General features: G+C 36.9%; 1 protein-coding gene across 1 annotated transcript; it reads right to left on the bottom strand.

Annotated features, from left to right (window-relative positions):
• Positions 1 to 30,292: 30,292 nt before the first annotated feature.
• On the bottom strand, positions 30,293 to 87,789 carry PRKX (protein kinase cAMP-dependent X-linked catalytic subunit). Its single transcript, XM_063392798.1, has 9 exons — positions 87,356 to 87,789; positions 60,109 to 60,277; positions 55,704 to 55,967; positions 48,881 to 49,000; positions 42,744 to 42,839; positions 39,032 to 39,089; positions 36,965 to 37,042; positions 34,540 to 34,688; positions 30,293 to 34,120 (listed from the first exon to the last, which is right to left on the bottom strand). Exons 1-8 carry the CDS (start codon positions 87,537 to 87,539, stop codon positions 34,563 to 34,565), a joined length of 1,095 nt encoding a protein of 364 aa, XP_063248868.1. The 5' UTR covers positions 87,540 to 87,789; the 3' UTR covers positions 30,293 to 34,120; positions 34,540 to 34,562.
• Between the last annotated feature and the right edge of the window lie 56,390 nt (positions 87,790 to 144,179).

The raw sequence follows: 144,179 nt of genomic DNA on the forward strand, positions 1-144,179 counted from the left end.
TGTACAAAATGAACATACACCTTGTGTCACCCTGTACCACATTAGGAGGAAAGTCAGTAGATTATGTAATAATTATGTAATAATAAAGTGTTGTTGCCACAGCCCCTGGTGTAGCTACCCTGATTTGTTTACAGAAATAGACCCAGGGAGGGTATCCAAACTTTTTTAAGGAACACAAGAAAGCAGATTTTGGACATACCTTGAATGAAATTGAAACCCCTTATTGCATTACAATTTAGTATCTTCCAAATAAAAGATTGAAATAGACAGTCAGGAAAAGCTCAGATCCAGAAGCTCAGATCCAGGCACTTCTAGTGCCTGCTGACCCATATAACTCAAAACTAGTCTCTTACACTATTTAATGTGGAAAATGTTTCTGGCATCCTTGAATGGAAATTCAATAATTTTTAGTAAGCTTGTTCAGAAAAAATATCTTGGTCTGAAGTGTCTGGGTGTGTCTGTTTATACATGAATTTTGTATTTGTAAATGTCCAAATTTAAGTGTCCAGTAACACAGGCACAGAAATACTGAAGCACTGAAGATTTCTATGCAAACCTATCTTCCGCTCTTATTATGTTTAAAAATATAAGGTTTAGAAGTACTTATCAAAAAGCTTTGAGTCTTGACAAACTAACCCAGTTTCTGAGGGCAAATGCATGACCAGGCTTTTTAACTTCTGCAACCTGCCATTTGCAAACTCCATTGTTTAAAAACAGGGTTGGGGGGGGGGAGATAAATATGACTTAAACATATACAATAAATTTTTGAAGGCTTATATCTACTCAACAGGAGAAGACTTGGTTTGTGAAAATGCTATTAAGTTTTCTATAACACTATTGGTATATAAAAGCACAAGGCCTGTCTTCTTCCCTGCTTTCCACCTCACAGTACTGTGACTTAAAATGAACAAGCAGAAAGTGTCAGACACCAGGGAATCATGATGGGAGCAGAGTGAACTTCCTGCTGAGTGGGGCAATGGCTATTCCAGGTGGGCACTAATATGGAATCAAACAATCATCAGCCCACGATGCTTATCTAAAATATCTCTGAAGGGGTTCTCTATTAACTGGTGCCTTGTCACTCTCCACAATTTGGAGTGCAAGGAAAATCCCATGTAGCCCGTTTTTTGCTGGGTGTATCACCTTCATAATTACCGAGGTAATAACATGGAGTGCTGTTACACATCATCAGCTTCATGGGCTCTGAGAAACCTGTGCTGGCCAAGATCACGGTAGCTGCTGCCACAGACCAGCAGCTTCAACAGCAAACAGTTCCTGTGCATTGCCATACTTCTCAGCTAAATCTCACTTCATAAACAGTCAGCCCCTTTCAAATAAGACATTTTATGGAGAATACTTTTGCAAAGTTACCCATGTTGGCCTGGGAGGGTTGTGCAGATGAAAATTCAAATTCAGCATCCTTAGACTGAAACTGTGATTTCAGAATTTACCATAAGGAGAAACTCTGATTCCTCATTGTTTAACTTAAGTTCATTAAAATGCAATTTAGGAAGAAGTGTCTTACACTACATTTTTAGACAGGTATGTATCATGCATATATATGTAGTTAAATATATATTTTTATATATATAAACTATTACAGTAAATCAGCATCTTGCCTCTGCCATAAGTTGGGGGTTTGCATATGCTGAAAGAAAAAAAAATATATCTATGTTTTAGCCCTGTTAAAATGTCTTCATTATTATTCAACCAAAGCAAGTGCATATTTCATTTACATATTATATTTTGAGTTAGTATTGAGAAAACAAACAAACAAGTTTGTTAATTTGTTTGTTAAACAAGAAGTTAATTTCTTCTCAAAAACTGTTTCTGGCCTTTAGGGGTCATTCCTCGTTTCCTCTGTCAGCTCTGAGAAGTGTACAGTTTCTTAAAAACCAAAAGTGAAAACAAAACCTCTCCTGAGATATCAGAGTCTGCAAGCTGCAAATGATTTTATGAGCCTTGTACACTGATATTCCACAACTGCTGCTACACAACACCTCCACAGAGTTATAACAATTTCTTTCTGTCACTCTGTGGGAGGATGAGAAGCAGAACAATGAAGATCGCTTTCTTCTTCTCAAAAAAACAACAAAATATTTATTAAATATTCAGTATCAAAAATATATGTATTTAGCATTTACTTCTTTCAAAGGTAATCTCCTAATTCCTGTTAAGTCAGATTTTTATTGCAGAGTCTGCTAAGGTGAAGTGTGCCAAATATGTCAAATTTGACATATTTGTAGGAACTACAGCAACACAGAAGATGTTTGAAACAGAAGACAGTTCTGAAGAAGTGACACAACATTCTAAGCTGTCTTCTAGGTTAAATCTCACCCAAGCTCTTCCTAGGCTAAATCTAAGCTAAATCCTGAGCTTGTGCAGTGTGTGACTCCGGCTTCTCCTGACAGATACCATATCTGTAGAGAACTGGAGTTCTGGGGTCTGCTTACAGGGTTTTTGTTAAATTTAACATTTAATGGCTTCATCTAGATCACCGCTGAACTAACAGACTACCATAAGAAAGTGCTTTGTCCTTCTTGCAGAAGCCAGTCTCCAATAAATTTAGCATGCAGTCATACAGCCAGATGTATCAGGAAAGAATAATGGGCCGTGCTGGAGAGAGCTCTGGGTGATAGTGGGATCAGTCTGCTTCCTCCAGCTGCTCCTACTTAACCACTATCTTTTGCTCTTATCTTAACTATTCAGTCTCTCAGGACCTACTCCAGTGCTCCAAAACCTTACTATGTTATTCATGGGGCATGCAGGGGTATGGAAGAGATCTGAAATAACACTCGGCAGACAAAAAAGTAGCGGCGGAGCTGAGATGCAGGTATGGCCAGGGGCTCGGCAGCAGCACACACAAGGCTTGGAAATGCCTGTTCTCAGGGCTGCTCCTTCCCCTTCCCATATGGACACAGTCACAACAGCCAGCTGGAACAGCTTGAGGTTTTATGCAAAAGATCATCTTACAAAATACTGAGCTGTCATACCTCTGCCAGCGGGGCAGACCTCTGCTGGTCCCCCTGTTCCAAAATATCAGCGCGTAGCAGACTTTTGAGAAAACTGCGGTTTGTGAGAAGCAAATGCACTTTACTTTATTCCAGAAAGACACTGAATAAAAAATAATAAAGCCAATAATCATAATTCACTTGTACAGTCTGAGGCCTTAAGGCCCCTGAAATAGAAAGTAGAAACAACAATCAAAAAGTTCATAAATAAAGCAAGATTTGTGTGTGTGTGTGTGTGTCTGTGTTTTGAGTCAAATAACCTATTTGCTGCTTTGAAACAATTAACCCTGCACTTGGGACTTCATCAGGGAGAGGAAAGGAAAAAGGCTGATCACAAATAAAAGGGAGGAATAAGAAAGAAAACATAATGAACAACTGCACAGAACAACTGCTGCTGCAACATTCCTTAGCCCAGACACTGAATCCAACCTGGAAACTGGATTGGAAAATAAATCAGTAAGCCAACACATCTTTAAAGCAGAAGGAAGAGGCTGTAAATTCATGCTGCTCATTAGAAGTTTGCTGTAATTGCCTCACCTTCACAGTGGATACAGTTTGAGCTGTGAAGGTGATCCTGTTGGGTACAGGTGGGGTTCTACAACAATCAGCACTTCAAAGAGTGTTTATTGAACAATTCAGCATATTTGGGTGTGGTCCTGAGGGTGAGGAGTATTGGAAAATCTGGTGTGACTCCTGGATTCTCATGTTTTCTTTTGCTTTCTGACTATTTCTTTATTTTGTAAGATTTGGAAGAATTTCTGAGTTTCTATGTTTCTCCTGTTTATGCCTCTGCAGTTTCTACTCAGAAATGTAGTAAAGGGACAGCATTTGCCTGCAAAAATTTCTCTACTCTGAGACTTTAAATTTTTTTTCCATTTTTTTTAATAGAGAAATAAAAAAGTTGTCTCTGTAGTTTATTGCAGAGAAAAAAAGAATCACTTTTATTTCTCTATTCTTACCTCTTTTTCCCCAATCCCCATTAAACCTGAAACACATTTACAGTTCTAAAAACAAATATCTTCTATTTCTTTATTGAATTCAGTTCACACCATCACTTTGTCTTAGTAATGGGCCTGAGTTTTAAATACAAGTACAGACCCCAGATATCTGGGAGTGGGGTTTCTTTTCTGATATTTTTGGTTTATCCTTTTTTTCATGTTGATGTCAAATCCATATGAAAGCCTTGCCAGACATTCCTCTTTAAATGCAAAGCTGTCTAAGTCATTCAGCTTCTTGATGTGTTTTAGATGTTAGCATTGTCTTTGTTTGCTACAGGAGAAACCAAGAACGTTAACCTCAAATCTAATCCAAGTAAAAAGGCAACAATATCACTTTATATCTTAATTTTAGATCACCTTTTCACATCTCTAGATTCAGCCATGTGAATATAAGCTTTAAAAATTTGTCTCATTTCTGTATTTAGCTTTTTAATAAAAATTAAAATTCTCCTTACCACAATTTATTAGAAGTAAGATTTTGCAGAGAAAGAAAAGGAAAAAGGGTAGAAAAACTGATTATAAAATTCTAAAAAAACTGTGAAAACTAGTGACAGAGAATCACTGTCTTGGTCATTTAGAACGTGCAGAGGAAAATTGCTAGAAAAATGTGGTGTATCTAATAAGGCTTTGGCCACAGCACTGGTGCTGCAACAGGGCAGTCAGCTTATGTCTTAGTAGCCTTATCTTACTTCTCAGACAGTTATCTGGAAGTGCAGACTTACACAAAGAACTGTTGAAACAAGCCAGTCTCACTAAGAAAAATGATCTATGAGAATTCTTTATATTTTCAAAAGAGTTTGGTGTGAGCACAAGATTTTCTTATACGAGTTGTGTATACAGATAGGGGTTCCCATTGATGTAAGACTTGACCCACTTGACAAAACTTAGAGCAACTGCCTAAATGAGTATTGCCATTTCTCCATATTTAGTGAACCATTTAATATCAAAATATCCAAAACTGTAAAAAGGAAGACCAATGGTGATATCTTTTCCAGACAGAAGTCTTCCAGAAAAAATTATAGTGTCCAGGTTAAGATAAAACCATCTGCTTTCAGTTTTTCCAGAAGTTCCAGGGTGCTTTTAAATATCTTTTCAAGAGATAGTACATCCTCTACTTCCACTGCACTGACTGTGTTTGTCAAGAAACAATGTACAGTAGTCAGGTGTTGACAGGATACAGGAAAACAGACAAAAGACAGTCCACATAGCAGTCAGGAGAAGATAATGCCATATGAAAAGAAGTTAATGCCGTAATTTGGCAATGAAATATTTATTTGTTCAAACACTAACAGAAGCACAAAACAAGGAGTTTGGAAACAAAGTTTAGGAATATACAGCCATAGAAGATTTGCTTCCACATTCTTAAAAAAAAAATTTTGTGTCCAAATATATTTTTAATCTAATACCTCCTTAAAAGTTTTAATGTGTCTTAAAGATTTTAGCTGATGTGTACATAACACTTCACACAGCTCTACCCAAAACAGACAAACACAGATAACTTTCAGATTGCTAAAATGTACAGTAAAACATTATAGGAAAAGAACAGGCCTTTTGTTTTTATATCCTCAAGTTTTAGGAAAGGAAGACTGATGAAATCCAATTATATACTGCTAGTTCCTGGGATGAATGCCAACCAATCTCTCTGTCTCTTATCTTCTCCTTTGACTTTCAGGGCTTTAAGATTATGTCTGTGAAGAATTAGTAAGAAACTTGTATGCCTTATTTTAGCTTTGTATTTATTTTCTCTCCAAAGGGCTCCCTCTGAACCATACCTGTTTTCTCATACTGCTATGGTGGTCTTGAACTGGTAGAAAAAATGGTGAGGTCTGTTCTCATTTTATTCTGATCTACTTCCGTAATCATAGCAATAAGTCACACAAAAACTCCAATATCCATATAATTTATCTTTTCTCCCACATACTTTCTGAGATATTGATCCTTTTAAAAACAACGAGAGAGAAAAGAAAACCCTCAGTTTAAAATTTTCAGAATCAAATAACCACTTCTGTCTCCTGTAATAATAATCTGAATTCAAAAAAACTTTCTACTGAAGAAAGTCAGCACATAAACATCCTAAGCAACAGGCTGTAAAACAAGGTATTATGTTCATTGAGCATCACTCTCAGTAAAAAACAATTTTAAACAAAGGTAGTACCAAATGGCAAAACTATCATAAAGTCTGTCTAGCCACACTTTCTTAACCTGGAATACAAACCTTCAGTTTCCTCCAAAGAATAAAAACATCAGAACAATTTTATTTAATCCAATATCAGTAGAGGTGCTGTTGGTCCCTAACCACACACATAGTAAGGATATCTGAAACTACAATACAGCTTTGCAGACAAAAGCACTTGTGTTTCCGTGTTTATACGAACATCTACCCTGAGCCCTATCAAACTTACTTTGAATAAGTCTAACTGGAAGCATTTCAGTGTCTTCAGTGAAGTTCAGCACATTTGCAAGAGCAGAGAACTTGGTCATAGAATGCAGATCAACAACTCCTGTGAAAATATTTTTAACAACTCATGAAGAATAATTTTTATATGACAACTAAGACAATTAGAGAATTAAGAAACCCTTTCCATAAATAAGAGAGAATTATTGCAAAATGACAGTTCAGAGATCCTGGGTGGATGCCCTTATAGAAACTACCTAGGAAATAATCTCAGAAAATCAACAAATGCACTGATCCTCAGAGGTAACTCTATGAAAATTGCTGGATTTTGGAGACTGTAAGTGTTCTTACTCCTTTTGTTATTCTTTTGGAGGCCTTGTTTCTTCTCTTTCCAATTTCCCAGGTTTCAATGAAGGGACATCAGAAGGTGAAGCAGTACATTATACTAAAATACTGTTTTCTGGAAGGCTTCATACAAAACAGACAAGAATTTATTGCTAGCAACCATATCCTAACAACAGACTCTGCTGTACTTTCATTCCCCCAGCCTTCCCCTTTATGTAGCCACGTTCATTTGCCAACCGGCCATTCAAATGGGAAAATTCATTAGAATATGATTTATAGTGCATCCACTGAGATCACATTCATTACTATTCTTGGGAGTTATTTCAGCAATATAAAGCAGGCATCATGCTGACTTACCCTACTCCATTATGCTTAGAGGGCTATTGTGTTATTAAAGCAGTGGAATGTAGTAAAACCACACCTATTTTAATGTTCATATAAAATATTCATCTCTGTTGGATAAAGGTTTTCATTTTTAATGCATTGCATAACATTCCTAACTTTAGTGGCAGAGGCTACAACTCAGGTTGTTTGAATTTATTTATATTTTTTCAAATGAAAAGAGATTTTCTCTTTGGTTTCTGTAAAAACAAGCAAAACTATTGAGACGTCTACAGCTTCTGTGCTCAATAAAAGTCAGAATGTTTGTTTAATAAAAAGGCAGTTTTCATTTAATAACTGGTATATTAAAAGTACAGTAGTCAGTTCTCAGATATAGGGAGGTACCTTAGTTCTACTCTGGAAAAAGATTCAGATATGTATCATTTCCCAACAGACTGATTTCTGTAGGAAGGTAAATCAACATCTCCAAGAGACCTTCAGAATCAGGAGACCAAGCCCATGCAGAATGCTAAGAGGCCATGGCCTCATCCCATCAGGGACAGAGATCAACTTTTCTGAGCACTGTACAAATACATAGGTAAGCAGCCCTCCCCTCTCTGCTTGAAGCTGAGGGCACCTGGGCTGCTTGCTTCTCTCACATAGTTTAAGGATTGAATGAGTTAAATAATCCCACCTGGCAACAGCACCACAGATGCAGAGACTCTAGAGAAGGCAATGATACAAATCCTCATATTGTGAAATGTGTACCCTTTTCAACTCATTCCTAAAATCCCGATTGGGATTTTGTAACCTTTACGGATTACAGGATCCCATTCAGTCAACATCAGGCCAACATCAGGAATCAAACTATAATGATGTTAAAATTAATTACTTTCTTTTATCCTGTAATTGAGTCTACCAATTACAGATAATGACAAGGAAGGATTTAAAGCTAATACTTATGGAGAACTGGCCCTGCTCTGTGTGTTCTGTTTGTCTTCTCCACTGGTTTTTCCATATTTATGTGCTCCCTTTATGTGGCTTTCTTATCTGTGCATGAGTGTAGGCTATGGACTTCCTGGGGCGAGACTATCTTTATATGAAACTTAGCAGAGAAGGGTCTAGCCAGGATTTGTAGCTGTTCTTTAAGGAAAATAAACATTACTAATAAAAGGATTTAATTTTATTGAATTTTCCAGCTTAAGAACCAAGAAAATTATTTCGCAGACTATTCTGTTTACTAAATGTAGTATAACTACAGACAGATATTTTTTTATCTCTGACATGTATACTCCTGCATGTGCTGAGATTCCAGAAATATTATGATAAAGGACAAGTTGCTTTTGATTTCTTCAAGTTATTTAATATGTTCAGCCCAACAGGATAAAAGGAATTTTTAAATCCTGCAATGTATGTCTGGTCCTTTACATAAAACTCAGCATCATACAACTGCATCTAAGGAATTTACAAGGTAAGAGGGAGTTTCAGAAACTTGTTCTGAGATAAAGCTGTCATGTTAGAAGAGAAATATTGTCCAATACACACACATGTGGTGGAAATGTGGCAGTATATCTGGAATATGTCCTCATAAATACCATTCTGTACTGACGGGGTGAAAAACACTATAACATGAAAGGATGCTTTGGGAGAACATGGCTTCTCGGAAAGAATAGATTACTGACTTTGGAGTTAAGTGTCAGAAAAAAATGTCAAGATGAGGAAGAAAATCCTTGATACCTTGCAATGTACTCAGATCACCTAAATATTCCTTCTATTTAAAAACAATCCCTTCTATTTAAAAACAATCCCTTCTATTTAAAAACAATCCCTTTTGAATAGGTTTGGGTTGTCAATATTGACTTTTATACCTTTTCACTATGTACTCATCATAGCGGTCATTTCTATTTAAAAAACAAATGACACAGAAGAGTCTGGTAACAATATGTCTGATTTGTATTTCATTTTTTTTTCAGTATCCTTCTTGCAGAACATGATTTTGGAAAAGAGGTTGGTGGAGAGCAGGTCAAAACTCTGGGACGGGCCTGAGGAGCTGTAGCACAATGGGGTCTCCTTGGGGGCGATGGTAATATAAATAATAATAAAATTATAACAATTCTGCCTGCCAGACTTCCTTCTTCAGGATATTACTGCAGCGCATCTGAATGTGCTTTGACCTGCCTAATGTTTTTTGATTCCTTATTCTGGGAACTATTTGTTCCTTCATGCATATTTCTGACTTTCCTTTAGGAGAGACATTAAATGATTGAACAGATTTAACCTAATTTTTGGTCACCGGCAGTCAATGAATTGCTGAATATTTCTTTTTACATCTGGGTTTCACAGAAGCTTCAAATATGTCAAGATAAAATCCTATACAAAACTTTCTCTCTGAAATCTTGGGAAAGTCCTACTTTTACTCACTTACCTAAGAACCATACAGATGCAGTTGCTGTAATACTTATAAGCAGAAACTACCTTTAATTAAGACCTTATTGCAACAACAGAAGAGAAACAGTGGGCTTTTCCACCCAGCCAAGTAGAATCTGCACATTTTGTTTTATAATTCAATTTTTACAGTGCCTTTCCAGAGGAGACTCTTCTCTTTCCTGTTTGTCTTTGATTATTGCTGGGCTGGTGCCACTATCATGGTCTGTGCACCGCAAGACTAAACCTGAGTTTTTGCAACACAAAAGAGGGGGTCTAGATCCTCAGTCATTTTAGCCTTGTATCTGACAGCTCTCTGGAAGCACAGACCTTGCACAAAGTGCCAATAAAAGCCAACCTTCCCCACTACATTCCTTTAAAAGCCACTATTGTTCTCATTCATGATTGAACAGCTCAGCTTTCATTTCAAATGAAAAAAAAAAGAACTCCAGGCTGCATTGAACAACTTCCAGACATTTCCTATACCCTCAGAGCATTTCAATACCATTGTAAGGCTTTTGAGTGTAGCACCCCTGAAATGGTAATGGTTGTTATTTTTTCCAATAGGACAAAATCTCCCTGATTAATGCCAGCACAATATTTCTACAATCTTTTAAAAGAAATTTTCCGTATGTATTAACTTGCAGAATTGGAAAGGCAGAGCAGTAAATTCATGCAAGGCACAATTTTACTGACAGACGAATAGATGATGGATTAAATCTGGTGTTACTTCAGCTTCTTCGGTAATGAGCCATTTTCATTGTGATCCCAAATTGTTTTTCTAAATCACATTCTGGGCTTCAAGACAATGCAAGTAGTTATAAATTATTTTCATTTTGCTCAGTGTTATGCTAGAAAAACAATGAGCTCTGGGAAGATGTCATGAATGGAAGTACTTTTAAAACAGACATCTTGGTAGCCCTTTTCACCTATTTCCTGATTATGTTTCTTAATTTATCCCTTTACTAGAATTACTACCTAAAAATAAACTACAAACTTCCAGTGTGCTAGACACCAAAAAGAGGGCATGGTTCTTACCCAGGAGACATTATAATGTAAAACACTAGGCAACTAGCCAGCTTAATTAGTGAGCTACAAAACAAACTTCTGTAAATTTTTAATATTGATATATTTTTAGAAAATGTATCATTTGCCCCAACTCTTTTTCTATTTTGACACATGTATTTTAAGAAAGGAAAAACAGCGATAGAGATAATTTATATTACACACATAGAATCACAGAAGAGGCAAGGTTGGAAGGGACCACAGTGGGTTATCTGGTCTGACCTCCTTGCTCAACCAGGGTCATCCCAGAGCACAGAGCCCAGGATTGTGTCCAGAGGGTTTTTAATTTCCAGTGAGGGACACTCCACAGCCTCTCTGGCCAACCTGTTCCAGTGCATGGTCACTGCACAGTCAGGAAGTTCTTCCTCATGTTCAGGGGGAGCTTCCCGTGCCTCAGTTTGTGCCCATTGCCTCTTGTCCCATTGCTGGGCACCACTGAGCAGAGCCTGGCTCCATCCTCTTGACACCCTCCCTTCAGACACTGACAGAGATTGGTGAGGTCCCCTCTCAGTCATCTCTTCCTAAGGCTGAGCAGGGCCAGTTCCCTCAGCCTTTCCTCATATGAGAGATACCCCAGTCCCTCAATCATCTGTGTTGCCCTCCACTGGACCCAGTCCAGGAGCCCCATGTCTCCTTTGTCCTGAGGAGTCCAGAACTGCACACAGCACTCCAGATGTGCCTCACCAGGGCTGAGCAGAGGTGCAGGATCACCTCCCTTGACCAAATGTTCCTCCTGGTGCACTCCAGGATTCCATTGGCCTTCTTGCCACAAGGGCTCACTGTTAGTTCATGGATACCTTGCTGCCTGATATTAATTTAAATTTTATTCATATTAAAAACACCCCAACACACTGGTTTCTCTATGAAAAGCTAGCAGAGGTGGAAATGTCCAATATCTATTGGCAGGTCAGACAGACTTTGGTGCTTTGCTTTGTAGTGGAACAGGGGCCAAAATACTGATGCTTCCTTCCATTGTGCAAGGGTAAAAATAGCTACATTCAAATAAAATTATTTTAAAAATCCAACCCAGTGAGTAAGAAAGTATTTACATAAAAATATTAAGTAAGAAGTTTTTTTCAGTCCTGCTTTCTGGAGTTTAAGTGCCCTTTTTTTAATAAAGAAAATACCCTTAGAAACCAAAACCTCTGCTAAACATGTGGCCAGGTAAATTTTTCATTAAGAATGGTTGATGGAAGATATAAAGAAAGAGCACTTCTCTTGGGCGCACTCCTGTACAGAATTTCCCTTGGTACTGGAGCAGTGAAAATCTCCATCCACATCCGGGGATTCAGACCCAAAATTCCCATGAACCTGGGGTGGGGACTTGCCTCAGATACCCCAGTGAAGCTGTGCATGGAGGTCACTTGAAGCTCACTCTGAGCTGTGAAGGTGGGAATCTAGAGCACACTGGTAAGACACTCACCTGGAAGGCAGGAGAGTAGCTATTGATGTATTTTTTGTACCAGGTGACAAAGCCCAATCCATATCCCCAGCAGAGAGCACTCCTATGAAAAGCACAGACACCCAAGCAGGAGATCCAAACAGCCCTGAGATGAATTAATTTAGCTACCCAGAAATCAACCCAACACTAAGGAGCTGTCCCTTGTAATTGGAAGCACCTGTCCCAACTATCTCTGGGATCCTCCCCTTTTTTTTTCTCTCTAATTGACTGCTTGAAATAACACCTTTTTACACAAAATGAAAAAAATATCATCTCTGTTATCTAATGGTTTTGTTCTTCAGAATTTACATTGAAAGTCATAAAGAAGGATGTCCTTGTGGACCAGCTTTCTTCCATAAAAGCAAATAAACTGGACTCCATTCCCCATTTTCATCACAGAATTTTATACCAAGTGTAAATAGTGTAATACTAAATTTGTGAGCAGGAAATTACTTTCCTCAGTGGTACATCCACTGGAGAGGAGATAATGTTTGTTCACATTTGACAAGAAAAGGAACTGAATGGATTGTGCCCCAAATGGATGAATTTTCTCTCTACAGAAATACCAGGGAAGCCAGGACCCACTGTTCCGGGTACAATCTTATTTAATCTAGATACTCAGAATATATTTGTAAAATCAGTCCCTTGGACAACATCAGCAAAAACATATTGATTACTATGTCTGCTGGGGCTGTGATGAAATGTGACCAAATGAACCCACGTGGTTTAGGCAGTGGAAGTTACATGTCTGAGATAAGGTGGCAGCTGAAGGAGAGTTTGGTACAGCTCAAGAGCACACAATGCTGATGTAAGTTCTTTCTTTCATGGTAAGGAGCTGCAACTTGGCTGGGGAAATCTGTACACAATGGGAAGAATAGGGTCTGCTATCCTAATCTCTCCAGACAAATAATACAGTAAAGCATTGTCTAGATCCATCTAAATTTAGCATGAGGGATCCTTATTGTTTTTATTTAATGGATTAGCAGTGACCTTATCAAAACATACTCTTGCCTCTCACTGTTTCCTTCCCTATTGCCTGTTTCTCCTCTACGGCTGGGAGGAAGCACCTCTTGGTCCCACAGGACTGGCCACTAGCTCACATTGCACTTGTCCAGGGCCCCTTTCCCTAACTGAAGCTGAACACACACATCCTAGAGGTGTTAGAAGACGAAAATATATGGGCAATGGTAAATAAAGATTAGGCACCAGGAAGCAGTGAGAGATGGAGGAAGTATGTAATAAAATTCCTTTCCTGCCACCCACACCCAGCTCTCCTCTAGGTGCTGGAAGGGAATGAAGACTCTCTTTCTTGTTCTCTTTCTCTCTTTCTCCCTGCTTCCCTTCTCACCTGGACAGATGTCCCCTGGTCACTCTCCCACTGGACCAAGCTTCAGCAGATCCTAGCACTCGTGCTCCCAGGTCACTGGCACGTGTGAGGGACTGGCCTCTTTCAGAAAATCCTGGTGATATGTGGCCAGCCATTCCACACATAAAACCCTGGAAGTTCCTAATGGGTTCAGCATGTGCAAACTGATTAAGTCCTGACTAGGGGAAACATAATCATCTGCATATAGTTGGAGGTAGTAAGAGGAGAAGTTATTAAACATGGTATGAGGGAGTTTATTAGGAGTAATAGGATGGAACTGAGAAGGCAAATGAACATATGGAAAAGCTGCCAGACAATGAGGTCAACTCAGTATGAAAGGCTAGTGCAAGGAGGTGGAGGAAACCACATTTAAAATGAGACTTAACACTAGAAAATGTGCTGTAGGGAACACGCCTGCCTGGCAGAGATGTGCAGAACCTTTTTCTCTCCACACCTAGCACCCTTGGATCCGAAAACTGATCCGATCACTAGAGATCCACACTTCAAAATCTGAGGCTTCATGCCATCTCTGCTATGATCAGAAGAAAAATCTTTTTAATATATGCTATGAGCTACTGGAAACTGTAGCTGGGTTGATAGTGACAAAGATGGGAAAACCAAACTAGGGATATGAGGCCATCTTCACTGATGAAATAGGATGAAATGGCACTGATAAAGGCCAAAGAGGATGTTAATGGATTGTGATATTTATTTCCAAACTTGCCGTCACCCATGTCTTTGACTAAAACTTTTCTTGTGTATCCAGTATCCTGGGTGGAAAGGGGGTGAAAGGACAATAAGATGCGTGAGATTAAAAAAGGAAGTCCCTAAAATTATGCCCAGGGTGTGGGAAATTCAAGCAATATATTTTGCCTTTCAGTGCAGGGGAAGGAGAGCTGTTGGGAAAGTCTGGCATGGTTATTTTTACAGCCCCATGACTATTGCTAAGCACAGCTTTGTAGACACCGCTGACTGGAAACACCCACCCACCATTTATTTATTACGTATTTATTGTGAAACCAAGGCAATAGCAGAAGGCACCAGGGCTGCTGTTATCAATTCAGCTGGGAACACCAGCAATTCTCATATCCTCTCAGCAGCCAGGCAATCCTGGAGCTCCAACTCAGCAGCAAAATCATGCTTCTCAGCTGATACAACACTGCATATATGGGACTCAGAAGGCCTGAATGAACTGTCAGGCATTGCCTCAGGATATAAAGATGCATAGATTTTTCCATTCTCCTTTCATTTGCAATCACTCCCCTTAGTCCCACACAGCAGTTTCAGTGAAACCCAATAGGTCACTGGTGGGTTGCTCCCTGCAGCTCCTGTTTTCTTCCTCTGCAGACAGTCTAAAATGGAGCAGCTTAAACAGGTTTAAGTGTCTGACACACAAATACCAGAAAAGAGGAGAAGTTTGTGTGCATAAATTAACAGGCACATTGGTTTACATGACTGCATAATGCTTTTTAGGGGGTAAACATGGAAATGGCTACAGCTATTGTTGCATTTTGTTATTTTTGAAGGGTATCCTGTTTTTGGAACTAGGGATATTTATTCTTGAAAAAATATTTCTGGGGCTCTATTCTATAAAATGTTGCAGTTTTATGCCCTTATATATGGACTCTGAGGGGTGTCTTCATACTCTTGAACAATTTTAAGGAACAAATCAAGAATATTTTACTGTGTAAACACACACCCAAATGAGACAAATTGAACTATTTCTGTTTCCAACCAGCTGCTCTGTCTCAGAGCCCTTAAAAAGAAATTACACAGTTGAATACAATGCCTTTGATGTTTTTTCATTAAAAAGTTTTGGCTAAAATATTCTGAGTTTGTATTTATCTTCATTATTGTTACAGACTTTGGCAGCAATACATGAGGAAATCAAATAAGGTAATTTTCATTATTTCATCCAAATGATAAACATTTTCATCATGTGGCTTAGATAAAATACTGTAAGTATAAAGCTGTGGGAATCTGATGAAAAACTTATTAATTAAAATATGGAAAAAACAATGGCACGTGGATATTAAAAAAACATTCAGGATTGTGAACCTGTATAAATTCACAGTTGTTGAAAAAAACCCAATAATATTTCTGTTAAACTCAAACATTTTTTTTCTCAATAGTACTTCATACTCAAATGCATAGTTAAAGAAAGTCAAGAAACACTACAGGTTTGTGTTTGTTTTTCTGTAAGTGAGAAAAAAAGCCAATGTGTGTTCACCCCAATCTTTTGAGTTATGTTTTCAGACAGCCTGTAAATGCAATGAATTTGTCTTCACTTCAAAAAAATCTGAAACATTATTACTGCTGCAGACCATCTTCTTAGAAGGATGTCTTAGGAGAGTTAGCTGTCCTGAAGTCTTTGCTAACTCAACTCCATCATATTTCTTTCTTTTGATTTTAGCATAGGTGGACATGAGCACAAGTTACACAGTGCCTCTTTTTTCTGCTGTGTTTCTGTGTCATTGGTATTACCAAACGATCAGTTAGAGAAAAAGCAGCCTTTGGAGGTCTGGAGTCTTGGATAGCAGGCTGAATTTGACCATTTAAGTGACCCTCAGCAAGTCATTTAATTTTGCACATCACTTTCCCCTTATGACTGCCATTTGTAATACCCAGGACACTGAGATTTCTGGGTAAATGACACTTTGATTAATTATTTGCATGACTCACATCCAAGAGGCCTGGCCACACAGTAAACTCATCTGCACTGAACACAGTACCAAACTGATAAACACACATAAAATCATGTGTTAGGGGCAGAGTAACAATAATCCATAATGGCAAAGAACACTGAGATTAGCTGTCTTTTATGACTCTTGCCCATGACTCATAGAAAATCCTGAAGGAAGAAGAGCTTTGAAAATTACACAAATTGATGAAACATCCACTAAAAATTACTTAGTCACAACAAGTTCTCTCTCACCAGCAGATTGTTTTGACAAGCTGCTATCTGGAATATCTGAGGCAAGGCAGCTGTTTCTAGTCATCCTCCTCCACAGTGACCCATGCATGGAGAGTGTACAGTGAGGACATGTGGAGGCAGCGAGTGCCTACATGATATCACCCTGAAGTGATCAAACATCTGAGTTTTGTTTTATTTCATAAGCCTTTTTTCATTAACAAAGCCAAATGTCATTTTCTGTTATCCTAGTCCTTCCCATAGAAGGATTATAGCTGTCTAGTTTATCAGGGTTCATTTTTTGCTAACAATGGGCAGATTTCCTACTCTTTACAGTATAAGACATTAATCTTCATTTTTCTACTAATCAGTCCAAGGATTTTAACACTTAATACTTTATGCATGGAAAGCAAAAGAACTGTCAGCATGATATAATTAAATTCTCTCTCATTGACCCTTAACATATTTAACAGCACCTCTTCTAGTGACATAATTATAGTAAATTGGAAGGAAAGTTTCCATATTCAGTTGGATCTCCTGAATAGTAACTGAATTCTTTATTCCTGAATCCACAGCTGTCAGCACTCCTGTTGAGGTGTATTTAAAGAACCTTCAAAGAGTAACAACTACAACAACTACATACCCATAACAATATTAGGTAGAAAATCCTACTTACATCATTGATGATTTGTTAGATATCAAAGACCTTTCTACAAAATATTTGATTTTCCATTTAGAACACAGTATCCAGGATTTAATCAAAATAATTTAGTAGATGTCTCTCTGCTCTACTTGCTCAACAACCAAAAGTACACAAACAGACATCAATTACAAATGTTTCTGATTAGGGATACTTAGGGGAGTATCCATGTACCAGGCCATGGGCTTCAGAAAAATGAATACCATCTCAGGTCATTTAGAGGTAAGATTGAGGAACAGATATAAGAATTATTTATCAATGCAAGTTTTAAGCCTGCCATTCTCTCACATAGAAAAAGCCAGAGTACAGATTGCCTTGGTCCTGGGAGAGTCCACTTTTCAAGTGTAGTAGAGGGACACCTGACCTGACTGTCACAGATACCCTTAAATGAAGATTTTTCTTTTTGTTATTTTCTTAATGCAACTAACTCTCAGTTTTAATCCCTACATGTACAATTTCAAATTGAAAAAATTCAGCTTTTTGTTTAGTTGAATGTTCTCTTTCACAATGCAAACTTCCATGCAGTGATAGCTGGAGTCATTGTATACACCAAAAAACCCTGCCAATATTGTCACTGAAAATAACTCTGAGAAGACACTGGTTTGCCATTTTGCCATCTGCATCCTCTGCAAGTCCACTTCCTGACTATTGATTTATCAGAATTTCCTTCCCTCCCTGAGCAGCACTGTTCATGCACAGTTTATTCACTGAGCAAGTGAAAGGACTTGGATTTCAAGGGACCTCAGCTGAGCAAGAGCAGCCACCCTTCTGATTCACACCAGCAAACCTCTGTTCTCCACAGAGAACTTCCCTAGACGTTTCCTGCTGATCCAAGCATCGCCCAGTGATAAAATGGAGCAGAAATTGAGGTTTCTTGGCTGCTGGAGGCAAACATGATAGCACTCAAGGTTAACATATGTTTTTGCTCTATCAGAAAATGATCTCAGCTTCCACTCCTAAGTTTCCTATGCTAGAGGAAAATCAGACAAAATCAATGTAGCAGACATTTGAGGAGTGGGAGGAGAGCGATGTTTCCTTTAACTTAGGCACCATCAAGAGCTCCATCCAGCTCTGGGACATCCATCTTCCTTTACTCCTGTGAGCATTTTGGATGGGCAGAAGGCATGTCTGTCTTGCTCCACAGTGTGTTCAGGGCAGGTTTCATGGCTGTTATATGCTCCCCAGCCAGACCTAGGAGCTGGGCCTGGGGCCAGGAGTCTGGCTCATTGTCCAGAAATGTGATTCTGATTTGGACTTTGTGATGGGTGAGGGAGCTGTGCTGGATTTCCTTGGGGAAGAAAAGAGTTTGGCCAAAGCCTTTGTAACACAATACAAGTATAAACCCCTGGAGCTGCAGAATGCCTTGTGATAGAAGGGGCTTTGGCCAACCTCATTTGTATCGCTTGCAGGACTCCTGAACTGCAGCTGTACCAGAACTGTTGCATGTAAGTGCTAATCATGAGAGTGTTCACAGCCATGAAAGGGCACAGCAACCCTTCAGCATGTGACCGAGAGCAAATGATTCACACTCACCTCACAGCTGTTTGCTCCTGCTTTGGGAGAGGATTGAAAATACATGGAGAGCAAGGAAATGGGATCTGTGCTTTATATCCTGCTTTTCCTTCCCTCTTGGAAATTGTTAAGTGTGGAAGAGCAGAGAGGCAAGCAAGCCCCCTTTCCATGAGCACTGCCTCTTTGCAAACTCGGCTGGATGGAGACAGTCAAACTCACCAAGACTGGCGAGGCTTGGCAACACAGCTGCAATTATTTGAGCTGTTTGCATTTTGTTTATTTACTTGATTGTTATATGATTACAAAAATAATCTGTTTTTCGTTATTTATTCCCCATCCTTTCAACTTCCTCAGGAAAAAAAGAGACAAAAGAAATTTAATAAGCAAAGACAGGGACTCACAGTATTTCCAAGGTCTTCTATCCTACAGGCTCAGGAATGGAAAGAGAACAAGTTCCTAAGTGTTCAATTGCAAATCATGACTACAACAGAAGTAGGCAGGATGCTGAGAAAGAAGGGATGTGTGCTTCCCAGTTAGACTGGTTTATCTTCCACAGCAATAATCTCTGGTTCGAGGATGGAAAGCTAGGCTCCTTACCAGGCTGCAAAACCCCATCCATACTTGATCCTTGCCCCTACAGCATCACCTAGCTTCAAGAAAAAACATGGTCAGAGAAAGTAAACAGTGCTCTTTGAAATTCTGTTTTCTTTCTATATTCTGGTTAGGTTACCACTATTTTACAAAAAATAACTGGGAGACTGTTTTCGTGGTTGCCTGTGCCAATCTGTAAGAGAGGATTTGAGGCTTTCACTCAGTCAGATTGAGGCATCTGTGAGCACATCTGTCTGCCTACCTAAGCTCGAGAAAGGAGAGTAAGTTCCTCTCCACTATTCCAGTCTAAAATATGTGCTATTTCACACAAAACTACAGAAATAGATAAGTTTACTTAAGTAACTCACAACAGAATAGAATAGTATTCACTAAAAGAAAAGAGAGAAAAAAGAGGAAGGACTGCAAGGAGAGGATAAACAACTGTGTATTTACAGCCTCCAAATCAAAAGCCAGGGCTTCCCAGCAGGGCAATGCCCTTTGCTGAAATGATGGCAGCAGCCCTCAGGAGCAGGAGCCCAGCCTGTGCAGCAAACAGCTCTGCAAAGCTGCTTGAGGTGAGACAGGTCTGTCCTCACCCCACAATCCTCTCGGGAGAATGGGATTTTTCTGCTGACTGAGCAGTGCTGTAAGAACAAGCCTATTCCTAGAGAGCAAAATGCTAAAAACCCTTAAATATTTTTATTTTTTAAAGTGGCTGCTTTTTCATCCGAGTGAAGATGGATGAAAGGCAAATGAAATCTCTCCATTCAAGTCCTTTCAGCCTCATTCCTTTTTTAATTAATTTTGGCTGTGTGACAACTTCCCTTTCCTGTCCCGTTGCTCTTTCAGATCTCACCTCTTCCCCCTACGAGCTGTCAGAGCTCTGTTTTCACTCTCGGGCTGTCACTGAACTGCTTAGTGCAAACCCCAGACCACAGGCTCTACCTCACAAGCTCTTTTTCTTTTCCTCCCCTTGGACTGTGCTTACAGACTCTCATCCTACTAAAACACACTGGAAGAGGACTGCTCCTCATTTTGCCTCCTGTGTTTATGCTGCTGTTACAGACAGTCTGCAGAGAGGCAGAGGAGATGTACAGGCATTTGGATCTGCACGTTGCACCCCAGCATGCTCTGACACCTGCACCACACTCACAGACATAAAAGCATCAAAGCATTTTAAGTACTCATTGAACTAATTTAAGGACTAATTTGACCCTAGAAAGTCATTTACAGTGACTATGCTGGACAACCACCAGGAAGGAACTGAGGCTTGACTCAGGCTGAAATAGGTGACTCAGGGTGCCAGGCTCCCTTCACTCGTGTCTGACAAGAGTCTAAAATCCAGTGTACTGCAGGCCTCCAGAGTCTGTCCCACCACTCAGATGTGTCCATAGACTACTATGGAAAGATCATATTGTGACAGGTCTGCAGAAGCTCTTTACTGGGTCATGGCACATTTGCTGTACATGAAGATGACACACTTCCAGCCTCTTGAATCACACCTATTAAAGACTCCTTATGGGACCTAGATCTGAAAATATTTTGGTGTATTAGTAAAAGTTTTTCTTGTCTGTGAAATCGTGTTGAGGAATTCTCATGAATCAAAACACTTGAATAACTTTGTCCTTAACTTCTCTTCCAACTACTTCTCTGTGAGACTATTTAAAGCAAAAAAGTAGAAATTTTGATTCAATATTGGGTTTTTAATTATTTTTTTCCTTCACATTCTCTGGTGCTAGCCCCCATATCATATTTTTTCCCTCAAAATGCCTGACTTATACATTCAATTTAATTATCACTGTTGCATTCAATTAAAACAGAAACATTATGATGTTGACTCCCTTTGACTGGCTTAAGGGAGACAGACTTGCAGACATACAAAGAAACTGATGTTCTTTAAGTGTTTGGAAACTCCTAAACTATTACAGGAGAAAAGATTTTTCCAATCTCATGACCATGTTCAAGTACTAGGCAAAATTATAGCCATTAATGTGATGACAAAACTATTTTTCAGTGAATAAAGGCCACCTAAAAGGATAGCAGAGCACAGTAACACCACAGCTTGCTTAAACCACAACAGAGCTACTTTTCTGATCTTGACCTACCTGAGTAGGGAGTCTTTAATGGTTAGTCAGTTGAACAATTGCATGGTTTTCATCTGGATTAACCTACAAGTGCCACTCTAGGCTAGAACTTCTTGGAAAATACCAGAAGAAAGGAAAAAAAGAAAGAAAACTCTCAAAGAAAAACAAAATTACCCTTATTTTGTAAAATAGTCCCACGAGATGCATTCCAGTCAAATTAACTGTTTTGTATTATTACCCTCACTGACCTAGTGATGTATTTGCAGACATTAACATCATAAACCATGTATTTCTATTCTGTGAAGTTTTTCAGACTCACAAGGACACAATAAAAGTCTTGGAACTGAAGTCTCAAAACTGTTGAGACTCCCTGTATTCTGAATCCACATTCAATGTCTTAAGTCTCTGATGCCCCAAGCGAGCAGAGACAGCCCCACCAGAGATTTGTGGAATCTCCTTTTGTCAAAGGACATTTTGAAGCTCCATGGGCATCCACTTAAATTCTTAGGGCAGAGTTTCCATCTCCTGATTCAGTTATATCCCCCTTTTCGAATCAGGACCATTGGGAGGAAGCAGAGTACTTGGTGAGTGTCAGCTGTGTTCCTGTTATCTTGCTGTGATTTTACTGTTATGTATAACACTTCTAACATTGTGATTGATGCATTAGAGGGCAATGTATAACATATTCAACACATTGCGAGCTCGAAGTGCAATTGCTTCCGTACCCAGTAGTACAAAACCACTGAAACGTTTTTAATAGTTCTGTTTTTAATAGGCTCATTAAAAAAGAAAAAAAAATTACACACTAGATTATAAATTCATGCTTTGCTTGTGAGGACATTCTGTGATCCTTGATTAGAGGGGTTCATGGGGGAGCAGTGCATGCCAAATTAACCAAAGAGCCCGAATTCCAATCAATTCAAACAGGAAATTCCTGCACATCTTTTTAAGATCAATTCTATTAATGCTGAATTTAGAAAGGCTTGGAACTAAGCCTAGTTGAAACAATTAAATGATTTACTATTGTTTAAAAATAAATATGACTCCAGAGTATACTTTAAAAGTACTTCTGTGGTTATTTTATTCCTTTTTAATTTTTTTTTTATTTAGTGGGAGAACAATTCTTCTTCTATACTTCTGTCACCAAAAGGACAAAGAACAACTCAGGCTCTGTTAATTAAAAGTGGAAAAATGTTTTTTGACTTTGAAATGATTTATTCAACTATTATGCAGTATTTCAAAAGAAGGAGATTAAAAATATATGGTGTTACTAATGCATGTACATAAACTGATGCTTAAGTAAATGAGGAGTATATCACAAGAAAGGCACAACTTGGAAATGGCATCAGTTTCCCTCTGTTTTCAATTACACATATTCCAGGCCAACTCCCATGGCACTGTTTTCAGGGGAGGAGAAAAGAAGATGTACTCTGTGCATTAGCAAAAGCCAAAATATTAAAGGGAATTCTTTTGCTGACATGAGGCCCCCTGTGTAAGCAATATGGAAGTTATACATTTGGGGTGCTTGAATAAAACCAGGTGGGAGCAGGCAAGTGTGTGTCTTTAGACCTGTGCACAATTCTGTCACTCAGGAACAGACGTGAGGCTGCTCCAGTCTTTGTCCTGAATGCTTTCCCTGACCCAGGAAACATCTTTTCCAAGAGGTCTTGCTGTGCTCTGTTCCCATCTGCCTGTGATAAATGTTGGCTGGCAAGCCAAACAGGATCACACTTGGGCTCGTGGTTCTGCATGGGCTTTTTTGTGGAGACATACTCCCTTCCCACACTCCAGACAGCCATGTAGGATCAGCATTTATTACAGACAGACTCTGTCTGGTGGAAATGCAAGCACAATGCCACAAGATGTGATTATTTGTCAGCTTGTCCCATCACGACAGAAAGAACTGGCTGCAAGTTAGTTTCTTGTGGAACTTCTCTATCTGATAGAGGTGTGTTGCCCAGCAAGCACAAAGGGATGGATTCAGTGCACACACAGCAACTTGTGAGCAGACCAGTTCTCCTTCCTCAGTTTGCAAAGAACCGAATCCTGCATTAATTTCAACCTGCCTCTGCAATCCACATAAAGGCCACACTAGCTCTCAGACTTGAGAGAATAGAGGTTGAATAGCATGGCCATTTAGAACAACTCTGAGGTAGAAAGATTTATTAACTCCTGGAAACTGTGGTTCTACACATGGAAGTCACTGAGGTTAACAATTTTTTACCATGAACTTGTTGGCCAACAAAATCAGTTTTCTTACAAATGAAAATTCAAAGTTGTCTATAGACAGGAAATCCAGCACCATCTTTAATCAGGACTTGCCTGTCATGAGCAACCAGCATGCAGCAGCTGATACCAGCACATGGTCCCTTTTCACAACTTCAGACCTCGATTAAGTCCAGAGAAGTTAAACAGTCCTTCTGTAGCAATTGAGAAGACAAGGAACTGAATAAAATTCATACTTGGTAATTTCAACTCCACTGAGGTTTAAGTTGTGAGAACAATGAATTATATTACTAATAAATAATAACTTGTTTTTAGTGGCTGTTTGGAAAACTTTAAAATGGAAAAAAAATCTAAAAATAAATGCTTTATTTTTCAGTGGAAAAAAAAAAAGACCCATGTATATTTTATTTGCTCAGCTTTTGAGGACAGTTTTAAGAATGTCGCTTTGGATGAATACAAAATATTGTTTTGTTGTTTTGGCTCTAGATGGCTCTGCCTGAGCAGGGGCGTTGGACCAGCTGACCTCTGGAGATCCGTTCCAACCTCAAGCATCCTGTGCTTCTGTGAGATGGTCAAGTGAAAGTCAACACTTCTCCCAAGTATTTCCTTCCCCTGCTTCAAATTAATCCACCTAATTTGATCCTTGGAGTCCTGAGCTCCTCTGGTGTAACATAAGGTATGTGCATGAGATTCTGACAAAACTTTTAAACCCAAGGATATAACACTTCCTTTCCCATTCCTGAGACACTGCTGTTCTTTAGTTTCAAGTACTCTCTCCACTCCTAGAAACTGCATCTGCATTAAATCAACTACTTCATGGGTGGTGAAGTTCTTTTAGTTGGTTTTGGTTTTATTCTCATAGAAGAGGATACAGTATCAAAGGAAATAAGGACTGAAGATTTTTATTTCACACAGTCTTTTTTCCAGTTTGAAAACATTTAACCCCCAAGCAAAGAAAGGCACACTGCCTAAATGTGCTGTGGTGATACCAGGCAATAAATGCAATGCAGATATATTTTTTCCTCCTTCTTGCCTCAGGTAAATATTTGTTCTGTAGTGTTACATTTCTATTAGATCATTTTGTAGAAGGTAAGGTTTTAACATTACCCAGACACTCTCTTTTCCCAGACACTTACATACAACCCTACTAACTTGCCACTATTCAAAACATGCAAGCTGACATAAATTGGGTAAATGGAACTATTGACATTAATAGGATAAACTTTATTTGTTCCTTAAGCTTTGTATCTTTAAGGCCTTGTTTGAAAGAATTTTGTTACTGTAAATCCTTTTAAATACTCTACTGTGATAGGATGTGTTCTCTCTCTTTTGTCTCCTTCTCATTAATTGTCTTTCATGATAATTCATTGTTTCAGTCTGTAATGTATTACTGCTATCACTCATAACACCTTGAGAAAAAACAGGATCAGGGATTTTTTCAGTAGAATAAACAGAAGTGAACTCCACTGAACGTCACCCTCGGGGCAACAGGGAAACAAGCTTGAACATGCAGCAAGCATTTGCAAAATATTACAGGAAAATACAGCTATGGATGCCTTTAAAGAGAACTAGCTAAGAACTTTATTGGCAATATATGAAACTATACTGTAGCTCAAAGCCTGTCTCAAGGTGGCTTTTGTTTTGGCTTCCAATATATCATATGATATATGGCCCTATGCAGAGAAAAGAAACCAAAACCCAACAAAACCCTCACACTTTTGGACAACATATGTTCTAAATGTCATTGACTGCTTCTATATTCTTCTTACAGATTTTCTTCTTTTAGTTGCTTGAAGTTATGCCAATCTCAGATCAACTAAAGAGATTTAGAGAGAGAGAAAACTCACAGAATGAATTATTTGAAGTAGGATGACATCTTCACTCAATGTACAGAACACACTAAAAGCTTAAACACAATACAAAGTAAATGATCCCTCATTTGCATTTTTTATTGTATGAATTACTACTCTTTTCAACAGTTTGAAAACAGAAAATCCAGCACACAGACCACAACAGATTAAGTAACTTTCAGTACTGCTCATGATTTTGGCACTGGCATGATAAGAAAGTTGATTTAGTTTTAATTTTGATTACATTGACAAAAATGATCATTTCACTGTTTGATCATTCAATCTTATTTTATACTTGGAAATATAAAAAATCTTCATCAAATATTGTCTGTCACCACAAGCCCAATGGAAGTTTGTTTCCTAGACTGACACATTATCTTAATGAAAGCTATTTCATTCCATGAATCCTTTGGTAAACATGACCTACAAAAAGATTTTTACTCTGCAGCAAACTCAAAAGCTGAGAACTGTCTTGTATTGGCAACTTCCATGTGTCACATAAATAGAACAAAATTGGTAAAAAGCCTCATCTTTTAAAGCTGCAAAGTCTCCTTTGCTTAAGAAATGTGACATCACATGTCAAAATTCAAACCATTTAATGATGATACAGCAACAACAACAACAAAAAAGAAAGAGAGGGTTAATATTAACTCAGCTGCTCCTTTTCCACTGAGGTGAACCTTGGTCTTGGGGATAATAAGCGAGATTTTATACTTCTATCAAAGACTTGCACTTCAAAGTGATACAAAAGGCATTTAGAGTGACAACAACCAACAGTCTGTTCTCAGGAGGTGACTCCCAACATGAAAGCACCCCAGTAAAACCTGACACAGAACAGAGGACAAGCTGCTAGGCATCACCACTAGCCAGACTGCAGTTTTGAGAAATGCCCTGTACATATCCCTGCTTCACGCCTGAATACTGGCTACTGCCACAGCTACACTTTTTCTACTACACAATTATTGACAGGTTGGAAGAAAGGAATTGAAGAAAACTTCCTCTTTTTATTCCTCTTTCAAGAGTTCCCAGTGTTAATCCCCAGATGAAAAATTGAAATCAGTCCACCTTCATGATACTTGTTTATTCAGACAATATTACCCTATTTCCAACTTTAAAATATTTTGCACCCAAAGTTTTAATATGGTTAAATATCTTATTTTTAAACTGAATGCACAATCTTATTTGGTTGCCAGTTCAGTATATTAATTAAAAATGTAAACAAATTAACATAACAATTTAAAATCTGCCATATTTTGCATGTGATTATTTACACGCCACATAGAAAAAAAAAAGTAGAAAATTACTGGCAGAATCTCGTCTCTAAAACAGACTTCAGTTACTTTCAAAATACAAAATCAAGGGTCAGCAAAAAACCTGCTCAAGGGTAATTGTCACTCATGTTCTGATAGACTGCCTAGAAAATCTATTTAAAATAATTATTAATTATTATAAATTTCCCTTTTCTGAATAACTAGATGGTGATATTAAAGAATGGATTCAGTCCCTAACAACATTTGCTTAAGTGGTTCACCATCACACTTTCCTTTTTGCATCATCAAGATTCTGCTGGGGATTACATGAGTAGCGGGAGCTTTGTGTAAATATTTGAAAACAGGTTCAAAATGCAGTTAGAATTTTGTTTTATTTTACACAACACTGCAATAGTCTCGCTCTCTGGTGGCAAGTACCTGCAGAGAACACAAAGACTTCTGTCACACTCAGCTTTTGAAAACACCTTTTCAGATAAACTAGGTGGAAGTAGTGCTTTTGATCCAAAGTTCAGGTCCCAGCAGGGAAACATTTCTGACAGATCGGCGGGGTTAGCAGGCTCACTTACAGCTGCTACATGGATCAGGGCAGAGTGGCAGGAGGAGCAAGAGCCATGGCACAGGACTGCAGTGCTGCTTTAAGTCACAGGCCAGTAAGAAAAATAAAAAACTCCCCTAAATCTCAATACATTCAAAGCAGGAATTTATTAATCTGGAGAGGTTGCTGTTCCTTGATAATGCATTTACATATCAACTCAAAGCTCAGCTTTATTAACAGGAAAAAAACCAAATTTTACCTGTTTCTGTTTAATTAACTGCTTATTTTTTTTGCAAAACCAGCGAGAAGAATGGGTAAAAGCTTGACCAAAATCTAAGAACAGAATGTTAAGCCATCTAGTTAACATGCATTAAAGGAAACTGGTTATCAGTACAAATGGAAGACATGCACTCGTGAATGTTTTATTTACTGTGTTAACACAGCCTAGCAGCACTGCTTCACTCAATTGTGCTTCACAAGCATCTTGATTGGAAGACAGTCCTAAATTCAACTACAATTTCTTTGTAACTGAGAAAATAAAAGCAGGCCAAAGAAGCTACTAGATATTATACACACAATTTGAAACACTCCATATTTTTGGGATTTGTTCACCAAACGTCAGAAGCACATAACAGCATAGAATCTTTTACTTTTGTATTCCAAATCAAAAAACTGAGCTCTCTAATGCTTATCTTCTGAAGAGCTGCCATTGTAAAGCTCACAGTTTTTCTACACCTCAGTCTTAATATTTGCTAAGTTGCTCAGTTATACTCTCACAAAACTGCTCAAAGAAGATACTTGGTCCTTCAAGGTGAAAAGACTTCAGTTCAGGCTCTGCAGGCTTGAGCAAGCTGTTGTTTTCTTTATATGAATTGCAACAGTATTGGCACTGAAAGCACAACCACCTCCTCTGCACAGCTTTTACTTGGACAGAAAATTAGGATCATGATTACTGTAAAGCACTGTTCTTCTCCAACCACGGGATTTTAGTATCAAGGATTCTCTAAACTGACTTAATCAGTTTACTTTAGTCAGTAATTAGACTGATTACTGACTAAAGTTGAAATAAACTCTGACTCCCCAAACTACATTTTTGGATACAATTATTGAGAAAACCAGGAATTTCAGCTTAAAAGCCAGCATAAAGCTAAACAGGCACCATATTTTCTACAACATTTAGTGATAGCAAGTATGTACTGGTCAGGCATATCAAGTTATTTCTTGTATTAAAGTCCAATTCAAGTCCAGTCCAAGTCCAATTCTTATTTTTTTCCCAAAACATTTTTCTCCCATTCATTTGCCTGCTTTATTACAATAGTCCAGAATGGGGACAATATGCTGGAGAGAAGTGAAAAAAACCCAAAAACGAAACAAAAAACCAACAAACAACTAAAAAAAAATCTGAAGCTGGCTAGTTGTTAAATCTGACACCGACTACACCTTTCAAGCTGATCATGTAAAAATCAGTATAATAGAGACATCAGCTACATGGCACCTTAAAGTTCTGCATATCAGGACAGGCCTGCATTTTTGGTGTTTTAAGATTGTGTATTTGGGATGTGCCTGAGACTTCAGTGGCCTGAACTACAGATGCAGCAAGAGATGTTAGACTCTCAAGTGCCCCAGCAACTCATTGGCACTGAAACAAATGCAGTGAATCAGATAAACCTACCTGAAGCTGAAGTTGGCATAATAGCCCCATTGACTGCTGCACTTTTCACAGAATAGTCATTTCAAATATGACTGCACAAAACTAGAAAAGCATTTGGATACATAGAAGGAAAATTGTATGATTCAGCTTGCTAAAACTTTACAGTATTTCTGGTTTTAAGGATAAATACAAAGCTTGACATACATTTGTATGTAGTGATTTTTTGAGGGGCAAATGGAAAGGGGTCATGGAAGACAGAATGGAATCATCTTCTAGGGAGAGCAGCAGAAGAACCTTCTACTTTCCCTGTGAAAAGCTGCTCAGATGGAAGCAACTAGCAGGAGTTTGTACTTAGAAGGGCTTGACTTGTGAGTTATATAAGAATTCACAAAGTACTGGGCAGGATCCAGATGTAACAGTGGCAGTTGCTTGCTACCATTCCTTATAGAATCATACCTTTACTGGTTAACAGTGGGTCACAGAACAGTGGCCTATTGTCAAATGCTGTTTTAAGAGTGTTTTGCCCTAAAAAGGACTAACAAAGCATGAAGTGAGAGATTTGGGGGTAGTGACCGTGGTCCAATGAAACCTACCTGCCCTGAGTGAGTGAAAAAGTGTATTTTGAATGGCCTCTGTTGGAAAAGATAAAGAGTTACACGTGCATTCAAAAAATATACAGCACTCAGGACGAATGAATAAAAACTCCCTCACATGGCTGGAGTATGAACAAGACGCCAAACAAAATTCTTTTGTTACCATTCAAAAATTTCCTGTGTTTTAACTGAAAAGTCCTTCTGATTCATGTCAAGGACATGACTGAAAACTTGCCACGGCTCATTGCAGTGTTCCTTCACTTTCCATCAGCAGTCTCTTGAAGCACATGACATAGTGGTTTATAAGTGAAAAACACAAAATGTTTTTTGTGTATTCAGTTCTGTGGATCAATGCACAGAATTTAGAATTAAGCCAGGCAAAAAAAAGAAGAAATATTCTGTCTTGAAAAAATGAACCCTTAACTAGTCCAAATTGTATCCAGTAGCTTCTATGGCTACGTAATTATGGCCAGATGATGATATCTAGGGCATAAGAAATAAAATACATTTGACCCAAGAGAAGGAATTTACACACAAACAGCTAAACAAATGTTGTTAAAAATGAACTTTTCATGTTTGATGGAAGATGAAATTAAGGGTAAGTTAGGTGTGCCTGACATGGTCAGAATATTTTTTGTAACATTGTAAGAGTATTTTTCAATGCTTAAAGAAATGGATTGAACTGAGTGTTCTGGACAGTGTTCAGGTCATTAAGTTATGAAAATGTCAAAGCAATTAGGGTCATATATTCAAAGTTTAATGAGAAGTCCAAGTTAACACTTTGGATTATTGGTGCACTACCTGAAATGGTTTTGAAAATGCACTTTTTGATGCTTCTTCCACACCATCTGAAATCTGTTCCAACACTTGTGTCTTGTTCTGAAAAGGCTTTAAATGTGGAAAATAGGAACAGTTGTTTTTCTGCTCTTCTCGTCTCGCCTTCACCATTTTCTTGGATGAAGAACCCCAATCTCCTCCCAGCATAAATGGAAGCAAACTAGGTTTAAACATTTGAAAAGATATAAAGGTTTATTAAATGAATCCAGATTTGACAGCTATTACATTAAATTAAACAGCAATAAAGTTTTACTAGGGTTTATGTACAGATCACAGTGATTTTTCATTGTGCAATGAGGGCTGATTTTGTAACTTTGAACAGTACTTACACATGAGCTACAACAAGCAACCAGCAACACACAACATTAGCCCAAGTGAACCTCGCAAGTCGAGCAGTCCAAACTGATCATGTAGCACACAAACGCCTGCTACCACTATCACTACTTACTACACAACAGAGTATTTATAAAGCAGTCAAGGTTTGCCATAGAAAAGTGCAAAACATGGGAAGTCTGTACATAGTACAGTACAAAAAGGAATCATGCTACAGTCATTGAAAGCTGAAAAATAATTCTATAGCATAGGAAGCACTGCATCACAACTCTTCTGAATGGCAAGCAGATGGGCTGAGGAACAGCCATATCTTCATTGCTTTCAAAACTGTAAAATCCCTGTTTATCCATTTAAACATAGTTTAGTACCTATATTTGATCCATAACAATGACTTTCTACAGTGGAAGATCACATTAGTTAAAGCTCAGTAGCACACATGTTCATTGATCAAGCTAATTTACAGGAAAATCTACAGCATGTTCTTCATTGAAATATGAAGCATTTATATCATTTGGTTACAAGGCAATTGAGTTTACAATTCATGTCTATCACTTAAAACCTCAGATTGAGCAATTAATATATATATCTGTAAAACTCAAAAATAAAGGGTTTTTTTTAATGTTTAACATTCTTGTTCACTGATGTAGAATACCAAAGGCCTGTGGGCTCTCTTGCAAGACAACAGTCCTTATGCAACAGTCTATATGCAAAAGTACACATTAACAGAAAGAATCAAAATAAAATGAACTTCAGAGAACACCCTACTTCAATAGGAACAAAAAAACTCTTCCAGTCTTCCTAAAAAATCCATAAATCCAGAATTCCTAGTGCAGTGTTTAGCTGCATGAGCACTCAGACAGAACTACATTAGTGGGCCAACCCAGTAAAGACTTAAAGCAGACTTGCTTGTGCAAATAAATAAAACAGCCAGGTAATCTCATTAAGTCCAGGACTGGTGGAGAAAATAACTGATCACTTAAAATAATGCTTCAAAATTGTTTTGGTTTTATTTTTTAGTTCAGTATTTGAATAAAAAAAAAAAAATGAAAGCAGTTTTGTACTAGAAAGCATGCTGACGAGGTCAGTAGTAAGGTGTATGTACACATGGCTCGGAAACAATGTAAAGTTTGGATTATCATTATTAATAACATTGTATTCACTTCCTTAGTCTCCATCATAATGAGTGTCAGTGCATCCACTGCCAGCAATGGGTAAGATTCATAAAAAAGAAAATCCACTATCTCCTGCTATTCAAGCATTCAAAACTTCTAATTGCCACTTGTGGCAAATTATTCAAATTCAACTTCACTTCTTTAGATGTAAAGAACTTAAACGGAGAGCACCTTTGAAATCTGAAGAAAAATCCTCTATTTAGCACACTTTCCTGTTGCGGTATGTAAATTTTCAAATAAGAAACTGATGTTGTAGTACTCAGAGTCCATAGAATACCGTAAGCTTGCACATTAAGAAAAACTCACAAACTCTTTGCTCCCCCTTATGCAAAGTAAGCTGTATTTTATGTGCTTCACTTTTTCCAATTGATTTAGAATAACTAATTCCACAGATAAAAACACAGTGGTCCAGATTCATTTTTCCAAGAAAATAAGGTACTTACACAACGGTAAAACTGTAATTTCCTACAGATTGTCCTGTATGTCATTATACATTCCTACATGATATTTACTGAGTGGCACCTGGGGTCATCAAATTGTATAACATCAAACCAGCTTTGTGATATTCCAGCATTACAATTTTAAAATATCCTGATTTTGTTACACATTATGCACTTTTGCCAAGAGTTATAAAATCTATTTAAGTAAGACTTGTTTTATGAAGAAATAATCTAATACCCTGGAAGTTACAGGTTCTCAATAGCACTTCTGTACCATTTAAACAAAAAAAATTGAGATCATTTTTCCACTAGGAGAGTCCATTAACAGATCTGCCATAAAATCGTAAATATGGAGTTTCAGTAGCAATTACAAGAATATCTACTTTGTAGGCGTTCAGGATCTAGTTCAGAAAAACTTCAGCCTACATTTCTTATCGCTTTCAGACCAAAAACATGGTAAGTAGTTTTTGGGAAAAACTGTCAGCATGATCTAATTAAACAGTATTATGTAGAGCCAGGAGTCATAGTAGTAGAACTCCAGAGAGCTGATGTCCTCTGAGAAAAAAAAAAAAAAAAAAAAAAAAAAAAAAAAAAAAAAAAAAAAAAAAAAAAAAAAAAAAAAAAAAAAAAAATTGGTCTAAATACCATAATTTCATTAGAAGTTATCTAAACCCACAACGTCCTAAAGAATGTAATTGCTTTTTGTAATTGAAGCACTTCAAAATCAACTCCCTTATATTAACACAAGTATCACAGTATGTAATATGAAAAAAAACACCCTAAAAAAACAGATTCTGACTCATAGTCAATCTATCCTCATGTTTCTGTGAATTCATAGATATAGATACATACATGTGCACATACTGATAATTTAGAGCTACTGAAAATTAAGCAATATTGCAAATACTTCCAAAACACAGTGTGCTCAAGCTGCTAGAAAGACTTTGTTAGCACAGGATTAAAAAAGAGACTCTGTGCATCTAAGGTTTGAACTCTACACATATGAAATTGCTGGCAGCAGGGACTAGGACATTTTCAAAAGAGGAGAAGCAGAAAAAGAAGGCTGTACTATATATTCAGTTTTTCCTCTGATATTCTGAAGTGTTCAGCATTCAACAACAATTATTTCAGTAATGAAAAAGGTCTGTTATGGCTCATGCTTGGAGAAGACAACAAGCTTGCAAGGGAACAACTCCTGTCAGAGCCAGTTAAAGCTCTTTTATCAGGAGGGACTGACTTGCAAGTTTACAGTGAGTTTTCATGTGAGGAATCTCCTTTCAGACAGTGTATAATCACTCAAAATTCTGGTTTCTAAAGAGACAAAATTGTAACAGAACTTCATAAATTAGCCATTAAGATGCATCTTAAATGACAATAAAACATGCCCTTGTCATTCTGCTTTCAAGTACTATGGTTGTAAGTGTGAGGCATTGGAAACTTTAGGTACAAATCTTCTCTAAAACGTAATTATTTTTGTTTTTTACAAAGAATTATAAAATGTATATAAGATGATGAAAAACTCACTTATCCTTTTTTAAGACTTTTATTCCTAAAGAACTTCTTGAAAAAACATTATTTGAAAAATAAAAGTCATAGACTCTGCAAAGTACAAAAATTTACATCTTTGCACAATTCCTGTGCTTTAGTTGTACTGTATTCATTATATACATATATACTAATTTGTGCTTTTAATTACACAAGTTTAGTATAAACTTATAAAATTAAGTCTATGAGCTAACTATGCAAAAAGGATCTGGGAATAGCAGGAAACTTAATTCAACCATAAGTTAAAAAAAATAATCCTAAAAATATCATTTTAGTTAGTCTACTTCAGAGCAGACTACCATTATTACAATTTACTAAACTAAAGTCAAATGTTTACAGCAAAAAATTATTCCTGCCTGCCTCCATCTTTTTTGATATTTCTTATATACTAATACACATATCTGAATGCAGTATCACTCTTAGCCACAAAGAAAATCTTCCTTTACATCTGAACTCCATCATTCTTCAGACTTGCTCTTAGTACTTCAACTTCCTTCCAGTTTCTAAGACAAAAAAAAAAGAATATAAAACTCAAGGTGGACTATTTGAATTCAGTAACAAGTACCGACCTATCACAATTATAAGAGAGAATATCCAGGGTACAGAATTAATTTGATAATCTTATTCCTCTAGAGTCTGCATTGTAAGTAGTAAACCTTACAGTTTTATCTATCACACTTCTTTATCTGTCAAATCCATCTAGGTATTTCCTTTTAACACACTCTTTTAAAATACTTAAGGACAGAAGGACTTATATATCTGTATGCAAATAAACCTTCATCACTGTAGAAAACCAAATCCTGTGAGTTAAGTGATTTTTGTCACTTCAACCGATTAGGAATCAGAAAATGTAATTTCTGCATATTGTTCTCACTCACAGATGTGCAGTGTTTTCAAGGGCACTCTTGACATTTGGACATACCTTGTCCAGTGCAGATGTCACACTCAGAAGTTCTTGAAAATTTCTAGATCTTTAGGAGGTACTGGAGGTGTCTTGTTCCAGTCATCTTCAGGATAAGCTTCAAAATTGGAAGTATCCCCATCATTGGATACTTTGGGCACTATGGGAGGCTAGTCAGAAGAAGCACAGCAAAAGTGTTAGTTGAGCTCCTGTCCATCACACTATTCTGTAAAAGGTCTAGTAAACAAATGGAGTAAAGATTTACAGTTCACCTTTACCTTAATAATGAGTGGCATGAGAGAGAGAAGTTTGCAGCAACACATACACATTCCCACACTTCGTCAATTTTACAGTTAAGTAATGTGGTTAAAAGACACTTAGATTAATTAATAATTAATACACTTAATACAGATACCTATTTCATTGAGCACTAGCTTCTTTTCAACTAAGAATCTCTATAGCAGCATGGGAAACTGCACCATATTGCAGGGAAAAGCCTCCTTTTCACTGCTTTCAAATAGACTGATTGCTTTCAAAGAGGTTGAAATTACCAGCTTCTGCCCTATCAATTGTGGTTTTTCCTAACCTAGCAATAAATTCAAGCAGGTAAAGAAATTGCTTCACCATAATTAATTTCAAAAGGATGGCTATAAAAGTAGCTTAATTCAAATGGATTGTTTTTATGAAACTTGAAGGCACCAAGAGAAGTATCCATTTTTTCTCTGTTTCACAGAGGATCCTTTCAATTTCTAGCTTGTTTGTCAGCTTCACAGTAGCTGTAGTTTTAACTTGTCTTAAATCCAACACTGAGAATACTCTGCCCTTCTGGCCACGGACTATGAGATAAAGATCCTTTCAGGGACATTTCATTAACTGCAGGCGTTAATGAAGGGCAAACCTCCTTTCCTCTCTCAGGGGACATTCATCTCTCTATCCTCTTCTCAGCAACTGAGAGCTTAATTATCATGCTGAGTCCAACAGAACACTTCAGAATGAGAAAATCTTACAGACGATCAGTGAACTGGCTCAAAGTAATACCACAGACAGAATTTTATTATAAAGTATGGCAAAATGCTATTCTGCATATCCTCAAAAAGGTAAAAGTCTGGCTTTCACTAGCTCATGAGATCTTATCTGATCTTTTGGGTTTCTCAAAACGATGTCATCAGCAGTAGGTTTTCAATGGGAAAGACGGGTCCCTGTAATACAGGACTTCTAAGCTTCAGCCAACAGCAGAATCCTAATTTTGTGCCTGGCAGTCACAGTAATACTGCCCAGATGCTGAGGAAAATGTGCAGAATCTGCTCTGCCCCTGAGAACTGTCTGCTCCACTGTGGGCAGTGCCTGGTACCCCTCCTCCTTGTAAGCATTTATATGTAACAGTATTTATAGTAATTACCTACAAAAATGTGATTTCATTACAATGCATATACATTAAAACATCAACTGGGTGCAGTAATGGTTAAAAATAAAACAAACCCACACACTTAGAAGACTGTAAACTTATTTTTTCTAAAGAGAAAAGTCCCTTAAAACTTTGTATTAGATATTGTTTAAAAGAATACATCAAGAAAATTTTAATATTGTCTCCTTCCTTTTTTTTTTTTTTTTTTTTTTTTTTTTTTTTTTTTTTTTTCAATAACTCAAGGTATCTACCTGGAATTTAAGTGCAAGAAACTAAAGCAATGAATATAAAAACAAATGTTTAATTGGTATTTGATTGACTGCATATGGTAACCCAATCTCTCCTACAGAAAATCACTGCTGTAAGGAATTGTACAAGTTAGAAAACTCTGAGGAAGGAAAGAAAAAAGGCAGTTTTACTTCCAAAAGACTTTAAAAACCATTTTGCAGTGTTGATAGCTTTTGCAAATATCTGCCATAATACAATACTAGAATTCAGCGCTATTAAAAACTATGTTGGAATTACATTCATAAATCCTTCTCTTTCACCATCCCTATTTCTCCTACTCCCATGTCCTTTACTTTTTATTACAACATTTACCTGAATTGAACTTGGCACTAAAATTTAAAGCCCGGAGTAAAATACTTCCATATATGTAAGGACAAGGAAAACAAGAACAATAAAATCAACAAATTATCAATCCCTTCCGCCTCCTCAAATAAACAAGAAAAAAACCCACAACAAGTAATCACTTACAAAACTCTAAACCTGAAAACTAAGTTTTGTATTAACTAATCAGCTTCAGCAAACTAAAGCAGGAATTTTTTAGACAGTATATAGACAAAAATGCAACTAGACATTCATACAATCAACTGTGCATTGCAAAAAGGCAAATATGCATTTAATTACTAAGTGTGCATATCTATGTGGTTATACACACACAAACACACAGATGCAACAGCCAACAAACCTTCAACAGATCAGCTTAAATGAACAATGATTTCTCCTTCTGATGTCCTATACAGTATTTGTAGAATGTACCTTTAGTCTCCTTTGAGGTACAGCATCCCAGTCTATAGACCTGAACCATCGATGTCTCTTCACATCATCTGCTCCATTCTTTAAGGAAAGAAATCAAAATAACTATTTTTAAGCCACATGTATGCCAAACCATGTATTTCATTACAAGGACTATGACATCAAAGCAGACTTTCTTTTTTTCAGGTGATAATCATTAGAAGATTTTGAAGGATAAATTTACAGTGTTAATTCCCTAGCAGGTCCTGAGTTTCAGCAATAAATCCCAACTATTTTTGATTTAGGGTTTGTTTGGGCTTTTTTCAGCATTCTTCTGACACAATGGAGATCAAGAACAGGCTTTAAAATACCACAAAACCATTCACTAGAGTCCTATTTATTTTGTTTTCTCCAACATTTTAGAGAATGCCTTTTATTCAGATATACTTTCTAATTCTTGCTCTATAAAAATAAATGATGGTGTTTAAAATAAAAATAATGTCTGGGAAGTACATACTTTTTTCAAGTATTACAGGCATTTAATGCTGACAGCAAGAAGTTCTCAGTACTGTTATGAAAGTAAATATATTAAAACATTTGTTTACATTTTAGATATACAGCTAAAGGTGCATTTGCCTTGTAATGATTATTCTCTCTGGGGTGCCTGCTTTATTTATGTACATAAGAAACAAAAATGTCTCCTTTTTTCATGATTAAGCTTGTTTCAAGCACAGACTTATTCTCAAGGCATTAAGCCCTGGGGAAAAACAGCTGGTTTTCTGTCTCAGGCCTGATCACAGCATAGCACTCAAGATTATATCATGTATAGCTCCACAAAATGAAGCATTATCAGACATTTGGGTTTGTTCAGATTTAGGTGGACTGGGATTTCCATGCTCCTATACAATGAGGCATCAAGGAGAACAGTATCACCCAGTTCCTTCAAAAGCAATGACTGAATGCTTCACAAGAAAATGTTCAGTGGGATTTACATCTTTTTAAACCAATTATGATCATGGAAAAGGATCAGACACAGGTCTGACCTAGTGCTCCCACCCCAAAATCTGCTCTTAATTAGAACTGGTTTTCATTTAAGTATTTTAGGCAATTGTGGGGAAAACCCCAAAACAAACCTAAGCAACCACAGACCAAAAAAATCCACCTAAACAACACAAAACCCAGCCAAACACATTTACCAAAGCCCAGTTTTAAATAAGTCAATATTTGCTTTTGTTCTTGTTTTCCTTCAAAACTGTCCAAAGATATAAAAGTTTTCACTAGTAAATGAGTTTGAAAATTTTCAGCTTAAGAAATCCTTCTGAAAAACACTACAAAGGATTCTGAAGAATAGAAAAACATTCTTACCAATCATTTACACTTCTATCAATATGTAAAAAAATCCCTGGATGATTGTGCACCTTTTACCTTCTTCACCTATGTTTACCATTCCATGTGTCTTGGGCCAAAAAACAAACCTCTAACATCCCTTGCCCAGAGAAATAAAAATTTTAGATGTCTCTCAAGAAATGAAAGATTATACAAACTAATTTCAGTATCTATTGTCTTCATAAATCTGTTCAGATTAGGGTAAATAATTCTTCCTGGTGGAAGAGTATTTGACTGTGCCTAATCAGCCACACCAAGACAATGACCAGGTATCATAGTGTTACAACAATCCTTATACTCCTAGAAATAATTTTTAAACTTCAATTTTGATTAGTGCTCCTTCTAGGATTAACACCTCCTCAAAAAAAGAACCAAATGAGCTGGCACCCTGTACTACAGGACTTAATAACATGTTTCTGGTATAATCTAGGTTTTCACGTTAATGAACGGGGTAGGAGTGCTGGTGAGGAGAGAGGGAAACCATCATTAGGAGTAGCATTAATCCAAACTGTAGAATGATTTTAAGAAAAACAGAAATACAGAGGTTAAACTTTGCATTTAGGATTGCATAACCTATGTAAGGTATGGGAGAATGTATCTGTTTTATACTTATAAAAACAAAAACTCTATGATGAGCTAGTCTATATAGTTCCTACAGAATTATTTCAACCTTGTGCTGTGTTACACTAAAGATTTTACACTGACCTTCATATTTCCTAGTCGTCTTGTTCTGTCAACCACAAGTAGCTTCTTAATAAGGTCTCTGAAGTAAAAAAAAAAAAAAAGTTCTCTGTTAAACAGAAGTAATTTATATTTGACTGTCAAGTGTTATAGAATAAAGACATGCTTCCCTTTGATCCATTAACTTCTTCATATTTTAGGACATTTAGGAGTAAACAATAAAAAAGAGTCCAACAGAATTCTAGCAGATTTCTTTTAGAGTCTTCCAAGAAACAAAGGAAAAAAACTCTCTCTCTCTTTCTCTCTCTCTCTTCCCCTGCCCCTTGCCAAGTAGCACCATTTCATTCTTTGCATTTTTGTATTTTGCTGGGCATTCCAAGTCTCAAAATGTGTCTCCAATCTGTTTCTCAAGACTCAACCCTAAAATATATTAAAAAAGCAGATAAAGCTGCATCCTCATCTTTATGCTAAATATCCAGGGAAATCATGGAAGAGCTAGTCATCTGCTTAAAACTAGTAATATCTATAATTCCATTGAAAACAAAACGCCTCACCGAGATACTGGGCCACTGAACAGTTCTACATAAAGCTAAATCAACATTTTAAAAAAATAAGTTTAGAGACATAAAACTCTTCCATTTTAATAGCAAAGTACTTCAAATATTAAGCCCCAAACAACTATGACATAAACAAAAAGTATCAGAATTTATGGAATTAGCTTGATTACTTATGAGTTGAAAGAAAAATATGGCTTCATATTTCTATAAGCAGTTACATTTTATCTCAAAGATTATTTTGCTATTCGGTTTTAGAAAAATGGCATTCTGGACTAATTGCATAAAGTACCAATGACAAGAAAGAATAAAAGTTTAACCATGCTTATTTCTATAATTTCAAGAAGTCCTGAGAGATGATATACAGCATGAGATGCTGGAGATTAAAGAGTATGGCTAGTTCAAATTTTTAACAATATGTGAGGTTAAAAAAAAGTCAGCAGTTTTTTTTACAGCAGAGAGCACAAACATAACAATGACACACATGCTTCTCTCCATCCCTACCTGTAATGTCTACTATCCCTCCCAAAAATAGCATTGTATCACCTATCCTTGAAATCACAAAAGTGTGTACAAAAAAGAACATATGAACTGAATTTGCAGGACTTTTTTTTTGTTGTTTAAAAAGCTGTTGCATTTGGCAGGAATACAATTTATACAACTTGGAAAAAATTAAATTACTAGATATAAGAATAAAAAAGTCCATGTAGAAAGCAATTTTTGAAACTCTCATGATTATTTCAGACAATTAATATATGAATTAGATTAAATCAGGTGACCAACTCCTTTTACAGTCACCTTTGCAGAAATATTACTTTCTACTTCAAAAAGAAGATCATTCCTTATGGAATAGGCTACAAGGATGACTATAAGCACACTTAAAACAGAAGAAGGACTGAAAAGAAATCCAGAAACCCAAACAGAAATTCACAGAGTTTGTGGCCAAAGACACTTTCCTATTCCTATAAAACCAGACAACATTTCATGGATCATTCTTGGCTTGCTTCAAAAATTCATCACAGAACAGTTAAGGGATAAGCTTACTTGGTGATACAGTGTTGTCACTAAAGATGATAGTTGCTGCATTGGACTGGTGAAATATCCATTGAATTGAAACAAATAATAAATGGTTCAGCAGTTCTTTATTACACTGGTTTTAAAATATCATTTAAAATGATGTTAAAATTAATTCAATAGATATGCTGGTGTCTGTATTTGGAGAATCAAATTCCACATGAAGGTCTCTCCAGACCAATAATCAATAAAATGACAGTGACATTTTGTTTGGAGTTTTCCAAAACTGGGTTTGCAAAGAAAGGTTTAAAAAAGCAGTAAGAAAGAGGGAAAGCAGAAGTGGTACAAATTCAGAAAGTAAAAAGTATGGGAGGGTGATTGGTGAGTAAAAAATGTCAATGCCTGTAAGCTCAGGTAGTACATATCCCTGAGAAGTGTTCTCAGAGTTCAGAAAGGGAAATAGCTTTGCTGCCTCAGAATGGAGAGCTGAAACACTGTATAGCCCTTCAGACACAATATAGTACTTCAGACACAATCTGGATGTGACAGGACCGACCAAGACTACCTTCTTTCTGGATGAAATACTGACTTATTGGAAGAAGAGAGGGAAAACAGATGGGTTAGAAGGAAAAGTTGACTGCCTTCATTGGACAAAATAATCTTGCCACTTGCTATAAGCTAGTAGAGATGTAGAGATGTTCAAAGACTATCCAGTTCTGTACATTGTGGTTTAAAAGAAGGAAGAGGGACTGACATCCAAGACACTGTGCTCAGAACTCAGCTGCAGAAAGCAAGTGAAGCCACAGGAGTAGTGTGGCCAGCAGGACACACCAGTGATTGTCCCCCTCTCCTGGCCAGTGGTGAGGCCACACCAAGTGTTCCTGTGTCCAGTTTGGGGCCTCCCGCTTCAAGAAAGACACTGAGATGCTGGAGTGTCCACAAAAGGGCAATGGAGCTGGTGAAGGGCCTGGGGTAAGTCCTACAAGAGTGTCTGAGGGAGCTGGGATTGTTTAGCCTGAATAAAAGGAGGCTCAGGGGTGACCTTATTAGTCTCTGTGACTGCTTTCACTATATTGGACGAGCTAGTGATGATAACCTAACCCGAGGTGCTCCACCTTCTGATCACAGTATTATAGTTCAGTGCACAGAACACTCCAAGAAATAATCAGTTTTCTTTCCAAGGTCAACTGGATTAGGAAGACCAGACAATGAGACTACACTAAACTGGAAACAGTGTAGAGCTACGAAAAGAAAACTGGTACAAAGAAATGAAAACATGAGACACTAACTAGTCAGCCTAAGGGGATGAAGACATGCTTCATACAGTGCACCTGATGATTCAGTGGAAGCATAAATCTTTCTCAAATGATTAGTTTTGCTTTTAATTGTTTACCCAGTACTGACAGCAAGTGCCTCTCTAAGGTCACTATAAAAACATCATGAATGATTAACATAGGAATAACTTCCTGTCTTCACTCCCTCACTCATTCATTCAGTTATCTCTGGTCCTTAGGAGAAATTTCATGTTTATAATTGCATTTTCTCTGTTTCAATGTTTAATAAAAATTATTTCAGTTATGGAATTTTTGAATAGGGAAAAAAACCCGGATTTAATCTGCAATAAACATTTAAAAATTACCAAGTACTGAAAATTAAACCCACATTACATGTGTACGTAATACTGCATATTGAACTGGGCCCCTGCTATCATAAATGTAAGTTGATTTTACACTAGAACTTCTGAAGTGCCAGAGTCCTCTCAAGTAATTATGCTCAGAGTGATTTAAGTGGTATGTATCTATAGATAGGAAGTTTAGTGTTCTCTTCCTGCGCTCCTAATTTTTACTCAGATTATCTCCTCATATTTCTCCTCTTGACCTTCTTACAGAACAAGCCAGTGGGGTTTGCACAAGGTGGAAGAGCATTTAATATCCCATAATACACAGAAAAGAGAGTCAGATATTATCTTACAACTGTATCACCACCTTGAAGTCTACTAATATATAAGTTTATTTGGACTGAAAGTGTAAATGTAATACATAATATTTTCCAACACGATGTTACAGCAAATCAGAATCTGAAATGAGGTCTTCTAAAAAGACTTTTCAGAAACAGTGCTGAAGAGATGTTTAGAATAGAAAAGACAGTGTTGGGAGTCATGGACTTACTTTACATATAAATCCAAATGCCTCGGGAAATCTATTTTGCCAGCAAGAATCTTCTGATATATACCAAATGGATTGTCATCAAAAAATGGAGGAAACCTGTTTTAATACAGAAAAATTTTAGATGTTAGAAAAGGAAGTTCTAAAAATCTTATAAGCAGTATTATGTAATAACATTTTTCCTCAAAAACAATTGATTATATTGGTCTTTTTGGTAGGACGCTACCATTCAAATAGTATCTTAATAATTTAAGGTTGTCACTGTAAAATAGAAAACATTTTTGTACGCAACACATTGAATGCAGAACTAAAATTTAAATATAATAACAGACTAGAAAAATATAAAATTGTTACACAGTTGCAGTAAAAATATAATTTATGAAACAAATTTTCAGTGTTAAAAGTAAAAAAATGCTTTGCCTTATATCTCTAAAGCCCAGGGATATACTTTCCAAAAGAACATGACCATTTTTGATCTTGTCCTATAACTGCAGGCACACCCTTATTTTTACCAGTTTCTTTCTAAAGTGTTAAAGGATCTTCACAAGAATACATTATCCAGTTCAGCTATTTGTTGTACTTCTTGAATTTAAGTGTATGTTTTGCTAGATAAGGTTTTTGAAACAGACTACTCACAACTCTCTACGTGCAGCTGCCTTTCTGTGTAGGACAGATAAAGTTTTCATTTCATAACCTTCCCCACGATGAATAGTAAATTAACATGTAATTAAAATTCTACATCTATATTTTCTATGAAGTTCTTTTTGAAGTTATGAGCCGACAGAGAGACTACTTTTTGTACAGCTACAGTAAGAACTGAGAGTTTTCTGCTGTGCTTCCTTTTCTAGTACAGTACATCCCCAATGGCATCAGTACAGGCAGCTGAGCCCGAGTGCCGACAGCTTTCTCAGTGTCAGGCACGTTCTTAGAAGTTACCACAGGAAACCTTCTAAGGGAATGGAATAACTCATTCAGTAATCTCAGTCCTGCTTTGCCCTCTGTAACACGACCAAAGCAACCCTCTTAATATGCTTCTGCCTCAAAATCCCGACAGAATTAAAGAAACCCGCAGGTATTGAGTGGTGACCATATTAATAACATCCACCCACTATTACAGTTTAATTAAAATATTTTCACATCTCCCTAACATTTTATAATTACTTTCTCAGAGAATTTAACTGTGTGCATACACTCACAAATACAGTGCTTGTGGCTTTGGAAATCACTGATAGCACAATAGCAAGGATGAAAACAACATTTCTGCAGGCTCTTTTTTTAATTTTATGATACTCAAACTAGCTTATTCCTCAACAAGTACTATACATTATTTCTATTATGTTTTCAGAAGTATTAATTTCTTTATTCAGTTGATTATCAAGTGGATTAGTATTCCCTTTGAAATACTGCAAATTTTGGCCACGGCAATAATCAAATTCCATCAGAATAACTAAGTATAGGTGTCTGTAGCCTTATGGCAAAAAAACCCACAAAAATTCAAAACACTGAAAACCATGACTAAACTACCTGGCTAGGGTAAAACTAAAGGGCATTTTTTGTTGGTGTTCAGAAAGCCAGAGTACTTTATGAAAAATTTCTAGCTAACTGGAAAGCGAAAGAAATCTCAGGAATAATACTTATACAATTAAAAACTCCTGCTTCGACACTAAAGAACAAGGAAAACATGATTGCTATTTAAAATGAACAAGCTTTTCCCACACAAGAAAGACTACCATACAAAGTTTCTTTTTTAGTCAAGCAATCTAAGTATCATTCACATTGTCCACAGTAAGTTGATAAATTCAATTTTCTATTTATTACCTACTAGAATTTATAAACGCATAAAGCAATTAGAATAATATTTTGTAACTATGTATTACAAAGCTGCCAGCTGCAGTAAGTAGATTACTGTACATTACCTAGGTGTGAAATCAAGAAGAATAGAAGGACATCATTTTTTTCATATTTACATGTTTAAATTGCTCTTTGCTTTCCCACTTTGAAAATCCTCAATTACTATGTCTACAGTTCTTGAGAAAAGTTTAAATCACACTTAGCTATACAATAATTTTATGGCAATTCTGCTTAAAGTGCATTTGAACTCTACACAAAATGGCAACAGCTTTGAAAGACTGCAGAGTTTTCTCATGGACAAACCAAGTAACTTGATTTTGATGCTTTTTGTAAATGTCAACCTTCAACACAGCACAGATTTTAGACAAAACAACGCAAGTATTGTGCTGGGAGCTACCTAATAAATCAACAAAAATCCCCTTGAGTTCCAGACTTTCTTCACACCACAACACAAATACAAACAGCTGCCTTTTCACCAGCTGAAAAGAAGCTACAAAAAATAACATCTCTGTACATGGGAGAACAGCTGCAAACCATTCCTTTTGCTAACAGAAGCATAACAGTGGCATGGACATCAGTTTCAAAGACAGTCTGAGGAACGAAGCTGTAAAACCTCAAGGGAAAACACACAGGTCTGAGAAAACAAAACTGTAGACAAGAACCATTAACCTACCTAAAATGGCAGACCAGCACATCACTTATGACAACCCAAGCAAAAATAAAAAACACATAGCTCACATTAATACACAAAAGCCGTATTAGCTGCATGTCTGATAACAGTACCATTATGACACATCTAATGTTAAATAAAAAGTATCTTTTTCTCTGCATTAAATTTTAACAGAACTAATTCCTCAAAATAGATGTTCCAACTCTTGTACTGGCAGTTTGTTTAGCTTGTTTAGATTAACTTTATGAAGTAAGTGTTACTCATCTGTTTAGACTTCTTCTCACCCTTGCATCTCCCTGCTCCTTCCCCTTTCTGTATCTTGCTATGTTAAACCTAAACAAGACCTTGCCTTAAACCTAGTTTGTGCAGAAGAAGAATTCCATGGGCCTCCAGAGATGAAGTTAGGGAAATAAGACACTGTAGAACAGGAAGGTGTGGGTTTGTTTGCTTGTTTTTAGAGAGGCCCTTTCCTTATACTCACACCTACCAATTCTTTTCCATTGTTTTTGGGCTTCAGAGACACTAACTTCAGGAAATAACTATCAAATGTCTTACATTAATTTACTTGCAGACGATGGCTTAGTCTTGAAGTTAGGTTTTGTTCACCTTCAAAATATTTTCAGATTTCTTACACCTTCTTTGAATTTTGACGGATAGTTAACTAGTTAACTAGGACTGTTTCTGTAATAAATGCCTTGATAGTAAATATCTAGCCAGATCTTGAGTTAGTGAGGAAAAGTGCATCAAAACACCATTGCCAAGAACAGCAAAAAGTTGATAAAATGCTAAAAGCATACATTCATTGTGACAACCTTCCCATCTAAAGGAAACACATACAAGCCATAAACCCTGCCCTCCTTTAACTCCCACCCCCAAAAAATCCTAATAAAGTAGTATCTATCTATCTATATCTCCAATCTTAAAAAAATCCCATACAAACATTGTCCCCCCCAAAAAACAAAAACAACAACAAACCCAAAAAAACAAACCTCAAAACACAAACACCCCAAACAAACAAGCTTGTAGAGAGTCCCTATTCCAGCTTTGGAAAATGACTGAATGCTGGGTTTTTTTAGTGTTGGACAGAGTCCCCATCCAAAGCAGCATTCAATCATTATTAAGAGCATGTCTATACAAGTGTTGTAGTAAAAAAACCTTAGAAAATCAGACACAGCAGACAGCTGCTCTGTCAATCAGCCTATATAAAACCTCACTCAACTTTCAGGAAAGTGTAAGCTATCTCTGTTGGTTAAAAGTCTCTAAAAGCCAAAGTGTTCATATTAAGCCACCTCCCTTCCATCCCTGCTCCCTCTAATCCAGGTCTCATCCCTTGAGCCAGACAGTGTCATGACACAGAAGATCCTACACAGAAACAACGGCAGCTGCTCCCTTTTTTTATGACCAATATATACCAGTCATATTTCAGTAGAATATACAGCAGTCATACTTCAGCACCTTGCAGTCTTGAGATCTCAACGATTCCAAATATCTTGCTTGATTGCCACCTGCAGTCAGTATGTTAACTTTGTAAACCATGTTTCTATTAGTAGTCTAGTGGAGAGAATCCCATCAACATCTCTGTAAGGCATGCAAATAAAAAAGGCCCAATATCCACTTACACTGAGACCACACAGACCTAACAGAGAGTGGTCCCACTGAAACCCGTGGCAGGAAGGTAAATCACAGCTGGGTGACTGCAGCACCTGACCTCATATTACAGCCCAGACACTTTTATCTACAGTCTTCCTGCTGTCTAGGACTAAGATTAGTGGCAACAAGCTTGCTGGGAATCTCTTTTTTCTCTCTGAGAATCTTTCATCTCTCTGAGAAGGATTCTTTTGACCAGCTTGGGCTGCTCACCTTACTGCAAGCAACAGAAGAAAGGTGAAGCCTGTTCTCTGTACAGATCAGCCTACATAAACAACAACTTCATATTAGACCAGTCAGCCAAGCCTGCCTGGCTCAGCCAGCAACTATTATATATTTTTATTGCTTTACTGTCAACAAATTCCTGAGATTCAAAGTCAGTGTATAGGCTAGCCTTCAGGACACTAAGCAGTGGGTAACAACGCTGTGCTAGGTGAAGTTGTGTTGCTGTTGGGTGAACTTCACAGCAGCACATGCAATGGATTAGAGCTCTAAAGTGACCACCCATCTATCAGGGGAACTACCTGCCCTGGCAAACTTACAAGCTTGTCCAAACACTGGAAGAGTCACCAAAATCACTCTGAAATGACAGTACTGCACAGAGAAAAGGACGAGTAAATCCCAGCAAGGACACTTTGTTCTGATCATTCTGCAAGGCCGCAGATTTATAAGGAAAGACCACAGGGGACACCTGACACACCTGGGGACCAAGAAGGCGCAGAGCGCACGGAGCCAGGTACCAGGAAGAAGCTCTAAGAACTATGAAATCAAACCGATAAATAGACTGTGTTACTTCAGAAGCTATGAAAGCCTTTCTTTTGTCTGCATTTGTCTTATAGCACCCACCACAAATAAGCCAATTGCTTTCAGAAATCCAAATCTTTTTTCAAGTACCCTCAAACAATACAGCCAAGACAAAAAAAAAGTAAAAGGAAAACCATGCAGATGCCTTGTTTAGCACACAAGCACAATTTCACAAGCTGCCTCACATTCAGTTATTTATTTTACTGAAAAAAAAATTATTTTTTTGAAATCAGAGTGGATTGAGACAATTACTTTTATCTAACTAATACTAACAAGTAATGAACAGTTAATTATATTAACACAAGAAACTTTCTTCAGTTTGAATTGATAGCTTCTGAAAACATTGCTTATCGAACAAATTCCAATACACCAAAAGTAGAATTTAAGCAAACTGATTTCAAACAGACTCATAAAGCTTTTCCCTGTCTTCTTCCTCTGGTTTCAAGAAAACCAGTGCTCAGTTGGAATACAAACTGTATTAATAAAAGTCTTCCTACTTGCCACTGTGCATTTTTACTGACTAAAGCTCCACTGTAACTCAGATTTCCTTACACTGGAAATTAATTACAGAAGTAGTCCTGTTCTTTACCCCTTAAATATAAAGAACCTTGTGAATAAAAATCTAAACTTCAGCAAAATCTGATTTTTTAAAGCACATAAGGAAAAGAGAAGCTGTTAAAAAGTCTTAAGTAAAAAAAAAAACAAAAAAAACCCCAAAAAAACCCCAAAAACGCCCCCCCCAAAAAAACCCCAAAAAAACCAAAAAACAAAAAAAACCCCCAAAACAAAACAAAAAAAAACCCCAAAAGAAACCCCAAAAAAACCAAAAAACAAAAAAACCCAAAAAAACCACCAAAAAACAAACAAACAAACAAACAAACAAACAGACCAAAAAAACCCCCCCAAAAAACCACAAAAACCCACACAGAAAACCCAAACCCAAAATGAGAAACAAAACCAATGAAGCCAAAACCCTAAAACATTCCCATAACAACAGTGATATATGTTCTTTTGTAAAGCTTCCCAATTCCTTTCTTCAAAGTCACAAATTAATCTGGTATATCAATATTAAATTTAGCCCAAATTTGCTAAACCAAATATTGTAAACAGAACTAGCAAATAATTCTGTATTACATAATATTGCTCCGGTATGGTAATTATCACTTACCCTGACAACATCTCAAATATAAGAATTCCTAGGGCCCACCAATCCACAGCTCTTCCATGGCCTTTACTTTGTATAACTTCTGGTGCAAGGTACTCAGGAGTGCCACAGAGAGTCCACGTTCTGGTTGTAAAAGAAGAAAAAACAAACAAACAAACAAAACAAATCAACGTGGAACTGAAATAACAGTAATCGGAAAAAACAAACACACACATAAGAAGTACCCAACATATACCTATGTATAAATAAACAGAGAAATAAGAAAGGCCTCTAAAAGATCTAAACAGACTGCTTTGATGATGTTCTCCAATTCTCCAGGAACAGAGGTATAAGAAACTTCCCTGGCAAATAAGAAACTTCCTGTCTCAGAACAAATTTGTGCACTGAGTTTTCCAGCTGGTGTTGTGGTACTCTACCTATTAGCCAATACATTGTTTTGAATTATTAACAGTGTTTTTCACTCTGTAAGCTGCAGACCCTGGGAGTTCATGGACTGACAGGCCCAGCAGAAGACAAGCTTAATGGCCTTTTCCAGCAAAAAAAAAATACTTCATTTAGAAAAAAAATAAGGAAAGGAAGGAGTTTTTAAAGAAGTAGTAGTTTAAATCAGTAAACAGTTGCACATACATGAAGATTTGCTTTACAATCTAAAAACAGTATTAAAATCTAACCTGTCATCACTTCCACAATATTCATTAAAAGGGAAACATTTTGTATTTTTAGTTATTTAAAATATTTACAAGATGTAGTTACGTAAGTGTGAGATAAGTAGGCAATATTTTTTGTGATCTATATTAAAGTAATTTTTAGTAATAGCTTTCTATATAAGGTCAGAATAAAACTATTATATTGCTAACTAATTGAAGCTTAAATTATATAAAGACATGAAACAAATGGAAGCTAGGCAGTTATGTTTACAAAGACCAAATTACATTTGAAAAGAAGAATATTCTGAAATAATTTCTTCCAGAAATGTGAACTTTTCTTTGTAAAAATGCCCATGTAGAATTTGCCTGGCTTCACACCCTTGATTTAGGTTTAAATGTACACTTGAGGAAAAAAGTGCTCTCATTTTGAATTAATTACCCTTCCCCAGAAGTAAGTCAGAAGCTGAAACTTTGAAAATGTGCTCACCAATTCAAGAGAAATGGAAATCACAGAACAGAATAAGAAAGAAAACTGTATCACATTTTAAAATGAGTTCTAGTAAAATATGACAAAGAATATAGTCACAAATGATCACCACACATCACTTACACCAAAAAAACCTCTGAGCGTTTGTGAGAAGAAGAATTTTCTCCAATCAAACTGGTAACACACTCCTGGACAAATGCATTAAGATGAACAGCAATAACAGCAATCACTTTTAGAAGTAATACTAATTCAACTTCTTTTTTTCTGAGAATGCAGGGAAGATGACTGTTCCACCCTATTTTGTGCTGATGTGGCCTCACCTTGAGGCCTGCGTGCAGTTTTGGGCACCACAATGTAAAAAAGACATTCAACTACTAGGGAGTGTCCTAAGGAGGGCAACGAAGATGGTGAAGGGTCTGCAGGAGAAGCCTTATGAAGAGGGGCTGAGGGCATTTAGTCTGTTCAGACTGGAGGAGACTGAGGGGAGACCTCATTGTGGCCTCCAACATCCTCACAAGGGGAAGCAGAGGGGCAGGCCCCGATCTCTTCACTGTTGTGACCAGTGAGAAGACACAAGGAAACGTCATGAAGCAGAGTTGGGATGTTTAGATTGGATATCAGGAAAAGGTTCTTCACCCAGAGGGTGGTTGAGCACTGGAACAGGCTCTGCAGGGAAGTGATCACAGCACCAATCCTGAGGAAGTTCAAAAATTGCTTGGAAAATGCTCTCAGGCACGTGGTGTGACTCCTGGGGATGTCCTGCCCCAGGCCAGGAGTTGGATTCGATGATTCTGATGGGTCCCTTCCAACACAGCATATTCTATGATTCTTTGAAACATTTTTAAGAGAGTCTTTGGGATACTTTTTTTTGGTTGTTTTCTTTTTAAGTCTTAGCCTTGATTTATAAAAAATGGTTAAGATAAAGTAAAAGGAGTTGTACAGTCAGTTAAGGCTTTAAATGAAGAATTATGACTTGAATTTCTTTAAGCTTCAGTTTACTATGGCAAAAGCCAAACTACTCCAGCTAAACTTTCAGAAGTATTAGGCACACTTTGCATCCAATATGCTTCAAGGTTCTTGAACCTACATTCCTGAGTGTAAAGAATACATCATTCATTTTTATCATGAATCTAAAAGATATAAACTCTTATTTTCTAAATCAAGCATGCTGAATTTTTAAATACAACGCTGCTTTACACTACTGCCATCTAGCAGCTACCTAGATCAGGACTATGGAATTAGGAATAACAGCAAAACTCTGTCATCTTTTACAATGAAGTATTTCTTCTTATCCCAAATTTAAAAAGCTGTATCCATCATGTGATTCAATCATACTGATTTGGCAGCTATGCCTATGAAGCAGCTGAAAGTTTTATTGTGTTTTTATTCAAGCAAAAGGGAAACTGTGAATTAAGGCCAACATAACCTTGTATCTCGTAGCTGCACTAGAAAATCAAATTTATTATCACCACATTAACTACTTCCTTAATTTCAGTCAAGAAATGTATGTTTACTAACTACACACAAACTTCAAAGAAGTTCACATTCTCTTTTAAGATGTTTATTTGTGCCATAAGCTCATGACTTGTATTTCCTCTTTTGTTGGTCATGAAAAAGACTATTTAGTATTTTGGAAAACACATCAACTGGATGCTACAAAAAGATAACTTTTTAAATTATTTTTGATCATTACTACTTTATGACTACTGCATATTCATCTGAAATTCCAGTTAACTTCTTTGAAAATAAATTAAAATGCAAAAAAAATAAGAATAGACTGTTCCCTTCAAAGTGCTACAAAATATTCACTGTTCCGAAATTTCAAGATAAAAGCTGAAATACTGCTAAGTGCTAATTGATAAGGTTGAATATGTAATTTTAAAGCATGAAATAATCTACTCTGGTTAGAAAGCTAAGCTACAAAATAATTTTGTGAAACTTCTGAAGAGTACTGTGTGAAGAAGCTCAGTTTCAACAGTTAATGTGTTCTACCATTCTACACCATTCAGCATCCATCTCTGTAGTACCTGACAAGCTTTTTGCATATAAACCTGATTGAAAACGTTTGTTTTGGTATTCTGGCAGTTTCTTTATAATTATATTTAACAAAGATTGCTTTGTATCCAACAAAAATTTGTTCTGCAAGACATTCCTGCTTGCATCTACAATGACAAAAGGAACACTTTGCAAACTAGACTTACTGTGTCTTACTTAGTCTTTCTCTCTTCAATCCACTGTGTAGAACAGTCATGAGGCACATCCAGCTTAAGCAACAGTGCAGAACTATCACCAATATGTTTAAGATTAATCACTTCTCAAGTTTCTAGAAAGACTCACAGGTAAATTTCTTTTTTAGGAATGTAAACGGAATAAACTAAAGTTAACAGTGAATAACATTCCAGGCAAAAAAAAAAGATCATCCAGGTCTTAATTTTACCTAAAACGTTTGTAACTTTGAATGAAATCTGTCCATAAAAAACCCATAAAATTCCATGCAGATTAGTTTTGTGCCTCTCTGAAAGAACATGGGAATTAAAGCCTAACCCCTCAAAAATCCCAAAAAATCCCAAACACCCAAACTAAAACAAAAAAAAAAAGAACCAAAAACCACACAGAAAAAGGAAATCAGATCATAAAAAAAAAAATTCAATAAAAATACCATACCCAAAAAGTGGGATATTCTTTTCAGAAAGAGAAAGGTCTACAAATGTAACAGCTGTAAAGCTCAAAGGAAAGAAAACTTTTTTACAGCCTTCAGGTAACAATAATTTATAAAAACCCCCTCCCCAACTTTCTTCTTGACATTGCCCTTTTTTAAAAGCAGTGGCACATCTATTTTATATGAATGTACTTACAAGAAACTGAAAAGGTTATTAAGTCTTCAGTTAAGCAACATCAAGGTGGAAAAGAGAAGAAATAAACAGCAGCTGAGGCAAAGACACACTGTTTTGGAGAAAAATTTAGAATTTTTAAACGTACACTGAGTGAAAAGGGAGGAACAAGGATAAACAGAAGGACATACCAATAAGGAAAAGAAGGAGCAAAGAAAACCTCCTCTCCTTCCTTTGTCTCTAAAAAGAAATTATTGAGAGTCTAGCCCTTCAGAAATTGAACTAATAGAAGATACAGGTGCAGGTGGGAACATGAGCTATGAGCCAGACACTCTTTCTGAAGGGCAGCTTAACTGTAGGGGGACATGGTGAATATTTCACCCTTTCATACATGGTCGTGGGACGAAAGGAAAATGTCTGCAGAAAGATCTCAATTAGGCAGCCACACAATCATTCATGAGAACTATTATGTATCTGGAATGTGCAATTGTATCCAGAGTCTTCTGCAGACTATGTTTTCATTTACATATTATGTCTTCTTTGTAGGAATGTCTTTCCTGATCCTGAGAGCAGGTTACCTCACAATGTTTGAAAACCATAAATACTTCATGTATTCTTTTTGTCATTCACGTATGCTGTGTATATGCACACATCTGTAAACTTACTGACATCCATACACATAAGATTAATGTGTACAGATATTTTCCATACATAAAAATGACAAAATATCTCCTACAATTTTGATCAAATAGGCTATGCCATAAACCAAAGCACCTACTGGCGTGCACTATGGGATAAAGGGCTGATAACTGTGTACTTTTACAGTGACAAAACCAACATTGTGAAGATGACTTCAGCTGGTGGGGACAATATTGTGTATTTTCGAAAAAACCCCAGTAACACAAAAAACTAAACCAGATTTGCATAGGTAACTACCTGTGCTCTAACTGATAATGTCCTTGCTCATTCCAATTTTATGTTCTGTATTTATGTTACCTGTTGTACATTTGAAGGTAAACCAGCTATGAATATAAAACTACTATAACCTTCTATGATTCAATACAAACTGATCAACTTTACTGCCCCCCAAGCAATATAGGAAATACACAGTCAATTAAAACCAGTGGCGATAACTAAGTTTGATTTCCTAAAATACATTTGAAAAAATTTACTTAGAGATTCATCTTCCAGGTTGAAAAATATACTCTGATGTGAACTATCACCTTTTTAATGAAGGGTTACTTCTCTTGTGCCTTAAACCCACAGACACACAATTACCACTAAGTGGCAGTATTTACATGTACAGAGCAAGTCATAAGTATTTGTATGAAAATGTCTTATAAAGAGATTGTAATACTTTCTTACATGGAAGTATGCTACGTCTTCCTGCCAGAAGTTATTTTGCTTTAAAAACCAAGTATTAAAATGAAAGGCCAGCATTTGTAAGCCTTTTTGCTTGCCCAGTGGAAACTGAATTCAGATACACAAAATAAAATTTTATGGTTTTTACATAGATTTTCAGACCTTAAAGGTGAATAGAACTTTTGATTCTATTTTGTGATTTGTCTCATCTGACTGTTACTTTGTAAGGGATCCAGTAAACAGATTTATCAGATCCATTCTTGTTACTAAGAAATAAAACTTTACAAAAGAAAGACCTTGTGCAATTTTGGCTCAGGCCTGTTACTTTGGCTAAGTAGAAAAGGACTGTGGGAAAGAGACTCAGATGAATTAGGGGTGGAAAAACAAGTAACGTAACCATTGTGCATTCACATCATGGTGTAAGGTGCTTGGCTGAATGATGTTTATTATGATTTAATACTATGGAACAGATAAGCAGCTAACTGCTCAAAAAGGCCTGGTTTTTGCAACAGAGTGGCTCTCCTTTGCACCTGCCCGGGGACTCTGCATCACTACAGCCCCACACCCACACACTCTCCTTTCAAATTGACCTGGTAGAACCCTCCTCACACGCGGACCCGTTTGTTACAAAAGCAGCATCACACAGGCTGATGACCGAAGAGGATGAGCACCTGTGTAACACCTAACTCACCCCTGCACTGCCTCCACCAGAACTATCAAATGCAGTCTCCCTCGAGAGACGACTCAAGGCATAACATCAAGCCTTGCCACACCACTCTTCTGATAAAACAGGCTGGTTTTTACTTCCCTTTTCTTGAATCCCAATGGTCTTGCTTACCCTTAAAGACATGTATTATGGTCTTGGGGGAGTAGTCCAAACAGAGAAAACAGAGAAATCACTGGGTGGGGGGGAGCCTCTGCATTATCAAAAAGTTTACACATGTAATTAAAGCTGACAGTAATACAGAAGCTCGATTTAAGTAAATCAGTTCTGCTGAAGCTGGCCTTATAGTTTCTGTCTAGATTTTCGCAGTTTCACTTTAGCCACAGGCTAGTAAAAACTCTGCATCCAGTTATAAAATGTTGTTCTCACACTTAAAAAAATTTCTAAAAGGAAACTAGAAGGAAACAGGAGTTACAAAACACATAGCAATTCAGTATGTATGGAGGATTAATTTACATATCTTAGCGTTTGCTTATATTACTTCCCTGAACTCTTTTTTACAACATGACTGCTGAATACTTAAATATACAAAACCAGCTATATAAAAATATTTTTCTGTTGTTGCTTATGTGTGATATTGCTCCTGGTTGTACCTAAGGGGTAATACTGCTTTCCATACAGCTATTTTAAGATGATCATTTCCTTCTGATTAAGGGATTTGGCATGTGTGAATCACATTTGTTAAATCAAATGCTGGATGCTGAGCACCTGAAATCAAATATTTGTTTTCTGTTTAGCATGCAAAATGTAATTACCAGAAAAAAACTCCACTTACCTGTCCACAAGTTTTTTTGCAAATCCAAAATCAGTAAGCTTGATATGTCCTTCTTTGTCTAGTAATATATTTTCAGGTTTTAAGTCTCTGTAAACTATTTCTTTGGAGTGCAGGTACTCTATTGCACAAATGATTTCCGTTGAGTAAAACAGTCCTGTGCTGTTGTTGAAACGCCCCATGTTGCGCAGGTAACTAAAAAGTTCTCCTCCTGGCACATACTCCATTAACATATATAAAAAACGTTCATCATGGTTTGTCCAAAATCTGTAACAAAAGTATTGTTTTACTGAACAAAGAAATTATGTCTCTGATTTGCTCTACAAATAAACGTCTGTAAAATGGCCTCTGCTGCCCCAACCGTGCACGTAACTGATTTCTGATTCCTTGTCTGCAAATAATAAATCCTCAAGAATCCAGGATTATGTAAGACATTCAAGTAGCTGTCTTAACCTGCATTGTAAACCAGATAGTTGAAGGTAAGTATAGCACAGGCCAAGAAAACAAAAATGATAAATTCTGTTTCATTGTACAAAACAAGTCTCTTCTAAGCACCAAATAACTGACCTGATATAAACATCAGACATTTTTTGCATACCTTACCATTTTATATTATCAAACATAAACTTTAAGTATTTATATTACTAAAGTGATGAGGATAGGCAGAATTTGCTTTTGTAAAGACTTTCATGACAGTATGTTCAAAACCAGATAACAAAGAGTTGTCCTTCTCCTCTCCTATGCCTTCTCCCCCAGAGATACACAATCCCAACTAAAGCATCAGATGACAATGCTTGCTCTTCTATGGCATCTTTCACAAAGGCAATAGAAAAGCAAAAATGACAGCAAAATAAGATTCATTTCTGTATCTCATAATTAATGTATGGATAGGTACCTTCCATTCCTCAGACTGCCACCTTTAATTTAGGAGCTATGTCTGTGGTAGTCAGAATAACATAAAGAACAGGTAAAGAAGAAAGAAAACAATTATATGTGGCTTTAACATGCTTCATTACAGAATACAGGAATCTTCTCTTTCACATTCCCCTTAGTTATGCTTTATTGCATTCTATGTACATTACAAAAATTCACCACACCCCTAGATGTAGCTCAACAGTTAAGGAAAAAACAAGTATCTGGTAACATCTTGAAGAACACTACTATTTAAAACAAAGAACTATTCCTAATTCCATAATAAAAGATAGAGAACACTGTATCTTTACCTACTTTATTGATACAGTGATACAAAACCAGAAGCTACTTCAGCTTCTAGTCAGTGCTTCTGCCGTATCACAAGTACCTTGTGCTTAATCAGGGCATAGAGCCTCGGGAAACATAAGCAGAAACTGAGCTCCCTAACACATGAATGACTTTTACTCTGGAAGATTTTATTTTTGACAGCAGCACTGAGGCAATCAAGGAAATAAGACAGCCTAACAGACATCAGCTACAGCTCTTCCATTCCCTCAGTGATGGAGAAAGCAGAGCCCAGGCTTGTCTTCTGCTTTCAGGCAACTTCTTCCCTCTATCAGTCATCAACATTCTTAATTGGCCATTGATGTTCAGTACCTTGACTGACTATGCAAAACCACTCTGAAAATGTAGTCTAGGTAACTAGGAAAAGCTGTACCTGCAATAAACAATGAAAGAAGAACAGGAGTGGGTGAAACAAAGCAAGCCACATATTTATGGGAGAGAAAGAGCAAAATCTGACAATACAGAGGGGGAAAAAATGAACATCTACATCATTAAGCACTGGATTTTTACTGGAATGAATTTCTTCAAAAACTGACTCTTAAAGGTTTGTCTATCCACAGAAGAATGGATACATTATTTGGTATACATGAAGAAGAGCAAAATGAAGAACTTTTGTCCTTGCAATTCAGATTGCTTTAAATTATAATTTTATACAAAAAGAAGAGAAAAAACCCCACAGAAGCTGTGATTGTGTGGTGTCATTAACTCTACAATTTAGCTTTACTACATAAACTTTAGATGGCACTGTGAACTCCTACAGACAAACACCCTGTTTTAGCTTATCCAACCACAAGACATGGTTGATTTTTATGAATTCTTCCTCTCTTCAAAAACATGTCAACATTATATCTCACTGTGAAGAGCTGCACCACCGTACGACACATTATTCAAATATGTCAGTAAATATTTCCTAGGAATCTCCAGTGATCAGTTGTTGCAAAAGCACCTGAACATTTAGAACAATATTGTTTAAAAAATATGGAGATGAATACCTCCACTGTCTAGAGAAAAACGATACTTCCCTGTATTTAGAATAGGTATTTCTCAAAAGTAGCAGGAAAAGGAAAAGAATCCAACTCTTTACATACAGGAAGACATATGGAATTTCCGAACACCAGAAACCAATTATGTGCAGCATTACTTTATAATTTTCCATCATAAAATCCTGAAGTATTATGCTGCATTGACACCTATTCCCTGTTTTGCAACCAAAGGAGAATACTATCAGTGTTAAAAATGGTGAAGCTAACTGAAAATATAAAAAACCAGACCATGTAGATAAAGCATTTTAAAGGCATTAAAGCTGAACTACATAATTTTTCTCCATTTTTGTTAAACACTTACAGTAAAACAATTGACAGAAAAAAACCAACATATATATTGGGCAGGAGGTGGCCGAGAAAAACTTCTAGTCACCCAAAAACCTGCAGAAAGAGTTATTTCTCATACAGTCTAGTGATAATCATCCACAAAGGTTTATTTAACCTAAAGAACATAAATATTGTTGTGACCTAAATTTTAACTACCTCACTTCAGCTACATTGCTTGGAGCCTCCTCTGCCAAGGGAAAAAGGCATCACATGGACAATTACACGAGTACAGCTGATGCAACATCTCACTGGACATTTCAACAGAAAAGACAGAGCTCTAAAAGACACGAAGAATGTTTGCTTTGCATACAAAGTGAACTATTTGAATTGTGTCCTTTGGCAACCTGAAAAATCCGGTATTTTGTAAATAAGGTATGAATGAAATTCAGGAAAACTCCCCTGTGTGGACTTTTGATCACTTCTGTATGAACATGTCCTCTCCCATCCCTGTCTCTGACATCTGACCCAAATTTCTCTATTCCCGCTGTTGCTGACACATAGATCTACTGAGATGGGGTTTGTTTGGGAGTTTGCTTGTTGATTTTGGTAGGATTTTCTTGTAAAGAATTTCCATATGTACACAGATATTTATACAAAATCCTGCTCCCTTCGTTCCATCCATATTTCAACCAGTCTAACCAGAGGTACTCAGCCTCTCCATCTTGTTTTCTTCCATGATTCTCCATTTCTACATATTCTAGAACTTTTCTTACTGATCCTATGCCACACACAGGATTTCTGAACACTAGCTGGAAACTAACAGCATCATGATGCTGGAAAAAGCCAACATCACACCAAGGAAAAAGCCTCCTCTTGCAGGGCTCATTCCATCTTCTGAATGACTACCATGCTGTTGCCGCTTTCTTTTCCCTCTGATACTTTGCTTAACCCTGGCAGGAAGCTGCACTCTCTGCAGCTAGATTAACTAAGGCTAATTTTGTCTAATTTATGTAAAACTGATTAAGGCAGGTAAATGGAAACAAATCTTGGTTAACAGCCAGCCATGTATCCATGCATGAGGAAACATAAATGGAAAATTAACCTCCAATAATCAGAGGTTTAGTTATCACTTTAATAGATATGGATTCAGATACACAAGAAACACTGTGGTGCTGTGAACAGGAAAGTGAAATACCTTCTCTCTTTAACAATGGGACCAGTGGGATCATTAGAGTTACCTCAATTCCACTAAAAAACCAGTATGAACTGTGTTTAAATCATGCTTCTTAATAGGTTCCATCACTTAACAACCTCAAATACAGGAATACCAAAATCCCAGAAGTGCTGCAGTTATTTAAACTCTTTAAGAATTAAGTCTGCAAAAGTATAGTTCATTTAAGTTTGTAAAAACTAGGTATTTTAGTCTAGGAGTATCTTTAGCTATTTACCAGTATCTATAGCACACACATGTAGAAATACTTCCATCAACATTCTAACAACAAGACTCGTTTTAGAAGTCATTTTGATGAGCCAATCCTAACAATTCTTCATTAGTATTTTCCCCTCACTTCACAAAATGTCTCTTCTGCAGTGTGAAAATAAGAGACAGAAAACACTTTATAATAAATTATTGTTTGAATGTTTAAATTATGCCTCTTTATTTTAAATTCTCGATTCTTCTAAAATAGTACTTCATTCCAAAGTCTATTTAAATCTAGATTACATGAGAAATTAAATGCTCAGTGTTGGTTAAGTACATTAGAACTTGCAATGAGACTCTGGAGCACTTCAACTGCACTTTCTGTATGAGTGAAATGAATTTAAAAAATACAGCAACTTACAATCTGATCAAAAAAGGGTGGTTGACTTCTTTCAAGACAGACTTTTCATTGTGCACATGTTGCTCTTGCTTCAGTCGAATGACATCAGGAATGCTCATTACTTTCAGTGCAAAGTAACGTTTGGCCATTTTTTCCTTCACCAGATGAACACGTCCAAAGGTACCTGTGCCTGCAAAGTTAGAGCAGAAACATCAAATTCCTGTGAAAAGGAAAAAAGAACAAAGATAAAATTTGCTAAATTAAAACCTTTAGGAAATCCAGTTACTCAGGCGAGGAGATTATAAACTTAAATGTGCACAGAGGAGCAAAGTGATTCAGTAGGATAAGGAAACAATGGGAAAAAATACATAAAATTTGCTAATCCTTAAAAAAACTAATAAATTTTTAAAAATTTGCTGCTAGTGCAGTGTAATATCACTTGGAAACAGCTGTCTGGCACTCCTTTTTTATAGTTATTGTATTCCTTTTCCAATTCACTCTAAAACATAAAGAAGTAAAATAAAAACATATTGACTTTTAATGCATTAGGCATTTCTCTGTTCAATAGTCATTAAAGTCCCTTTTAAGTGCATTGCACTCGAGACAATCATACATAACTGAACTGAGTATCTCTTTTAGTTTGAAATCAAAGTTAAAACTGGTACATTTAGCCAGATTGCTATTTGTTGTGCATCACAGTGTCACACATATGAAGACGAACACACATTTCACCTTATTGAGTGGTTGCTTATTGTTTTTCTGCTCATTAAACAATGCCACGTAGGTTACAACAGTAGACAGATATTTTTAATGTCATCCTCAGACAGAAATACGTGCCACTATAAAGGACACCTGGCATTCAAACCAAGCACCTAACTTGTGAAAGGTCACTCTCTCCAGAAAAGTCAAAAGCTTATACTCCAGCTAACAACCATCCTCCTCTTTGTCCACACCCCAGGAAAGGCAGCACACAGACCTGCTGCAGTATTATTTATTAATTGGTTTGTTACCTGATTTCAGATTGTGTTGACCAGTTAAGATCAATTTATAGCAAAGACAATTTCCTAAGATGTGCAACAGGTACAGGGAAAGGAGTAGGTATGTGACAGGAAATACATTTTTGAGAGATAGGTAGGGCCAACAAACTAACAAATGGAGTTCTAAAATTGCATTATTGGGGAGATGAGAAAAAACAAGGGAAATTTTGCCTCTGGTAGCTTCAATTTACATATGAAATACTCCTTTTCCATATGTGTATTCTCAGCTAAAAATTTTTATGTTATTTAACAGTTTTTTCCAATCACTTAAAATGTTAAGACATAGTATTTACTAAAAACCAAAACACTCATCTTACAAACTAAAAACTACTCACTCCAGCAATCCAGTCTTAGGGAATTTGCAGCTCCGCTACCAATACAGCTTTCAAAGCCAGTTTTCAAGATAAAAGTTCTCACTACACAAACACATCAAAGATTACCATTGTCCAAGCACAAAAGATTCTATCAAAGAAGTTTCATGTTCCCACCTGATCCCAGTTACAGTTCTTTAACCATGAAAACTACATACAGGTATCAGAAAAAGCCTGCTGTTACAGCAAAGTATACCATCAGGTTAACCTGGAAAATTTATCATGCAATGAAATCCTTTAACAATGTAGTCACATTACATGACTATACCTGCAAACAACTTTATTTGGTCAGGGAGGACTTCTGCAGTAAAAAACGCCAAAGAAATACCATAAAAAACCCAACAAACAAACACAAGAAAAAGGCCCAAAAGCTTCCAAGCAGAGACATCAATTCAAGCTACTTTAAATACTGGTTACTTGCACCTACACTGCATCCAAACAAAAACAAAACAAAACAAAACCAAAACAAAACAAACCAACTTTGGTTATTTCTGAATTAGGAGCTGAAATTTAAATTCAGAGTAAAATCACTGTGAAGAATAACGATAGTCATATGGCACACTGAAACTACAAAGTATCTTTCATTTTTGAGACTTCCAAATGTAGACTCAGGGAAATTAACAATACTAACACCATAAGCAAATGCCATTTTTTTGATACTTGTGTGAACGAAGTACTTCCACAGACATATCCAACAGGAAAGTCAAAAGTGAACACATATCTAATTGATTCTAGATCTCTAGTGATTACATGTTTCAGGACTTGTTCTACTTGTTTAAGAAATTTTTGGTTTAGTTTTCCTTATGCTATTAGTTTATCTTTACAAACCACTGGTCAGAAGTAACAGCAATAATAATAGAAATCACAAGTTCCATCTATTTTCAAAGAAGAACCTGTCAGGGACTTATTTAGCAAGTTCTAACTTTGGAAACACCTCCTCCTTAAAAACATCTCTGCCAGGAATAGCAAAGCCTGGCAGGCAGTTCCAGAATAGTGGCAGGGCTCTAATCTACAAAGCCTCTGGGAAAACCAGACGACCACACAGACAGGTGAGAACAGAGAACCTCCCAAACCAGTTCTATTGTTCAACTGATCCCAGGCAGTCTATTTTCAAACATCCTTAGCACAGTTGCAAGCAACTATGAAAATCAAGACAATACAGACCAAGAAGCCATCTAACACTTGTTTTCAGACATCTCCTCTCATAATATGCATTTTCTCCCCATCAAGTCTTCTCAGAAAATCCATTAGGCCTGCATTAGCTGGAAGTATCCACACACCAACCACTCTTCCATGGGACTAACTGCTATGCTTTTTTTTTTTGTTCTGTTTTATGCCCAGCCAGTCTTCAAATAATCAGATCAAGTTTGTATACACAAACTACTGTAATTCAAAATCTCTCTTCAAATCTGCTCATACTTTTAGCCATTTCTGCTACTATTTCTAAAATGTTCTGCCCTGCAATTGATAGGAAGGAGGGAGAAACGGGATGACAGTCAAGGTGGGAGGCAGCAACAAGATGTTATCACGGTTGTTTAGCACAGTCAAGAAAATTTGTTTTATAAGAACAGGTTGTTGTGTTGTGACTAGATGGAAATTCTGCCCTTCAGATTCATAAAAATAAAACTAAAAACCTGAAGCAGTAAGTGGCACTGTGCAAGATGAAGGCCCAGCTCCATAAATTTGAGTACAGGTTTTTGGAAGCAAAAAAGGCAGTGTTACTAGTCTTCCATCAAAGCACCACTCCAGGTGAGAAGACACAGAACAATTTCTGTTGATCCCTATGAAAGAACTGTTCAACTTTTTCCCCTGATCACCTCAGAGCTCAGCTGTGTGAACCAACAAAAGCCGACCTTTTGTGACAGGTAAGTAAACATTCCCTATGATTACCTTAAAATGAAAATATTCTATACTTGTCTGTAAAACTGAACGGAAAAAGTGTTTACAGATTTGCACTTTAGTCTACATTTATTTCATATTTGGATCAAATCAAGAGACCTTCAGGGACATTGTACCATTCTGGATTAGTCCTGGGATCTACCCAGTACTTTCCGCTGAAGGAAAAACAATGGATTCACACATTCCCTACATATATATCCCTATCTGTCTATTATAGTATGTGTTACCAGAGTTTCAGAGCAAAACAAAGCACCTACATGAGAAGATCACACCTCAAGGAAACAGCTGTTCTTACAAAGTTGGAAGGTGGATTCGTAGTGTATTTGCACAGCCCCCTTCTCCCTGCTAAGGCATGTAAGTGAAGTGAAGTGAAGGTCTCGGGCCACCAGTAACAACAGCAAGAAGAGTGCCTCTGCCATTTGCAACAATTCAGGATTTTCAGGACTATATGGGCAAACAGAATAAAATATGCAAAATGCTAACCACTAATCCAGTATAATCTGTTTACAATAGAAACAATAAAATTCTTGGATCTCATTGCAAATTTTATGTGGTTGCAGGGTCTGAAGGAATGCCAGCCATCTTCTCCATGAGGTAACCTTCTCATGTTAAACCCAGCGATGAGCCCAAAATCTGCAGAGGACCAACCTGGCCTACGTATCAAACACAAGCAGGGTATTTTCAATATTACAAAACAAGCTGGATTCCCTAACACCATGCAATAACACCATAGCCAGTTTCCAGGATTTTGTTCTCTTTGAAGCCTGGCAGAAAAGAATAAAGAATGTGGGAACATTTCTGATGCCATTTCAGATACTTTTGATGCTAGGTAAACCAATCCTGCAACTTTTGATCAGCTAAAACAATGGAGTGAGTAGTCATGTAGTGACTATTTTGCTATTGATGTAGAGGACTAATTTAATGCTTAGATTGCCTCTTTATTTGCTCCCATTAATTAGACCCAGCTGTTTTAGCTTCCCATCCTTTTAATCCCCAGCTCTTTCTTAAAACCAAGTTTGCCTTGCTCAGATAGATACCATCTGTTTTAATGAAGAATAAACTAGGTCATGTGAGCTCTATGACCCCAAGGGCTGCTTTCTGAGTCCCAGAAGGGTTGGCTCTGCCTTCAACAGATGCCAACAAAAACCATCAGATGCATTTATTTTTATTTACAGTTAGAAGAAACTTGTCCTACTGTGACAAATATTGGTCTTTATTGACAGCCACAAGGACGACAGACTTTATTCTGTTAAATATCAGAGATGAGCTAAGTGAACTGTATCAGATTGCAAACTCACTACTAAATGTCAAATTTTGTCTGCCATTTAATCATTGCCTTATTTTGGGATGGAACTTCAACAGCCTAGACTAGGAAATGGGGGTTGTCAGCAATTATTGACAAAGAAGTGGAAAAGTGGCACAACAAAGGAAAACCACCCTGCCCAAACAGACTAGTAGTCAGAGGATTAACACTTGGGAGAAAGATTTAGGGAAACCACAAGGTACAAGCAACTGTGGGCTTCTACAACAAAAGATGCTGTTGGCACATGAATAGGACAACAAAAAATGGGGATGATGATTTTGGACATCCCGGTAGCGAAGTTCAGATTTTAATTAATGTGTAATATCATAGACCAATGTCACTGAAAATGCCAAATTCAGTGTCTTCACTGTTCTGCAAGCCAGCTGTGAATTGTTCACTGTAAATCTTGGATCACTGCTTTCACAGATCTGCATTACTCTAGAGGGTTCAGATTTAACACTGAAAAACATGTCAGAGAAGTAATGAAAGTTAGAGGAGGTTTTATAGGATGCCTTTTTTTTTTTTTTCTGTCTAGAACTCCTCATCTCATACTGCTGAAAAAAAACAAAAGAAATGTCTGACCACAATTTTTGAAAAGCTTTTTTGTATCCTTCAATATGCATTGAAATCAGAGACAGTCTGATTAAGATCTTAACTGCATAGGAAACAGAAATGTGTGTGTAGTGTTCACCACGGGCAGCCCTGCCAGAGAAGCTTGCTCCTATGATGCGTTTTATTCTTTCATTGTGCTATGATTCTGTTTCCACCAAGAACCCCTTGAAGAGAGAAAAGGTCTTTCTACTTAGCAATAATGTGAGATAGTACACAGCAAGAACTATATCCATCACATTCCAGGCAAGATCACTGGATTACCTGTTCTGCAAATTTTATTGGCACTGGCACAGCAGTGGTTTTCTCTTCTGTTTTAGGTGATAGCCGCACCCCTTATCAAACCAATCAAAAGTTCAGCATCATTAATTCTTTATCCCAGCTCAGCTGAACTTAAGAAGAAAGTAGCAATGCACGTTCAAAGTACAGCCTAGCTTTTGACTCAAAAGGGATGCTGAAAAAGTTTCCAAAGATCCCAAAGACCTGGTAATTTTTAAGTTTCTTCTTACCTGGTATACAAGGAGCCTATAATAACACATCACTAAAACTACATTTAACCACCTGGAATTCAGTTCGGTCTCTTTTTAATTTCACACAAGATGCAATATGCCAGAGAATACCATGAGGTTGTGTCAACAACTCTTGTTGTTGACCCACCCATTTAAATTTTACTGACAATCCTTCAGAACTAAGGACATGGGAATCTCCAGGCTAATTAACATCCATCAGTCAAGTTTCCTGCTTTTTACATAGTTCAGATACATGTTTCTGATTTCCAGAGAGCACCAATCAACTGAACATCACTGATGCAAGTTCCTCTGTAATTTCAAGGTTTTGATTTTTTTTTTGCTCACAAATTACTGTCTCTGCTCAAAAATATGTAAATATCAGGGTGTCTTCAAGCAAAACAAGCAGAATTCTTGAAAGTTTCTTCTGACTCTTTATTCTTTCTTTCTCAATTTACTTTGAAATACTAGGGATCAATAAATAAATGAAACCAGAAAGTAACCAGATTGCTGGTTATGATAGCCATAAATTCTCTCAATTTCTAAACAGCTCTTAGAACACTGATTCTAAATGCATCTCCCGTCTCAAAATTTTTAATATCCACAATCTTCAGAACAGTTTTCATAAAATTAGTATTTCCGTACTTGGTTCTTCAATGATATTTTTGCAACTCTTTCTATGTCTTCCACAACCTGCAAATCGTGACCCATTGATAAAAAAGATGATCAGGTGAGTGGATGATAAAGCTTTTCCTCCATATGGAAACTAGGACATTGCAAAATCATTATTACTCCTACTTTTATGTATTTAAATATTACATCTGAAGTACAGATAGATCACGACTTCAAAACTGTTTTTTAATAAGAACAGCCAAAATAGAAACCTGTAAAGATGAACTCCTTTTTCACTTCAAAACTAAATTTTACTTGCTGGACTTAACTAAGGAGGTATGTTGAAACAACTTCTTTAAAATTATACTAAACACCTGCTAGAAGTGAAGCTGATCAGTCTGTATTAATATAATTTTTTAAAAATTTGGCCTGTCATGTTTTAAAAGACAAGTACACTTAAGACAAGAATCAGGGACCTGTCTGGCCAGTAACACTTGTCAAGCTAAAATACCAGAAAGCATTAAATTCTCTCTTTCATCTGATAAGAATTTCAGGTAATGAAAGCATTATCAAAAAGTGTCACATTTTAATAGCTGGAAAAATATCTGTAAATTGGAAATTATACAAGAAAGATTTTCTTGGAATTTAAAAAGTTAGAACATTCAAATCCTATTCACAGAATTTATTCTTTCAGGGAGGGAGAGGTTTAAATAAGCAGATGAATTACTTCTTGGAATATAAATATTACAGGGAAGAATTTCTAACCTATTGGTTTCTTTCCAAATAATTTCTCAAACAACAAAAGCCAGACATGCAAACCCCACACCTAGCCTTCTGTACATTAATTGATGCTTAAAATTCCCATCAGTTTCGAGTAATTCAGGACTCTTTCTAAAAAAATACGTGTTCAAAGTAAATCTCCTCTTATGGATTTAATTATCTTTAACTGTTTAAACCCGCTATGAAACAGCTTGCTTAAAATGAAACCTTACACAAATGGACATTTAGGCCAAAAGTTGCTATATTTAATTCACGTGTGGTACACTTCCACTTACCACAAACAAAACAGGATACCAAGTAAGCCAGATTCCAGCAAAATGAAGGAAAACCAACAAGATGAGTAAAGTAGTATACCAGGTATCACAAACCCCAAAATTTTCGTCACAAGATTTGTCTTGATTGCTTACAAAAAGTAATAAAAAATGTTATGACAGAAACATTTTCCAGTACAATCCAAAGTGATGAATCCTGATCTGTCTTCAGACACTTTTTGATTTTTTGTCTGTGAGTAGGTGTGAGTTGTGAATATACAGCTCCTGCTTCTTGAGCTGGGATTAGTACTACACTCAGTATTTTGCACTGCATGTCCCAGAAGCAGTCCAAGCCAAAAGGTTTCTAATTTTCTATGAGGATGCCATTTACTTGCCATTTACCTCTGGCAGTACATAAAGAATCAATTCCGTAAATCATTAACACACCATTTTCCATTTATTCTGTTCAGTTAATGAGAAGTGCTTCTCAGCGATTTTTTTCCCCTTCCAAAAAAGGGAAGTAAGAAAAAAGCTAAGCAGAACATCTCATACTGGGGAAAATAATCAAAATAAAAAAACGCAAAACAAAACAAAAGCATCTCTGTTTCTAAGTTTTGTTCTCATAATCAAATTTTTAACCAAGAGGACAGTAAAGCTCTCTCATCATTTATCAGCACTGCTATCTTCACCTTCAGTTTCCCTGGTGACAGGAAGTATTTACAGAACTGTTTTGGCTGGTTGCTTTACTCAAATTCAGCATGAAGAAACTGAGTTGGTTTTCCACCGAAAAGAAAAACTCTGCAAAACAATATAAAACAACCAAAGCTAAACAAATTGCCATACCACAGCAATAACAAGTTTGAGCAGACTGAAATCCTTCTCAGGTAACTCCAACTGAAAGAAACAGCCATTAAGGTCTTCAAAGCTTAAAACAGCACCTCTGTAGAAGATACACAACTGTTCAGGTACGTAAAATATTGTTCCAACATCTTTTGCTCTGTCAGTTGCTACAGTTGAACTTATGAGGTTGCATATGTTGCCATCAAACAACTATACACACCAAACCTTACCATTACACCCAAAGAAAAAAGAAAACCTGAAAATAAAACTGGCCACCCAAACAACTACCAAACAAGGCTCAAACCTCATATTTTCATCTCAGAAATACAAATAAAAATAAAATTTTGATGACTAAGAAGCAATAATATGCAATAATCCATAAAAGATTTAGAGGCAATTAGTTCTAAAGAAGTTAATGCTACATAGAGTATAGTAAAAATCAAATCCATGCAACAGCACAGATCAAAACTTTAACAGCAGGCCCTCTGATCTAGGTAATCTAAAGAGGGTACTTGGTAGGTGTCTGATTAGCAACCTTTCTTTTCAACCCAGAAATATGTCTCTACATACTTGTATGATTTTACAAAATCATCATCTTTTGGTCTGTCCTGAAATTCAGCTACTCCAAAACAGTTACTTGCTGTCAGTCAATCCTATGTTAATGCAAAGAAAGCATTAACAGGAGGCTTAATACCCTTGATAGTGTCCTTTTAAAATGCAAACAAAAAAGTCTTGTGAAGTACAAAGGTTTATTATTGCTGACCCAATGTAATAAAAGCCACATTGTTTGTACTTGACCGATTTCCTCCTTCACCAGTGCTGGACAGAAGCCTTTGAGGGACTAGTACCTCTTGTAACACATTCTTTTCAATTATATTTCACTTCCATCTTCACTGAAAGCAGTGCTAAATCAGACACAAATCAAGAGGAGGTATTCCACACAGTGCACAAAAACTGTATTTTTAAATACTTTTCAAACAGATTGTCTATTTATTACTTAATATGTACTTCAATGTTTGTAAAGTATAAGACTGAAATTATGTTAAAGAGTTTCTGGTTGAAGACAGGTAAGACTTACAGTTAAAACAATTTAAATGCACTCAGTACATTTTAGTTCTCTCATGTATTTCAGGAAATGGGTAAAAGAGGCAACAAACAGAAAACTCTTCCAAGATTACCTATTCCCTGCAATTTACTGTGTTACTACACAATTAAACACACTTGTGCACATACATACCAGCACGATTCAGAACGCTGGAAAGGCCAGGCTTAAAATCTGATACACTCATATTCAGAAAGCAAAATGAAATCAAGGTTCAGTGGTGGCCAACAGCTACTTTTCCATTTGTTTTCCATTTGTTTTCATTTTTAAATTTTATACTGACATAGAGCTAACTCAGGATATGGAAAAACAAGACAAACAAAACCTCTGGACATTCCCACTGAAGATGAAGTCTGACCATTAAGTAGTAGTTAAAGACCTCAATGCATCAGAAAGTTCAGTCTTCACATTATATCTTAAAACCTTAGGACTGGTATTTTTGAAAACTTAAGTAAAACTTCCACTTTCAAAGACAGATTACCACAAAGCACCACATAGCTCATACCATCTTTTTCATGGTTGTACATTAGAAGACACAGTAAGTGTAAGTTTTGAAAGAAATGTCATTATTCTTGGCCAGTTCCAATTTATGGTGGAAACTTATAAAAACTGTACAATACAAAAGAATTAAAGTAGCAAAGTTGCAGGCTAAGAGTATGGAAACTGTTATTGTACCCCAACCACAAGGTGAGAGACAGTTTCTCCCATCTTTTAGGCAAAGAATCAACAGTCTCCCCACACACCCTGAACCGGAATGTCTTCACTTATTACACAGCTTGGCTTTGGACCAGCCAAGTGGAATCCCCCCCAATTCAAAGGAGGAGAAAAAAGGCACTTATGTATTCAATAGAGTGGTTTTACACATCCAGTTTATGAACACATAAGTACCTATTTCCCTCTGTTGACTGTACACATATAGATTTGATAGCTGTTTACAGTACATAGGTCTACATTCACACAGAAAAGACCAATCTCAAAGTTATACATCCTGATAAGGGCATTACACTTACCATGACATAGAAATTATTGAAACAGAATATGCTAATGTAAGGAAGTGCATAAATTTGCAAGGTTTGAAAAAATATTGTTGGCAACTCACTAAATTCTTCATGCACCATGTCATGAAACCTATGCCAAATGATACCTATACTGCTTTAGAATCTACAGCAGTTACCCAATTTACTGTCCTAGGGTGACTTCATGATGTTTTTATCAAGTGTCATAAATGTGGTATTAACAACGTCAGTTCATTCACCTAGCATTTTTTTTTTTTAAATATTGATATCGTTCAACATTGCACACAAGAAAGGATACAATGTGTACAAATAATCACAGTTCAAACCCCACCCAATTTGCAAGCTTGAATTTATCTTTATGGTCTGTAATTTTACATATGTTATTCAAGTTTATATAGCACAATAGTCTTAGAAGGTATCTAAAACATTACTCTCACACTTGAGCTATTATGCTGACAAAGAAAAATATTTCTGATATAACTATGACCTTTTCTAAAAATTCTATTTAGTTTGATTTTTGTTTTGAATGGATTGTAGTGAGTACTAGAGATTTTATTATAATATGCACAAGTGACTCAGCACTGTAAGCATAGCAAAAGTAATGCCTTTCCAAAAGACTCAAATAATTCCTTTGCATCTACAAGTTATAAGCAGTTGCTGTGCCACTACAATCCTGCATTCTATGAACTGTAAATGAAATTCTACAAAACAAAATCAAACTACAAGCCCACAAGAATTTTCTCCTAAAACCCTATCTCAATCTGGAACAAGCACTGCAAATATATTTATATTTGGTTAAAGGTTAATACACTGAGAATACATGAGTGGAACAAAATATTCCTCAAAGGGAAGCCTTTGTTTATATTCAGAAGGCAGTATCAACTGATATTCCTAAGAGACTACAGAATAACAATGCCTTAAGTATCTAGACTTTACTTCATGTGTTCCATTACCTTTCCAAACTTTCACATAGTATACCTTACAAAAATTAGTGTAACTGTGTACAAGGTGATGAAATCACCATTGTTTGGCACTAGAATGAATATCACCATATTCTCCACAGAAAGAGCTATTATCCAAGAAAGAGGAAGTAAGTCTAGAATATCCAAATAAAGTTATATTTGATATGGAACTGGAACAAAAGCCAGTGTGTTAGCACAAATATTAAGTTTCAAAATCCCAGTCTCCAAATTCCACTCTCAAATATCAATTAAACATTTTGGAAAAAAATCTTGATTGTGCCCAAGAATTACATTACTAATGGAATTAAAGACTGAAAATATGACTTGTATGAATACCTGATATTACTGAAGACATGCCAATGGCAATTTAACACTTAAATACTCCACCAGAAAAGGACCATGGCCTGAATTTTTCATTTTATTCAGGGTTGTATGCACCAGTCACTGTTTTCTCTCTACAATGCAGAAAAATAAGGCTAAACTCAAATTCTGTTCTAACTTTGCATCAGTCAACTATGTGACAGAAACAAAGGATGTAGTAGTTCTTCCTATTTTTACTATGCAGTTCCTTAATAGGAAAGAAAAGCCACTCTACCCATCTCCCACAGTTTCACCTTCCTCTGAGTTTTATGCACACACTTTCCTTCCCGTATCAGAACTGGGATCCAATCTCTCTCTGTTATTATACCTCTCAGTATCATGCCCAAGGAACCCATACAAATCAACAAAGACTTTAAATAGAACACTGTACATAATTAACATTATTTAAATGGATCAGGATGAGAACATTTGAGAACTCATGAAAAAGTACACCAAAATAACCTACAACTAAATTCCTTTCATGAAACAACCCTGAATTCTTAAGAAACTAACTCTACAAGAAAAGAGAAATCAAAACAGTACTAAAGTTTCAGAGGCTATGGCATATATCGTAACAGTATCATTAATTTTTCAACAGTAAGGATAGATTTTTTGGCTGATAACCTGATGGCATTTCTGTGCTGGACATTTTTTCTGCACAATCTTCCCTTTTGTTTTTCTTTAAGCATAACATCATCCGAGGTCCAATATTCATTTTTTAAAAATTTATATTAAACACAGTTTGCAAATTTCATAAAAGAAGAGACAGGTGGAAAGATGCAATATGCCACAAACAGGCAAGGATAGTGAACTCTCTACACAATACATTTTTTCCATGCAAAAGGAAGATTGACATGCAAGATTATAGAATAAATCTCATTTGCAATGACTAGCTTTCTTGAACAAATATATTTAAAGAGTAAATATATATGTATAATAAAGAATTTATCAGATTTGAAATTATTACAAAGAAATGCATGCTTGCAGCCCAGATCCTGAGCTGCATCATAAGCAGTGTGGGTGAGCAGGTCAAGGTAGGGGATTCTGCCCCTCTGCTCTGGTAAGAACCCACTGGAGCAGTATACCCAGGTCTGGGGTTCCGAGCACAAGAAGACACAGACCTGTTAAAACAGGTCCAAAAGAGGGATACAAAGGTCATTAGAGGGCTGGAGCACCTCTCCTGTGAAGACAGGCTGAGAGAGCTGGGCTGCTCAGCTTGGAGAAAGCAAGGATCAGGGGAGGCTTTATTGAGGCTTTCCAGCAGCTAAAGAGGGCTTACAGAAACTGAACAAAAACACTGCTTTTTACGTGGACAGACAGTGACAGGACAAGGGGGAATGGCTTCAAACTGAAAGAGTGTACGTTTAGGCCAGATGTCAGGTTAGATCACTCAGGCTGCCCAGAGAAATTCAGGATGCCTCCTCCCTGGAAGTGTTTGAGGCCAGTTTGGATGGGGCTTTCAGCAACCTAGTGGAAAGTGTCCCTGCCCACAGCAGAAAGGTTGGAACTAGACAGTCTTTAAGGGCCCTTTTAATCATTTCAAAGCATTCTCTGATTTTATGACTACTCAAATATTGACAATAAAACCAAGTTTACTTTTTTTGTAAGAATCAACATTTTCTTTCAGATTTTCTGTTATTTCATATGTATGTCCTCATCATACATCAAATTTCTTACGTAAGTAACACAGCTATATGCGTGCACCCATTTACCCAAACACAGGTCATTCTGTTGTTCACAGCCATAGTTAATTCTTACTACTACTCTCTACAATTCTTTCACCCCATACAACCTCTGAATTACCTGAACCTAGTCTGATATACTTAAAAGCAAGACCACAGTCTGCAGTAAAGGAAGCAATGAATAGCAAATCCAACAGCACTTGGATAGGATAGATTAAATTACAGCTAATTGAATTCATGAGCTATAGTTCACAAGCCAAGAGTACTTGATGTGCTCTTTGTAGACTGTGTTTCTCCAACACTGAAACATCATTGCTGAGGGTCGTTCCCTATTATAGCTAACACAGCACACAGTTCAAGAGAAATGTACCTTATTTTGTATTTAATTTCAAGAACAAACAGTTCAATATCATTTATAATTCAGGATTTACATTTAAGGTAATAGTACACAAGCTCAAAGCTGCTAAAGTTAGAAGGCAGGGACAGATTTAAGGATCAGAAATAAACACAAAACCAATCCATCTTGGCATGTTCATCAGCTCACACTTGACTCAGCTATAACTGAAAGCTACAGGTAATTTCATGGTTATTATATTATTATCCATTAACATTTTTACAACAGGTGAAGCATTTCAGGTTTGCAGTAGCAAAGCCAAAAGGCATACTTCTTCCCTGAAGACAGATGAAATAGCCAAACAAGAAAAATTATCAGGCTTATTAGGTATTTACTGTTATTGAAGCTTGTTTCAGATACTTGCAGATTTCCTAGGAACAAGTAATCTCAGAAGACAGGACAGAGACTGACAAAATTGTTTCATATGTATGAGGTCCTCACACCTACCTCACTGATGGAAGAAGAAACTAGCACTGCACTATACAAAATACACCTCCTCAAAAGGTACCAGAAGAAAACTCTGCCATGACTCATAAAATTTCATACTTCTTGACATAAAAACTAAATGTTATCCTTTGTAGGACATGCCAGTACACAAGCTAAGTATAATCAATGTTCAAAGAGTCCCTAAGCACCTGTTTTCACTATAGTGCCCTTTTCAATCAAGTTTACGCCCAGTCTTTAAAATGAGGTCTGTGTACAACACACAAAACTCCTTAGAGATGACTGTACTTTATCGTAAATTATTCAACAGTTTCCACCCTCTCCCCTCTCCCTGCCCCCAAAAGAAAGGACCTATCTTGCTTATAAAACTTGACCAATTATGCTGTGGAAGGTTCTCCAAAGCAAAGTGATCAAACAGTATGGCTTTTCTCTCTTTGCTCCCTGCTCCCCCAAGTCGCCTTACACTTCTAAATATTTTTTCTTTTTCTGTCCTATTACTACAATCACTGTTGAATTCTGTATCAATAATCATATTTCAGAGAAGCAAAGGAGACCAAGAAACAAACTTGTGTTTGTTCTCCAACAATGTAGCTCTTAACATTTCTATCAAACATGAAAACCAATCAGACTAGAAATCAGCTATCACAGGAGGACCTAGAGTTCCAAATCTCTCCATAGCTATTACATTCAACTGCCAATAGGAGATTTTTTTCCTTCCTTGTACAAATATTTTAAATATCAAAACATACTTTATCAATATATTTTATTACAAGACATAAACTGATCATATTTCATGCAGGAGCGCCCAACTTGAGCATATCAGAGAATCCATTAAAAAAGCGCCAGAGCTGACTTATTTCCACATGAATTGATGACACTGCACACCCAGTATAACCTAGCAAAAACAACACATTCAGATAAACTCAATAAATGAAGAACTAGCGACATCAGTTTCTTAACTTACAAAGAAGGAATCCAGGAAAGGTGGGCATGCTTTAAAACAGAGATCATGAGGGCACAGGAACAGACTGTCCCAAAAAATGAGTCAAGAGAACAAATGTCCAGCCTAGATGGCCAAGGAGGTTTTGAATTAACTTAGGAATAAAAAACAAGATGTAACCATCTTTGGAAGGAGGGTCAAGTCACACAGGAAGTATTTAAGGGGGTTGCTAGGGCATGTAGGAAAAAAATTAGGGAGACCAAAGGTCAGTTCAAACTTAAATTTGCAATCTTTGTAAAGGATGATAAAAAATGTTTTTACAAATATATTAACGGCAAAAGGAAGGGTAAGACCAACCTCTGTTTTCTACTGGATGTGGCAGGGAACTTCATAACTGCAGACAAGGAGAAGGTGGAAGTGCTTAATGCCTTCTTTGCCTCAGTCTTTAGTGGGAAGCAGGCTTGTCCTCAGGACAACTGTCCTCCTGGGTTGGTGTATGGTGTCAGGGAGCAGAATGGTCCCCCTGTCATCCAGGAGGAGCAGTCAGAGAGCTGCTGAGCCACTTGAATGTCCATAAATCTATGGGACCAGGTGGGATCCATCCCAGGGTGATGAGGGAGCTGGCAGATGAGCTTGCCAAGCCTCTCTCCATCATTTACCAACAGTCCTGGCTCACTGGTGAGGTTCCAGATGACTGGAAGCTGGCCAATGTGACAGCCATTCACAAAAAGGGTAGGAAGGAGGATCCTGGTAATTATAGGCCAGTTAGCCTGACCTCAGTCCCTGGTAAGGTCATGGAGCAGTTTATATTGTGTTGCCATGCAGCACTTAGAGGATGGCCAGGGTGTCAGACCCAGCCAGCACGGCTTTAGGAGGGCTAGGTCATGTTTGACCAGCCTGGTCTCCTTCTGTGACCAGGTAACCCACTTGGTGGATGCAGGAAAGGCTGTGGATGTTGTCTCTTTGGACTCCAGCAAGGCCTTTGACACTGTCTCCCACTGCACACTCCTGGAAAAGCTGGCAGCCCACGGCTTGGACAGGAGCTCTCTGTGCTGGGTCAGGAACTGTTGCATGGCAGGACCAGAGAGTGGTGGTGATGGTGCTGCATCCAGCTGGGGGCCAGGCACCAGTGGTGTCCCTCAGGGGCCTGTGCTGGGGCCAGTTCTGTTCAATATTTTCATTGACTACATGGATGAGGGGATTGAGTCTTTCATTGGTAAATCAGCAGATGACACAAGCTGGCAGTGTGTGTAGATCTGTTGGAAGGCGGGAGGGCTCTGCAGAGAGACCTGGAACAGTTGGATGGATGGGCAGAGTCCAACGGGATGAAGCTTAACAAGTCCAAGTGCTGAGTCCTGCATTTTAGCCACAATAACCCCCTGCAATGTCATAGGCTGGGGATGGTGTGACTGAACAGTGCCAAGACAGAAAGGGACCTGGGGGTGCTGGTGACAGCAGCTGAACATGAGCCAGCAGTGTGCCCTGGTGGCCAAGAAGGCCAAGGGCATCCTGGCCTGGATCAGGAATGGTGTGGCCAGCAGGAGCAGGGAGGTCATTCTTCCCCTGTCCTGGGCACCGGTGAGGCCACACCTCGAGTGCTGTGTCCAGTTCTGGCCTCTCAGTTTAGGAAGGACATTGAGATGCTTGAGCACATCCAGAGGAGGCAACGGGGCTGGAGAGGGGCTGGGAGCACAAACCCTGTGAGGAACAACTGAGGGAGCTGGGGTTGTTTAGCCTGGAGAAAAGGAGACTCAGAGGTGACCTTATCACTCTCTACAACTTTCTGAAAGGTGGCTGTAGTCAAGTGGGGTTGGTCTCTTTCTCCAGGCAGCAAGTGACAGAACGAGAGGACACAGTCTTAAGGTGCACCAAGGGAAATATAAGTTGGAAATTAGGAAAAAGATTTTTATGGAAAGAGTGATAATGCACTGGAACTGTCTGCCTGGGAGATGATGGAGTCATCATTCCTGATGTGTTTAAAAAAACACTGCATGTGGCATTTAGTAACACCATAGATGTTAGGACATGTGTTAGATTCGATGATCTTGAAGGTCTCTTCCAATGTAGTGATTCTCTGATTCTGTGTGAACCTGTGCTCCTAGTTACTCTTTTACTCAGTTCTACTGGTTTTGCTCTGAAAAGTAGTAATTATCCAAGAAATACAAACCCACCTAAACAAAATGAAAGTGTCTCAAAACTGTATTAAGCCCCCTCATCCTATCTTTTTCCATCATCATTTTTTGTAGGAACTCCAGCATTCCATACCAGAGGTATAGCCTTACATATGCATAAATGTCCACTGCCTGCCAGTCTGCTCTTATTATTTATTTATTTTGGTAAGTCCCCATTTCACCAACAACGCCCTCTTTTAAAAAGCACATAGCAACTACACAAAGTCAGTAAAATTCTAAAAGAATATTTAACACAGAACTGTAAACCCTTGTCTCCAAATACTATGCCAAAGCATTCCACTTGCAGTTCAAAGACAAAATTATCTATATTGCAGGTTTTTATCACAAAGGTACACTCATGGGAAATTCTTAAAGCAATGTGAAACAGGCAGACACTAAGCCAGCAATTCAATAACTATGAAACCAACCCCTGTTTAGCTTTAAGTTATCTGGGTTTACCTGCAAACCTGTCAGGATAAAAACAAAACAAGACTGTTTGCTGAGACACTGGTTAATTAATCACAAAACCAGTTGTCTTCCTCATTTATCATTTCACAATGCTGCCTCTCTAATAATAATGCTAATACAATTAGCATGTATTTCAAGCTTTTCTGGATAGATCAAGAATTCACTGATTGAAAACATCACTTGCAGACAGCACAAATCATACGTGTTTCATGTTCAAAAATATATAAAAAAAATTGTTTTCACAGAATTATGCCAAATCAAACAAACCAGGCTTTAGTCTGTGTAATCAACAACCAAGAGTAGTCTAGAAGCACCAAAAATTTTAAGTCTGCCTAAGAATCAAGGGAGCAAAAAATTATCACCACTGCCACCAAAACAAATCTTTTACCTTACAAGTAAGTCAAGTGTTGCAGATAAAGAGTTGAGATAAATCTAGAAACTCTTCACTTATTAGAACAAAGAATATAATTTCTAATATTAAACTACTTAAAATTGATAGATGTCATAAGCTTTACAGCATCACAAACATGAAGCACTATATCTTCATGTTTTTGAAAATATTTTGCATTAACTGTTAGGGGATTTTTCAGATTCTTTCCAAGTCTCTTTTCAGTTACTTTTGTTTTTCCTTCTAATGGCTCTGTCTTGTAGGACAAACTCTTTTTCACAGCTTCTTCCCAGCTGGCATTTGTAGCAGAAAAAAACCAAAACAAAACAAACCCAACTTTAATCAAGAAAAAATTTCCATAAACAGATCCAAGGAACCACAGCTACTCACTGTAAAAATACTAGAAGAGATATAGAAAAGCTTTCAAACAAAATAACTTGAATTAAGATGCAATACTGGGAAAATTTTAGAAATGTTTTTTAAATTTATTATAACCCAAATTCCATTATTTCCAAATATATAAAAGAACAAAAAAATTCTACATATATGGGAATTGAACTGTGTTGGTTACTAAAAAAGAAGAAAGAAAAATGTTGTTGCTTCACCTAAATTCTAAATTCACCACTTCTGAGTGTGACTACTGGGTGACTTAAATAAAGACATACTGCCAAAGTTTTTATAGGCCTTTGGAAGTCACAGAAGTCAGGGAGACTTTAACAGCCTCAGAACACAAACTTAACATACTGACATGCAACCTGAAAAAATTTCATAAAAGAAGGGACAAGAATCCCAGTTTAGAAACAGACTGACCAGCATTGTTCTCCTTGTTTGTTCTCCATGGATAGACAACAAGTTACCCACTAATCTTCCTGAAAACAAACAAAAATTTTACAATGCATACTCTTGAAGTTATTTTTGGCAGGCCACGCTGCACAGGCTATCATCTCCTGCACCCAATGGCTGTAGGAAGCTGCTCCAAGCTGGGGGGGAAGAGGTCTGAGGCTCGCAGTCTGTCATCAGCTCTGGGGCAGGTGGCATGAGGAGTCAGCTATTACAGCACCCAGAAGTTCAATATGAACACAGCCAGCCACCAGCCCTTCATTTTTATATTTGCCATCCATATAGCTATTACATATAGCATCTTCATTAGCAGACCAGCAAAGTAAAAATCTTATACCCAGTTTAGCCTGTTTTTGGAAGAGTCTGTAGAGGGATAGTTCCCTTAACATCGACCTAAATCATTTCAGAGCATTTAATTTACTGACTGGAGCAATACCTGAGAGGCATAAAAAGCAGTACTAACTAGACATTTTGTTTCCATCCAGAGAGCACCCAGTACCTTCAACAATAATGACAAAGTCATTATTATTATTTCAAATTGCTCTGAGTCACCATATTCCCCAACACAAACATAACAACACTTTAACAAATACCAAGAATGCTCTGTAAGAAGCTACATTTTAGCAAAGAACCATTCCAAAACTCATAAAAAACACAGCATAATGGACAACTTAAACTGTCATTTTATAGGATTCGGGCCATCAGCCCTTACCTCCTTGGTAAGAATCATGTAAAGAAACAAACAAACAAGAAAACCAACAAAACAATCTCACACCTTGGCACCTTCACGTGCTTTCCTCTTGTATTAGACCATGTCAGAGGTTCTATAATCGCATTCTCCAGGCAAAATAATTTACTGCAGTGATAGCTTTAGTGCTTTTAAAAATATGCCTTAGACAATACCATGACTACGTACAAAAATCAACATATCTAAACCACAGGTTACAATTGCTGATAATTGTTTATAATATATAGCTCTTCTGCTTTGAGTTCCCTTTCTCTAGTACTACAATAAGTACAAAATATAAATAATTACACCCAAATATATAAACTGCATATTAGAATCAAACTAACAAATAGCAGGTACATGATATTTCATCAAAAATTAGCTCAGAACAAATCCTTTAAGAAAGTAAAAAAAAAATCCTAGATAAAAAATTAAACAAAAAACCCACTCCTGCATGCTGTAGGTACTGTACAAATAGTTTCTAGAAAACAATGATTTGGGAAGTGTGATACCCATTAAGAAGTCCAAATATGTTAACAGAAAATGAGCAGAAGAATTACATATTCTCACTTTTCCTCTATCGAGCTGCAGAATAGTAAAACTTGCAATTTGTGAGTTTGTATAAATATATATACATATTTACATATATAATGTCTAATCCCATAGAGGAAGTTGTAGGTGATATTAAAACCAAATATCCAGAAAAGAAACAACAGCAAAGATTTCACATAAAAATTAGTCTCTTGATATACACACAAGATAGCTTGTTCGCATAAGGGCTAGAAATACCCTCCCTAATAAATAGTCACAAGACCAGAAAATCAGATACTTTGGGAATGATTCCACTGATCAGATCAATCCAGCACGAGTCTCACATTCCATCACCATTGGCAGCATACAGAAATAGGTTATATCATACAGTTCAGTGACATGAAAAGGATGTTTACTCCATTTAAACTTCATGTGCCTCAGTTATCAACAAATAAATAACACACACACATACAGACACACAATTTGTTTGATTTGAAACGTATTGAAGCAGACCAATTGATTCCCTGGCAAAAAATGACAACACATTTACAAAAAAGTTACTGTAAATCAATTAATAGACCAGCTAGCAACTGTTCCAAGCTGGGATATGAGTGAAGAAACTGTCCAGAAGGAAAAGGGCAGCCAAGTGCAAAGTTTTCATGACTGAATTACTCAGATCGCCACCTTTGAGCAACTCTAGCATTAAAAATAAGGATTAAAATCTGTATATATAAATCTGGATATATAAATCAGGATATAAATCTGTATTTTATATAAAAAACGAAACCAGTGCTCTAATATGAGGTGCAAACAGTGCAATTCACAAAATTAACATTACTGGCAAAAAATGTTTTATCATATATCTCTCCCTTCTCTATTTTTTTAAAAAACCAAATCAACACTTGTTCAGCCATCTGAAAGACAGTCTTCCTATGGGAAAGCAGAAACAGTCTAATTTTGAGAACCGTTCTACCCTAGATATGCCAGGTGCACACTAACACACAGTAGCCAGCAAAATTCTACTTACCAATTTGAAGCTGCTAAAAAGCCCTCTCAAACACTGCAGAGATGAAAGGATGCTTTCCCAAGTAAAGATAATATGTTAAAATAGTCCTGAGTAGTACAAGTTAATACTGAAAACGTTTTACACTGGTAAGTGTCAACAGTAAGGGAATTACAGTGAGCTAAATAATTTGGTCAAAAACAGCTTATGCCCAGACAAGACCTTGGAAGGTAAACACAGGTTCCTGTCTTTTATTTTACAAAAATTCACTCTTCATTGCTGTATACACCTCTATGTCTCTCATAATAAACAAAATGGTATTTAAATTTCACCACACACGTCTTCTTTTTCTAGTTACACTGCCTAACATTCTTAAAAGTACACCACACCAGGATTAAACACACTTTAGGAAGGGATTTGTTTTGCTATGTTTTCCTTACATGGAAGCCAAAATATCAAGGCAGTCATCTCCAAAAGGCTGCTCTCCCTGTCCACTACAAACAGTCCAGAAATGCATACTCAGGAAGCTAAACATAGAAAAAATTGAGTCAAGCCCTAAGAGCCTATATGATATCAACCCCTGGTACTCTAAAGTTCCTGTTTCTTCCCACTGAAGAAGGAAAAAAAAAAGTTAAAATCTCTATTTCTCTGCAGGTTTCTTGTCTTCTCCAGTTTGGGCTGAGACACAACACTCAACAGAGGAGTATTTCCAAAGTATATTCACCTGGTACATTAGTTATTTTTAAATGTAAACTTGGCAGGGGAAAGGCATGGTGTTAGGTGCTTTTAATTTTGTGGGTAAGTTTTGTATGCTTCTTATTTCTGAAATATCAGTACTAGTTGGGTTCCAGATTACTTGATTATTTGCATTGCAAAATGCACTTCTGGGCATCTCTGGGCTATTTATAGGACTTTAAAAATTACTTATCTTCAAGAAGTGTATCTGAGTGTCAAAGCCTATCCTGTAACACACCGTCCAATTCACAACATCAGAAAAAGAACACTGAATTTCTTTCTGCAATCAATTAAAAATCTAAACTAGATTGAGACAAAAGAAACAGGTGACAGGCAAACACTAACAATTTACCTCAAGACTGATTTTAAACACTGAAGATAGAAAAGCAGAAATGTGAACTTTCAATTTTCACATGTTCAGACTTATTCCATACACTTTCACTTTTCTGACCTCTCTGAAAGATAAAAGAGAATACTTGTTTCAATCCTTTTTTTTTCCCATCCTAAAGAGAACAAGAAACTTACGGGAAAGAACCTGTTGCTGCCTAATCTACAATAAACATTATGGTACTGAAATTCACCTCAGCAGTGGATTAACAGGAAAAGCGAGGGAAGAAAGCTGAGTCACACCTGGTCATTTCTCTCTACAACAGCAGCTATAATAATAATGATTTATTTTGGGACAAGTGTCATTTTGTGGGAGGGAAAAATGAAGAAAGAAATACAGAGAGTGAAAACAAAATCCAAGTCATTTAGCTTTATGACTAAAGCCTCAAAGATGTACAAACGTAATGGTGAATTCAGGTCACCATTACAGTCACAACATTCAGACCATGTTTTCTTTCAAAACCTGTGGTATTTAAGAACATTGCCAAGTAAAATCACAGATTATTATTTATCATCTCAGTATCAAGAAAATGTGACAAAACAGGGAAAAAATGCTCATACGTCCCTTAGAAAATTTAAAATAGGTGACAACCTTGGTACTGAAACCAAAAATAACACACGGTAAGAAACTGAACTAATTTAAGCCTCCAAGAAAAGGAAAGAAAAATCCAACAGTGTTCTGTTCATGTAAAGAACTTGGCTACTCTGGGACACAATTTCTTATTTAGATAATTCTCTGGCATTAGACTACAACTGTGTACCTACTGTCCTGCTGATAAAATGCCACTTGAAATATATTTGGCTAGCATATTTTGTGTGTGAACACAGAGAAATTAAGTATTTGAAAATAAGTGGCACCTCATTTTTCCCATGAACTTTTTTAAATTTTCCCATGTGCATAAAAATGAAAATATTGGTATGCTCAATTTTTTATTCTGCATTTGTTTAGTGTAAAGCACTTTATGGGAACAGTAGTTTAAAACAATGTTTTTGGATAAAAGTACTCTAATGAAAATATTTCAATCAATCAAACAGATTCACAACTCCAAATTTACATTTACATAGTCTGCTGTGGAATTCATTGCACTTTGAAAAATGGACAAGAAACAGATCTCAAAGGAGAGAAGGCAAGAAAAAAATTGTCATCTTTCTCCTCCTGGTGTTCTCTCTTCCTTTCCCATTACCATGCATTTCAACTGGGAATGTGACTTTTCCCACCTTTACCTACCCAAAAGTGAAGTGCCTTCTGGTTTTCCTGTCTTACTTATTCTAGTTTACCTGAATTACTTTTTCATTATGGCATAATTAAAAATTTAGCATCTCTATTTCAGGATACGTATCAGGTGTCCAACTGCAAGCATTCTGGCTTCTGGAACACCAAGTTTGCCCATATTAAATGCTCATCACAACCGAGGATGATTCAGAAATTATGCCATTGGTGTTCACAGTCTCCCTCTTTCACTGACCAGACCTACAAGAAGTTTGAAATAGGTTCAGATTAAGCATGGGCCATGAATTTTCAATGAACATGATGGTCATGGCATATAAAATTTTGTTTCTGTACAGCACAGAACTCAATCTTGGCACAGTTGAGTACGTAAATTCACTGAGATTCACAGAGTGTTTCAGCCTGGCCTGAACAGCAGTTTCTGAGTGTGTTAAGCAAACATTTGCATTTCGATCTCCTTTGAAGGGAAAATTAATTCAAAACAAGGTGTGGACAACCAGGTACCTTCAACAGCTCCAGAGCAAGAGTGCTCAACTTTCATACAATACTAGTTAAAAAAACCCGTACACTTCAGAGGTTCAAAGCCACATCTTCAACCCCTCAGGAAGTACCCTTAAAGAAATATTTTTCCTGTTTAACTTCTCTTAGTGCCAGAAACCAGTATGTGCCCCAGTCCTGTGCCCTCCCACAGCCATAACTTCACTTTATCAGCTAAATATTAAGGCGCTTCCCTCCAAAGAAAACCTGTACTCCAAACTCTGCTCCACTTGCCTTTTAACAAAGGGCCCACAAACACCCAAACACAGGTTGAGTCCTGGGATGTTTGGGGAGATAAATGTCCTCTCAATCATTATGCTAAACTGTACTTCCCTTTTGCTCTTCCTGCCCTTACACTAACTTCTTTGCTAAACCAGGCACAGCATCACAGAAATCACAGAAAAGACATGTAATCCAGCCCGCATTATGGTGGCCAGGCTAACAGAGAGATTTTAATCTTCTGAGACTATGAAGGATACTCAAAACAGTAGTTGCTATATTCAAAGCAGGTATTGCATTTTATTCCATCCTCAGAGAGAAACTGCATAAAGTCATGGATGACTACAATCTCACAGACACCAATACAATTCTGTTATATTAAATATTCACCACAAACAGCTGCAAGAGCATGGAACTCACCTCCCTATTTTGACTTTCAACTTTCTCAAATTGATAGTTTCCCAGGCCATAACTATTTCTAAGCCTGGGTATATCTATAAGCAATGATTCTAGTAAAGGAAATACCAGAACTTCCTGTTATGTAATTTTTGGGTATTTCCCCTCCCATCTCCAAACATCTCCAACTATCTCAGATAGAGCACACAGCTCTCAAGAGAAGCAGAAAAAAAGGGGTTATCCTTATCAGAGCATTCAAACTGCAGACGACTCCAAATTGCTGTAGTGAAACTGATGACATTAATGCCTTCTATTTGTGCAGGGAGATCAAAATGGAGGATAAGGCAACACTTGACTTAAACCACTGCTCAAGAGAACTGCAGATATACTCTCTCAGTACATGTGATAGAAACCTACAGTGTACTTAACCAACTGAAGTAAAAAAGGTTTAAGCCAAGCAAAAAAGTTTCTCAAGCTAAACTACAAATCTACTCTCCTAGCCTGCAGCATTTTGTACTGATTTAACTTACTGCCCATTTAAATCAGGTCTCCAACACTTCACGTTAGCAGGTGCACACAGAGCTGCCCAACCTCACCCAGACTTACTGACTCAGATCCCTGAAGCACTACAGAGGGATTAGTGGGGCACTGCATCTTTTATAAAATTGGCCACTCAGAACAAGTATTCAAGTCTTCAGTTTCAGTATCACTTTGAGGCTACTATATTGCTTCCTGATCAGGAGCAAGACCCTGTCCCTCTTACAGACTTCTACTGAAGCACACGGGCACGTAACAAATTCAGTTTTCAACCAGCTTAAAGTAAGTCAGCTCAGTTTCCTTGACAAAGTAAAGCCTTATGTATTTATATGTGCACAGTTTTATACCTTTCCAGTTTTGTTTTTTATCTTTATTTTTCCTATAAAATGACCAATGACACAGTTCAAAACAGATACAAAGAATGGTCATCTTTTCAGACAGAGTCATCTGAGAAAAAAAGAAAAGAAAAAAAATCAAACTGGGGAGGACAGAGAACGAAGGGAGACCATGTATTCTGTCAGCGCCTTGACATGCAGCTATCTGATCTTTTTACCTTTTATTTCTTTCTCTGTTTCCTCATAACAGGCAGTGTCTCACTTTTTTTAAGTCTCTGTTTAAATCCTGTGGAATCACAATTTTCCCTTTCCTTAGCCTCTAAAGAGCATCTTAAAGAACATAGTAATAAAGGTATACTGTTTGACACCAGGATTATTTCCACATTTCTTCATTGGCCGCAGGAATATTTCCATGACTATTCTGTCTTCCTTAAAAGTTACTATTTTTCTGCAATCTGTATTTCACCCGAAGTCTTAATCCTCAGTGATGACTATTGTATCCACATGGTCGTGACATACTGAAGAAAAGCAACCACTTCTGGAGGGAAAAAAATATCACAAACCTTTCAAGAAGTCTCTTCATTATCTCAAACATTTTATCAATAAAATGTCTGCCCACATTTCAAATTGGAATATTATCTCAAAACACAATGCACTTCAAGAGAGGATAATGTGTTCTTCACTGACAACAATGCTCTTGGGCCTCTCCAATTCCATGTTTAAAGCCATCAACTTCACTAAGAAAGAGTTATATTTCACCTTTCTGGCTGAAGAGAGCTTAGGGAAAATTAGGATTTATATCACATTATTTACTGGAATAAATCTATCCAAAGTAATTTCACAGTCCTATAATGAAAAAGTGAATCAAACTTCCACGCAGTTGAAGATGTAAGCTTTTAAACCAGGTTCAAAAACATATGCAATTGTCAGTATGTCTGTTCAAACACAACGCACAACTACAGCACACATGAACATCACCACTTATGCCTGAAATGCCTATTTATTAGGCACATGCATTTACTCTGCAATGCCACTGATTACAGGCGGGTTTAGTAAGTGTGGTACTTGTGAGATGAGACCTTACCTTCTACCAAAATTCTACACACGCAAAGCATCTTTGCATCAATATTCAAGGGGTTTGACATACACTCAGCTGCATTCGGCTAACCTGTTTGATCTCTTCCCTGGCCCGACAACTAATTTAAATGATGAATTTTTTATCATGATGCAGGTAAGTGAAGTTAAACCAGATAAACCAGGTTTTATACCAAAAGGTCTTTCAGCTTCAGCAGTGGCGGTACTCATCCTATTTCGGGTCCAGGCTCGCTCCGCTGCGGATCCCGCCGCCGGGGCGGTGACACGGCCGGAGCGGTGACACGGCAGCACCGGGGCCGTACGCTGCCCACAGCCCAGCAGCGCGCCAGCCGCCCACAGCCACCTACAGCCACCGCAGGCACCCCGGCTGCCCTCGCACCGGCCAGCGGTGGCGCGGCGGGAGAAAAGGGAGCGGAGCGGGAGGGGGAGGCGGAGAGCAAAAAACACAAAAAAGAGGGCGCCGGGGAAGGGGGCAGCCAGCTGTTCGGCCACCTCCTCCCTCCGGGGACGGTCGCAGACAGGCACCTCGGCAGCTCCTTTGTTCCCCCCCTCCCCGCACTCACCCACGGTGGCCAGGGTCTCCAGGTCCTCCAGCTTGTAGGCAGCGGGCTCGAGCGCGGCAGGCGAGCCGGGACCGGCGGGGCTGGGGGCCGGCACGGCGGGCTGAGGCGCGGCCACTCCCGCCGCCGCCGCCTCGCCGCCGCTCTTCGCTCCCATCTTGGCCTTGGCAGCGCTGAAGGCGTCCATGGGGCCGAGCGGGCGCCCCGCGGCCGCTCAGCGCATGGAGAAGGGCGAGAGGAAGAGGGAGGAGAGGGAGCGGCGGGGACGCAAAGTTTCAGTCTTCAGCAGGCGGGGTGGCTGCTCCCCGGGGCTGGAGCCCGCTGCCGCGTCTGAGGGGGCGCGCAGCCCTTCAGCATCGCGGCCACAAGCGCCGCGCCGCCCGCCGGTGCCCGCAGCAGGCAAGGACCGCCGCACAGACAATGGCGAGGGTGCGCCCAACCGCGCCACACGCGGGGCGGAGGGCGGGGTTTGCCGCTGCCGCTGCGGCACCGTCCCGCTGAGGGCTGGCGGGGCGGGGAGGGGCCGGGGCAAGCGCGGCCCCGCCGCACAGCGGGAGCGCGGCCCTCGCCGCGGGCACGGCCCGGACCCAGTGACAGCCCCGGTGCTCTCTGCTCTCTCCCTACCGCGCGTCCTGCCCGAGGGGCAGCGTGGCGGGGAAGGGGGGAACGAGGTGAGGGGAAGTGCCGGCGGCTGCCGCGCCTGCCCCGCGCTTCCTCAGGGCTGCAGGGATGCCTGGGACGGTCCCGTCCGCTCCTCGCAGAAAGTTAAAAATGAGCGGTGGGGCCCTTGCGAAGCGGCAGCCAGCCCGCCTCGGCTGCACGGTAACAGCCCTGGGAAGAGCTGGTGTTTCCTCTCGCGTGGGAACGCGTGTTCCAGTGCTCCCCCAGCACGTCCCAGGGGCTCTGTCACGCCTTATCTTGCTCCCCGGTTCCAAGCAGGTGTGGATTCCGCGGCGGTCCCAGCCCGTCCCCATCGCCCGCTGCAGCCTGCAGGCTGTTCGTGTGGCTGGGGATGGCCGGGGGGAGTGCCGGGCTGCGCTCGGCCGAGGCCAGGAGAATCCCGCCTCTTGCAGCAGCAGCAGAGGAGTACCGAATACAGCTCCTTCCAGGGCAGCCAAGAAGCTATTGACGATTATGCTGGAAGACAGGGCAAATTGGTGTGTGAAACAAGCCACTGAAAAATGTACACATCAAAATTGGGAAGGAAATACTAATTTTTTCCATGCCTTGGTCTGGCCCAGTTTTATCCTATTCACAGCTACTATGCTATGCTCCCGTGAGCAGGATATCTGCAAAGCTGATGTATAAGTCAAGTCATAGGGGTGGCATTTGGCATCTCCTTTTTATTAAACGTGACATCATGAGAATTTAAGACCTATTAGTTTCTGTGTGGAGTAGGTTCAACAATAATGAGAAATAATTGTGTGTGTACAAAAACCGAGTACAAATATATAAATTATTTATAAGAATTACAAATTTATGTACATTTGTCTTGAAGTTTAAGGTATCCTTAGAGTCCAATTTATAGTCATAATATCAGATGATATAAAATGCATTTTTTAGCTTGTTGATATGAAGGGTTATGACTAATTTGGAAAATCATTAGGTCATCTCTGCTTCCTGTCAGCCTTTGAAAAGTCACCAGTCAAGGAGGATGACATCACTTTTGCTCCAGAATTTCAGATTTCATCTGTGAACTCTTTGGAATGCAAGTTTTGCACTTCTATTTTGCTTTACTACTTTACTGCTTTTACTTCCCTTTGTGCTTCTTTACTACGAGGTTGATTGATCCCTAGAACAGGTTGTCCAGAGAGGTTGTGGAATCTCCCTCACTGGAGATATTCAGAAACCATCTGGCTGCAATGCTGTGCAATGTGCTCTGGGGTGACCCTGCCTGAGCAGGGTGACTGAGTGGCTTGCCAGGTGACCCACTCTGCTCCTTTCCCACCTCTGTGACTGTGTTCTGTACATTGTATATCAGATCAACTATGATTTAAGCCTTGAATGATATATTTTAAGGATTCCTTAAACTGCAAATTGTAAATGTTCTGGCAAGCTGTAAATTTAATTCCTGTTTGGTCAAAAGGTAAGCAAGACAACAAAGCTCTTTTAACAATAACTGAAAATTTTGTTTAAGATAGCAATTTGAAAAATAAACATCAAACGATTGAAGAAATCTCACAGTGTCTAAAAATCTAACTTGTTTTTCTAGCCAAAAAATTGCAAATTGAAAAAAAAAAAAAATAAGCTGATTGTGATAGTTATTTTCAAGAGAATACCTTAACTTCAGTCTGACCAACAAAATTGATGTTTGACCTTCCTGAAACCTTTCCTTTTCAAAACTAAGAAATCATCCACTGGTCAGATGTTAAAAAGGGCATAAAGTATTTTTATAAGGTATTGATTATCTTCAACTGATATTTGCATTTATGCTACAAATTTTACACAATGTTTAAACTACTTGGATTCAGAACCATAAAACTTTCTTTTAAAGAGCCTCCTACTGCCATACGTCAGCAGTTGATGGCCTGTATGACAGCACCCATTCAAAAGAGCTGTGATTCAGCAAGGTTTCTAAGCACAGGATTAGTTCCATTCGATCCAGTGTCTGTTCTTAAGATTAAAGTTTGCTTCCTTCCTTTGTGTCCAAGGCATTTGCTAGTTGCAGTTGTAGCAACATAATTGCAATGTTTATATTTAGAATGTCAACATATTAGTGTGTTTTGCCACCTCTGTATAACCCACTCAGAATTTATCTTACAGATGCTGATTATTATCCACAATACTTCAGGGAAAGAAAATGTTATTCTTGCTACATTACAAAGAGGTTGAGAATCAAAACTCCCAGCTTCATAATTGCAACTGGAAGTGGAACTGACCACTAGTTTGCAATAATTGATAGGAAACATAGTTTCTTGCAGGATTTGGACAATTCATAGGCAAGCCTGCAGCCCTGTACTCCTCTTTTCTTCTTTGCCCTTATTTTATCCTAAAATGTAACCTTTTGGTCACAGGTCACCTTTTAAATAATCTTGGCCTTTCCCTTGATCTTGATAGTTCTCAGCTTTTTCACTTTTCCCACACATGCATTTGATTCTTACAGCTAGGTGTTTTTATCTTACAACAATTTACCCCCTTTATATTTCCAGTCCTTTACCTTACAAGTGCTTACACTAAGGGTTAGTTTTATTTTCATTTTCCTTTAAAAGTACCTGATGTTAAAAATGATTCTTTCCAAAGACAGTGAAGAACTTTTTAAAAGTGGTTTTATTTAGGGAAAAAAAAAACCAACAAACCAAACCAAAACAAACAAAAACCCCCAAACAAACCCCAAATCCCCAGAGAATAGTAGTTTAAATTGTTTTCTCAATTCATTATTTTAGTTAGGGTTTATTCTTCCATTTCAGTTGGAAAAAAAATATTCAGTGTTCTTATTTTCCTTTATAAGCTAAGAATTTTCAGGGACCAGAAGGGTTCCAGGTGTCAGTTTGGTTATACCTTGCAGACTTTTATGTATGTGCATTTGCCAAACTCAGCACATACAACCACACAGGTAGTTAAATGTTTCTTTAGGTCCTAAATTACTAACTTTCCTCCCATTCCTTCCTTTTGTTTGTAGGTTTTTTATTTTCTCCCAGGAAACCTTTAGTTAACAATATTAAACCAATGGAAAGTGTAACAAACTTTCTACTTATCAATGAGTTGATATAACAGATCATTTTTCTGTCATTTTGGAGGGACATTGTGGTACATATTCCATGCAAATTGAATATGATTTAAACACCTAACTCTCTGGGAAAGGAATCAGTCATTTAAATGTCTCCATGGCTGCAGACAAAAGAGTCTTTCCTGTGGTCTGAGCAGGTTTGCGTTTGTCTACCTGAAAACCTGCTTCTTTCTTCCCTGCAAATATATAATTTTCCTTACAAATCTTGTTCAAGTATATCTTTACCATCACCATCATAGTAAAACTACTGCAACAAGTTTGCTGGAGAACCTGTTCAAACCTGTAGGAAGGAAATGGAGAAGTTCTTCAGTGGTGGTTATTACTAATAAATAGCTCCGTATCATCTCCTTTAGTCACATTAAATACAGTGCCTAAAAACGTGGGACTGCTCTGAGGAGGAAGAAATAACTAGTAAAGATAATTAGTACTGGTATGTGTTTTTCAATTGTTTTGTTTTGCTAAAGAAGTTCATGATCAGGCAAGTCCTATGATGTAAACCAGCAGCCTTTCGTGCAAAAAATCCCGGCCTGCGACAAAGGAAGGGGGAAATTATTCCACCCATCTGAAGCAGTTCCTTCATAGTATGGAAATAAGTCCATCTGTATAATGAGCAATCACCCACCATGCAAATGTATTGACACATTCATAAAGCAACCATCACACTTTTATTTGAATGTGATTATGTTTAACGCTTTTTTAAAGGCATTTAAATTATGATGAGTGTAGTGGCTCTATCCAAATGAGAATTTAAACACAAGGAATATAACACAGTTGCCTACATCCAAAACCGTGTTTCTGATGAGTCTTACTGAGTTGATTCCCTGCTTCGGAAGTGCATTGGTGTAGCCAGTTCAAATATGGAAATGCTGTTACTAGGTTGTCTAGACTTTCTGCCCAGTCTGAGCAAGTTTGTGTCTAGCTTCTGCCAAAACTAGATTGAGATCTGGAAACAAGAGTTGCTTTGCCTACGTTTGCTGAGGAACTTGTTCTGTTAAGCATTCTGAAGCCATATCTCACATACATGCAAAACTGCTACCCTCATAAAAGTAAGTTGTGGCCAATTTTTTACACACAAAAAAGAAAATGTTACAGGAACACTGTGTTAGCTGATAGAGAACTCTGAAGCACCAGCATGCTGGACAAGCTCTTTGAAGTCAGTTGGTGATATTTGCTTTAGTTCAAAGACAGAATAAATTAGCAACGCACTAGGACATCTTTTTGTTCATTCTTTTCTCCAGACAACTTGTTATGTCCATTGACACTGGCATATCTCATTTTGAATACTCAGGATAGTATGGTGCTTACAGCAGTTGCCCAGCAAATGGGATATCTGGAATTTTTGATCTTAATTGTATGAGAAGAGCTCAATTCTAGCCTCCCTTCTTTAAGCTACTGAATGCAATCTTAGGACCTATTCTCCCATACTGTGCATTCCTACTTCACAAACACTCCATATTTACTGTGCCAATAAAAGGATGTGTTTGCTACATTGCTCTGTGGAATTCTGCAAAAGTTGTATAAATTAAATATAATTCAATTCACATTTATTTATACAATTTATGATACGTACCTATAGTGTATTTTTACAAATTTTACCACATTTCTGCAAAAATTAGTGTAAAATAATAAATTCCACAAACAAATAAATTGGTTTGAGCTTTATTTTAGCTGGTCTTTTCTTTTCGTGGCAAGACATGTAATGTGAACTTTATAGCATTCAGGGTAGTCAGACAGAATAATAAACTCTGTCTGTTGCTACCAGCTTCAGGGATTTAAGCTATCTGAACAAGGAGTTCTCATTTAGATAAATGTAAAATTTCTGTGACAAAACATTTTTCCCAGTATTTAGAATACTTAGAAGCCTTTAAAAATGAAATTGCATTTTTTTGAGACATGAAGAGAATAATCTTTTAATTCAACCTTTTTAAAAATTTTATTTGGTTTCATATTGGTATCTTCATGTCCAAGACTAAGGACTTGGTGAGAAAAAAGAAACAGCTAAAATCTTCCTCTAGTTACAAGCATCAAAGTGAAAATGTTGCCAGGCCTCAGAGTTCATCGTATCTGCACTGATTTAGCATCAAATTTTCCCCATGTCACAATTTATGTGGGCTTCAGGTGTGGCTCATTTTAACCTGATCCAAAGCCAGGCTTCCACAACTCTATTGTTCTCCTCCCTCTCTCGCATCAGCACCCACGCCCTTGCTTTTGCATTTGACACTCAGGTAGCTTCCTGGTGAGCCAGTTCAGGAATTAGTTCAGGGATTCATATACTAAATAAAGTTACTAGTGTTTCTAGCCAAATGACTTCCCCAAACCTTTGCCATGCACACGGTTTTAGGGTGTTAATGCCCTAATCTTACAGCTGTGGGGAATTCTGAGGCAGACTGCATTTCTATCAAGCTGGTTCAGCTTTATCCAACACTTACTTTGCTTTTGCCTTTGCTATTTCATGCACTGACCCTTGGGGAAAAAAAAAAATCCAGCACTTTGAATACTTCATAGATGTACATAACTGCAGCCGAGGTTCCCATTAGTAGTTTTTAAATATACATTCATTCATAAATCTTTTCCAACCTAAATGATTTTATGCTCTGCATGACTAAATCACTTCACAGTGGTGTTGAAACTGGCCATAAAATCAGAGGTAAGAGATGGGCACCTCATTTAGACTGTCACATGGTAGATGATATTCTGGATTCCTTTCTTTGACTCTTAGCTCTATCAGGAAATAAGCAGTTAGATTTAATTCACATTGTTTCCAGATGAGACTGTCATTCTCTCTTACCTCTGTAGCACTTAAAATCAGCTAAGCAAAATCTGACCCTTATTTACTTCCGACATAGACAGATCTTTTCAAATCTTTGAAGTTTATCTCTAAAACAAAGATGAAATCAGAGCCTCCAAACTTTTACAAATAGTATGATGTTCTATAGTAAAATAGAAAGTAAATAGTAAAGATGTTCTATAAATATTTATATTCATGGCTAAACGTAAGCAATTCTCATTATTATTTTTTTATTGAAGGCAAAATACTTGAATGCATGATTACATCTTTAAAATTGGAATCGAATTTCAAAGAATAAGAACATCTGTTGAATACAACAACACGAATTATGCATTTATTATTTGTGACTGGGATGTTCTGCTGTGAAGTATATATTCTTAATCTGCTCTTAATGTAATTAAAATACTATAAAGACTAAATTCATTCTGTAATGTCATGCTTACCACTTTACACTTCAAGCTGGCCAGATTTATACTTTTATCTTTTATTGTCAATTAATAACCTCACAGAAACATGGGCTAAAGCAGATAGAAAAGCCTTCAAAATATTTCTACTGATACTCTTACAATCTGATTACTACTGAAGCTGAAGAAATAGATTTTAGATTTCTTAGAATTCACTCTTACAACTGGCATTAAATTTCTGTATGATATTCATACATGATATAAACTCTTTTTCTGCTAAACAAGTATGTTTTACTGAACACTGATATTAACTGTGATTCATTCATCTGTTTACTGTTGAGTTCATGAACTGTTCAGTACAGTCATTGAGAGTCATTGCAGACTTATTAAGCAAAGTATTTAAGCACCTACTTAATTTCTGTTAGTTTAAGCAAGTGCCTAGATTCTGTTAAAGCCAATGGAATTAGTCATAAGGTGCAGTGATTCAATAACTGCTGTTGAGTTTACATGCATGGTTAAAGTCATGCATGCACTTACGTTCTGTATGAACGGGAGCATAAACCAAAAGCATGAAACTGCTCAAGCAACAAAACTGAGAAGGAATCATATTTCAAATATAAAATGAAAATAGAATAAACTAAAATTTCTTAGGTATCATGCTTATTTAACTATGAACTTCAGCCAAAAGAAAAAAAGAATTGTGGCATTTAGGAAGAATCAAGGGTCAATTTAATATAGGAGCATTATAGATCTGCGCAAACTCTAGGTTATGCCCAAGCATATATTCTACATAGCTGGTCACAGTAACTTCTAAAGAAGATGGACAATTTATCATTAATTTACATGTGAATTAATTTAATTCTCTCACATTTTTTGCCACTTTATGGTACATTTTATTATTTTCCATTTTTATTACTTTGATGTAGTATAAAATGTGTAAGAAGTCAACATAAATATTAAATGTTGTGGTTATTGGGCAATATAGAATATGAATGTAGCTGAGTTCAGCAGCATATGAGCAGTCCAATTGTTCATTGATCTTCCTAAACAATTAATTACATAACTTTCCTACTATACTTAGTAGCTGATCTCTGGCCTTTGGGTCAACTTTGTGTGTATTGGAAGGAAATGGATCATTTCAGTAGACAGCTGGAATAGAGCACTCATTCATAATTTTATTAAGGATAAAAACTTTTATAAAGCCATGATTTCACACACAATCTTCCTTTCAGGTTTCAGACTTAAGTAATTTTAAAAGTTTTGTACGGATGACATTGAGGTTATTTAATTAAATGTAAAATCCAACAGTTCAAATTCAAGCTAATAGCATTTCAGGGGATAGGTTACTGCCTCAATTGATGCAGTGTCAGTGCAGTTCCCTGCAAGTCTGAGGGGAATGAGGAAGACAGTGTCGTGAATCAGAGAAAATATTCGCTTAGGAAGAAAATATGATTCAAGTAATCTAAAAATAATCGCAAGCATTCTTTTCCAGCTTTGATTTTAGTGTATCTAGAAATCAAGTCTCATCATTAATGAATTCATTTTATTGAAGTCTATACCCAGTGTTTTCAAAATTTCTAAATGTGTTTATCTGTATTTGTAATGATTATTCTTCATCATTCATTCATCTACTTCTCATAGTCACAGGAATGTTTCTGTGATGACATCTTTGCATCAGGTATAATCTACATACTCTTGGGATTGGTTTGTTTGTTCGTTTCCTGTGATTAGTTAATAGAGACATAATTAAGTATTGGAAAAATGGTTGCATAGATACTGATTCCAGCCTAGCAGAAATTAACAAGATTCTTGCACTTAGTGATGTCTGAGATTAGTGGATGATATATCAAAAAATGTATTAATTTTGTAAAAGAATATATAATTTGGGGGAGTCTCAGATTACAGGAAAAGGATCTTTGTTGGTTTTTCCCTCCAGTTCTTGTTACTTTCTTTCTCTTTCCCTGTATATGAAAGAGAGTCAGATATATACAATTTGTTTTACTGAAATAACTATGAATATATATTTTTATTAAAAAGAAAAATAACTCTATTTTTAACTTGGGCTGCATTTAACTACTTGATAGGTCCTATAACAGGGGGATAGAGTTTTGATATTTTTTTCTCCTTTTTTGTGACTGTTATTATTCAGATACTTGACTCCCTTAACCATTTTATCAGTGGTGCTACATTCATGAGTATAAGAATCATGTTTATGTATTGTGGGTTTCTTCTCTGTTTCTGTTTTTAGAAACTTTTTTACGAGGCAGCCAAGAAGTCTCATTGCTTTCAACAAGGTTTGTATCTCCCAATGACACCTGTACAGTTGCAAAGGTTACTACTCAAAAATTAATAGAAAACTCTGCCAAATGTCTTCATCTTTCTCATATTCTCCATTAAAAATGATACTCAAATTCATTATAAGAAAATACAATATATGAAAAAATGAAAAATGTAAATAATAAATAATAGCAGACCTATAGGCCAAGGAGAAAGAATGTTTTCTGTTGGAAAAGCGAGTACTGTGCAGGGTGGGCAGGATAGTGGGAGTTGGGGCAGCACTTCCAGGTGTCATGGCTAAGGAGTAAGTCTGCTGAAGTTTTCTGAGCCTCGGGGAAAGCCTTTTGAAGGACAGTATTCATAGATTCCTTTTTCAGTTTCCTTCTGAACTTCTAGTGGGGGAACAGCAGATTTACATTTCACTGGGGACTGAGAAACCCAGTCTACAGAAACTGCTGAAGACAGAAATTGGGTTTGATCATACCATGGCTCATGCCATGATATTCTCAGACAGCTCTGTCCTTTTCCAATGCCTTTGGAGAAATGGGTAATAAATGCACATGTGGCAGTGCATGACTATATGGATCTGTTTCTAAATTGAATTGGAGAAATGTAACAATGCTAAGTTGGATGATGGAGTCATCAAATGTTTCTGCAGGTTTACTTAGTACTCTTCTACTTTGTTATTTGGGATTGAGTAAAAGTTACATTATCGTTGGTACTTTTTTCATTCATTGCATATATTCAAGATCTTTACTAGTGTAGTGGGCTGTTCTATTAAAATTGTTTCAGTTTTAGTATTTGATGGTGAAAAAAAGCCCAAAGATGACTTGCACATTTGAGAAGAAATATGAAAATACTTGGTGAAATTATTTCTGAGATTCCATGAGAAGTGGTTTTCACTAGATGATTTCAAAGGAATGATGGAATTTATTTGGCAATATTACAAAGGCTGACAGTCTCCCCATACTCAGGGGCTTTGAGAATGAAAAATATTTAATGAATTGCAATGGAATCAGATCACAGGTTTTCTTGGATAAGTCCATTTAAAATGTATTTCTCAGTTTGATATTGTTTTATGAAATCCATTATATGCATTTGCCGTTTAAGTTTGTGTATGATTTGGAGTCAGTAGGAACAAAAGAAACATTAAAGCGCTTTGTTGAGTAACAAAAAGTGCATACTTAACAGTAAGTGCTTTACTAAATTGAAACTCTTCTAATGTTTTCTCCAGTTGTGATGAGAGTAGAGTGAAAGAAGAAAAAAAAAAACCTTTGATCTCACTGAATCATTTAAAAAAGAGGTATGGCTCTCTAGGAACGTATTGTACCAAATCAGTCCAATTCAGCAGAATGAAGCTTCACACTGCAGATTCTTATTACATGTAACACTAATTCCACTGGGTGTGAAATTGTTTTTTGCTAATCCAAAAAGCATGAAATAAGCACTGAGCAAGGAATAGCTCATAGAAATAAAGTGCCACACTGATGATTTCTCAAAGTAAGTAATGATTAAGGAGAGGGAAAAGGTGTTCTCATGGCACAGGATTGCTGCAAATGAAAAAAATTCCCTTTGAACCACCCCAATTTATTCTTTTCCAAAGGAGTACTGAATTTTGATTTTACAAAGCAGTAAAATTGTTGAAAGTCAAACTATTGATGAAAATATGATGTTAGAAATTCATATTTTTGTGATTTTATAGATTTGCTGAAAATAAGAATTAATTTAATACCAAATGAACCTTACAGTGCAGTGCAGGAATAAAAGACTGGCAAATGATACATCACTGGTACACATAGATCTCTGTTCTAAGGCCTCCCAAATATTTAAAATATTTTCTATTAATTCACACATGTTAATCTAAAAGAACTGTGTTCCCTCTTATTACAGATATTATGTAATTTGTCACTAGAAGGTATCATGCATCAGGTAGCTCAAAATAAAACAGCAGTGATAAAAATATCCTGGAAAAATTCTTTGCATGAGGTGAAGGTCTGCCTCAGTGTTTCTGCTGAAGCTGTGACAATCTGTCAAGGCCATGAGAATACCTACTCTGTGGTGAAGCCTCATACATCCTAAATCGCCAATTATTTTAAGATGCAGGAAACTATCACTTCTGGAGCCCTTCAAGACATCTTATATACCACAGAAAGATTTCTGCTAATTTCTGTTTGTCTTTATTTAGCAAAGCTTTATATCATTACAATAGTATTCATATCATAGCTTTTATGAGAAACTTATATGTGCCTCCAAAAAATTACTCAAATTATTAACTCACAATTTTATTCTTAGATTTTTGATTTTCTAAAATGTAAACACAAACATAAAATAGTATACCAATTATTTCATTCTAATTCAGTATTCCTGTTTTTATCTAAGTGTGTGCTATTGAAAATAAGACATTTTCTATGTAGTTCATTTACCCAACCCAGGCAACTTTAAAACTAGATTAGAATCACAGTTTACATTGCCATGTTGCAGTTTAAAACAAAATGTTTCAAATTTAAACCAAACATTTATTAAAGGTCTAATACTTTCCTTCTGGACATATTAATTTCTTGAGTGTCTAATTGAGGTATGCTTTCCGCTATTAAGAAGTATGTAATTATGATTTAAATTGCCATGATATATCTTTGTTTATCCTTAAGAAATCTCCTAGAAAATATTTTTTTTTTTCACTGAGGTTTGAAAACAGGCACATTTATTTCATTCAGAAAACATTTTTCTGAAAAAAACGCCAACTTTGTGAGTGTAAGTGAATTAGCTATCTTCTATTTTCCCTCTGTAAAATTCTCTCATCTTCTCCCTGAAGAAGATGATTATTTATGTGGTGTAAAAAGAAGAAAGATTTAGCACTGCTAACTACAGTAACATAATACCGAAACCAGAGTTGCAGACCCCAGTGTCTTGAGTAAGGAACTAGTAGTTATTCATGAGTGAGTGGAGGTCAGAGAAGGCAAGGCCAAGTGTGATATGGACAAGGCTGAGAATTTACATTTGATAGGCAAATTATTAGTATACAAAGTCAAGATGGAAATGGAGGTGCCTTGTCATCTCACCCATTGGGGTAAAATGAGATTCAGGCTAAGTTAAGCTAAACAGTTGTCAACTAATTGTTTTTTTTTTCCTCAGCTTTTCCCTTCCACTCGTCCCCTCAGCTGTGCAACCACAGAATTGAACAGAGTTCACCGAGTGAACAGTCCTGGCAAAGCCGTCAGATAGAGAAGTGATGCCATAGAAAGGGAAAGCTTGTTCCAGTCTTACCAGTTCTTTGGGGCACCACACTATTACAATAACAGCTCTCCCAGAAAGATGGAAGAGGTGATCAGGAAAAGAGGAGGTATGTGAGCCACATGTGGTAGTGCTGCACCTGAAGAAACCCACATGAGATAATGACCTAACAGATAATTTTGTCAACTGCGTCTTGCCATCTCGCTACAGGATGTAGTGGAGTCAGAACACTTGTATTCTAAATCTGGTCATAGTCTAAAGGTGGTTTTATGCTCCAGTGTTCTCAGAAACAGAACACCTTATGTTTGCATTTCTACAGTGGTTATGAAATTGCTTGTTGTACCTAGGAAATAATCTGGTTCATCAAAGTTAATAAGAATAGTCAGAAAAGACACAAAGGTAGTGAAACCTGTTTTTAGAGATTTCTAGAATTCTTAGGACTGCATTCACAGTTGAATTATAAACTGCAGTCCTTGACAATAAACTCCATGGTTTCATTTGAAGTGATTTCTTTTGTATTTATATTTCTTTTGCATTCCTGTGGTACATTATCCACCTTTTCTAGCGCAGACATGGTGTTGTATTTTTTTCTTCTTATTATTATAGCCTTATTGTTGAAAGTATTTGGAAAGAGCCTCTCTTCATGTTGTTGAAAAAGAAAACTGACATTTCTACATCTATTTCTTTTGTTTTAGTTGTATTACAGCAGTGTCTCATTAGAGCCAAATTTAACTCAAGATCTTGCCAATCTTGACTTCTTGTTATTATTCTTAGTTCTTTACTAACTTCTTTTTGAAACACATTGTCACAAATATTGAAAGGATACCCATTTGAATTTCTCAACAGTCATTATCAAGGTGCTATTATACTTTCTGTGGGTTTTTTGATATTTTTCAACCTTCTTCATTATTTCACATCTCTGTTTTTGCTATATTTACCAACTTATTTTCTTCTGCAATTGCATGTTACTATTAATACAATACAATACAATACAATACAATACAATACATTAAATTCATCATGGCTGTTGGTTTTAAGACTAAACCCTGTAGTACCATCTTAACACTGTTTTGTTCTTCTTCGTGACATATTTAGCATTTATATTTCTCCATGTTTCTTGTTATATTTTCTTTATTTCATTATTCGGAAATAGAAACATTTTGTTGCAGACCTGTGGCTATTTGTTTTTTAGTAGCCTACAAACTGACTTATCCGGCATTCCATCTGTTTTTCTGTTCTGTAAAACTTAACAATTTCCAGCATATTTCTTTCATTCCCACTCACAACTGATTTTCCTTCTGCCAATTTAGACTAATTTCACCTTCCTTAGTAGCATCTGTATAGTTTTTTTTAATGCATACTTGTACTTAAAAAGTATTGGTATAATGATGATTCAATATTTTAGTTGTTTTGCAAGAATATAAATATTTAACAGGATTTCTATTACCTGGTCCTTTTCTGTCTTCATCCATTTCATATATATGTATATTATCAACTGAAACATTTTTTCCAAAATATGTTTGGCAAAATTCTCTTTGCTTGATTAATGGGTTGGTTAATTATTGCTATGACTGATGATAAATGAGCATACAGTATAGCTGGGTCTTCCTAGAAAGTATAAAAAATACAGAAAAAATTGAATTTTTTTTTCACTGTGAAGTATGAAAGAGAATCCATGCTTACTCTTAATCAAGATCTTGGAAGTAGTGCAGACACGCAAGTACCCAATTGACAGGTCTTTTTTAACTGTACAATGATGGATAGTGCAGCAATGCTGCTTCTGTGTTTTACCAGATGAATTTAATAATTATTTAATTAAAATTATGTTAATTAAAAATTCAGCTGAAGAGTAGGAATATGCTGACAGAGTATGCTATAATCTATGTAAGTTTTTATAAAGTCAGCTGCTTTAAGTGCATCTTGCAGTCCAACATATCCATTTCCCCCTCTGGCACTCACTGTGTTCTTCACAGGACTGGAGTCACCTCACAACTAAGCTTTGTCTGGCAAAAGACCCTGAAGAAAAGCCCTGCACAGAAGGTGTGAAAAATTAGGAGAAAGAGCTTCAGGCTTCCTAATCTTCCTTTCATGTTGAGAACAGCCCTGGTTTTTCATCCCTGCATTACTAGTGCTAGAAAACAGACTACTCAATAATTATTTCTTCTTTTCTGTGGGATTCCTCTGACTATGACATTTTTGTACCAAATTAAGAAGGCTGGATGATGTCAGAGGAGCAACAAAGCCAGTCTTGTGCACTGCACAGGGGAAGAAATGTACATGCCAGGTCTTCTGAGTTAACTGTCAAAAGAAATCAGGAAGTTGGAGAGTTTCAAAAATAATTCTTGTCTGGAGTAATGGAAGATTCAGAGATCAAATTATATATTTCCTGATTCTATAAGTGCACCTCACAGTTTGTGAGAACTGCTAATTGAAAAGCAGGATTCAGGCACAATTCAGGCGCAATTTCTTACACATCTTCCATAAGGCTTAGCAGCACTGGACAGTTTAATGTTGTCTAGCAGATTCCCAGGTCCTTATTAATATAAGAATGAAGGCTATTTCAAATTGTTCACTTGAGAACAAATCTTTTGATCTTGTTTAGCATTTACAACTGGAACTTAAAAGTGAAGCTGGTTTAGTCAGCTGCAAATGTTCTAGACTCTTTTTATGTTATTTCAAATCAGGTGTTCTTTCCCCCAGACTTGATTTTTTTTTACTAGCATTTAACTTTTATATTCTTCTGATTACATTATGCTGAATGAATGCTGAGTTCCATTACCTCTTTTACTCTCTTTTCACACTTGTTACAGAGTCATGATAGAATTTTACAATCATTGTTACTGCCTTGGATTGCAGTAGAAAGCAGACATTGATAAATGGAGTGGCTGTGACAGTGGCTGGACAAATACTCTCCTCTAATGCCCAGAAGTTATCTACTCTTCTGTTTTTTTTCAGGAAATAAGTTATACTTGTTTTAACATAATCATACTAAAATAGTGTTTTAAGGTAATTTCTTATGAGGATTGATTTTAAGGCTGCCATAGTTAAGACTGAGAATTCACTTTGAGCTCCTAAATCAAGGGCTGAGTTTTATAAATGCTCAGTGTCTGTCAGTTTTACCCAAGACAGTTGCTGCATTCTGTACAACACCAGAAAATCATATTACTGTTCTTCCCATGTAAGCATAGGAAGCCAATTTTAGATTTGATTGAATTTGAAAATCTCATACATTTTATTTTTGCATTTTTCAGGAAGAATTCATATTTGACTTAGATTTTTAAGGATATGATCTCATCTGAAAGGATGGAGATTGTCCTATGCAGTGGTCATTGGAATTAAGTGGGAGTGACAGTTGCAAAAATACTATGTTCATCATACTGCTGCTTAGGCTTTAAAATTTTCACTGAATTTCCTTTTTTCAAATTAACAAAAATATTATTAGTTTATTAGATATTTTTATCACCACAGTCATTCAATAAAACATGACTAGTATTTTATACTAAAACTTGCACTGATAAGTTACTGTGTGTTTTTTAAAAAACAGTTAATATTTAATTAATATTTAAATTATTTAGATGCCTTATTTTTCATTATTTTAAAGAAATGGATACATTATTTTTTTTAATACCCATGTCTGATCATGTATACAATTCTAGGACATGCTCCACCTTTAATTTATGTACTGTTTGCCAGAAGATTCCATGGTCCTTGGCATGGAAGGCTTTCACATCGCTACTATAATTAGTCGCTATGTAATCTAGAGCCTAATAATCATATATAAATTCCCTACTAATTACCCTGTAATATACTATTTGTTGATTAGAAGAGCATGAGATGAGTATTTCTACTATTATTAATTTCAATTTACATGATAATTATAAGGCTGTTCCAATTTTCCTTGTTTACTCACTTGGCTATGCTGTGAGGCCTTTTGTTCTGTTAATAAAATACTGCCTTTTTTATGTTCATCCATTTTAATCCATACTCAGCCAGCTTCTTCTTGCATGCAATTCTAGCCTGCATTGTTCTTGGGCTGGTACAATGGCAGGTCACTACAACAGGTCATTCTTTGTTTTCCCTGAAAAGCACCCAGGCAAGTTTATGTGAAATAGTTACAGTGCTCTTGTCTAGTTTAAATATAGGGTGAAACCCTGCCCGTGCTGAAGGAAAAACACAGGGAACTGTTGCTCTGTGGAGCAAGAATGTACACATACCTGCTCTGAAGTTCAGGAGGCAGTGTGGTTAGATATTTGGGTGAAGATGAAAGGAGGAAAAAAATAAGGTTAATGTAATGGTAAGGATATACTATAAACTGCCAAACAGAAGGAGTAGGTGTGGACGAGGCTATTTTTGTGCAGCTATGTAATGCATCAAAATAGCAGGGTTGTGGATGGTTGTTTTAATTAGGCCTGTATCTTTGAAAGAGTAGTTTTGCTTTTCACACAAGGAATAATAACTAGTCAGATGGACACAATATTTTTATTTGAGTAAATGATTGGTACTAGCAGTTTTAGGTGTGATTCAAACTAGCCAGACAATACCACTTGAAAATCCAAAGGCAGGAGACATGTTGATGTAAATTACTATGATGTATCTCCATACATGGAATATACATACATGTATTTCCATTTTATAATGTATTTCCATACATGCAGCCTCTAGGAAGAGGCTGCATGTATGGAAAAGGAGGATAAAGACCGAAGTATAATTCAGCAAAGGAAACAGAAAATTCAAAGTGTTGTTAGGTAGGGCCTCATGGGAAGATAGAATGAAAGAAGGATTACTATCAAGGTAGAAAGCTATAACTTTTAATTAAAGAATTAATTAAATTTTGCTACAGCAAAACATCTCAGTACAAAAAAAAAGAATTGAGTAGTTAACAAATATGATAAATTAGAGAAATTATCTGAATTCAGTTAGATGGAATCAAGTAAAGAAAAATGCATAGGAAGACACTAGACAATAAAAAAAATCCAACCCAAAACCAACAAAGACAAAATGGGGAATCACTTCAGGCAGAAGAATGGTGGAGGAGCATTTTGAAGAGGTTATGCATATTATGCATATGCAGCATAATAAATGTAAATCAATAGTTTGATGTGGTTAAAGAAAAAGCAAATTTCATTCTAGGAGGTATTAGCAGCTGTGTTGTACATAACACAGATAGTAGTTTTTCTGCATTTTCCAGATGTGGTGAGGTCTGAGCTAAAATAGCATCTACTTTTAGGGATTATTCTCTGTGAATGATGTAGGCAAGTTAGAATAAGTTCAGAGTAGAGCTAGAAATCCCAAAAGAATTAGACAGTATGATCTCGGAGGACAATTTGAAAACACTGAGTTTAGGAAAATAAGACTGTTAAAGGATAAATCCTCCAGTATATACAGGTTGTTGCATTGTGGCTTTCACCTATCTTCCATGTCCACCACAGGACAAGAACAACATTGACTGAATTTGAAACAAGAGAGGTGTAAGTTAAACTGGAGAAAATAATATTTAAAACATATTGATAATTAATAACAGGAACAAGCCACCTAAAAATAGTGTTTCTATTATTAGAGGCTTTGAAAGAGAGTGTAGAAAAGCCTCTATTAAGAGCAGTCCAGCCTCCTTTCATAGATAGTTAAACGCAGTAACTTTTTTGTTCTTACACCATTCTAATATTTCAAGGCTTGTTGTTGTTGTTTGTTTTTTAAATTAATGGCAGTAACTCCTTGGACACTTTGGAGAGTATTTTACCTCTAAATGAGGTTGATATGACTAAAAGTGGGCCTACAAATTAGCTCCAATACGTGGAAAATGTAGTGACAGAATACATGAGTGAGCTTTATGCCTCCTTTGCTCTTACCAGCTTTTATATTAAATCATGTGATATAGAGTATGACCCCCAGAAACCACATAATCAGATGAAAAATACACTGAGTATGTAGTATGAAATCACATAGCTGTTACATCATATTTGAATATTTTTGTAATTATGGGAGTTCAGATTGATGCTCACAATTTAAAATTAGGCAATTTCCACTTGAGTGCCTATCTTCAGATTCAAATTATAAATGAGTCATTCAAATAAAATTTATTCTTGTGAGGATATCTTATTTGAACCATGGTGAACAAATGTGGATATTATCAGAAATAAATGTTAATTTATTTAAATATAAATAAATCCATATGAAAGGATACCTTTGGTAATCAGATAATGTTCTAAGTAAAAAATCTCACACACCTTAAATATCAAAGAGAAACTGAATTTCATGAAAGTGCTTGGAAATTTTGAACTCTAGAGCCTTCTTTATCTTAAATATTTTCAGTGTAAAAAAAAAATTGCTTACATCTCCCTATCAAGTTAATATCAGTCATTAATTATAGAGAAGCCATCACTCAAGAGTTAGCCCTGTACAATAGAAGCCACCAGCACATAGCCAAGGTTGTATTTAATGTGAGGATCTAATTGTTGCTTCTCTCTGAATAAATGGAAAAATGATAGTTCCATAGAGTATTATATCACTTATGGAATAAGTGGTATATTAGTGCACTCTTCTTGTATAAGATACAGGGAAAGATCACATTAAGATACTTATGTATGACTGATTGCTTTACTACAATAGCAATATTCATAATGTTCCTTTTTGAACATTTGCTTATGAAAAAAGAGGCAGTGCGCTATGCTAAGTTTTCCTCATCATTTGCTGTCCCTTTCAAAATCCAGCCATTTTAGGTTTTGAAGGACTGACATATACAACCACTGGGTAGACAACCCAGATTTCATCAGTAAAAACTTAGGATTCTTCACAGGACAAATAAGGGAACTCCCATCATTGCTGTAACTGCCCAGGCACTATAGATGATGCATTTACCAGCTAAAAGTAGGCTTGCAAGATAAAAAGCCATTTAGTTTGAAAATTCTGTGGAGTTCATAAAGAGAGAAAGTTTCTATACTAGGCCTCTTCTCTGAAACAGAGGATAGTCTTATGAAAATCTGTGTTTATCTTCTGGCCTCAGACACAGAAGTGGAAAGTCCTGGACTGTGAGCTGGAAGCAAAGGAGGAGACTGTGATATTGAGCTCAGCAGACCTGGACCAGAACAGAGGGGAGCCCAGTCTTGTCAGCCAGGATCATCAGAGACAAATCAAGTGTTTAGGGAAGTATTGAGACAAAATAGACAAGCTGAGTGGCATGGGAATGAGATGCTGAAAGAGGGAAATCATCATTATGGAGTCAAGAAGAATTGAAAAGGAAAAACAGGTAACTCATGGGGAAAAGCCTGGTAAGGAAAAAATTGGAGGAGAAAGAAAGTAGTGGGCAAAGACTGCAAAAGCCTTTGTGATCACAGTCACATGCTCCTTGTCAGAAATTAGAGTCAAAGTAGACACACATCAAATGTCATCAGCCTTCTAGTGATGACCTATACAGACCATCACCATGGTACAACATTTTCTGTTTTATTTTGTGTTGCTTCAGTTTACATTTTAGAAAATAAACACAGACAATGACACAGTAAGGAAATACAAAGTTTCCAACTACTCAAAATTAAGAGGTACCAAGCAGAGGCTTGTGTCTTATTTTAAAGTATTACCTGTATTTGCATGGTCCAGGACCTGGTCCCATGGGTCTGCTCTTGTAATGGAGGCAATTGTCATCTCATTGCCTTAAGATTAATTTTATCTGCAGCTGCAGGCTTTGAAAAATTACCCCCTTTCTCTCTATTAAGTAAACACCATCTACACTATGTACTACAATTATTCATTCTATGTAGCCAAAGAATAATGAACATGTAACAACATCCATGCTATTGCAGATGTTATGATGGGAGACTGAATCAAAAGGGCAAAGGTGACCTTAATTTAATTGCTTGGTCTTTTGTGACAGCTTGATTTTTGTCCATTGAATTCTTCTAGTCTGGACTATTCCTTGCCTTGACTTTAGATTCAGCAGTCTAAAATTGCCTATGAAAAGTATGAATAATCACTAATAAATATCTCTCTGCAGTCCAACTGTTGGGTGTTTTTAAGCTGAAGAGGAAACTTTTTTTTAAAGCTGCTTTCACATTCAAGTCCCACCAGAGCATTCTGTCTGGCAGTGTAAATTTGCCTTACTGCCTGATTTGTATTGTTTTTGCAGCTTTATTGCTGTAGTCACAGAGTTTTTACTAGTTGCACTTGAGATGCACATCTTGATTGTAACTAGACAATTAGTGGAAAGATTTTATTCTTCTAAGCACTTCATGAATGCAAAATAGATATTTTTCATTAATTTGTTTTCTTTATCCTTTATTTTTCCTTGATCTGCCCTCCTAGCATCATGGAAGATAGAAGCAATCTATATGTACATTTAGGGAAAAAAGTCCCTCATCTAACCCCTTAGCAAAAAAGGAAAGAAAAGTGAAATAAAAGTATAATTGACTGAAGGAAGAGGTAGCAGAAATTAATGAAAATTTCCTTTAAATGTAAGAACAAGTAGAAAGTAAGAGTGCAATGAGGAAAATAAAGTGAAAGAAACCTAGTGAGAAGATGGTATCTCATGGAGAGGGTGAATAGAAGAGCTTGTCTGATATCTGGAGCCCTCAATATTTGGAGAATGCAATATTACTTTTTCCTGAACATTTCTTGTGTACTCAGCTGGGGAAATATCTGTCCTAATGTGTCCTTGGAGCTATTGTGATAACACAGGTAAATCAGAAGCACAGCCTAGCAAAAAAAGATAACTGTTTTGGAAGGTGTATAAAGCCATTCTCTCCAAGGTTTATTGCCTTCCTCTTTTATCTGAACATCTCTCTGCCCTCTGAGAATGCTGCTACCATGGGATTGTAACTGTAATCCCAGAAGTCTGCTCCCACCATGAACCACTGCTTCATTTTGGTGACTATATTTAGCTTGTAAACGACTTCAATGCACCAAATATACCAAAGAAAAGTATTAGGGTTGCAAAGGATGTGACATGACAAATGATCAAAAATACTCTGTGTAATGCAATTTCATTCATGTTACAAAAATAGCTAGATCAAAACCCTGTGGACAGTAAAAAAGAAGTTATATATAATGTATTATATATTTATCTAATTATATTTTAATATAAAAATATTAAATAGTACCAGAGTAATTAATCTACTGGTAAATTTACTGTGTGCAAAGAAAGAAAGCGATTGAAAATACCAGGATGGCAAAAACAACTGAACAAGAAAACCAATAAACAGATAGAAGTTGACTTGCTAACTATCACTACTAAGAAATGGTTAGTGAGTTGTCTGTATGTCAAATGCCACTTTCAGAGGGTAGTGTGCAGTTTATTCTACATTGCTTGCTCCCTCCTTTCCCCCTCTCTTTTTCTTATGTTAAACAGATGAAACTAAATGATTTTCAAGAAGGTGGCATCATCTCTTTAGTAAATACTAATATTTCTGGTTTTATTTTTTTCTCCCACTAAAACAGAGAAACCTATGCAATTTTCTTGAGGAAAGCATGGTCATAAATTTTTCAGAAAACAGAAAGATGACTGTGGCACATTGTCTTTATGCTGCAGTATTCACTGCATATTAAAAAGCTAGAAAGCTTTCTGGGGAAGTGAGGAAGATTTACATGGTGTCTCTCTGGAGAAGTAGCCTATTCTGGTAGAGTATAAACTCATGGATATTACTGACAATTTAAATGAAACAGGTGCACAGTGCCCTCTCACATGAATTGCATTCAAATTGTATGGTAGGCACCATGAAATGCAGTGAAAGTCTTTAAACTCACACAGCAAACATTTGCCAAAAGCGGCAGAGGCATCCAGTGTGGTTCATTACCTAGTAGTGACATGCTAGAATCAGTAGTAGAATAATTGTTGTTAAGAGAATTGTCATCAAACTTCAGCAATAACATCCCTCCAGGAAATAGTAGGCAATTTGTGCTATTTCAAGCCATTGTTCCAGACTGTAAACTCAGAGAGACATTGCTTAATTGATTCCACAGTCATTTTATGTTTTACAACACTGGAACAAGAGGCATTTTAAATATAAATTGTGAATCTGGAAGATGGCATTTTTAAAAAGAAGCATCTGACAAAATGCAGCAATGTGCTCAGGTCTGTAATCATATTATAAACTTTCCCTGGCACTAAGACTCAGGCAAAGTAGATAGGCTATATCTGGCAGTCATCACCCTTGGCTTTACTTGAACAATAGAAAAATGAATATCATTATGACCAGTCTCTCTGGTGCTAATGATATTGTGGATCTTGTGGCTAATTATTGTCAGGCCACTGATGACTGTTTTAATAAACTAAGTAATTTTTTGAAAAACTTCTTTACATTTGGACAGTGCTTTGGAAACCAGAACCAAATCTGCAAAATTATACATTTGTCTCAGTAGGGATCCTATGAACTCAGTAACTGGTGATCAGGTTTGTTAGGTGTCTGAGCATGGGTCTAATTAACTGGTGTTAGACATACAAGTTTGATATTTTAGAACTGCTTTTTAAATTTATTTCTGGCTTTGCCTTTCACTGTGGTATAATTTTGCTCTGGTGGACCAAAACAATAGTAGTGACCAAGTATCAATTGACATTTTAATTCCATTCATTTTCTGCAACCAGGAGAGAGAGGAGGCCAGTATACCAGAGCTTATTGTCACCTCTGACTACTCCTAAAATTATCTGTCCTGTAGAAAGATATAATAGGTAGATTTACACTATTAAACAATTAATAGTTAGATATAAATCATGATAAATGTTTTATTGAGATCTGTTGTTTACAAGTAAGACAGCATATACCATGCTGAAAGGTATTTTGGACTAGGAGTACCTGGAATGTTTTGTGCACCTGCAGGCCTGGAGTAAAATGAAATGAAGTCTGATAGCTAATAGCAAAGAACAGGAGGCATTGTATTTTGTTACATGTGACATGTCAATGTCACCCTTTCTGTCCCTTTGTTCTTTGAAGGTGCAAAAAGTGAGCTGCTTCCATGTCTTTGCTGGACTGGTTCTTCTGGCCAAGGCAGAGGCAGAGAGAGACAGGTTCCTGACCTCTATTTTTACATCTGGTTTTTTTTTGTGACAAGGCTCTGGCTGTTTTCACTATTAACTTTAAACAAGCTTCATTACTGGGAAAACCACTTCGTATTCTAATGTCTATGTCTTTTATAGGATTACTCTAAATTAAGTTATGATGTTAAGTTTATAACTTAAAACAATGGCAATCTCAGAATCATGTGACAGAATTCAAAATTAAGATATGTTGTTATTATTAGCCATTTTGGTATTCTGTTAACTATAAGTATATTGTCTTTTGAAGCTGATGTTTACATTAAAACTCCTATTGGTGCCAAAAAAAGCAAGGCTTGCCTGCCTAACAATAGGAACCCTGTTATTACATCTTGATGAGTGCTAAGAGAAAAATGTCTCCCTACTGCCATTGCTTAATTAGGCTGGAAAAAATAGTGGGAAAGAAAAACATGGGACTCATCACAGCTTATCTGTGAGTGTGGCCATATCAAGAAAGTGGAACTGTTTTTTTCAGCCTGAGACACAGAAATACTCCAGCATCTCTGCCTATTGTTAAGGAGCTGTCAGCATTGTGATAGCCTGGCTCTACTAGATGTCCATCCAGAGAATGTAAGGGTTTAATGCAAAATAAAAGAGATGGAAATTGGAAGACAAGATGAAAGAAATGAAAGCAATTAGTCAGCATAAATAGTGCTGAGCCTCTTTCCAAAAATAGCAGATTTAACATTTATTATGAGCAAGAACAGAAGTATCTTAGTGACATTGGCTTTGTGGCAGGAGAAATATAAATAGAAGCAAGCAGTTATGAAAGCAGTTGAAAGGAGAACTAAAAACACATGAAAGACATTGGAATCACTTAATCTGATTACAAAGAAGTAGGAACCTCAACATTAAAGCTAATGTTAATATTCTCAAAGTTAATTAAGAAAATAAAAATTATTAAGATGAACTAGGAAACAGGCTTCCTAGTAACCAACCTAATTTAGTTAGAGGAGGTTTTTTTTGTTTGGTGGTTTCTCTGGTTTTTTAATAAACAAATTATGAAAGCCAGGAGGATAGATGGACTTTCTTTCTTCCTTTGGCTTATATGGACTGTAAATCAGTTGTCTGTTTATCCTTTCTCATTTGAATCACCTCTTTGTTCATTGGGAAAAGGTCTAAAAACATCCTTCATTTTTCTTGTTTCCTGATGGATTGCATCACTGCAATTTTATTTGGGAAAAACATAGAGCAAGGGAGATGATGATAGACACAATACAGTGTCTTATTTTTAGATCCCTGTTTTGTTTCGGCACAACTCAAAACTGAGAGTTCTTGGATGTGAACCAGCCCTTTCAAACTTTTGATGAGGTTCAACTCTGATGAATCCCCCCCTTAAGCACTACCCACCCACCCTGTTCAGTTTGAGTCTGCATTTCTCCCATTATATCTTGGGGCAACATCCAGCAATGTTCTGGGAAGAAAAGTCTTGCACATTGCTGCTACCTTCCCCTCCTTACGAAGAGGTAACCCATTTTTATCACTCATGTTTGAACATAGTCTGAGGTCTGATGCAAATGAACAAAAACACTTAGAGCTGACGTGTTTGGCTGACTCTTTGCTGATACATTACTTTGGCACTGCAGATGGCTCAGATACACTAATGAGGTTGTAAGGACAGTGATCAGCATTTGTGGATATAGGTGTGGTATGTTCAGAAGAGGTATGGTTTCATGTTTTTTTAAGGTACTCTTGGGGTTTGTCTTAATAAATTATTCAAAAAAAAGCATTATGAGTACATCAGTTTTTAATGCAAAAAATCCAGCCTCTGCCAAAAATAAGCTCATTTTCAATAGTTAAAAAAAGGAGAACCTAGTGAGTGGTATTAAATACCCTGCATAAAAATGTAAAAAAAGATACTTGTTCCAAATTCATCAAAGAAAGTAGTATTAATATAAGTAGCAGAGCAAGGAATGCTGAGATGTCCAATGGATAGAAAGGCATCATAGAGAAACAGCTCTAGTTTTCTCCAGTAATGAAGGACCAACAGACAAATGCAACCTTAGACAGGAATGGAACCTAATATGAGGAGTTTTCCTATGTATCATGTTGCAGAGAAGCCACAATGTTCTACCATAGCCGAGATTTACTGAGATTCAAGCAAGCATCAGCCTAAGTATGTGCAAGGACTCGTGCATTCACTAAAGCTCCTCAGACTACAGGCAGCCAGCTAACTCCCTAAGAGGTTCATGGCTTGAAATGTGGGTGAAGTGCAAGTGTTTACAATTGCAGAGAGACTAAAAAAAAGCCTAAATATTGATTAACTGAAATTATCAAGTACTTGCTAACTGATAAATTGTAGTAAGATGACCCAGGAAAAGTTCCAAGATTTTCCATTTAAAGTGCTGTTTGTGACAGGCAAAAGGAAACAGGCAAATGTAGTTTCTGTATGTTTCTGCTTGGGTCATCCTCATACTGCATCTTCTTCTAGATTTATAGTGCCTTCTAAATGCTCCAACAGAGTTTACACTTTGTGCTGGATCAGTGAGACTGTTAAAACAATGTTGGGTTAGGCCCTTGTGTTCAGAAGGCAAAACTTTCAGGTTTCATGGTTTGTTTCCTGTCTTTCCATAGTAAAATCAGAAAAAAATGATGAAGAAAATGACAGGTGACAGGGAAATCCATCAACAAGTTGATGTTTAATAAGTTGATGTTCATTTGAATGAAATGGAACAATTAGCCAATCAATGTGATTTGCATTCAACCTGCAGTCTAAGGTAATGAATTTTGGCTCTTGAGATAAAATTAATTCTGCTACTATGAAATAGAATAGAAATACTAGGCTATAATACTTTAAATTTTCACATGTTGTTAATAAGCAATTTTCAGCGGAAAATAGGACGATCTTCACTATATCATAATTACACTTTTGTGGATATCTTTGACTGTTCTAATAGAGCTGCAATGCAGATTGCAAAGCTCACAGCCCACTTACAGTAAGTATCTTGACAATCAGCGTATGTCCACTGCATCCAAATGGATCTTTCTTAGTTTTCAGAGAAATGTTTGACTTCTAAATGACTTCTAAGCCAAGTAACAAATACTTTAACAAACTGAAGCCTTAAAAAAAAAAAAAAAAAAGAATCCAAACATTTTTTACTTTTGTCTTCTGCTTTCATTGCTAGAAATAGTCATTCAGCATCAGTACATGAAAAGCTACCTTTCAATCAAGGAATTATCAGTTCAAATCCAATTGCAAGTTTCTAAACCATTTTCCTATTAAAAACTATCCTGACCATGTAATCGCATTAGCTGTTGACTGGCTTCTATCTGGGCAAGGCAGAATGTCATGATGGATGCATAAACTTGGCACATGCTAGCTCAGGCCAAAGAGCATTTCTAAAAGGATTATCCACAGAACAGCTCTTGATACAGGATCACAGAATAATCCACAGCTGTGTTTGCCCATCACTACACTTAATGCTTTTTATGGCTATTCTATGGAGAATTACTAAAAAGCATTTTGTAGAGCTATTCTCCACCTCTTGTGCATGTGTTTTGGCTTTATGTTTTCTTTGTAGATGTAGAGCAGGTCTATACCACCAGATACTCTTTTTTAGGTCTAGCTATTATTGCATGGATTAAAGCAGGAAGACCTAAGAAGTTGTACATTTAGAATATATAAAAATTTCAGAAAAATATACTGAAAAATAGATCAAAATGCACTGAAAAATAGAGGAAAGATTGAATTCATGATGATGTGTAGATTGTCATCTAAAAAATAGCTGTGTGGTATAGGCACGTAGACCACATCAAAGGTATGAGATGGATCAGTTCATGGTCATCCTGTTGGGATATGAGGGTGATTGTTTAAGTACATACATACTTCCATGCATTATTCCTTCCAGTTTAGTACCAGAATAAACTCTGTTAGCATAAATTTACATATTCTGATACACCTCTCCCAGCCTAACTCTAACTTTTCTTTGTAATATCAGCATTTTCACTGTGAATGAATGCTGATGGCATCAGTCACCTTCTCTAATTTTCATGGTGGTGGCTTGCCATTTGAGGACTTCTCCAAGCTGCTTTTTCTTTTTGGCATTCAGCATTAGTGTAGTTTTTTTCTGTGGCCTTCAGGGGGGTTAACCTAAATTGCATATCTTGATCCTGGCGATGCCAGACACATTTGCTTCCCATACCACTCCTATAGACCTGGAAATATAATGAGAGGGCTCCACCAGCTCAAAATTGTCTGCATATGACTTTCCCTTCAGAAGGCATGAGGAGAAGCCTTGTTATTCAAAGGAACCCTAACAGGAATCAGGACGCAGCCTGACAGAGTAGATGAGCCCCTCTTCTCCAAGTCATGGCATGAAGAGGAAAGACATTGCACAGGAGATCCAAACAAATAGGAAAAAAAGCAGGTCAGGAAAACTTCTGGAGCAGAGTAGCAGGCATACAGAACATAGCAGACACACAGAAAGAAAGGCAGTGTGCTGGCAGGGGCTTGGCATTGCGTCTGTTTCAAGAGAGGAAGGGAATTTTTAGTTCCTTTAGAAGTTTACTTATTGAAAGAGCCTTTATTATGGTAACTCTGTGATCACTGCCCTCTGAAAAAATTACCCAAAGAATGTATTTGGAATTAGCCGGTGAACTTTGTTGTGTGTTGCCAGCATATTTTGTTTGAACTTCATGCACAAACATGCCCGTTTCTCAATATAACTCTCTCAATTTTTTTTTTCTTTTCTTCTCATGTAGTTCTGCAGCTGCCTGAGAGGAAAAGCAAAAAGAACCATTTGGTCTTGACACTTCTAAATGCCCCTTTCTAGTCACAAGAAGAAAAATAATCAGTGATACTGTACTCAGAGAGTGTTTAATTTATCCAAGTTTTTAACTATATCTTGCACTGACATCAAATCTAAAGTGTGTTCATGTGAAGGATTTGCTTTACTCTGTGTGTGTATAAAAGAAAATACTTAAATCACTGAATCGACTAGAACAGAAAACTGATTTTCAATTAAACATTGCACTGACTCTAAATATTTATACATTTATAACTGGCATAAAAATCAGAGAACAAAATTAGGTGAAAGGATGAGAGAAACTTGACTCATGCTGTAATGTGGTTTTTCAAGGTTCAGCATGTGGATGCTCTGGCAGGCAGAATTGGATTAAGTTTGTCTTTTGAAATGCTTTCCAAAATATTTTGAAAACATTTGTGTTACAATATAATACAAATCCAGTTAATTCTGAAGTAGATGATAAACATGATTAACTTTGTAGTGGAAACTATTCAGAAAGCTTTAGGCAAAAACTGTTGCCATCCTGATGAATTAAGAAGGGGATAATATCACTCTAATGGATATTTTTGTATTAGTGTATGTCATAAGGCTTTGTAATTAAATAGTCCCTGATCAAATTGCATATGCCAGTTTTGACAGCATGTTGTTTTAAAAATAAATTCCCTTCATCATGGTCTTCAGACACCTACACACTGATAATGTGTAGATAAATTTCCACTCTGTCCCTTCAAAGAGACCATGAAAACCTCAAGTTTTCTGGATCAAGACCACATTTAACCCCCCAAATTGTATGTTATATAACTGTTCTGGGTTTGGTTTTAATTATTTTCTTTCTGTTTTGTTTTGCTGTGCACACAAATAGACTGATGGGAAATTTGAACAAAAATAGCCTCCATTTAAGCCATGAATGTGAATCCAGGTTAGACTGTCCCAGACATTTTTTGTGTGTATCTATATCTAGACTATTGCTACAGATTGCAGCTAGTATAAGGACTTCTTTAGCTCAGAGGAATATGGATTTCAAGGTGCCCTTGCAATACTGGAGACCAGTTTTCAAATGAGTGTGATATCATACAGTGCTAGATAAAAAGAGCTGATTACAAAGCTTTCCTTCTTGTCAGTACCTGGGCAAATATCAGTACAATCTCCTGTGGTCAAATCCTTCCACTCTTAATTACATAAAGAAATATTTTCTTATGTAGTGTCTATTAGTTTCTTCAGTCTGTATCACAGGGAGTTAAGTACTCTCTATATACATAAACAATGCATTACAAAGCAAATACCAATGACAACAGTGACAGTTTTTCTTAGTCATAAGAGTGTTATACTTCAATAACAGAAGAATAATAAATACATGTCTGTAGATTCAGAGTGGTTAAGAACATAAGGCCAGACCTGCTGCCTAATGAGATTCTGAACTCTCCACCCATGAAGCTGTTCTAACCTCAGCTGGATGAAGCCAAAGCAACCACACCCATTTCAGAACTTCACAGATTTGAGACCTCCAGAGTTCCCTTCCATTCCACATACATCCATGCTTACATTTATACGCTTTCATTTATATACATAGATGTGTGTATATGTGAGTGTATTTCTTAACAGTTCATCTTGACAAAGTAAGGTATCTAGTGATCAGACTTTTCACATTCCTGTTTTTTCAAGGATGTATATATCTAGAAATTTAAATACAGATTTAGTACCTGTATTTAAATACCAAATTGTTGTTTTGTTTTGTGTTTTTTGTTTGTTTGTGGGTTTTGGAGGGGGTGCTTTTTTGTTTGTTTTTTGGTTTCTTTGGCTACTTCTGTATTTGCTCTTCATTGCTATCCAATTAGCATTCTAGTCTTCTAACAAATAGTCTTCTGCTACTTTTGCTGATCATTCTTTCCAACTATTTCTACAGCTTTAAGAATGGTGCTGTCTATGATCAGTCATGCAAGACCACAGGCAGGGACACTTTAGCCATGTAGTACAAAAGACTATTTCAAGGTAGTACTTGGGGAATTAACTGTGTAGCACAGGAATTCCTCTTACAAAATTTAGTAGTTGGACAATACTATATTATCACTTCTGAGCTCTTAAAACCTGTGTATATAACAGGAATCATCCCAAGCTGTTCAATCGTTTTTGTACATGCTCTTTTGCCAAGCTGATAATTTATCTTTTTGTTCTAATTATGTTTTGGTGAAAGGTGATTGATTTATGGTATAGGGAAAACCGTCTTTTTGGTTTTCATGATTTTAACCTGCTGATTTGGCAATCAAAAAGAGACATTTAAAGGAAAGAAATATTACGTTTGTGCGGCAAGATGTCCTTGGGTAGAAGAGGACTGCTTCATTATTCCACCTCATAGAAGATGACATTTCATTTATATTGCTTCTCCAAATTGCTTTCAGCACAGAATAAACTGGATGTAACAGCACTCCATGTTGGTGGGAAAAAAAAAATTAAAAAAATTCATTGTCAGAGAATAAGAAGTGAAAATAAATCCCCAAAATAGAGAAGGCAATGATGAAGGTAGGCTGCTGTAACTTCAATTTTCTACCTGCATATGCAATATAATATTGCCTCTAATTAAACAAGCACTGAGCTATATTTCTAAACAAGGCAAATCCTAATTCTGTTTTATTGCAAAGTTTAATGCAGAAGTCTTCCCCCTCACTCTTTTCTCTGTTCTTCCCCCTGCTCTGGTAAATAAATAGTGCTACATAAGTGTTACATGTTCCTTGTCTCCACAAGTTACCAGTTACAGTGATTGATATGCACAAACTAGGTGGGAAAAGTTATATATTAAAGTTTATACCTATTGAATAAAAGCTCTGCTTAAATTTTATATAGAAGAAATAATAATAAAAAAACCCTGTTGCTTAAAAGTCAACTTCTTTTATAAAAGGTGAAATTTAAGACTGGGACAATGGATTCTACCCGATAGGTGGGAAAAAGCACTTGTTGGACTTTCTGTTATTCATCAGCAGATTGACTCTCCATGGATAAGTATTGACTGATGTAACATAAGTACCAATGCATTATTTTGGACATTGCATACAAAAAAACATGGCCTCAATCTAATATTTAGGGATGAATGGCTGTCTTGAAATTTAAGCTAAAAATATGCACACTTTTGTAGTCATTAGAAAGCAATTACATCCCATTGGAATATTTCAGTTACAGTGATAGTATGGTGGTGTTTATTTGGTGCATTTATTTGGATTTCCTGCATTCTTACTTTATTTTTCTCTGAAAGTATTTAAGATAAGTATTTAAAACTGTACTCTTTATTTTGAAATACAGCAAAATCTGATACCAGACAATTTTCTACAACACTTCTGCCTGAGCTGAGATATTCTGACCCCTAACAGTAAAAACAATACCAGAAAAAAGAGGGAATAATCTGTGATTACCATATTAAATGACATTTATAGAAGCAAAGCAGAATTATAAATTGCCATCTATGTCCAAAGAAATTTTTCAGAGGCACAGGCAGAATCAAAGTTCAGCACCTTTCCTGCTGCTGTGAATAGGCATATGCACATTTCAGTAATTTTGTATAAAATGAATATTGAATATTCTTACTTGTGAGTCTACATGCACTTGAGTGCTATTCCTTTATTTCAGTGCTTCAGAAGTCTTAATTCAGTGATATTTGTATGAAGTAAGAGCAAGTATCCATTTGACCAATCCAAGTATAAAATGTGATGCATAGTGCATGCCAGAGCTTGCTCTATTTTCCAGTCTTCTGTGCTTTGAAATAGGTTTTGTTTTTCATTTGGCAAACTGGCAGCACAACTCACAGCTGTTACAACATTTTCATGGCAATGCATATTATTATGGACTCATAGTCTGTGCCTTATATGTATGACAGGTGTTTTTTAAAATACTCAATCAGTATGATTTTTATCTTCTTTGCACAACAGAACACCTCTAATCCATGTGCAGTAGGTATAAACGTGAGTAGCATTTTAATGAAAAACTACTTCTGCATAGTAAGCCTATTGTTTCTTCTGAACACCAAAAAATTCTGCATTTGAATTTTAACATATGAAAAATTTTACATTCAGTTCTGCTGTCTTCCTTATGTTCATTTTCCACATAATTTAATGGAATTGAATCATTTAGTATAGGATTATTAAACCATCCCACAATTTTTTCTGTCTGAAACAGTTACCTACTAAATCTTAATTGATTTAGTAATGGCTATAAAATATGTTTAGCATTAATAGAAACACATATATTTAATTTCTAAAACATTTTTATCAGGTATTGCTCTAAGGCACAGTACACTAAGGAATAAACAAACAAATAGATTGGTTTATTTATAAACAATAAAGTCCAAAGCAAGCACCTAAATGAGACACTAATTATTTCTTCCATTCCACATATTCTAAGAAGCTCCCATAGGAATACATGCAGCTGGGAGGCATTTCTGAACAGGGACATGCAAATGATTGTTTGGGGTTTCTGTTTGTTTATTTGTTTGCTTTGTAGTCAAAAAGCTCATTTCAGCCTCTGTGCTGCTCCAGTAGAACCATCTGTGTTTCTTTGTTTTTCATAGACACTAAATGGTGGCCTTGACTTTTCAAAATCCTTTTCAACTAACCTACTCCCAAAAACCACCCTTTCTAAATCTGTTCAGCTATTCTTGTAAATTCATTTCCTTAGCAGATACCTTGAAATAATTGATATGGCCTTTTTCTGACTAGAGCTATATTTCAGGAACAATAAAATCTCACAAACAGACCTCTAAGGGAGAACAACAGTCACATTTATTTTGGCTTACTAGATATTAATTCAAGTACTTTGCCTTGTGCATGATCTAATAACTTGGCACATTAAAAAAATAAAGATTTCAGCAGCAGAAATATGTATCCATAATGTTGTCTGACCCAAATGTGTGCAGCAGTGATTATTCTTGTTTGCTCATCCATGAAGCTTCACAGATTTGAAATATGGAAATACTTTGCTCTTCTGGAGACACAATGCATCTTACACTTCCCCAACACAGTGATGTGTAGGGAACATGAATCTACAGTGTTACAGGACAAGTGAAGGTATAATTCATTTTCCTTGAATAAAAAAGCCCCAAACATTGGGTAGATCTGTACACTGTGCAATTATACATTTAGCTGACCCAAAAAATATTAATACCACTAATATAAACAGGGAGAGAGAAAATGTGTTCTGCCTGAATAAGCAACTAGTTACAACAGTTTCATAGATGAGGAAATACTCTAAGCTAAATCATTTTTTTGTTTTATTTGCTCCTTTCTTCTTATCCAAATAATTTGTCACTATAAGAACAGTAAGAAAATAATGAAAGAAAATAATGATCCTCCCAAATAGTAAAGTAGCAGAAACTCTTATATTTTAACTACACATTTGCCCATCAGCAATCTTTGAGAAGATTAAGGGATGAGGTTTTACACATTTGGAATGCTCCATATGGACTTCTATGGATTTTCTTTTTGTTATGTGACTCTACGTTCATGAAAATAACATTTCTTTTTCCTTTGGCCAAGGTAACTGGTTTAAAACTTTTTTCATACAGAGCGTGCAAATGCACCATTTAGTACAGCTGAAACCTGCGAGAACCATACCCATTTTTTGCTAGTTGCAGCAGTCAGCTCTGCTACTGGCCAGCAGAAATTTTGTAGGAATATGTCCATAATCCATGGGTTTTTACATTTCCGTATTTATGACTCTGCAGAACTAAAATATGAAGCACACCCACAAAACTCTTCACAGGGAAGCTGTAAAACACTAGCTTAAAACCTTGAAAGTTTGCAGGAATATGTCCATAATCCCTGGGGTTTTACATTTCTGTATTTATGACTCTGCAGAACTAAAATATGAAGCACACCCACAAAACTCTTCACAGGGCGGCTGTAAAACCCTAGCTTAAAAACTAGAAACTAAAACTAGAACAGCCCAAACTGCCTTTATTTAAATATATCAGTATATTTTCAGACCAAAAGAAACCATATTGAGACTGAAGGAACAAGGAAAGGTACATGTAAAAATTTTTGTAATTCATAGCTTCTGTAGAACATAGTCTGTTATATTAAAAACCCCACAGGTGCTAGACATATTTTCTTCCACAAGTTATTTAGAGATACCAGAGAAACTTGAATGGCATTTATAAATTATGAGTGTAGGAGTGCATTTCCACACCCAAGCAAATGTTTTTACATAAGGAAAAGAGTTTTGGTTTACCTTTGAATGTATTAAGGAGCCAAACTAGAAAGTTCTGTGCCCTTTTCATGGGCTTTGGCCCAGTGCCAGCACAAGGGCACTGGCTGGGCTTTGGAAATGTTTCTCAGAATCTGTAGGTGCTTCCATTGGCAGTGAGCCGGATTGTCCCTCCTTGATCATCCTATACTTAAGAACTCAGAGGTGCTCAGGGCTTTTGGGGTGTTGTAGCAAGGTGTCAGGGGCTTCTCTCACACCTGTGCTTGGCTTTTGCTTTTTGTTTCTCTATTGTTTGTTATTTTATCTTTTATTAAAACCTTTGCTTTACAAAACACACTCAAAGAGCCATCTCACAATATTATTAAGCCACTCTGTGAGGTTGCAGGTTAGCCCTCAGACTTGATACATCTTCATAGAGCTTATTCCTAGAGACTCTGGTCACGTGTAGGACTGTATCGTATGAGTTCATTCAATAGATGCAAGTGTTACTGTACTGGAGAACAGTTTGCTGGGTTTTTGACAGAAAACTTCTCATCTTTGTGCGTGTGAGTATCTTGTAGTCAATTGTGGTTGCCATAAATTGTGAAATTACTTGCACTGCTGTTCAAGACATCTTTTTTTATGCTTGAAAGTATAAGAATTCAACAAGGCCTATGAACTCTTCCATTTGCAGTGCAGAAACCAGATTGTGTGACCAAACGATGTAACAGATTGAACACTGAATTGTTCCTCAGAAGTTTCCACCGTCTGCTCCAAGAGTCAGCAAGATCTAACCCCTACCCTTGCCCCCCCCAGTCTGGGATGGTAGAGGGTAATACTGTAGGAAAGCACCCCCCACATCAAAGTGGGCAGTTCTGTATAAGGAAAGAAGTTTCAATTTACCTCTTGACACATTAGGAACTTTAGCCAGAACTTTCCATGCCTCTCTCACGGCAATTGGCTCAGTGCCAAGACAGAAGCACCTCTTGGACTGTCTAGATGCTCTTCAAAAGCTGTCCCTGTTGCTATTGGCAGTTTGCCAATGAAGCCCTCCTCGATCATTAAGTAGATAAGTGAGAGAACAAAGGTGTTCGGGGCATTCTCGAGATGTTGTAGCAAGTATATAGACTTACTCTTTATACTGTGTATGGTTTTGTTATTTGTTTTTGTATTCTTTTCTTTCTTTTATTAAAACCTTTTTGCTTTTTCAAGATATACTCGACCACGCCATCTTGCTGAATTCTTTAAGCCATTCCTCTGCAAGGGCTGGACCCTTGGAGGTATTTGGAACCCCAATATAATACAGCATATGAGAAAAATACATTTGAGAATGTGGCATGTATTTCATTACCAGCATAACTCTTTCAAGAAATATTGTATTAAGAGCTAGTCTCCCTAGCTATATTAGTTGAGTTGCTAATATATTTTAAATAGATACCATGTGTGAATTTTCAGAGTACCAGTCTTGACTAATTATGGGGACATTATTTTTAATCAACTAAGTCCAGTTAAAATGCTAAATTCTCTGTGTATCTAAGCCTATAAGTTTTACAGATATAAATGACCTATGTTCCCATTGTGTTTTATTTTGGTACTGGTCAGAAAAGTAGATTACTTTTCTTTTCTTTATACAGATTGGTATTTATTGTATTCTTTCCTCTGATCAATGGTAACTGATGCTGTCATTCCCAAGGCTATATACAAAAGGACAGGACTTACTTGCATTGGCACTGCAAAATAAGCACATTAATTTCAGTATTTAGGTGTGTGTGATGCTTTTCATAATCTATGACTTCTACAGGATTAATTTATTTGATATATGAGAAGCAATTTTTGTCAGACTGCATACAGACATTTCAGAATACTACAATTTGTTGAAGAAAGAGCAAAAAAGAGAGGTAGATTGACAAGTAGATTTGTTTAATTATATGAGAATTAAAAATATTTTATTATTAATAATAATAGAGTGATCTAGAAGAAATATTTGTGAAGAAAAATAACTACTCTTACCTCTTGGCTATTCAATCATCCAGCTATTAGACAGAGGCAAGTGTTCTCTCTTGGTCAATTCTATATTTGAGTTGCTGGACAATTCTCTAGAAGAAGATATCACTGATAAAAGAGAAGAAACTCACGTGATTATTCTAACCATTAGAGTATAGAAAAGCTGAATGGTTACATGCATGACAAAATTACATTCTTCTGCTTTTTATGAAGCATGACCCACGCTAGTTTTGGGACAAAGACCAAGAGATTACTGATTTGTATTTGCCAAATGGGATGGACTTAACATACCCTACCAGGTAGCTTCAGGCAGTTTCCTTCTCAGTGTTTCCTTGTCAGTGTGCAGAATGCTGAAGTGCCTCATCAGAGACATTTAACTTTTTGTATGCATTGCGTCCTAACTGTCTTTGAAGCCTTGACATGGTGGGTGAGCACAGACACATTTAAGCTACTTTGTTCCTTCTCTGCAGGGTATGGACACACGCAGGGAGAGGCCCACATTTAAACTCCTATTGAGCTCTTCTACTGCCTAACCAAGAAGGCAAGTAGAGGGGCTGTCAGGATGATTTGCAACGTTAAAAAAAATTCAGAAAGTCCCAACTATTTAACAGCATCAGGACTCACCTTCCTACGGACAGATGTTCATGGTTTAGGTATTACAATAGTTGTCTGCAGCCTACCCTAGCCTTTAAAGATCAAGAGATGAAACAGGTTTGAGCAAACTTTGTGATGTATGAAGTTGAACTGGCACTTTGAGGGCTCTTGTTCATATGTATAAATATCTAAGGGAGGTTATAAAGAAGATAGAAACAGGCTGTTTGTCAGAGGTCCCCAGTGACAGAGAAGGAGACAATGGACACAGCATGAAACACAAGAGGTTAGCTCTGAATATCAGGAAACACTTTTCACTGTGATGGTGACTGAGCACTGGCCCAGACAGGTTGTGGAGTCTCCATTCTTGTAGATATTTAAAATTTGTTTGGACATGGTTCTGGATATGACCGAACTCTAAGTGACCCTGCATGGGCAGAGGGATTAGACGAGATGACCACAAGATGTCCTTTTCAAACCCCACCATTCTGTGACTCTGTGACTGCATGATGTGTGTTTTCTCAACAGGATTTTAGTTATGATTTCTTTCACTGATTCACTGTTACAAAGATTGATATCTAGTTCTTAATACCATGGTGTACAGAGAAAAAAATATGCACGTGGCACTATTTTTATCTTATAATTTAAATAAAGATTTAATCTCAACACTTGGCTGGGTTTCTTGGGCAGGAATGTATCAGCTAAGTAGTGCAACCATTGGAAGTAAATATTCTGTGCAAGTTGGAACAAGAATTAGGACAAGAAATGGAACAGAGTTTTCCCATTCTAAAGGTATTTTTTTCAACCTGTAAATTTAAAATTAATGAAAATTTTCACTCTACATTTATTTTCATTTAATATTAAAAAATATTTTAAATGGAATTATTAGATGTATTTATGTCATATGACCAACTTGAGTTTTAACTAATTGTACTTCATTGACAGAAATCCTTTAATGCTAATCCACAGGAATGTTATTAGAAAAAGCATGCTGTGAAACTGATATTTGATTATTGTTGAGTTGCAAACATACAATATCATCTCTGCTTTGCAAATGTCTGTGGATTTTGCATCTAAATATATGGCAGTTAACTTTTATTGCATATTTACACCCCTCAACAGGCTTTTTAATTTTTGAAGGATTTTTCAGTGCTGAAAGCTTTGATCTCAAATACTCTGCAATTTCCTTGACATGTCTTTGCTCTTAAATTCTTTGTATATTTTCTTAGTCCTAACTCAGTTTTGCCATTAATGTAAATGAATTATGACTGTTCTATTCAACAAGGATCCATTGCACAGTCCTTTCTTAAAAATGTCAGTAAACAGCACGGAACTTAGCTGGTAAATCAGTGATGTACCACTAAGGGCACAAACACACCCTGCAAAGCAAATGATATGGCTCAGGTAAAAAATATCATTCCACATAAAACTTGCTCCTTGGGTTTTTTTGTAGGTATATTTATTTAACAATTTTGATCGCAGTTTCTTCCCCACCATAATTTTCCATTGCTGTGTTTTGCAATTTTATGTTTTGTGAAGACTGCAATACTCTGATTTGAAGAGCGTATGTCTGTCTAAGAAGTCCTTGCTAGCTTTGGTGAAATTATTTACAACTCTGCAACATGACCACAAAATGATAGTGATACTTGATTGTTTTGCTTGGGTAGCATTTAGCATCCTATCCTACTTGCTTCAGAGACATAAGGGATCACGTAGAAACAGAATTTCAGACCCTAGGGGATTAAGAAAAATCACAGAATATTCAGTATTTTTACTTAAATAAGTTATACCAAGTATGTGGAGAGGAAAAACAAAGCCACTGTGACATTTTTTAGAAGTTCCATTTTGCAGGTAATTTATCATTTATAATCACAATTAGTGATTGAAATAGTATTTGGGCAGGTTAGCACTCTAAGCACTTCCTGCAGACATACACTGACAAATGCACGTGTGCACACCTGTCTGGGAATCTGAGGAAAATACACTCTATGACAGGATGTTTATCCTATGGCACAGGCTCAGAGGAACACAGCTCTCCCACTGTATGGAAATGCATAAGAAAACAGTGTTCCTTTCTGCAGTTAAAAATGTGAGCATCAGACTCCCCTGAAGTTCAGAAGGTTTTTGGGGTTTGCTGAATTACCTCTCAGATAAGTTTCTCATGAGCAGCTGTGCTCACAGGTGAGTGTGACATGTTTGTATGTGCATGTGATTTACACAAAATGTGATGCAACACAGAAAAGTAAAAGAACCCCTCATCAGGAGCAACCAGCCCAACAGAACAGTGTTGGTGTGACTATACAAGAAATACACCTAATGCAAAATTATATGTTTCAACAGTGGGAACATTTCAAAATCTTTGTCTGTGGTTTGGCATAATTGCTAATGAGATCAAAAGAAAAAACTCTGTTTCTGTTTGGTTTTGGTTTGGTTTTTTTTAACCCCTTATGCTGATCTTCACAGTTGCAAAACTGATATTGGATATGCAAGATTTTTATTCAAAAAAGGTTTAATGTTCTTAAAAACAAAACTAATAGTTCTTGTTCCCCAAGAATAACATCATTTTAAGCAGGTGACTTTTGCCTGGATTCCCTGCAAGGGAAGGAGGTGTAATGATGTAGTGACAAAATTATTTCTGCGTAGGGTGTGCTGTGGAAACATAATGGGCAATGTACAGTGAGGTGAGAACAGAACTGCTGCAGCTGTGCAGCTTTGCAAGGTGCTAATTAAAAAGCAGGTGAACACAAGTAAGGAACAGAGTTGGCACTTACAGAGGTGGTGGGGAATGAGTTATAGTGCAAACTCCATGTCTTGTAATGTACAGTGATAAAAGGGTTCTGATTCTTCTGTTTTGCCTGACGTAGCCACAGCTGAACAAATTTAGTCCAGAGTAAATGTTCAATTATATATCTTAGAAACAACAATCCTACTCTGTTATGAAATACTGACAAGAAACAGAAAAAGACTTCACTTGTTAACTCACATGTGTTAAATTTTAAAATCTGTTGTAGGAAAGGGAACACTGACAAAGGTAGACATGCTTTTCCAAAGTTTGTGCAACAGGCTGCTGAATTTAAACTGCCATTTGAATGCCAGTTGCCAAATAAATCAAACCTGGTATTTCCTGGTGAAAAAACCCAAAACATAAATTTTAACTGTTACTAGGAAGGCAAAGTAGGAAGAAAATCTCTCCCATACTTCAAGTCTAAAATAAATATTTCCACCAAGACAAAAATAACATTTCCAAGCATTTGCATGATCCAGTAATCAAACAGAAAATTGTAATTGACCAATAAAATATTTCATTTTGATTGTTTGAAAGTCCTGAATTCCAATTTTGCTAGGTATTTACATTTTTTCATAAAAATAAAATTGAAATTTAAAAATCATATTCTGAATCAGAAAAAGGAAGTTTTTACCAAAGATATGAACTGTGAATTTTAAAGTTCAAAAAATGTGAAAACATGAGGTCATGTCTTTTTTTAAACTTCATGTTTTTCAGCATCTGTAACAAGTTTTCCAGAGAATAATTTTGAAAAGAATGTCATTGCTGTGTATTAACGAGTAGACAGAGTATATTTGTTTTGTGGTATCCTTTGCATATGGTATTTTCACATTCAACCTCTGTAACAGGAGTTTGTGAACACAATCAAATAAAGCAGAATCAAATAAATTATTTATTCCCGTTTCTCATAAAAAAAAGGAGTAATATATTCTATATTATTTTGAAAAAATTGTATTTATTGCCATCAACAGAATTTGATTTATTAAAAAACCTCTACTACTTGGCTTTGTTTGAATGTTTCCGATAGTTACTTTGTGTGGACTGTTTGTCAGTTCCCTGAATTTTAGTGCTTAGTTTTGATTAGGTATTCACAGAATGTACTTCAAATGTGAAGTACATTGATTTCAGCACCTAAACTTGATTAATATAAATTTCTCAGATGGGAGTGCTTTTATTCTTGCAACAATTCAGTTGAAGTCATCCCATTTTCTAAGTGAAAAAATAAAGCATGGAAGATTTGAGTTCTGATACACAGAAATGAGGATTTAAGAATGAGTAAGTAGTAGAATAAGGTCTTGAAAGAAATGAGCTTTATATTAAAGCAGGTCAAGCCTCTGGCCATACCAAAGACACATTTTAAGCAATGCTATAGATATAGAGGATCTTTTAAAGTGGGATAGGGAATATTCTGAGATATCAAACATCCTTGGTTATTTTCAGAGGGTTATTTTTTAGTTCTTTCATTTAGGCAACTGACTGAATTAAACAAGATTTTAACAGCAAACAATGAAATGTCTGTCAGAATCTGGGAATATATAGTTCATACATAGTCACAGAGGAGATTACTGGAAAAGCAGGGAGCTGAGCTGCAGTCTCCCAAGGCCCAGATTAATGCTCCCTCCACTGAACAGCCTTTCCTCCTTCAGGTACATTAACAGAACTGGTTGTGTTCCTAATTAGAGGGACATTAAACCTTTGCCTTGTGATTGTGTAACTATACATTTCACCTTCAAGATCTTGAATATAAAAATAAAAAAACTTGAAAACTTGAATATAAAAATATAAAAACTTGAAATAAAACTCTGCATAATTTTTTTTCTACTAAATCTATCTTTAGTTAGAGTCTCGTTCAGATATATTTTGTGAGTGATCTCAAAAGATCATGATTGAGTTAAACTTGTATTTAGGCGACAATTATTTTGCAATTCATTGTACTAGATAACAATACACTATGCTACATTAACACAGAGTTTTCCACCACAAAACCTTGCAGATGTAGATAGTGGTTTCCCTGAGGAAGAGGAAAACTCTGAAATAATTCCCTGGGAAACCCTGTTTTAAGTGCAAGGAGCAAGAGGCTGACTCAAGTGCTCTCTATGCCAATGGTTGCTAGAAAGTTCCTGGTTCTTTGCGTTACTATTGGTTGATTTTTGGTGCAGAGATTTTAATATTCCTAATTGTTCTCCCCTACTGGACCCTTCCCTCAGACCCCACCTTAACTCCCCTCGCACACCAGGATGTATAAATACCTCTGTCTGACCCTGGCCTTGGCTTTTTGGCCCCTTGTTACTGCCTTGTTCCACTTCATTCCTATACAAAATCCCAAGGGGCCATGAAAAACTGATTTTGCCTTCCAGGGTTGGCTGAATGATAAGAGCAATAGTTTGGGGGTGTTTTTGATGTTATTTTTCCTCATAACAAGTAGCATGATCAACATACACAAGGCAGAGCTGCCCTGAACTGAGACAGTGTTCCTGACTAGTCTTAGTTATATGTGTTCCATAAGAGAGGATTCACAGCTCTCCTAAGCCAATAAAAAGAGCTCTAAAATATGAGATTTTGAATGAAGACCTATTTTCTAAAACTGGAATATTCTTTACCTCTTTTGATATTTTCTTCTTCCTTTAGGGATTTAAAACAGAATGATTTTAGTATAAGTGTATAAATGTATTTGTGTCTATAAAGGCTATGCAAATTGGTCATGAAAAGATGAAATTTCATCCTTCAGTGATTTAAAAGGAATTAAAATGCAAGAAACTGAAAAAACCCACCAAAGATAGGAGGACACACAAACCAGCAGAATTGCTCTTCTTATGCTTTTGAAATTGCAGTATTTTCGAGATACAATAATTTTGCACAGAAAAGTCAGGCCAGCCCCACTCATATGTAAGTTGTTTTTGTAAAATATATGATAAAGGAATCAAACACAAAAATGTGGTTTTCCTGCTAAGGTAAATTTCTCATGCTGAAACTTACTGGATATTTTCACTCTGTGGAGCGTCAGTTCTGCTTTGTCTGGTGACACAGTAGGGATCAATAAGTTGTATTCCACTGCCATTAGTTAAACATATGTTAGCTACCATTTATTTGCAAAATCTGTGAAACTTCAAAAAAGTCACAAGTTTTTAATTCCTATCCATATAGCCAGTATAACATGTCATTTTGTAATCTGTGAAAGCTAAGAATTCTCTTGTATTTTGCTCCAATTTCCTTTTCTCAGGCATAAATGTGTGTTTGCATGTGTCTTTAAGAAGGTCAGAATGCAAGACTGCAGGGTGTTTCATTTTAATAGATTAGCAGTGGAAGAGAAATAAAGGACCACAGTGCAGAGATTCATCTAGGCAGTCCACAGGTGAATGCAAATTGTATATATTGTGAAGTATGGATGAATTTATGTGCTGCTCCTAGAGGAGGGACAGTATTGTGTAGCATTCCTCCTAGCTGGAATGGGAATACATATCTCTATTCTAAATTAATATTTAATTCTCAAAAGCAATGTACCATGCTGTAGTGGAGCCTTTGGTTAGTGTGGTAATAAAAAGAAGCTTAATTGTTAATTCTTTTGAGAACTTGCATGTAGTGTACATTGTTAGCCTGGGGTAGGTCATTCTCACCTCCATTAGTTTTCTGACTGATAGAACACATACACATTCTCCAGTCTCTGTAAGTAGACAATATGGGCTTTTTTCCCCCTTACTATTTTCCTCAGTAGCCTTCCAATATTTTCTAGCTCCAGTAAAACAGGCTGATGTAACAAATTTGTATGTATTGCTTAAAGCTACTTCCATTGACATCAGACAGGCTGGCTGCCAGTTCAAATGGATTTGTTGAAACAACGTGCTTTTACCAGGCTACACTAGCCTCTTCTCTTAGCAACAAGAGGTTCTGACGTGAGCAAGCTTATTTTGGAAAGCTCTGCTCTGCTCTGCTCAGTGTGGGATCAGAGCACCCCAAGGGCTTGAAGTCAAACTTTGTAACTTGTAGTTTAATCAACAAGCTGCAGGAACATCCTAGAGACAATGCAAAAAATATTTGCTTTAAAAAAGAAATAAATCTGAAAATATGGTAAATAATTGCTTAGGGTAACAATGAAGATGCCATAATGGCTCAAATATCCAGTTTACTAGTGATTTACACTGACACATTAAGATCAAAATAGTATTAAATAGGCTAATGACATTGAGAGGCCTGTAGCTGAAATTAGGCTGTTTATATTAAAAATCAGTAGGATTTTCTGGTAAAATAGAATATAGTAGTTGTAGAAAATTAATTGATTTTTTTTTAAAAAAAGGAAAACCTAAAGAAAAACCTTACCTTGCCACTTTACTGACCCCCTGTTTCCCCCTGAGAATAAATTGAACAATGTTTTATTTGTAAGAGTGTTTACAGGACAGATAAGGCTAGAAATGCAGATGGATATTCCTGAGAATTCTCAGCCTGGGAAAGCTCCCAAGGGCTTTCCAAGCTTATTCTGTGGATCTCAGGCGAGTGGAGGAGAAAATAGCTATGAAAGGATAGAGAAGAGAATAAATGTTAACAATACAGTAATACTACCCATTTCTGTGTTATTGGAGTATGAATATTCACATAGGTAACTTTAGGTACTTGTCTCAAGTGTTTTGCTGAGGTGGAGACTGAGGAGAGCATGGAGGAGCCAGGAGAACTGGCAGACTGAAGGAAAACACTCCCACTCTGTGCCAGAAAGTGTGCGTTGTCTGCACCTCCACATTTTGTACAGATTACTCCAGTCTCAGTGTTAGTAATGGCTCTGACCATCAGGATAGGTGTCCCTTGGGCCAGGCTTTGATCACTCTTAGAAGAAAAGTGCACTTCAGTTCCCACTGACTTCAGCAGGGTTGAAGAACACTGTGTGTTTTAAAGGTCTCAACCCATGTAGTACTTGTGTAAGAGGTGGTTCCTAAGAATTGCAAAGAAGTCATTATTCTTTGGGAAAAGGAGTTTGACACAATGAAATATTGCCTCTAGTGCCACCAGATGTGTTTCCCTTTTATCTCCTGCGTGTGAATACATTAGCATCAGCACTAGAGGGAGAGCAGACTAGATAAATCCTTGAGGGCTCTGTACTCAGAGGACAAATATTGCTATGGAGGAGTACAGTCACTGGCTGCAAACAAAGCAAATTCAAAGAGAAAACCCCTCTGAGCTAACCTGTTTAAAGTAATTCTTTTAAGATTTAGTGTTACTTCTGTATTACACAATTTCTTTCTTTAAACATGTAAGGCCATAGTTCCAAGAAAGTTATTTTATAATAAAATACACTGGTATTTCCAGGGCTTTTAATGTGAGCTACAGCTCCAGCTGCTGGCAGATTTTCCTAGTTTTTCCTCAGCAATAAGAGGTAAAAGAACTCTAAGAAAACCATATTTTTCCACATAGAAAAAATAAATATTAATAATAGCAATAAATATTCATAATTCTTCCTAAACCCACACATGTTTAGAGACCTTCCAATCCCCTTTCCAAGGCCAGCCTTGCACTGTGTAACAAATAGATACACAGGATACATTACTAACATGGCACAAATCACAGGCTAGGTGGTGTCACAATGCTGATATGTATGTGTATGATTTATCTAGATGTAATTAAACTCTCCTGATCTGTCTTTGTGCCTGACTGCCAAGAGATATTAGTGGACTGTAGGTTCCAAACTAAAAGATAAAATGAAGCTTCTAATTTAGGTAGAAATCATTTCTTTTATTGTCTCTTGATAAATAAAAATTCAAAGAAATTCTTGCATATGGGAAGACTGCACTTAAGCCATGTGTACAAATGATAAACCAAACCCACAATTAAATTATGGAAGTTGTTAAAGATAACAAGCGAAGGGACAAGGAGTAAAATGCCTTCCTTGAGTAATAAATCAGCATATAATACAGCAGGATCTTGCAATTGTCTTATTTTTAGGCCAGGTTCTGGAGTATACTACTGAGTACACAGTGATTGCCTAGTGGATCTGACAAATTGAAAGATAAGGATTTGTCTCTCTCTCTCTCTCGATTTTTTTTTTTCCCCTAAAGGGATTAGTGGAACCATTTCCATAAAACATTACTATAAGTAAAGTTATAATTTTTTTGCTTATAACATAAGCAAAGTCATAAGATAAATGTTGGAAGCAACTAAAATGTATCTGATGAGCAGAGGTGCAAGTTCAAGGGTCATATTTGGGAGACTGAGTAAATCAATGCCTTTCTCTTCAAACTGAACTTATCTGAGCCTCTGATGCTATAAAATCCCCATGAAACCTGCTGATGAAACAGTTCTCTAGAAACTCACCCACAAAAGAAAAAATCTAATCCCCCCCCAAGCAATCAAACAACCAAAACACCCATCCTGCTCCTTTCAGATAATGCCACTTCTTCGGGTTGTGGTTTCATATTACCTATGTGCTGTGAGTGCTCATTGATCCAGAATAGAAACTGCAGTTGTTTGCCTCTCAGATTTATTTTAACTAGCAGAAGATGGGTCTAGACCTCTGCAGAAGCACAGCCTGGGGCCGCCAGGTACTGCAGCACTCTGCTGTGAGTTCAAAGAACTCACACCCTTCTGATGACTTGCATGACAGGCAGGTAAATTAGACCTAATGAAATTTCCTTTTTTCTGTCTTTGAGGAGTATTAATCTCACAAATTTCAAATATTAGCCAGATTAAAATATGTAATTAAGGACCATAAATTTACCTTGAAAGATTAGGAAATATCAGAATTACCTCTGCTCGAGTAAGGTTATTTTAACCCTATCAGGCACTTGTGGCATGACTTAGTTTTTAATTACATGATCACATGCTATTTTTCAACAGTAACCCTACCTCATTTAGTTAATAGGTCATCCCTGTTCCAGGAATGGTCCCAGCCTGTGTAGGTAAAGATGCTGCTGGTTACACGTGGAACCACAGTTCCTCATACCTTAGTCCTCCACATGTAAATTAGGTGTAATAATAGAATGCTGTCTCACTGGTATGTTGTGAAAATAACTTAATTGGTGTTTGTGCATCACTTGGTGACTACAGCAGGCTACAGGAAAGCCCAGGAGGAAAATAATAATTTTGTATCTAGAGAAAACCTTGAGTCACATGCATTAGACAGGGTGTGGGACACATTTTGAACAATGACTAACAAACAAGATGTGGAAAGAGAACAGATCAGCAGTGGCATCAGATATCACGTTGGCTGCACTTGATTTTAGCAGGTTAAGTGCATCCTGGATCATCTGCTTGAAAGGTAAAGGAGAGGAAGGAGCAGAAGCACATGAACTAACACAGTTCAGTCTGCACACTGAAGAGGTTATTTACTGGAGGGAAAAGAAAAGAGTATATGGCCAGGGAAATAGAAACGGCAGTGTAGTCCAAGGGTTGCACAGGATACACTACCTTGCTATTCTCTAGCTTCTGAGTGCTAGAGCTTATAACCTAACCACACTCCTCTGAACATATATATCTATCTTTTTATGTATCTACTTAGATTCCATCTACTCAAAGAAACAGCCTAACTCCTCTAGATTCTTCTCTGGCAGTTCTAAAACAAACATTCATGAAGCAATGAATTCATTCCACCAATAACCGAAAGCATTCCAGATCTGTATCATGATCCATCCCTGCTAACGGAAACCCATCTGGTCCTGCGGCAGTCCCAGTAATTTCTCAGCTAAGTCTTTAGTCAGTCATGCTGAAGGGGTGGCTGATGAAAGAAAGCCTCTGTGAAAATGAAAACCCCTACAAAAGATTAGGCTGTCAAACTGAGACATCTTCGTGATCATAACTGGCAGGATGGTTTCAGATGAGTCTCAGTTTTGGGGAATTCAGGACTGTAGAAGGCAAAACAAATCCTTAAATATCCACTTGGTTTTTTTCAGAAAGCCAGGGTCAAAGCCAAGTTCTGTATCAAAAATAATTCCCCAAAAATTCTCATAATAGAATATGACAAGGAAAGCAGTTAAATTTTTCACCAATTTTAGGTATCAGTTTATGTATCAGTTGGAGAGAAAACCTAGCCCAACAGTCCAAATGCAGTTCTATAGAAAAAAAAAAATCACAGTTCTCAATCTAAGAATGTAAAATATATATAAAATTACAACTGTAAATTCTGTATTGTAAGGAAATTGGCCAAACCTTTTTGGTATTTTGGTTAAGAGAACATACTTCTACAACTGCTATATAATTTGATAGTAGTTGGAAATTAGAACAAAGAAAAATCACTGCAAATATCAACAACTTTATAGAAAAAGATTGGGTCATTGGCTCAAAACAAGCTGAAGGAGACAGGATAAAACCTCAATGTGTTTAAAAGCATTATCAATTTCATCTTGGTTCTCTCTGTGTTTTTATATAACCTTTATTTAACTGCATTTAATCCTATTCATGCTTAAAATGCCTAAGATGACTATCTAAAATGTGGCAACCTTATTTCATCCCTTCACTGTATTCTTATTTAAATCTAGAGTGAATTCTATACTCTGCATATTTTTCACACAGAATCTCAGTTAAAAAGCTTCTTAGAAATGAGAGTCTTAGATGACCTTGCTGCCTGCTATTCAAGGTGCTTTGATAATTATTTGTAGCAGTTCTGTCATGTCATAAACACCAGTTACTATGCTGCAAGTGGCTGGAGTAGATTCAGGGTACAGTATTTTCTTGTAATCAGTATCAGAGCCTACATCAACTTCATCAAGCTCTTTTGCTGTCAAAGGAGCGAATTCCATATTTCACAACTCTGACTGCAAGAATGATCAACTCCCCCTTGACCCTGAACTTGTGCAGGATCTGCTGCGCCAGCTGCATCCCTGCAAATCTATAGGGCCTGATGGGATTCATCCAAGAATCCTCAGAAGAGCTGGCTGATGTCATCACAAAACCTGTCCTGAAGGTGTTTGAACTGTCTTGGGAATCTGGAGAAGTCTCAGCTACTGGAGAGTGCTTGTTCTGACTTTCAAGAAAGGCAAGAAGGATGACCCTGGAAGCTACAGGCCTGTCAGTGTCACTTTAGTGCCTGGTAAAAGCACGGAAAAGATTATGCTGAGAAATATTGAAAAACACCTGGAGGAAAAACACAGCCACCAGTCACAGCCAGCATGGATTCACGAGGGAAAAGTCCTCCTTGTCAAACCTGATTTCCTTCTATGACAGAGTAACCCAAGGGACAAGGGACACCAGTAGATGCAATCCTTTTGGACTTCAGCACAACTTTGAAAGCTGTCTCTCACAGCCTCCTTCTGAACTCTGTGATCCTGATGGGTCCCTTCCAAGTCAGCCTTTCCTATGACTCTATGAACCTGTATGAAAGGAACCACTTAGCAGTAACTGGAGTGAAATACTCTCAAAAGCTCACCCACAGCAGGGAGGTTGGATTTGCTTTCCACATAGCTGGTTATGAAGCAGCCTTAGCTTGCTAGTTCTTCTGGGTACATCAAATGTGTTTCTGTATCTTTCCTGACAATTTGTGAGTGTTTCTGGTTCTCAACAGTAGAAAGCATAATAGAAGGGAGTATTGTCATATTGATACAGTGATCCTCTACCTCTGATAACTGATTTTGCTGTTGCCAGAAAGATTGTTTGAAAGTGAATTTTTGCAGTGAGTAGAAGTGACATTCTCCAAAAGCACCAGATGCATGAAATGCTTTTTAAAAATATAATGGGAAAAAATATTAAGAAAACAAACCCCCCCCACATTTAGCAATATATGCAAAACTTTATAACTATTTTTTAAAAAAATATGTTTCTAGTCTCTGAAATATTTTAAGAAAGTATTATAGTGAAGATTGCCCAGAAGCAAAACATTTAATTGAAAACTATAGAAATATTTTGCAGATACAGTCATAACGTTCTATTTCCGACTGAGTGAAACTGAGTGAAAAAAATCATAGGGTTTGTTTGTTTAAAAATAAATGTTCTCGTGCAACAATTGACTAAAATTATTCATCCATTTATACCAAAAAGTTAATGAATATACTGGGATAGAGTGTTGACATGGAGCTAAGAAACATTATTTAAAAGCCTACCACCTCCTGCAAGTCAAACAAACAACACAAAACTAATGGAACACCTTCTTTGTTGAAAGAGCAAACCAAAATAAGAATAAGTATTTTCAGTTAGCCCAGACCTTATTTTGTCCTGAATTCTTTTAAAACAATTTTAAAAAATAAATGAAATGACAAAAATTAAATGCAGAAACTACAAGTGAAATGTTTCAGCTTCTCACAATTACCCACTACTTCTGCTGTAGACCCAAATCTGTGAATAATCATTTCAATCAGTCCAAATCCATCCTTCTGGGTTTTTTGTTTTTGTTTTTTTTAATAGATTACATGAAATATTGGTAACAAAGCATAGAGTTTCAAACAGTGCTCCCATGCACAGATGACTGTTAAATTCCTCCCTAGTGGTGTGGTCAGTGAGGATTCAGGCTGTGCATGTTGGTCCGCTGCATTTACACTTCTGAAATAAGTGAAGCAGCAAGTCTCTTCTCCAAAATTGTGTTGACAGCACGTGCTGGAAGAGGATTTATTTTGTGTGAGATCTGAGCGGTTCAAAAGGCCAAGCAGCTGTCAGACATGAAGGAAGAGGAAGAAGGGGACCCAGTAAATGACCTGGTATCAGATGAAGATCACCATAATATATTTTTGAGGGGAATTTTCATCTGCTGACTATGGAAGGGGTTTTTGCTACAGTGGTTTCTCATTTTGAGGAACTTGTCATGCAGGAATGAGGAAATGGCACTGCAGTGGCTGTTCAGTACAATGGCAAGGACCCTGCTCCTGTGTAGCTGCGGTAGGACCTGCTGATCTGGAGAACACTGAGTAACAGTCTGTAAAGATCATGGAGAGCACAGATGAGCCCTGTGACCCCATTACAGCTTTCCATTCCTTGCAGCAGGGTACTTACCAGCCAGCACACCCCTTTTGCAGAGAGCCAAGACTGAACTTATTTTGCTCTTTCAGCTGGCACGGACACACTTCCTTGGAATAATTTAAGCCACTGAATACCAAGTGTATCATCTGGCTGAATATTTCATTATAGCCCCACCCAAGTTACACAACTCTCAATATAACCTTTTGTTTTGTAAGGAGAACTACCACCAACTGAATTGCCTGGAGTTTCACAACAAGGACTTTACATTTGCATAGTTTTCCCCATAATCCATCCTGCAAAATCAGGAACTCCAGTGTGCTCATAGTAAATATGGCAATACTTTTGTTCTATCAAACTCTGTTACAGGCTAAACAAATCAATTTACAATTTTTAATAATTTTGGAGAGCCAAAATGGGAATTTTGACTTGCCTTTATGGTGTTGAAACCAACGTAACACATACATAGCTGTTCCTTAAAATCATGTTTATTTCTTTTGTAGTCCAATTGCAAGTTTGTCCAGCATCATCAAGAATTTGTAAAGGAAAAAACAACTTTTTTTTTGCAATTTTGGAGAACCATTGCTATTGTACCCAGATGAAAATTAGTTTCTCCAGGGAATTAATTATCAAAATGATCTTCAATATTCTTCCTTGATTCACTTGTACTGCATAACGGTTACAGAGAAATATCTGCTGATGTGAATGTATGGTTTTATTGTTTGTTCAGCCAACAGTTTGAGGCAATTCTAAAGTATAGTTGATGTCTTTATTTTGATAACAAAGTACAATAGTGCTTTGTCTGCAAATACAGAAGTAGGAAAAGTGAAGGAGGAGTTTTGGGTGATGTGTGGTGTGGTGGTGGTGGTGATAGGCACTGAAGGTATAACACCATAAAGGATTGAGAAAGTTCCCTGAACTACAGGGCATAATGTAAAAACTGTGTAATGGTAGAGAAATACTAAAATATTAATGAAGAGTTTCTGAAAGCCACCAATCTTTTTATGCTATTGCTTTTTTGGACATAGTTACTGCTTTTGTTTTGATACCAGAATGTAAGTCAATGAGGCTGCAGAGAGTGACTAATCGAGGCTATAGCATCCTTCTTGCTGTCAATTAAATACTTTGTCCATGAGAAGTTAAGATTTTAATATATGGAGTTTCCTTAATATAAGGAAAAATATAATAATATTGGAGAATGGAAAAGAAAAGGTCTTGGAGAAGCAAAATGAAATGCCATCTACTCTCTTATACTCTTTTTCTCAGTAGTTAAGTCTGGATCAAAGACAAAAAAAAGAGAAAAGCAACTTCTGCCAACACATAAATAGACTTATTCTTCTCAATCATCTCTTCATTTTTATACTATAGGGATTTTCCTAAAATCCAATGATTTAGGTCAACATGATGTAGACAGTGGTGTGAGCAAATGAAAACAGATTTCAATCTGCTCTTTGATATCCCAAGTCAAGAAATGTGATAAAACTACTTGTGAGTCATAAGTTGTGTAAGCAAGCAAAATAGTTGACACATCTTTCTCCCAATTGATTGTAGGAGAGGTATTTGCTGTTCTGGTAACTAGAGTACAACATTAACATATTGGGCAGCAGATTTAACACAAACAAAGGAAGTAGTTTTTCTTTTGACAGATAATTAAATGATTGAACTTAATGCCGCAGGATGTTGTGGAGTCCAGAAACAGCTTAAAAAGAATAAGAAAATTTTGCTAAGAATAGATCATTAGTGACTGTCTAGTAACATGGCACACTCAGAAATTCCTTGAACAGCTGGCTGCTGAAAAATAGTGTTGAAAGTGGTAAAGTGTCAGATCATACTTTCTGTGGTTTGATACCTTTAATATCGTGGCATCCACTTCTGTTAATCTGTATAAAAATGATTCTGGGCTAGATGGATTTTTGGTCTGCTACAGTCTCATGAATCATTTTTGTGCTCCGGTTAAGAAATGAGAGAATACAGAGCTAAAAAATTTCATCTGACTGGCAATATAGTTTGGCCCAAGCTTATTAAACTCAGAGTCTCCAAGTTATGAGCTGAATTATTTTGTCAGCCTTCTTGATGTTGGTTTTAGGAGGGTTTGATGTCTTCCTACCTCTAACAGCAGCTTGATGAGTATTGGTAGATGTTTTTCATCTTTGTATGTCCACTTCTCTACAACTTCTGAGCAAAGAGAATGCTGACCTGCAATTAGGGATCTTCTTGTTAAAAGCATCTGCAACCCTCCCACCCCTAAATTTTATTACATTGGTGTTAACTGTTTGCAGGAGAGTATTTAACTTTTGGAAAAATTAATGCTTGTCCAGAAAACGAATTTCATTTGAACTTTAAACCCATCATATACTCACAAATACTCACACACTACATTGCCCACACTGAACTGCTGGGATCACACCTGTAGAAATGTGGACCGTAAAGGCGCCCAGGCATCTCTGTGTTTTGTAATCTGGCTGAGTTTTGCGTTATATCTGATCTGTGAGATTTCTTGTCGCGTTTCTGAGGTGTTACACGACATCCCTGCGGCTGGGGCCGGCGAACTGCGGCCGGCGCGGGGAAGGTCGGAGCGGCAGCTCCCTCTGCTGGGGCCGGGCCCTGGCTCCGGTACACAGCGGGGAAAACCTCCTGAGGGATGGGCGCTTCCCTTCCGTGCATTCCTCTCCTCTGGCTGCTGCAGAAACAGGGAATCCTGTGTCCTTTCCCGGCACTTCAAACGGGGCTGGAGTACTGTGCCGAGCTGGGCTGCACGGGCTTCTTCTGTGTTACATCGCTGCTGCACACTCAAAGGTTTTTCTGCTTTTCTGTAGGACGACTCGGAGAAAGCAGCAACAAACATCAGACAAATAAGCAGTGTAAGACTGGATTAGAGAGAACTGCTATATTGTTCTAGGCATCTTTTGGAAGTTATGTGAAAATATTTTCCCGCATTAAAAGAAAATCAAGCAGCATAGAAATGTGTCCGAGAGGTTGTCCAAACCTGTCCAATGCCAAACACTTGGGATTTGCACAGAGGTTTACCAAAATGAATCTGGGCCCAGCTGAAGCAGAAATAAAGCTCATTAGAATCCTAAAGAAATTATATAATTTAAAATGTGAATTGAAATTACACAGTAATCCTTGCAAGTGCCATGTTTTTAAGCAATTACTTAAGGAGTGTTTTGTGAGTTGCACAGTTAAGCCAGTGAAGTGCAGTGTAACCTAGAATATCAGAAACCCATTTCTATTGCAAGTACATTTTGTTTCTCTTAGTATCAGAGAAAAACTCTCCCTGCCATCTCCATGGTAAGAGCCCCAAGAAGGGCTCTAAGATTAGTATCATCTCAGAATGTTTTTTTATAAACATGGTAAAGCAGTTTGTTTTGCAGGAAGAGCAAGTGTCAACCACAGCAGCCAGGAGAAGGGAGGGGAAGAGGGAATCCAGATTAAAGACTTAATAATGAGTTCTCTCAGTCTTGGCAGAGATGCTTCTCCTGTGGTGTCCAGAGGCCAGACCTGCAGCTGGAATGATGAATGAAGAAAAATGGTGCGGCTGAAGAGGAAAGTATTAAATGGAAAGGGGGAGAAAATTGCTATGTGAAAAGTGATGGATCAATGGCTTAAAATGGCTTTTAAGCAGCCTTTATTTGTGACAAAGTACCAGATCTTATAAGTGATGAACTGAGACATTGCCAAAAACCCTTTTCTCAGGGACTGAGAGAGATACTGAATCCCCACGGCTTCCAGTGGCTTTGGTAGGACCTTTGAGCCTTCAGTATCTGAAAATCAGTTAAAAAACACGTTCTTAGTCCCAAAATACCTTGAGAAGAGGAAATAAATTCTGTAAAACTGAAGATTCACAAAAAAGTGATAGGTATAGGTTTTTAAAATCTGACTCTAAGAAATTATGTTTAGACTAGGCATGAATATAATTTATTAGCACTATGGAAAAGGCAAAAAAACCCCCAAAGACATCACATATGCAGAATCTTGAGTCTGACATAAAGAGCAGGAGTCAGACAAGTGTTAAAGGAAGAAAGTCTGAGTGTTGCAAAAAATTCTTCAGGGGCCAGACATGGTTTGACACTAGAATAAGGCATACTATTGTGTGAAGGAAAGAAAAAAATTCGTCAAGAAAAGCCAGTTAAGTAGAAACACAGGTACTAAATAAGATTCACAAAATATCACCAAAAAAATTACGAAACAGTTCACACTTGGGATTATTACAGCCTATCCAGAAAAAAAACCCCAAAACCCCAAACACAGCAACCTACCAACCAAAAAAAACCCCAACAAAACAAAACAAAACAAAAAACCAAAAAATAACCCCAAACAAAACAAGAGACCCCGACCAAATAACCAACCAGACAACCAACCAAAAATCCTAACACATTATAAAAAACTGCAAATGTTTGCAGAACTTGAGTTAATGGTGAAGAAAAAAAGTTAATAGGATTATCTATATAATGTTTTAACATTTGTGTTTTCTGAAATCTCTCTTGGAGTACATTTGTTCTTCCAGTTTCTTCTGGAAAGTAATTTCAGACAATTGTACTAGTCTGATTTCTAAAAAAACCCTTTTGGACTGTTGGTAACAAGGCTGTTGAGCTTGGACTGGAATATTCTATCTCAATGCAGTTTCTTAAAAAAATGCATTGAAAGGAAGGAACATGTATTTCCAATTCTGATAGCTATCCTATTCTAAACCCATTAAAAACTTTCTGCAAATTTTGATACAACACCTGAGGGAGCTGTATCTGGAATGCTTCATTTACCTTTGGAAGGACGTTCCAAAGCTGGGAAGGAGGGAGCTTCAACCAGGGACACCTTTTTCATCTTGATTATGCATTTAATAAAAAAGCCCAAAAATGTCACAGTGTTTCTAGAATAGGTGGCTGGTTATTTATCTCCACTAAGCTACAGATCATTTATCATGAGGCATAAATTTTGTCTCTCTCTTTTTAATAAATATGAGCTTCAAAGATTCAGAATTATGCATCATTTTCAGACTCACCGTGTCCAGTGACTTGGCAATAAAAGTTTTGCCATTTCTGCCTGCAGAGTGTTTTATTTTTTCAGCAGATTGGAACAGAATAGAACATCCTGACACAGCACACAGCTACACAGCTCAGTAAACTGCCCCTGCTGCTGGGAGAGCTGTGACTCCCCAGAGCTTCTGTATGTCTGGGTCAACCAAGAGAGAAATACTCTGGGTATTTCAGGCATGATCTACGAAACCTCTTACCATTCTTGAAGCAATTCTCCAGCTCAGATAGCACAGCACTGCTGTCAGTGGGGCTGATGTAAGGGAAAGGCAACTTTATTGGGCTAGTAGCACAATCCATAGGGTAGGTCATTTCAGAAGCTGGAAGCAAACAGAGATGTTAATTTAAACAGATTTGTTTATGCTGAGTGCTCTGGGGGCCCCTGGCCATTATATAAAGTGTCTAAGTGCCAGCCTTTCAGCAGTTGCAGTGGTCAGGCCAAATGGATTAATCCAAAGCAGTTGTCATATGTCCTGTCCCCTCCCCAAAAATATTCCCATTGCAAAAGTTTTGCCTCTTGAGCTCATTATATTTATTTTTGCCACCTTAGATTATTATCCAGTATGAAAGTTTAACATTACTGACACACAAGGCCCTCTACTAAAACAAGTATCAGGGACATGGAATTTTTCTTCTGGGGCAGTCACATAAAAGATGGTAAGTGGCAAAATGATTTAGTCATTCTTATGCTGAAGGGACATAACTTTTTGTATCTGAAAACATCAGGATTGTGCATTTACAGAACATAGGAAAGGACAAAAGGAAGCTTTAAAGGAGACCTTCAGATGGCCTCTACCAAAGATACAAAGGACCAAAGAGTTTGAATCTCTTAAATTTTCCTGTGTCAGGGAGTTTTCCCTGATAGTCTGGAAACTTGTGATCCTGTGTCATTGTCAGGACTCCTCCCACCCCATACCAGCTTGTCGAGGTAAGCATTTTATGACAATAACAGAAGCAGCTTCTTATAATGTTATCGCTCAGACCACAAGCACTATCATTTATGCAAATTTAAAGAATGAGCTATCAGCAGGAAACAGAGAACAGTTAAGGTGAGTAACAAGTACGTGGAGCTCGTGTAGTACCCAACTGATGCATGGCCATATTCTGTTAGGACTGAAATAAAAGATCCAGTGAGCTCTGTGGCCCAGGTCATAAGAGATTTAGAGCTTGAACCTCTGTGCTGTCTGTCCATCTTGGGCCATCATG

This window comes from Prinia subflava, chromosome 3 (assembly GCF_021018805.1).
Source record: "Prinia subflava isolate CZ2003 ecotype Zambia chromosome 3, Cam_Psub_1.2, whole genome shotgun sequence".
In the NCBI taxonomy this organism is placed as follows: Eukaryota; Metazoa; Chordata; class Aves; order Passeriformes; family Cisticolidae; genus Prinia; species Prinia subflava.

Bases quoted from the DNA above. Each gene is read 5' to 3' on its own strand.
- PRKX (XM_063392798.1), bottom strand. From the start codon at position 87,539: ATGGACGCCTTCAGCGCTGCCAAGGCCAAGATGGGAGCGAAGAGCGGC. The intron at 42,840-48,880 runs GTAAGTGATAAT...GTATTAAAACAG, and splicing joins ATATTTGAGATGTTGTCAGG to GTTTCCTCCATTTTTTGATG. The intron at 37,043-39,031 runs GTCAGTGTAAAA...CTTTCCTTAAAG, and splicing joins GACGACTAGGAAATATGAAG to AATGGAGCAGATGATGTGAA.